The 123,850-nt window shown below is 42.2% G+C and overlaps 6 protein-coding genes and 1 long non-coding RNA gene across 12 annotated transcripts; 1 reads left to right on the top strand and 6 right to left on the bottom strand.

Annotated features, from left to right (window-relative positions):
• Positions 1-7,618: 7,618 nt before the first annotated feature.
• Positions 7,619-23,143, bottom strand: LOC117045560 (OX-2 membrane glycoprotein-like). 2 transcript variants are annotated; one of them, XM_033146729.1, is made up of 6 exons: positions 23,022-23,143; positions 16,987-17,068; positions 15,649-15,975; positions 14,250-14,513; positions 13,406-13,507; positions 7,619-9,008 (listed from the first exon to the last, which is right to left on the bottom strand). In XM_033146729.1, the coding sequence occupies exons 1-5, from the start codon at positions 23,127-23,129 to the stop codon at positions 13,413-13,415; spliced, it is 876 nt and encodes a 291-aa protein (XP_033002620.1). In that variant the 5' UTR covers positions 23,130-23,143; the 3' UTR covers positions 7,619-9,008; positions 13,406-13,412. The 2 variants fall into 2 exon arrangements, with proteins under 2 accessions (XP_033002620.1, XP_033002619.1); XM_033146728.1 differs by having other exon boundaries at positions 7,619-9,049; positions 23,022-23,142.
• An 8,474-nt stretch (positions 23,144-31,617) lies between these two features.
• On the bottom strand, positions 31,618-34,270 carry LOC117045093 (OX-2 membrane glycoprotein-like; the record flags this gene model as incomplete). Its single annotated transcript, XM_033145876.1, has 3 exons — positions 31,618-31,790; positions 33,242-33,559; positions 33,913-34,270. Coding segments are annotated over 3 exons (849 nt in total), but the record flags the coding sequence as incomplete, so codon positions are not given.
• A 3,936-nt stretch (positions 34,271-38,206) lies between these two features.
• LOC117045016 lies at positions 38,207-40,682 on the top strand. Its single transcript, XR_004426387.1, has 3 exons — positions 38,207-38,345; positions 39,105-39,139; positions 40,488-40,682. It is a non-coding gene; the product is annotated as an uncharacterized LOC117045016 (long non-coding RNA).
• A 9,081-nt stretch (positions 40,683-49,763) lies between these two features.
• On the bottom strand, positions 49,764-64,721 carry C4H3orf52 (chromosome 4 C3orf52 homolog). 4 transcript variants are annotated; one of them, XM_033146726.1, is made up of 8 exons: positions 64,461-64,721; positions 61,215-61,370; positions 59,736-59,998; positions 57,295-57,418; positions 55,447-55,604; positions 53,458-53,528; positions 52,138-52,337; positions 49,764-50,571 (listed from the first exon to the last, which is right to left on the bottom strand). In XM_033146726.1, the coding sequence occupies exons 3-8, from the start codon at positions 59,820-59,822 to the stop codon at positions 50,552-50,554; spliced, it is 660 nt and encodes a 219-aa protein (XP_033002617.1). In that variant the 5' UTR covers positions 59,823-59,998; positions 61,215-61,370; positions 64,461-64,721; the 3' UTR covers positions 49,764-50,551. The 4 variants fall into 4 exon arrangements, with proteins under 4 accessions (XP_033002617.1, XP_033002615.1, XP_033002618.1 ...); XM_033146724.1 differs by lacking the exon at positions 61,215-61,370; XM_033146727.1 differs by lacking the exon at positions 61,215-61,370 and having other exon boundaries at positions 55,447-55,601.
• Positions 64,722-68,513: 3,792 nt separating this feature from the next.
• On the bottom strand, positions 68,514-84,110 carry LOC117045557 (suppressor of tumorigenicity 14 protein homolog). 2 transcript variants are annotated; one of them, XM_033146722.1, is made up of 12 exons: positions 83,403-84,110; positions 82,407-82,549; positions 81,347-81,444; positions 79,837-79,949; positions 78,177-78,310; positions 76,647-76,751; positions 75,986-76,099; positions 74,093-74,212; positions 72,083-72,266; positions 70,747-71,021; positions 70,118-70,254; positions 68,514-68,763 (listed from the first exon to the last, which is right to left on the bottom strand). In XM_033146722.1, the coding sequence occupies exons 1-12, from the start codon at positions 83,741-83,743 to the stop codon at positions 68,605-68,607; spliced, it is 1,923 nt and encodes a 640-aa protein (XP_033002613.1). In that variant the 5' UTR covers positions 83,744-84,110; the 3' UTR covers positions 68,514-68,604. The 2 variants fall into 2 exon arrangements, with proteins under 2 accessions (XP_033002613.1, XP_033002614.1); XM_033146723.1 differs by lacking the exon at positions 68,514-68,763 and having other exon boundaries at positions 70,125-70,254; positions 70,838-71,021.
• A 1,580-nt stretch (positions 84,111-85,690) lies between these two features.
• Positions 85,691-89,691, bottom strand: LOC117045092. Its single transcript, XM_033145874.1, has 6 exons — positions 89,530-89,691; positions 88,468-88,592; positions 87,326-87,393; positions 86,074-86,270; positions 85,946-85,984; positions 85,691-85,854 (listed from the first exon to the last, which is right to left on the bottom strand). The coding sequence occupies exons 1-6, from the start codon at positions 89,588-89,590 to the stop codon at positions 85,691-85,693; spliced, it is 654 nt and encodes a 217-aa protein (XP_033001765.1). The 5' UTR covers positions 89,591-89,691.
• Positions 89,692-95,406: 5,715 nt separating this feature from the next.
• TMPRSS7 (transmembrane serine protease 7) lies at positions 95,407-120,970 on the bottom strand. Its single transcript, XM_033145873.1, has 18 exons — positions 120,920-120,970; positions 118,813-119,014; positions 117,571-117,701; positions 114,999-115,066; positions 114,519-114,712; positions 112,694-112,732; positions 110,328-110,556; positions 109,146-109,276; positions 106,626-106,738; positions 104,644-104,750; positions 102,923-103,059; positions 101,641-101,748; positions 101,436-101,546; positions 100,409-100,525; positions 98,431-98,608; positions 97,362-97,630; positions 96,200-96,336; positions 95,407-95,577 (listed from the first exon to the last, which is right to left on the bottom strand). The coding sequence occupies exons 1-18, from the start codon at positions 120,968-120,970 to the stop codon at positions 95,407-95,409; spliced, it is 2,493 nt and encodes an 830-aa protein (XP_033001764.1).
• Positions 120,971-123,850: the final 2,880 nt, after the last annotated feature.

Here is a 123,850-nt window from a genome sequence, read left to right as displayed (position 1 = left end):
GCTGTGCATAGATAAGAGCAGGTTCATGACGGTGACAAAAGGATGTGAAAGTGCATGCAGCTCAGATCAGATATAATTTTGGGTGGAAAAAATGTAAAATGATAAGGTAATGTATGATTGTGATGGTGGCTTCCTCCTGGGGGAAGAATATATGTGTATATATTTACGCCCTTCATATTCAGTGACGTCTGAAAGGTCAGCCATGCCCCACCAGTTAGTCACTGGCTGCCGGCATTGGAACTTGGAGTTGCCTCAAAGGCATGGGTGCTAAGAGCTGCATGTGAACCAGACTTCAGGGCAATGGATGGGTTGACAGGTAAACATCAGATAGAATGACAAAATATCAGTGAGTAGTCCCCTTAAAATAAAAAGATGATTCTCATTCTTTAACAATCCAAAATTGAAGGTCTGGGGTAGATTAAGGATAATGACTGATTGAAGTTTGTATTTGATTCAAAACAAACAATTATCTGAAACACTTAAGAAACTATCATATCTCTGCTTAAGAAGACAACAGTTGGTTAGATTTGGTGATTCTGGTCCAACTTTTTAAATGACTGTTCCTGGCTGCCGGTAGGTCATAAATTGTTGCTTCCAAATGTTAAGTGTGTAGGATTGAGCTAAATATTTATTTATTTACCCATTTACTGATTAATTGCATTTCTGTATCTTTTCCCAAGGAGATCAGGAGGTAAGCTCAGTTGAGGGATAATGACTGACACCAGCTTCCCCCCACCCCACAATGCACCCTGGAATTACATTATGTTGTGACATAGTACTTTCCAATAGAGCATGTGGGGGGGGGGGAGTAGCCAACACCAGGAGTGGCTGCCAATTAGGGATGTAAGGAGGCATCGTTTTCCATTCTGCTGTGCATTTGCCACAGGCAGCACTCCTTTTGTACCACTGCAGTTTGTATTCTGCAAAAAAAAAACACAACAACAACAAAAACACAACCCTCTACCCTACATTATTCGTCTTGCTATCCGTGGTGGTGAAATCGCATAATTTATGTAACGTACATACAGGTGGCAAACATTTTGTTCATGCGTTCCGTTCCTGGGCAGCATGTGCATAAGCCTTACTTTTGTCCCTACTGAAATTCATTTTATTAGCTTTGGCCCAGTTCTCCAATCTATTCAGGTCACCTTGAATCCCGATTCTGTCTTCTGCAGCATGAGCTACCCCGCCCAGTTTGGTGTCATCTAAAAATTTCAAGTTGTTCACCGTGCCGAATCGTTTGCTTCTGGGAGGTGTTGTTAATACTGGTGACCACTAGATGGCTGTAGATTAGGCAGTAGCACTAGAAGAAATCTATGACAAGCTTCTTTTTAAAAAAACAAAACAAAAAAGGACACTGTTCAATTCGCCACCCACCCTGTTCCTCTATGTGTGTTGCTGTTTTTAGCATGCCAGTTGTTGCTCCATATCAGCTGATCGCCTACCCTGCTCTCAGCTTTTGAGATGCCACCAATTGCCCATAATTACTAGTTCTGCTGAAGCACATATGAAGAGTACCAGAAGGCAGAATCCTGCACACATTGCCACTTTATTTTTATTGCATTGATTTTATTGTATTACACTTAATAACTTCCAAGGACCTCAGTGTGACCTACGTGGTCCTCCCCTCCTCTTAGCCACATACCGTATTAGCCTGAATATAAGCCTCACTTCCCCCCAAATTCCTACAAAGTGCAGCTTATATTCGCAACCTTATGGTATGCAGCCAGGAGCGCAGGGCAAACAGCGCCAGGAGTTTGGCAAAGCGGCGCCCGTCCCTTGTGTAGTCCCCCGTCCTCTCCCCCAAGGCTGTGAAGGGAGAGAGCAAGGAAGGGGAAAGGCTGCCAACAACGCAGCGTGACCCTCCCCCCCTGCAGAATGCAGCCAGGAGCAGCGAGGAAGGGAGCGGCTTATATTCAGGTATTTTTTTCTTTTTATCTCCACCCCCCTCCAATTTTAAAGGTGCAGCTTATATTTGGGCCAATATGGTAATAACCTTGCAAGGTATGTTAGATGGAGGTTCAGATGCCCCCCTCCATACTCTGAAGCAATGCCTGAGGCAGGACCACATGGGATTTCCCTGCCTTCAGTACCAATCTGCGCAGGGGCCATGCCATCACACTCATGTGCAGCCTTACAGAATCATAAAATTGGAAGGGACCCAAGGGGTCATTTAGTGCAACCCTGTGCAATGCAGGAATCCTGCCCACAGCCATCCCTGGGTGGTCTCGAACCACCAACCACCTGGTTAACAGCCAGACGCACTGACCCATTACACTACAGCATGTGAAGGGACTCTGTGTCTGTACTTATGGCTCTAAATGAAAAGGTATTCCCTGCTGGGGAACTGAAGCACTAGTCACTGTCTTCACTGCTATTCCTCCATTTTAATCCCACCCCAGATCAATGCAGTGGTCCTTGGTTAGACAGAAGAAGTGAGAGGTGGCAGTAGATGTGGTTGTTGGCTTGATAATGTGGCATTTTGTGGAAGTTTGCATGAAGTGCATTCAGCCAATGTTCCTCAGCTCCTCTAGCCAATGTTACAGAGGGCGCATCCAATGGCGGGTGAGGCCAGAGGCAAAAGGGCTGGTCAACAAATATGAATTTTACCCTCGTGCAGTGGACAAGTTTCTGCTCCCTCACAAACCCTTCTTTGTCCTCCATCCAGAAAAGGAGGGAGCATTACCCGAATTCACAGACATATTCCAGCCAGCCGAAAACATTGAAGGAGGGTGGAAAGGAGGGTGAGGGATGTGGCTCAGGATGGTGTGTGCCTTGAGAAGAATCTAGAAAGCCATTTAGAGGTTCTCCGTCTGTGGTCTACATCCAGCCCTGCCTGGTAATCAAATGTGGTTGCTAACAGAGAAACCAAAGAAGGTGGTTGGATTTTGTTACTGCCCTTCCAGTCAGGGAATCCATAATAGCAGAGATGAGAGCACCCAGTGTCATGGGAGTGGAAAAGTTTTGCCTCAGCTGCAAATGTCCTCAAATAAAGGTACATACTCAGGAGCACTATTGGGTAAGGGGCCAAACCCACCCAAGAAGGATGGGCATGATGCTGCTAGAGCATAGCTGGAGAACCTGTGGCCCTCCAGATGTTGGTGGACTCCAAGTCCCACCAACCCCAACCAGGATGGGCCACTGGTCAGGAAAGATGGGAGCTGTAGTCATCTGGAGGGCCAAAGGTTCCCCAGTCCCATGCTAGAGCTGGACAAAATGTTTCCCTCTTCTAAACTAGCTATTATATGTTCACAATTAGATTTGAGGCAATAAGGGTCTGTTTGTTTGTTCAACGGACTTGCTGAATCTACATTTCCCACATTCAGTGCCAACATAATTCAAAAAGCTCTCAATATTTCCATGACAGATAACCAGAAAAAGTTCGACCAAGCAGATAAAAAAAACCCTACAAAGCTAAAATCCCCAGAGATTTTAACTTTATAAGGACCTGCACTTTTAATGCCCAGCCCTACACAATTACTCATCAGCGTTTCCTTTGACACTTATCAAATATTTTCCACATTTCATAGCAATAATGAACCTAGAAATCCAAGAATGTTTTATTCAGAAAAGCCCATGAGAGCTTGCTTTAATATTGAACTTGAATGTGTTGTTAATAAATTTAACAATGCCTAATAGATCCTCCCAGTTTTATTCTTCATACTTCCACACAGGCAAAGCACAATTTTAGCAGTGACTGTGTAAGTGACTGTAGAGGCCAGTTCTGGATCCACACATCCTTCCACAGTGGGGACATAGGTTTCTGGGCAGGAGTAGATCACGGTGAGGGTTTGCCTTCTTATTAGTACGTTTCTCCCTTTTGCCCTGAGTTCGAGAGTCTTCAAAGCCCATGACAGCTTTGGTATTTCTGTGAGTTAGGCCTCAATTCTCATCTGGGAGTAATCCCCATTGAACTTAATGGACATGCCTTCTGAATAGAGGTGTACAGGATTGTATTGTGGAGTATGCAAAACAACTGTTTAAAAAGTCAGCCATGAAAGACAGCTGGAACTTTAAACTGCTGTGCACAAACTGGAGGGCATCCTTCTGAAATCTGATATATTGATTCATTCCATTGCTGGAAGGGAGGATTTTTCCCATGACTTCCTAGCCTTCTAAAAATGGAAATGGCAATGCTTGCGAAGACAAATCCAAAAGATTGGAAACACCCGTTTTAGGGTTTTGAAAATAAATCTTCTATTACCGGTTTACAGTTTGATCTCCTAATTCCAAATAATAAGCCAATTGTTATTTTCTCAAATCCATGCCCTATGCAGACTTATTTAGTTGAAGTAAGTCTTATTAACTTTAGTGCTAATTGCTTTTGAATAAACATGTGAAGGAGTGAGCTACATAGCAACTTCTGAAAAGGAGCCAAAACGAGAGCAAATCTCCCATGAACTTTCACAGCTGGAGTCACTGTGAAAAGCTTTGGGGAAAACTCTGCATTCTCAGTTGGAAGAAAGCAATCTGGAGGGTGTAAACTTGAAGTACATGTGGGAACAAAAGGATTATGAAGAGTGTTGGTGTTTCATTGTTAAACTTTGTGCAACCAGTGGATGACCTCACAAAAGAGGCACAACAGTTATGTCAAAAGGGTAGCATTTAAGAACCATTTTTAATAGGTGTAAACAGTGCTTTTTCAGGGGGGGTGCAGGAGGACACATACCCCTAAACATTTTGTGAATCTAACTAAAAATTCATTAAAAAAATTACACAAAGCAAGTGGCAGGGAGACAAGGAAAAATAAAGAAGTGGTGGGAGTACAGAAATTGGCTGGATGTTGAGTAAGTTTATACTAGGTGTTCCCAGTATCTGGTTACACAGCTAGTATTCTGGGATAGTGGTCACTGCCTATTTTTGAAAACACAAAGACTGGATGTTAACCAGATCTATCTTGCTACTATTTTGTGACATTTTGGTTGGTCCTCCTAGTAAAGGTATTGTACAACTGCGAGTGTTGATATTATCCAGTGAGTCACCACATCAGAACATTGGTAATGTTATAGTGAATATGGACAGTTCTTGCAGAATGTGAACGGTGCCAACAGCCTTATAAGCCAACCCCTCCCAGAATCCTCTGCTCCTAGGCCTAGAGCAGGTGGGTGAGTGGCAGGTGGGTGAGTGTTTGAAAAGTTTAGCACAGGACCTCTGAAACTGCAAGCGTGCAAATCTAGATGCAAAATACTTATCCGTCTGCGATGAATCATTTGGACTCCTTGTCAAAGTCACCCATCTAATTTGCAAACAATTATCTTCAGATCTAGGCGAGGAAATGGAAAGTTGATTTCAGCAAAGTTCTCATCTTTCTGCCATATTGATTCATTTAGCAGCATGGCTGAAGTAAGTGGTTGGAAAAAGACTACCAGCTGACTGCTTTAGTAGTTTTGCTGAGTTTTGTCATTCTTAATCTGACTAGCTCAGGGGTCTGCAACCTTTAAGACCAAAAGAGCCACTTGGACCCGTTTCCGAAGGGGGGAAAAAAACTGGGAGCCGCAAAACCATTGCGACATTTAAAACAAATATAACACTGCATTTTATTTTTAAAAATCCGATTTAAATTTTAAAAAATCCGATTTAAAATTTAAAAAATCCTTTTAAAAAAAATCATTCATTTTTATCCACCCTGGGGACCACTACCAGGTCACAGCCTGATCCAAGGTGGGTTGCAACAGCATACAAATATTTGATTTGTTTTTTTTTTAAATGAGTCCTCAACTGCACACTTGTGTTAAATGTTTGTCCCATGTCTTATTGAAGACTGCTGGCTTTTACAATAATCTTAGTGTCTTTTACCCTTAATATTCCAGACCAGAGGCTATGTTCACCTCTTCCAACCTCCTCTCTTGCTAAATAAAGCACAGAATTGCACCAGAGAAGCCTGTGATGTTTGTGCTGACTTGCATACAGGTGGCTGTAGTAGTTCGTAGTGTTCAAACCTTTTTAGGGGAGTTCCCTGCCCCCTTAATGACAATGGCGATAGATTTTGCACATGAACACAGATCCAAGTTAGGACTCCTCTCTTCCACGCCAACAGGTGCTTTGTCAAGGCTCCCCTAACACACACTCAGGACAGAGGAAAAACTGCAAAACGTCCCGGCCTTGCTCTGGGGCGGAGAGAGACACGCGCCCGCGAGAGCGCGGTCTGAGGCTGCGAGCGGAACCAGGAGCGAAGGAGGCAGCGGCAGGGAAACAGGCGCCGCTTCCTCGACCATTTTTAAAAAGTGGGCTTCCCCCCTCACCCGCCACCTGCCGCCCCTGGCCCAGCCTGCAGCTGCCTACCTCCTCATCGCCTCGACGCAGCAGCCAGCAGCCTTCCGAGAGGAACCGCGGCCAGCCCTCCCCCGCGGTCCCACGACCCAGCCGAGGAGTCCTGGCCTCCAGTGCCCGTGCGGGGACGCGTCTGAAGGCCCCCTTCCTGCCCCCATCCCGTCCCGCCTCCCAGCTGCCTCTGGATGCCACGGGGTCCCACATACCCGCCGACCCCGGAGCTCCCCTGTCCGCCCCAAGGCCGCCTCCCACGCTAGGAAGACTCCCGGAGCTGGGCAGGGTTGGTCCCGCCAGGCAGGCTCGGGGGGCGGCCTCTCCCATGGGCGTCTGCTTCGGAGGCGGAGGCGGAGTCTTCAAAGTTCCCCCTTCCGCTCGCCCAGCTCCATCTCTTCCCGAAGGAGCGTGCGCGCCAGAGCCCTCGGCTGAGCTGCGCCACCTCTACTGCGTCCCCACCGCCTCCGAGCCCCGCTGCCCCGCTGTTCAAGGCCAGGTGATCCTGGGTACGCCCCTGAGCAGCACCCTCAGCCTCCGGAGGGCGGGCCGCCGGCCAGCTGGAGGGCGGTCGCTATCAGCTGGAGAAGTGGACGGGCGTATCCGCCCCGGAGTCCCGGAGCCGCGGCAGCCGTGTAAAAGAGCCGCATGTGGCTCCGGAGCCGCAGGTTGCTGACCCCCGGACTAGCTGAACATCCTAACACTGCAATTTGGCACGTACAGTCTCAAAAAAGTTTTGAAAACAAATGTGGCAGGGAGGTTGCAGTGGTTTAGCACAGATTTCTAGATTTATCCATATAATATCCCACCTCTCTACAAAACTTTGAGGTGGCTTACATAATTAGAAATTATGTAATCAGGAAAAATGTACTTATTTGCTTGTGTCCATTCTCCATCAATGCATTAGAAAAGAAATTGCATTAAAAATAATCAAATTATTAAAAATTACCAAAGTGGAGAGAATTTTTCAGTGAAATTCTTATGGGTGAAGGGCACTTCCCTTACTTTAGAGGTGTCCAAGTTTTTTCGTGAATGTCTTTGGTTTGATTCTACAAATCCTCTCTGGTCAGCCACATTCTTCAGCCTTTCCAAGTGCCCCTATAATAACCTCAGGTGGGCTTTCTTGTAACCACAGGAAACTGCAGGAAGCCAGAGAAGCTGTCTACAAGTTCTGATAGAGCTTCATTGCTATTTTTTAAATGTCATTTTTTACTTTTAAAGAAATCAGTGCAGAAATATTTTTTTAAAGGTAAAAAGAAGGACTATTAGACTATAATCACACCAAATCTATATCTACTTGTAGCACTATTTTAATCTGAGGTCCCATTTTGACCAAAAAAGCTAAAGACTTCGACAATAAGGAGCATATTATCACTTTTCTTTGAAATAACTTTATTTGGTTTCTACATAAAATGCAGCCGGTCTTTTCATACATTCAGTGCAATGATTTATTTTAAAAGAGGTAGCCACAGAAGAGGTAACAATGAATGTACAAGAAATTGCCATAAAGTACAGTTAGGATAACTAACACCAGGAACTAATTAATGCCCACCTAAAAATAAAGATTTACTTAGGTTGCTTTTATATGAGCCATTTAATTTGAAATTGACACCCCTTTATTCTCTCAGGTTTTACAAAATCCATGTGACATTATTACCTGCTGCGTTCCATTTTTTCCTGTGTTTCTATTTTTATTTATTTTACCTGATTGGTAGGTTATTATTAATTTCTTACAATGAAATTTCAGCACTAGCCTGTTCAGTGTGGTTTGGTAAGCGCTGATAAGGGCTTTTGGGCTACTGTCCCTTTAAACAGTAACTTCCTCTTCTCCTTAATTTTTTTTAAAGCCTAATGAATTGTTTCCTGTTCATTCCCCATAGTTGCAGAATTATTGAATAACTCTTATTCATCAAACCTGTGCCCTTCCTCTTCAGTAGATTGCTGGAAAACATTGTCTCTTTGCGTTTTCCTTTTAAGCTTCCCTTTAAAATCAGCTAACAATAGTGTGTTTAAAGAAGGAAAGCCAAAGTTATATTAACAGAAGCAGATCTGTGTTTATTTTGCATTGTGCTTATTTCTTCTTGGGGCAAATGAATACTTCATGGTGGAAACTGGCCCGAAACCCTGCACATGTGTTTCTTGGTTTTAACAATTCTAAGCCTTTTACTAGACTATAATCTTGCTGTTTACCACCTTCTTTTCTCATTCCATTTTCATTTAAGAATTTATACATTTTCTTTGAGTTGGATCCAGTGACAAGCAAGCAGGACACTGCTCAGACAATGGTGCTTTCCCACCTCTGGGGAAAACATGGGATGTAGCAACAGAGGCTGCATCAAGAGGGGAGAACTGACAGAGTCTAAGGGGGTTGTACCCACAGAGGTGCCTTCTGTTTGTACAAGAGAACCTCTGGATCCCAGTTGATATTATATTTGCCATTGAAAATGCATGTGGCCTGTTACTTCTGTTGACAGCAGATCTGGCCATGGTTCACAAATCTGTATTGGTGGAAGGGCTACCTAAAAGGTAGGCCTGCCAAGGTACATGTTATTTTCCTGTTGGAGAGCAGCCATTTGTTCGTTGTAGGCAGAGTTGTAAGCTTCAACCATAGGGATCCTTTCAGTGGAAAGAGAGGAAAGGCTGACAATGATGAATCACAAATTTGGTCCAGATTCTCCTTTAAATTGATGCTGCATTCAAGACATGCCAGTTATACAGACACAGTCGCTAGAATGTTTTTCAGTTCCCTGGAACAAAATTCAGAATGTTGGTTTAATCCCTTAGATTCCTAAAAGAGAACAGATAGATAGATAGAGTAGCTTTAATTATTTTATTTTATCAACATTATATATATTTGTTGCCAAAGACAAGGTAACTTAACAACTTAATATACAGTGAAGTAAAATCTAAAATTAAGAGCCAAATTAGAAAAAGATGTACAACACAGAATTCTTAAAATGCTCATCCAACAAGTCCCGCCCCACTAAAAGATGAGCATCAGTGTACCCACCTAAAACCTGGGTAAATAAAAGGATGTTTGCCTTTAAAAAAATGACAATGTCAGGCGTGTTTCAACTGTCAGGGAGCCATTTCACAGTCGTCGTCGTTCCCCCCCCCCATTATGTATGATGAGTATAGTCTGTTCTCACTTTTCTTCCTGAATCTTCATATATATAGTGTATGAGGAAAGAATGAGCTGACGGCTACAAGTGTTTCAAAAATTTCACACCAACTAGGAATGGCAATGGGCTCTACATAGTCATGGCCGAAACAGTACTAAACTTGCATTTTCTATAACAAGCCCTATTTAAATAGGACCCAGGTTGCTGAAGAAAGGGGAGGGGGGAATACAGGAATAGACTGCACACGAGTGTTTGAGGAATGCTTATTTCTTGAGAGAAACGTTGCTTTTTTTCTCAGAACTACTTTTCCTGCTCCACAACCACAAACCCACATTGCAGGAGGAAATGTGTGGTGTGCAGCCCTCACTTGTGTGACAATCAAAAATGTTTCAGAATCAAAAGCCACTCTATAGCTGCAAGAGAAAATATGGAACTATGAAGGTGAAGGGAAAGGTCAGGGTTCTTGTGCAATATATCCTGTTCGGGGCTTGGCTGCTACTGTTTGGAAGGGATCCAGTCTATATAGGAAACGGGACTTCTGAGAGCTGAAAGGGCAGGTTTGGGTGTTGCTGTTGCTCCGCACTTGTCTGAATGTTAAGATGTTTCAAGAAATCCTTTGACAAGTCAATTTCCTCACAAGAAGAAAGTACTAGATACACAAGAGAAGATTTCTTTGTGAAGATATAACTAGCTACCCCTGCTCTGAGTTTGAGACATTGAACTTATTATTGATTATCATTACTATTGTTTATTAATGCATGAATCACCTTCTGACACACATCATCTTATACGCCTTCAGAAGGAAGCAATGCTGAGTTCAATTGAGCTTATGTCCAGATAATTATGCAGAAGTTTCAGCCAGGATGATCCCTAATAAATTGGAAATTATGCTTTTGTGTAAATGCTTGCATGTGTGCTTGCGTGTTTACACACATGCACAATGGAGCAACACAACTGCCTTCATTTTTGGACACTCCAGGGGCTGTGGCTCCCATGACAAGCTCCTGAAACATTTGCCACAGCCTAAAGCCCCAGCAAGAGAAGAATATGTTCTCATGTCAAGAACAACATGCCCTTAATTTGTAGTTTCGTTCCTATTTACTCAGTGCTGTATAAACCTTGATAGGCTACCCTATGAAAACATCTCTGAATATTAGATAAGAATTTATAAGTGTCCATTTCTTTTGTTTAAGACAGGAAACAAAATCCCTCCTTATGGCACTTGGCTTCAAGTTATGGTAGACACTCCCTATGACTGTCCTTATCTGTCCTAATCTAACATTTCCAGGAATTTCAAGCAGGATATGGTTCCAGACAAGAGACTGGGCAGTGGAGCTATGGCACAACATTATTGGCTCATAAGAAAGCTGAGGGGAATTTTTGAAAGTAGAAAGCTTGTCGAGTTATAGGATTTGGGATAGGTCAGCTGAAATTTTTTACTCCTGTCCTACATTTTTAAAGTAGATGTTTGTATGTTGATGAACATTTAATTTTCCAGTTAGAACTTCCTTTTTTAAAAATAAATTTATTTCCAATACATATACATTTTTCATGGAATTTTCATTTAAAACTGGGGGGGGGGGATTCAAAATCCTAATAGAATAATATGTGTTTTTACAAAAGTCTAATTTTAAATCACCACAGTTTTATAACACAACAGGTGTTGTAGTGTGAGAGGAACATTAAAAAAAAACAAGACAGGAGTTCTAGTATTATAATCAGAACCACTAATGCAATATTCCCCATGCCTGAAAGCACCCGAGGCTGGCACCTGCCTTTATTTGTAAGGGAAGCGATTCCACATCTGAAAAGTCTCTTTCAGCTGGTGGCCCAGTTTCTGCTTGTATGTGTATGTCTATTTGTGTGCAGGAAAAAGAAAGTTCCAGAGAGAGGAAGTGAAAGTTCTAGAAGCCTCTATCTGCAGCTTCATATGGGGTTGTGGCTGACATCAACCCAAAACTCTCTCTAAGCTTAACTGCCTTATTGCTAAAATGTTATGGCAGCTCACTTTGTTTAAATGTTGTGAATGACTTAAGCAGGAATAAAGCTGTTTTAAATGAAGCTGCCTAGAGAAAGTTAAACACTGAATGTAATTTCTTTGTTCACAACCCTTGCCAATTCATGGAGCATATTTTAAACATGAAGGAATTTAGGCTGTAGACCAATGAAAACTCCATCTCCCAGGACTGGAAAGTTATATTATCATCAATGTTTCCTATGATGCATAGTTCAAGTCTATAAACATCTCTGGGCCAAGCTAGATGGGGCATGGGAAGCCCCTGAACCAGATTGGGAACACAGTGCTCTGAATGGCATTTAAGCCTTTCCTTCCACAACATTTTCCCAATCAAAATACTTTCCCCATCCCCACGAAATGTTTTTTGCTCTGTGGGGGAAAGCACACGCATACTGATATGGCAGTTTTTGTAATGCTTCAGAACTTTTGCAAAGCCTCTTTATGAGATAACAGTTGAGGTGTTCACATAATATGTTCAGCGTGTGTTCCATCTTGGTCCCCGTGTACACGACAGATGAGCTGCTCAACCCTACTGCTATTCATGTGCAACTTTCAACGAGTGTACAGTCTGTGTACACAGTGACTGGGACGTACAACAAGTGTATACTTCCATGCAAACATTTGCACGTGTGTAGAGACAGTGTGCACAAGTGTCCAGAGTAGTGTGTGAGCAACTCTAGTATAGGGCAAAAGACATGGGTGTACAATATGGAAATGATGTCCCACGATATTAGTTTAAGACCAAATGAGAGACAACACCTTCCATACCATTACAAATGATGTGAAAGCTCTTAAATATATGTTGTATTTGCAGGACCCCTTATCCTGAGTAGAAATAGGATGTAGCAGGAGGGATGGCTGTGACCCTTCCCTTCCCACTGTGGTCCCAGTTAGCTAAGCATGTCTTGTTTAGCAAAGGAAAGAGGGTTAGCTCCTGACACTGAAAAGTTACAATGACTGTTCCCCATATTAAATGGGGAGCAGCTTTTGCATGGTCGCGCGCAGCCCCGTTGGATCCCAGAGCGGCTCCTGCCAGTTTGGGCTGGAGTCGCCTTCCCCAGGCTGGATACCTGTGGTCTCCGCCTACCTCAGCCAATCGCCCAATCCCGCCTGGGGATTGGCCAGGTAAGGGGAGGGACCGTCCTGCCCACACAACAGAAGGTGAACCTTACAAACATGTCTCATTTCTTCCTTATCCTAGCACCTATTTGCAACTAGGGATGTTAATTTTGGGTTCTGCCAGTTTCTCATTTTTCCAATCTTAAATTCAGTTCCCCATGTTCCTGCAGCAATTTGCATGTCATTTAAAAAAGCAAGCAAGCAAGCAAACAAACAAACAAACAACAACCTTATTTTCAAGTCAAAATAACAGAAAAACTATTTTGAACAAGAATCAGCCATATCTCATAGCCCATATAAACACACATGATTGTTTACACAGTACTCAGAAATCACCTGTTTCAACTGAGTGTAAGTAGTGATTAATAAGAAATTTGATTTAGCTCACATTTAAAGGTAAACATCATTAATTCACACTTTATGAAACTATATGAAGACTGAAACACAGCCAACCTTTGAAATTCGCAATTTCTGAATTGCGGTGAAGTTCTCCAGCCAACAAATTTGTGCAAAAAAGCATTCACTGTAGTAAAGTTTGCATAGCAATTGAGTGAAAATAACTTACAAAAATGCATTGCATCAGGGATATAAATATGATATAAATGTGTGTATAGAAGGAGAAATTTGCACTAAAATGCTGATATATTTTCATGTGGATTTTAAATAAAATATCATAAGCAGATGTAGAAATGCAGAGAACCAAACTTAAGATTGGAAAACTGAGAAATCAGGATAAACCAAAACCGACAGATTTCTCCATTCCTGAGCACAAGCCCCATCATTCAACTGCTATCCAGCATTTTTATGTGCATCAGCTACCATTCCAGTAGTCTACATAGAAACAACATATATTTACCGGTATCTTCTTTCTATTCAAATAGCTTACTTCTTCATTATTTTTGGTGTCGTTTCCAGCAGCACACCGTAATAATAACCACAGTCAGAGAAATTAGGACGAGTACAGTTACCACCACAGCATATGGATAGCCTATATGGAGGAAAGAAAATAATTGCTAGCAGTATGGACAGGAGTCTATGTAATATAAATATAAATGCAATATAATACAATATTATAATATGATATAATAATGTAATATAACATAGAATAAAATCACAATTCTACATTGAAAGTGAGATCCTTAATTTGCTGTAGTGGGTGAGATGACTAGAGGTTGAAATCACTTCTAAGAATATGCTCAAAATGCATTCACTGAAAACCAGTGAGTGCAATTCAGTTTATGAAAGAGGTAAGTGTAAAGAATTTCAGAGGGAGACTAAAAGCACATGCCCAAATCCATCTTGAAGGAGGGGAAAAAATAAGGAAGAATGCATGCATGTAACAATAGAATAAAATGATAATTATTACTTGATAAGGGGAAGTGTGAAATATACAGTATTAAAGGAACAAGGGATGGACAGGTGGGTAGCCCCACTCAACTGCCAAAATTAGCCACCTGGAACCTGTTCCACATCCCTGCACTAAAGTTTTTTTTTTCCTTTTACATCAGGCATGGCAAACCTGTGACCCTCCACAGGTGGTTGTACCCATTGCCCCCAGGTATCATAGACAATGATCAGGGATGATGGAAGGCTGTAGGTCAGTAACATATGGAGGGTTGCAGGTTTGCCATCCCTTATATATTGGAAGAAAAGAAAATACAAGATTTTTAAGGTGAAAGTTTTGCTAGCTTTTAGGAAGATGACAGGCACCGAGTGCTTTGCTCACTTACCTTTTCGTGGTACCTTGAGATCCATCTCTTTCCCTCTGTGTGTAACCTTGCAGATCATCTCTTGTCCAGAATGGCTATCTGAGGCATTTACAAGGATATTGCTTATGACCGATACTGTGCCATTGGGGTTTGTGATCTCGTGTTCCTCCTTCAGGCCTCTTGGCGCCACCCATGTGATATTGGGACGTGGGAATCCTGTTGCTGAGCAGGTGGCATTCAAGCGCCCGTCAGAGATGCTGTAGTGTAAAAATGTGTTGAGGCGGCCTGTGACATAAATGACGGCACAAAATGCTTCACCATAAGGACCGCAGGTGGGCAATAAAAGGAAGATGAAAAGATGCTACTGTATCGGCGAGGGACTCAGCAGGGCAAATGGCAAACTGTTGAATTAGAGGCAGGCTATATGGTAGGAAACCTATGTTAACTTTGAGCAATCATCCTTCAACAATGTACCCTGTGCTGTTGTGTGTTATTGAACACACCACACGTGTGGAAAAGCCCAGTGTCCCACACTGCAATATTCTGGCTGAAAACCTAAACATATGTTGTAACATATCACACAGCGGGCTGATTTCTAATCAGTTTTACAAAGGGGTTTTCGTTAGTGTGAGTTTCTCTGTGGCATAACAGGTCAGAATCTTGGACTTGTTGATTTCTCAGGAATATGTTGCCATAGCAACAAATTGCTTAGCCCCATTGCTAACAAATGATTTGGGAATGTCCTGAATCGGAAGAATTATGAGAGAAGGGGACAGATCCACCTTCACAGTTAACAAATGTTGTGATCTAGGTCTCTGTATATACAGAGAAACAAAAGGTGAAGCCTGTAGTTTTGAGGCAGATGGAGATCAGACACCAAGCTGAGCTTTGGGTTCCCGGAGCATCTTAGTATGCTGTTCCACTCCCATATCAGGATAGAAGAATATAAGAAGAACCTAATGGATCAATGACCCATCTAGTTCAGCATTCTGCTCTCACAGTAGCCAACCAGAAGCCCACAGGAAGTCCACAGGCAGGACTGGGGCAACTGGAAGTATACTGCCTCCGATCTGCTATGGATATTGTAATCTTAGACTATCAGATGTTGCTCGCATCATCTGCAGCTAGAATGCTCATGGATCATAGGAGTTGTAGTCCAACATCAACTGAAGGGCCACAGGTTCACCACCTGTGGTTTAAGTTGTAGTTCCAATTATAATCAATCAGTAGTTATATTGTTGAATGAAACACAAGTATTAGGAAATGCTTGTAATATCCTTCCTAAGGAAACCAAACTTGGGCAAGTCCTGCGCCCATGGAACTGGGGTGAGGTAATGGTGTGTGTTGTATTGCTTCATTCTCAAAGGAGCTTATTTGAAGAAATGCCCAGCTCTGGCTATTTTAATATGAAATGACTCACCGTAAACAGAAAGACAGGTTTGACTGCTAGTGGATCCATGAGGAAATATGTTAAATATGCATCGGTAACAACCATTTTCTTGGGTGCTAACATTCCAGAAGCTGATGGCAGTTTCATTGAGTTCAAAAATTGTTAAATTGACTCGACCTTTGTATGGGTCATTAATATTTGGAATTTTTTCGTTGGTGTATGCTGCCAAATTTACAAAGTTTTTATTAACCTCTTGCTGCCATGTAACTTGATTAGGTTGTCGAGATTCTGTTAGGGTACATCTCAAAGTAGCATTGCCGCCCAGCTCCACATCTCTGTCACGTGTCAATATGGCACCTGTGGCAAGACAAAAGAATTAATAATCACCTCTTGTATCTTATGCTTACAAATCCTTTGGTCTAGATCCAAGGAATATATTTATTTATGCAAAAATTCCTGTTCTGCCCTTCTAGCAACCATGCACAGATTAGAACTGGGCTGTTAATTCCACAATATTTTTCTTTCATTTTTTAAAATACCTTTCATTTGGTCGGTGGAGGGAAAATTAAGCCTTTCTGAAATTCATGGTAGGGACAATTTGAGGAAGGGGGTTGCTGCATACCTTACTTAACCTCACAAGGCAGGTGTGTGTGTGTGTGTGTGTGTGTGTGTGTGTGTGTGTCTGCAGTGACCAGAAGATGAATGGCCACTGGGAGGAGCACAGAGAGAAGAAACACTATGGTTCATTTGTAGCAGCACAACCAGATGCTTTCATCTGCCTGACCTGCAACAAAACATGTCTCTCCTGCATTGGTCTCTACAGCCACAGCAAGCGCTGCAACCTTCCAACAGTTTGACTTCATCCCTCAAAGCGTGCTCCTCCATTGTCTCCCGAGACAGACAGATGCCAAAAAATACATTTCTTTGACTCAAAATAGAAGCCCATCCTGCTCACAGCAACACAAGATTCTCCACAGCCCTCTGCTGGCCTGCTGGCCTGCTGGCTCATAGTCACAGGGCTGGCTCTACCATTAGGTAGAATGAGGTGACTGCTGCAAGTGCCATATGGTGGGAGGTGGTGGCAGCCCTTAGCTCTTCCTCCTGAGATCCCTGTCCATACTGTTGGGAGATGAGAGCTGTGGGGCTCCAGCCTTATAACTACGGTACTAACCTCCCTCCAGGGCAGTGCAGTGCCCCATTGCTAATACTGAATTAGGATTCAGCAGTCAGTCCAGCTGGCTACTTGATATCGTGTGTGTGTGTGTGTGTGTGTACCATGTTGTCCATTACCTCAGGCGGCAAAATGCCTTGAGCCACCCTTGCCTAGCCATTACACTTTCCCCAGTGCACTAATCATGTTAGACTTACCCTTTATCCCACAGAGCACAATACATATGATGCACAGAGTCAGGCCCTGGAAAGCCCATGGGGAACAGTGACCTTCATTTAACTAGGAACAGAAAAAAAAGATAAGAGTTATGAATACACATTAGCCTTTTTCACTACTACAATGCTCTACTATTTGGATTTTGGGTATAGCCCAGGTGCATAATGAAGATAAAGGCTGTTGTTCCACTGCAACCATATCAGGGGATTTTCAAAATGTTGCCATAGCAGACAAAACTCCCCAAGACAAGCAGTGAAGCTTTTCCATGTCTAGCTAAGTACTAACAAATGGCAGGTCATTGGCCAGAAGGCTACTTCACATCGTACATACTTTACCCAATGAAACATTTCTGTAAACAGTGGGGAAGTTGAAATCCACCTATGGACTGTCACCAATGAGACTTGAACTCATTGGTATTTGGCAGCATGTACAACCTGGGAAGCTATGACTGGCTTTTGTTTCCCAGTGCATGTATATTTCTGTGCTGTGATGTACAAACATTCAAAATGATTACATGTGATCCACATTAGTTTCATGGGATTTCCTAGCAGAAGTGTTTTCTGTTTATGAAATGAAGACTGTAAAATCTGAGAATGCCCCATCAACAGATAAAGAGGAAACAGGGTTGTTGTTGTTGTTGTTGTTGAAGAAGAAGAAGGAGGAGAAGAGTTTGGATTTGATATCCCGCTTTTCACTACCCGAAGGAGTCTCAAAGTGGCTAACATTCTCCTTTCCCTTTCTCCTCCACAACAAACACTCTGTGAGGTGAGTGGGGCTGGGAGACTTCAAAGAAGTGTGACTAGCCCAAGGTCACCCAGCAGCTGCATGTGGAGGAGCGGGGACGCGAACCCGGTTCCCCAGATTACGAGTCTGCCGCTCTTAACCACTACACCACACTGGCTCTCTGTTGTTTTTGGTTAAACTTCTTCTCCTTGCATATAGTAGAAATTTGGTAGAGTCAGATTATCATGCAATGCAGGAGCAGGCAATGTGGTGCTATCCAAATGTTGCTGGACTTCCAATTCCCATCAACCCCAGTAAGCAGAGCCAGTGGTCAGGGATGAAGGGAGCTGTAGTCCTACAACATCTGTAGGGCACAACGTTGGTTATCCCTAATGTAGTGGGCCTTGATTCTTAAATTTCAGGAGGGCCAGTGGCAGTCCAGCCTGCTAACCTTGTGTGGAGGCTTTCTAAACCACTGTTTTTAGAACACACCACAGAGAGCCATGATTTAGCTAAGTGATTGGGACTGTGCTGCATACATACCATGCATTTAATATGAATCGAAAGCATATTAATTTCCACAAAGAGTCCTGGGAACTGTAGCATGTTCAGGGTGCTGGGAGATATAGCTCTCTGGTGTAAACTACAGTTCCCATGGTTCTTTGGGGGATGTCATGTGCTTTGAAGTCATGTGCCTCAAGGACAGCCTCTCCCCATATGAATCAACTTGGACTCTGCAATAATCATCTGAGGACCTCCTTCATGACTGGTCTGGAGGATGGCAACACGAGAACAAGCCTTTCTGCAGGGCTCCCTGTTTGTGGAATGCTCTCCCTAGGGAATCTTGTCTGGCACCTTCATTACATATCTTTAGGCACTAGGAGAAAACGTTTCTCCAGAACCAGGCCTTTGGCTGATTAACATCCTAAGGTATCTGAAGAAGTGTGCATGCACACGAAAGCTCATACCAATAACAAACTTAGTTGGTCTCTAAGGTGCTACTGGAAGGATTTTTTTATTTTTTATAACATTCTAAGGGTTATTGGTTTGTTTTTGTTCTCATTGTTATTATGTATTTTGAATTTTGTGTTCTCATTTTGTATTTTTTATGTTGTGAACTGCCCTGTTATCTTTGGATGAAGGGTGGCATACAAATTTAAACAACAACAACAACAACAACAACAACGTGCTTTAAATGTATGATGTTTATTCAGCCTAAGTCAGAAGATGGAGTTGGTAGATTTTTGAACTGAGTCCGCAGATTGAGATTGTATATTTTGGGATTGAGTCAGCAGTTGGAGATTGTCAATTTTATCAGGGAGTCCCTTACCTCCCACCACTGCCAATAATCCACTGCAACTAGTCACATTGCTTAGATGCCTATCATAAACCCCTGGTGAATGGGTTCTGGTTGTTGTTTCTCAGAAGCCCTTAGAAAGTATTTTTCCACATTGTTACTTCTCATGTTCAACTACAGGCTCTAACATTGGAAGAAGTTGTTCTGGTGATGAAACTCAGCAAGCCCCTGGGCTCAAATTAAGCCCTGTATTCTAAATCACAAAACACTGCACAAAATGTGTAGCACTTTCATACCTTCTGAGCTCTTCATGTGCATGTTCTATTTGTAATCCTTACAACAGCTATTTAAGGTAAACCAGTATTAAAACTCCCCCACAATACGACAGATCACCAAGTGAGCACATGGCAGTGGTGAAACTTGGTGTACAGTACCTCAATCTGCAATTCAGTCTCTTAATCATTATGTTATGCCAGCTACCGACAAGGATTAAATATGATTAAGGAACAGACTTATTATCAAAGGGAAATGAGATAATTGTTAAGAAAAGGATGTGTTGTGGGTGGAAACTGAAAGGAAGGTAGGCGTTTCGGCTACAGCATCAAAGAAGGAAGCATCTGGGAGAAGAATAACAAGGAACAATGGGGCAAGCAAAGTACTTCTCAAAAGAAAAACAAAAGGAGCAGTGGGTAGTTAATGCCTTGAAGGTCAATGGAAACTAAATCTAGTCAGTATCTCAATGGCAAGACGTTCCCTCAAGAGACCTGGCACAATAAGGGGAGGGGGATTAACAGGATGTCAGAAGTGAGAAAGAAAAGCAAGCAATGTGATTTGTGTTATTGCAAAATGTATTTCTAGAATCTCAAAACCCTAACACATTTAGTTCTTCATATGACATACACACACGCGCGTACACACACACACACACAGTGCTTGACACATTGATGCGCATGTGTGAATGAGCACTAATAGATTAATCCCCACATATAGAACTTTTGAATTGGCTCAGTGTCCAAACATGTTCAATCCATTTCTCCAAGCAGTGCAAAACTCCTGACTGCAACACGCAGCATAGGTTCCCTCCGGAAGAAAGTTATTAGATATTTATATTTGTGCTTCTTTACAAATATTAAGGTTGAACAAAGGACACCGGAAGCTGACTGCTAATGCAACGGGCTTCCAGTGTTGTCAACAATAACAGGCAGTAGCTCTCCACACTTTCAGGCTGGGATCTCTTGTCAGGTCAGCCCATCTTGGAGATACCAGAGATTGAACCTGGGACTGCGCTGCTGCCTTTCCCCTTCAGCATAGATGGAGGCACGAATTAAGCACCACAACTGTCCCTTCAACAGATTTCTTTGGAGAGGGGGTTGTAAACTGCATCATGCTAAGCAGTTTCTCTCTGTTCATTGGCTTGTCCCACTAAAATGCGTTTACAATCACCACTGATCCCCGAGGGATTTATTCCCCTGTGATTGCAATGACTTGTTAACTTCAGTGGAACTTAAAGCACATCTGCAGCATGATTCTAATGATGTTTATTGGTAGGACCAGTCGAAAAATATATATTAAAGTATAACACATCAAAAATGTTGTAAACATGAACCCTCTACACAGCCTTCTAGGAATGAAGCCCACCTTCTCATACTGAACAAGCTGCAAGTAAATAACCTACACTGCTTTAAATAAAATTAACTTACATACAGTATTTAAAATGGCTCGGCAAGGGAAAAAAATGAAAACCAAATAATACCATTATTTCGTTTTGCCCATATTTTCCAATTTTTTTAAAACACTGTAAGAAAGTGAACCATACACATCACGGTCAAATGTACAATGCAAATAATTTAGGAGAGTATTGTTTCATGCCAACCCAATCTCTAAGTAGGTATGCTGCAGCAAAGAAACAAAACAAAACAAAAAGCAAAACAAAATACCCTTGTGACACCTTAAAGACTGCCAATTTTATTATGGCAAGAGCTTTTGTGGATCAGAGTCCACAAATGGATGTAAATACATCCTATGAAGTGGTTCCTGGTGTTTGGAAGTGTACTGGAGAAAATGAATTAATAAAATGAATTAATAAAAATTAAATTAAAAAAGGAAGTGTACTGGAGATAAATGGATTTATCTTTTAGGTGCTATAAGACACTTCAGTGTTTATATTTTAAATATACAGCCATTTCCCCACTTAAAGATAGTTTCATTTGACTTCTGAATTTCAGCTTTTGAATCTAGATTTGGAGAGAGTGTCCATTTCTTTGAGTCTCCTAAGCTTTTAAAACTTTCCTCTGTAGGTACATCCCTGCATGCAGATTACTTACCAGATAACACACTTCAATCACCTTTTTTGGTCATACTTGGGCCGGTTAAATAGTAGATAAAAAACCAACAATTTATTTCCACAGCTTGCAGTTCATGTATTTTTTAAAATAAAATGTATGTGCCGCTTAATTTTCAAAGAAACCCAATGTGACTAACAAATTGAAAAGTCACAACAATATTAAAATATAGAACCATTCTCACTCCAACCCCAATCATAAAGTCAATAATTTACATAAAAAGAAATTGAAATCACAATAATAGATCAGAATTAAAACCATGCAGTGCCTATTAATGAATGGGATAAGAATTTCAGACCATAGCAGTGATTCTGAGTGCAGATCCAGGAGATTTATTTCTGCAACCTCCTGCCAGTAACTAGGTTAGTGACGTTATGGAAATAGCACCCAGAACAATACAGTAATGATATAACCCATGGAAATGATGGGAAGTTGGGATTGATGGATTTTAGTACCATAAACAGTCATGCTTGAAATCTAAACCACACAGCGCCTGTTCAACATAGGAAACCACTACATGAGTCACACAGGCTTACCAATATTACCACATCTCCCCCAATGGTATAACCTGTCTAAAAATTGTGCTCTTAATTAGTTTCTACCCTACATTAACAGTATTCACACATACACACAGATAGCACCAAAAGGATTCAAAAACAAAAAGGTTGCAACTCTGTTTATCTGTGACCTAGTCCCATAGAACACAGTAAGATTTGCTTCTGCATAAGACAGAATAGAATCAGGCTACATGGAACTCAAATCTTTCTTCTGCATTTCTCATGTTCATGCTTCAAATATTTCTATTACATTCACTAGAAGACAAGGGTGATGACCTTTCTTTCTTTCTTTCTTTCTTTCTTTCTTTCTTTCTTTCTTTCTTTCTTTCTTTCTTTCTTGCCATAGTGTGAAAATAATCCTACAGTATACATAAACATGATCTTACTTATTGCCAAATGCCAATGTGTTTGCATTTTTAAGTTTGTTATGAATAAAAAATCATTTTAAGTTAGAGCTTAATAATTATTTCACTATTAATATACTTCTTAATTGTATTTCAGTTCAGCAATTACTTTGATAAAATACATATTTTGTTATGTGCAAATGGCTTTAGATATCCATTAGGTCCATAAATTACCATATAGCATATATTCAACACAAAATAACAGTGGCAATTTGTTGTTGAGAAAGGACTGCTGGACATATAAAGGGCCCCATTACCTTCAGTAGTTTAGGGCCTCATCAAACCTAAATTTGGCCCTGCTCCTGAGCAATGGCATCACCAGGGCAGGGCTGGGCCCCACTCCAGGCAGCTGAACAGGAGGGCTTCCAAATGTAGCAATCTTGGATTACTACATTTTGAAGTGAGCACACCACACATGACTATCTAAAGTGAGAGGCGCCCCTCGTAACCCTATAAAATCCAGAGGCTAAAACCAATCACACCACTACTTTTGAGCTAATTGGATGCAGGAGGCAAATTGAATTCAGGCAGTACAGCTTTGGACCGATTTACGCAAACACCAATTTCAGCCTCATTTGAGAACATGCATGCACTTCATTGCAGCAGATCCAGGTTTCTCTTTACTTTCTCCCTATGTTCGGAGACAAATCCCCAAGCTTGTCCCTTGGAGTTCCATCACAGCAAGCATCTTACCTTGAGACGCATGCTCTGGTATGAAGAAGAGTGCACACGAGGGTAGTTGCTGCCTCCAGTGAAGGCTGGGAAAGCCACAGTGTGGAAAAGGAAAGCAGGAAAATGCATTGGGAATGTCTAATCTCCCGTCTCCTCCCTCCCTAATGGTTGGGGTGGGGGTGGGCAGTGAACTCTGAGAGACAGAAGTCTAAAGCATGCTCTAAACAGACACTACAGAGCAGTAACTGAGAGCACAAATTGGGCATTGTCTTATTAGTTGTCTTATTGAAAAATGATGCTTCTGCTTAAGATTGTAGATGTGTGAATATGGTGGAGAGCATATAGTTAAAGAAAGGAAAGGATATTTGTAGAAAATGTTTGTGGGATTATCAGGGGCCCTGACTAATGATGCCCTTTACTAGGGAAATGCTTTAAATAAAAATCCAAGGTCTTTACTACTGTTACTGTTCTATTTTATGACTGTGCTTTAAACAAATCCCAAAGTCCTGAGATCACAGAATATTCTAAAGTAAGAAATGACCTACGGGTGGTAGTCAAGTAAGTTTCACTCAGGAGTAGCCCTATTGAAATTACTGTAATGGCTCTAACTTAGGCACGTTCATTCATTTCAGTGGATCTGCTATGAGTAAAATATGTTTGAATACTACCCTATATATTCTACAAAGCCAGAGTATTAAATATTGTTTCTTAATATTGTAAATGCAGGGCAGTTGGTACATGGAGGCATAGCTGGCACACATAGAAGGAGTAAGAGAACCTACAAGCAATGAGGAGATGTCCCTACTATACAAAGAAGAAATGTATATTCAGTGCTGTGCCCATGTTGTCCTATGCCTACACCACCGCAGGCATTTGGCCCTTAGAAGTTTGCCCAGAAGTGGAGGTGGCCTTTATGCTGCAAATTTTTCCCATCCCTGGTGTAGATACTATTGAGCTAGATGGAACAATTGTCCAACTTGGGATAAGGAAGCTTCCCGTGCTCATCAGTTCCCTGCATCTTGATTGGATGATGCTTGGAGCTCTAGCTCTAGTATTATGAAGGAGAAAAACTTCATAGCAACTTTCATTGGGGAAGAGCATTAACTCAGTGGTACATACATACATACATACATACACACATACACACATACATACAGTGGTACTGCCGGTTATGAACTTAATTCATTCTGTAGGTCTGTTCTTAACCCGAAACCATTCTTAACATGAGGTGCGCTTTCGCTAATGGGGCCTCCTGCTGCCGACGCCGCACCGCCAGCACGCAACTTCCGCTCGCATCCCGGGGCAAAGTTTGCTACCAGGAGCATCTACGTCCGGGTTAGCAGAGCTGGTTACCTGAAGCATTAGTAAGGAGGATGGTATGTAACCCGAGGTTCCACTGTACATGCATACCATTTAAACTATGCTCAAGGTGGCCTACATCATGAAAAAAATACAAGTTAAATTAATAATAATAATAATAATAATAATAATAATAATAATAATAATAATAATAATAATTTATACCCTGCCCATCTGGCTGGGTTTCCCCAGCCACTCTGGGCAGCTCCCAACCAAAACCAAATATTAAAAACACAATACAGCATTATACATTTCCCTAAACAGGGTTGCCTTCAGATACCTTTTAAAGGTAAGATAGTTGCTTATTGCCTTGACACCTGCTGGGAGGGCGTTCCACATTAACTACAACATAGCAAAAGTAGTCATAAACAATAAACAAAACATTTAAAAATACACAATTAAAGTGAACAATTTCCACATAAACCACAACAAGATCTAAAATAAAACACCAACAACAACCCTCTGCCAAACACCCCAGCCCAAGAGTCAGTTCAGCAGCCTCAGCTACTGATAGAGCTTCTGTGTTGTGTGTGGAACGTCCCAGCTTTCAAATCCTGTCATCTCCAGGTAGATAAGCCAATGGTCTGACCCAGTGTAAGAAGAAGAAGAAGAGTTTGGATTTGATATCCTGCTTTATCACTACCCGAAGGAGTCTCAAAGTGGCTAACAATCTCCTTTCCCTTCCTCCCCCACAACAAACACTCTGTGAGGTGAGTGAGGCTGAGAGACTTCAGAGAAGTGTGACTAGCCCAAGGTCACCCAGCAGCTGCATGTGGAGGAGCGGGGAAGCAAACCTGGTTCACCAGATTACAAGTCTACTGCTCTTAACCACTACACGACACAGGAAGCTTTCTGTGTTTCTGCATTCTTGTCTTAACAGATGCCCTTTAGGACCTGACTGGAGTTGGTTACTGGTTTCCAATTTGTTCTTCTTGCCTTTTATACAATGCTGAACAAGCATCCCCAATAAGGAACTACATTTTAGATTCTGTTTTGAATATTCATGGGGGGGAAAGGAACTGGGAATTTGTCACTAGGATTACCATAAGTCATGGTAATTCCTGACATGTCCTGGTTTTGTGGTGTAAAAATGGTGTTGGGGGAAATCACAATTTTGCGGGTGTCAGGAATTTTACTTTTCAAAATATGGCAACCCAACTTCTAACCAACCTCAGCTTCCTCCTCTCATGTGTGCAGCCATCTAGTGAGCAAGGCGGTCTGCAATAATGGTCTGGATTGCATTCCTGCATTAATAGCTCTTTGAGTCATAATAGCTCTTTGAGTCATCCAGCTGCCACTTCCTAAGGAACACAAATTTGATTGCTGCTCTTAGAGCTCCTAGATGACTGGTTTATCGAGCATTCTTCCTGATTTCCTTGCACGAAGTTTACATACAGGATATATATAGTTGCCATATCTTGAAGAACAAAAAAGAGGACAGTCCGAGACGCTGCCAGGCCAAGTGGGAGAAAGAGGCATGCAGGCCTCTTTCGCTGGCTCAGGCTGGCAGCGGCCATGGCATGCAGAGCAGCCCACACCCAAGCTGCCCACACCTGAGCCAACCTCCCCATAAATACTCCCCAACCCCCCAGACATTTCCTGTGGCAAGGACAAAATTTGGTGTCCTCCACTTAAATATTTATTATGTACACAATCATTCCCTTTTTAATTATTATAATTTTGTGTGCCCTCGGCTTGGTGTCCCTTGCGGTGGAATCACCTACAGTGCCCTAAATCCGGTGCTGGTCCCATCTTCATTTCTGAATTGTTCACAAGATATTTCTCTCATCCATTCATTCCACACTTTTCACAGTTTGGAAATAGGTTTTGCAAGAGAAATTGACCCCGGGCTCGGCTCAAGCCAAACTCAGTCATTCTGTGGTTCGTCTCAGGTGCAAAAATGTATTGGGCTGGCCTTGGTCTCTTCCCTTGTTTCTTTCTTTGTTATTGTTATGTTAATGTCAAAAATTAAGAAAAACAAATATATATATATATATATATATATATATATATATATATATATATATATATAGAGAGAGAGAGAGAGAGAGAGAGAGAGAGAGAGAGAGATAAAAATAATTATTCCAGCTATTTTTGGGGCTCTTGTGCATAGCAAATCTCAAGAGATGCCAAATGAGGAACAGGACGCTATCATGTTTAACAAACAAACAAAGACATTTCTGAGACCTCACTTCCCCAATAAATCTGTTCAGCTTTGAAAGGCTTGTGTTGAGAAGTTGACAAATTAAGAAGATTATGTAATGACTGTAGCTCATGAGCCTCTTAATTTTAGGGTCATGGATTTGAGCCACGCTTTGGGCAAAATAGTCTTGCATTGAAGGTGGTTGGACTAGACTAGATGATTCTTGTGGTCCCTTCCAAATCTATAATTGGGAAGGGTCTTGATTACTTTTTATATGTTAATTACTACTTCTTTGGGTTTTTTAAAATTTATATTACTGTAAAATGTAAGTTGCCTTGAATCCCCCCCCATAATTATTATAATAATATGGCCTCTTCTTTAACAGTTCCAGATTACTGTTATTGTTATCAGAAGCCATAAGTAAATCATCAAAAGGATGATGTCTTCTCTTTCACAGCTCCAGAGGAATATATGCCATCTTCTTTCTTTCTTTCTTTCTTTCTAAATTACTGGACGAATTTGCCCTACCCCATTTTGAAAAGAAACAAAAATTAGGCACATCTGTTTCCTTAAGCAATGAAACGAATCTATAATTTTTGTTCCAGTGTTATGGAAAAAGCCAGGGCACAGTTAGCATTCAAACCAGTCAGCTTTTTAAGCGTTCCTGCTGAATTTGTACAAGAGCCATCTTCTTTATTGTCAAGGATTCATGAAACTGATATAAAGCGAGAAGCAGGTTTTGAAAAGTATACTCTTGTATAGAGCATTGTTTTCTGCCTGCCTGTTTAACAATGAAAAAGTCAAGAGGTAACAGACTATTTTAAGAGGTATTCAATTCATAGATCTTAAAGGGGCACCCAGTTCTGAGATCAGATAAGGCTGTGGACGAAATTGGCAGAAACAGCAGTAAACAAAACATAATTGCACTGAATTAGTTCTCATTAAACAGATAGTGCCACTCTAGTGCATTTGGAAGAGTAAAGGCATTGTCTGAAGGCCTTAATAGGTGATATAATATACTGGTCTTCTAGCACCAACTTTGTTCAATTTCTTTTAAAGCATTTTAGGCTCTTACATAGATTATTGAAACTGGTTGTGTCCTGAAGAAACGGACAATATCCTTAACCCAAATATGTTTTAGTATGCAGGCTGTTTCTTTGGCCCTCTTTAGACCCTGTCTTCCAAGCCATTGTAACCATGTGAAGGTCGAGAGTGGGTCTACACTTATTTCCCCTTCCATCCCATTGTGGTATAATGGCTCCACCCCATCCTGCTGTTCACACATAGGCAGCCATGTACCGTGAGCTCCCGGCACCTGGGGCGGACATGCGTGCTGGGGGGCACGTGTGCGTGGGAATGGGTCACAGAGGGCGGAGGGTGAAGGATCCCACCAAAGCACCCCAGCTCTCTCTGCCAACACCACCAGAGTGACCCCGCACCAGAGCCGCACTGTGTTGCCTGCCTGCCCACACAGGGGGAGCCCGGCCACTCAACACGGTACTTGGCAAGCATGAACGAGGCACCCCAACACCAGTGCCCCCAGCATGGCCTGACACGGTGCTCCTCTCTGTTGGTTTCGCTGATGCTGGGAGAGGTATTTAACAAAGGAAATCCCCTGTGTTGCAAAAATAGACAATATTAAGCAATATTGTTATTTAAGCAATAACAGGCAGCACGAGGCTAATAATGTTCAAGCAAAATATATATAACCTGTATTATTTCACAATTCTTAAACAGGGAATATATGATGAAGATACAAATAATAAAATAAATCAATATTGTATGAACAAAATTAGAGAAGGTAATCAATCAATATCACAGAGGCAAACAAGCCTTTCAACAGTCCCAATCCGGTAATCATGCGATAATAGAAGCTCCAAGCGTAGCAATTCTTGAACAGAGAATATGTAGTAGAATCACAGAAAATAGAAGTCTATCACTGTTGCATGAACAAAATTAGACAATATAGTCCATCGGTAACCTCTCTGTTGGTTCCGCTGACCCTGGGAGAGGAACACCAGACCTCACCACACCAGGGGTGCCTGCTGAGGGTGCCTGCATTGCACCCCCTCAAAAATATGCACTCTGGACCACTGCTCCACTGTCCCCCTAAATTATGCCCCTGCACATTGGCAGATGTGTCTGTAGAAAGGACCCTGCATTGTATATGCTTCAGCAAGCACACAAAGTATAGCACCTTAAAGGCAGATTTATTGCTGCATGAATTCTCGCTGACAAAACCCGACCACCACCACCTTCTTCAGAGGCATAAGGCATGCTCAGTTCACACACATTTATAAGTATTGGGGGGGGGTTGTAAATAGTGGGGGAGGGAGGAAGACCAAAAATGCAAGAGATGAAGCCTTTGATGTTTCTCTGAGAAGCTCAGAAGTGACTTCAGCTTGTGTTGCCGTTGATCACAGAAGCACCACCAGATGGCATCCGACACTCTTCCCATCCGACTTAGCTGAAAAACGACAACTAAACACAAGCCCAAGAAAATACAACCCTCTTCTTGGTATTATTTGTGTAGAATGGAATATGATGTGGCTGTATAATAAAATATTATATAGCCAATGACTTCAGTTAAATAGGAGCCACAGTTTTATGCATTAGGTCTGACCAAAAAAAGAACATTGCAAGAATTGGGAGTTTGAGGTCCCCTCACAAGACTATCCCGTTTCAGTGTATCTGAAGAAGACTTCTGTTTCAGTGTATCTGAAGAAGTGTGCATGCACACGAAAGCTCATACCAGGAACAAACTCAGTTGGTCTCTAAGGTGCTACTAGAAAGAATTTTCGATTTTGTTAAGACTATCCCGTGAAAAGGTATGATGAATGATGACACCACTTTCCCCCAATGATATTTTTCTTTTTCTTTTATGAATGAGCTGTCGCCCCCACCTGGAAATAATTGCAATAGTGTAATTTTCTTACGTTTCTGTGGTAGGGGAAGCTTAGGCTAATAATGATTTTGTCTCCTTTCCCTTTTATGATTAACTGTCACTCCTTTGGCTTTCTGGGACATTGCTAACACCATTAAAACTACGGATTCTAAAAGTTTTTTTTAGAACGTCGCTTTGAGACTTTTCCGCATATAAACCACCGACAAATTAATTAAATAAAATAGCAACAAGTATAACAATCTTATTCAGAGGCCATCCTCTGAGACACCATTATGAGAACTGATTCCTCATGTTTTGTTATGTGATTCCTCATAATTATAACAGCCAGTTGAAATTCCTGCATCACAGGGGGTTGGAGTAGATGACCCTCAGCATCTCTTCCAACTCTACAATTCTACTGCTGCTACCACCAAGAGCATCTTCTTCCCAGTAGTCACCTGCCTCACGTCACTTGCCAGAAGCGTCTGAAGAAGCACCTCTGAAGAGGATCTCAAGACTCAGATAGGTATATATGGGAGAAGGTCACTGGTCTCAAATGATTTAGAGCTTTTAAGGTCAACTCCAGCTCAGAACCACCCTTTGTTGCTGCAGTGCACACGAAGGTGTCTTTTTTTTAAGCATCCTAACATCTTTCCAAAAGGCAAAGGAGAAGTGTTCTACCAGGTTTAGATACCAGAAAATAGGGAGCAGCCCTGGTCACTAGCAAAGGTGGGAGTGAATGAGAGTCATCTATTTCTTTTCTTATTATGATTCACCAATATAACATATACAACGAAGCTTTCTCAATATTGAGCTGTTTTATTGTGACTGTCTCACATATATACTAATGATGTAGAAAGGTTCAAAGAGTTTCCTTTTCCCTTTAACAGTCTTGAAGTATTTTGCTATGTGTTTTCCATACATATCACTTCCCTTAACCCAGCAACAGAATCAGAACTGTATCTTCAAGCCAGTTATGTCTGTCTCACTTTTATCAGATGGACTGAGTCACTTTTTAATTTGAATTTCTACTGCATTTGTTAAGTGTCACAACAGCAAACTGGCCCTCAGAGTTCACAGTTTCAGAATGCATAAAATATGTAGCAAATAAATATGTTCTGTTTTATTATTCTAGTCTATAGAAACAGATTTTCCAATAAATAATCATAATGTTGGGCAATGTAGCTTAATTCCTGAAGATCCTACTGAAGATTTTATATAAACTTAATATAGAATCCAGCAGGCAATTCTCTGTTCGCACAGAAACATTCTGAGTTCACTTTCTAAAAAGTCTGGTGTTGTTTGTCCAAAATATATTTCATCTGTTCAGAAGGCTTTCTTTGGGAAATGGTTCCACTACAACTTGTTCCTGAGTATAGGAATATCTTGCACCCGTCATGCATCCAGGACATACAGGAAGAACCTATCAACAGAGACATATTTTACTTTAAAGACGGTGAACTAGACGGGCCGTTAGAATGCTGACTTTTGCACATAAATCTGTTCTCTCCAGAAGCTGCAGCTGAGAAATATCTTCTCACATTGACCATATATTGGCTTCAAACCATTGACAAGTATGATGACTTCTAAGTATGCAAAGGAGTTTAGTTTTTGCAGCATCCCTACTGTTACGCAGAGGACCTCAGAGAGCAAGGTGCTGGTGGCTTGCTTCAGTGTTCCCCTTTATTGGAGTTGTGTGTACTACATGGTCTACCTTTCAGCCCCTAGCTAGCCTGCTGTTCCATCACCAGTTCTGCAGTCAGATTCAACTGCTAGTCCAGTTGACTTATGTACACGGAGTGGAGAAAGGGCACCACCTAGTCTTGCAGGTTAGGCTGGAAAGTTTATGAACCATTCCTGCTGTAAAGCTTGTCTCCATTTTTCTCTTCCTTCTCTGTGACTTCTACAGAATGTTGCAGCATTACCAACATTCTGAGGTATCTGGGCCATAAAAGAGGTTGGATGGTAAATTTTGCTACTTAAGTAGGTGTTACTGTGGTCAGATAGACAGTATAAGCTAGTTTGGAGGGTTTTTTTTTTTAACAAAACCAAACAAAACAAAAAACAAAATGCAGCAATATTTCAGTATTCAACTTTTGAATATTATTTTTGAAATTCAGTTTCTGGCGGTCTAGAAGCCTGAAATCTTAAGTCTTTATGGATATATATTTTAAAAACTTTTTTGTACAACTTTGTCAAATTCTTTCTTTCTTTCTTTCTCAATCAATCAATCAATCAATCAATATATTTACCATGCATAGAAGGCCTTGCTTCTCATTGGCTGGGTGTAGCCTCCTCCAGTGGTACAAAATCAGAAAGAGCAATAGTCCAAGGAAAAACATGGCCACCAAAATGCAAATTGCGATAGTGGCAGAAGTTCCTGGCAGCAGATCTTCATTTTGAACTGCATAAATAAATAAATAAGAATTGCTACTGAAACAATATCAGGAAAAAGTAGTGGAAAATGGCTTGATGTCTATGCATAATAAGCAGATGTATACCGATAGGGAGGAATTTAAATTCACTTAGTAGTTTCAAAACAATACATGAACCAAAACACAGTCATCCTTCAAAAATTACACTTATCTGAATTTTGCAATGTAGTTCTCCAGCCATGTAGCATGTGCAAAGGTACATATTTGGGGAAATGTGTGCATAAAAATGCGTATATAAGTGAAAATAGCATACTAAAACACATTATTTTAGGGAAACTTGCCTTGTAAAATGTGTATATCATGCAAATGGCATATAGATATGTGTACATTATGAGACATTAGCACTAAAATGCTGTTGAAATTCCACGAGGACTTAAAAACTGATGTGGAAAAATGAATCTCAGACTGGGGAAATGAGAAACTAAGAGAAACTGAAATTGATAGATCTGTCCCTCCATTTCTTTAATTGATCCCCAAGATCTACACTGTGTTTTTACGAAAGTTGTGCATTTTGGCAGCACTATATCATCTGTGCCGTAGGCAGGTGTGGATGCTGGTGCATACAAGTTGTTGTTGTTGTTGTTGTTGTTGTTGTTGTTGTTGTTGTTACCACTGGCATATGCACAGTATCCAAGGCAGTGCCATGTTGTAAGTACCATCTTGTTTTCTAACATGTCATTTCTTTATAAACATGTTTTTTATCATGGAAAGATTCATCGCATTATATAAACAATACAGCCAGAAGCATAGTCAACAGCCAAGGAGATCATTTTATTTTTACTCCCCATCATCTGTCCTGGATTTTAACACATGCAAGGTAATGATTTGTGAAGCTGCCTTTCTTTTAACTGACCAGGAAACAATGTGTTAATTTTAGCTATTCTAAAAGTGTGGTATGGTCTTCAAAATCTCTTTCATCCACCCCCCTCCAAAAAAAATAAATCCATGTTTTGTTCAGATTGTGGGATTGGTGGTGCATTTAGAAGATGCATATTCTACAGCAGCCTTTCTCAACCTTGGGTCCCCACATGTTTTTGGCCTACAGCTCCCATCATCCCTGACCACTGGTCCTGCTACCTAGGGATCATGGGAGTTGTATGCCAAAAACATCTGTGGACCCAAGGTTGAGAAAGGCTGTTCTACAGGGTGCTAAAAAATATTGGGAGTGCCAAGTAAAAGAAATGTTATAGAACTACTGATTTGGCCAAAAGCAGGAGCCTCCACTCATGGGGAAACCTGTCCCCAACAATGTGGATCACAGCAAGCCACAAAATTGCAAGCACCCTGAAGAATGGTGGCTAAAAGACTAGAGGTGATGGACACACCCTGCAATCAAGTTTTCTTCTTTTTTAATGTTCTATGCAATCAGCTTTAAAAAAAAAAGTAAGTGAAACCCAGAATCATCTAAATTCAAACTCACCATGTATAATCCCAGGTATAATCCCAGGTAAAATCACCTCTTGTTCAGTGTTTAAAGATGGATGATGAACAACACAGGTTATTGTGTTGTCCCAGACATCTTTGAGGAAGACATAAGAAAAATTGCTGACAACAGTCACTGTCTGGTTTAGGTGCTGGGTGACATACTGCTTTGGTTCCATCAGAAGAGGTTTGGTGACCTTCCAGGTGATCTCTGGAGCTGGTTTCCCTGTTGCTGAGCAGCTTATCTCCAGCACTTCTTCCTCAGCATTGCCTGGATCCAATACACGCCTCACCATCACTTTGGGTTGTGTTAGAGCTTTAAAACAAAAGAAGCTAGTTAAAATGTCTTTGTAACTACTAATTAAAAACTAAGAAGTCTGAGAAAGCAGGTACATCTTTCACTTGGTGCTGAAATGGCAAGAGGTATTGACGTACCCATAAGTGGAGGTTTTGCCACAAACAAGGCACCACCAAGGGAAGGCTGTATCCATCATTGCCATTAGATGTAAAAGAGAGAGAGCCCCCTCTGCTGATCTGAGAGCATGGGAAGGGTTGATGTAGGAAGCGTTGCCCTTTCAAGTACAAATGTTCTTGCTGAAAAGAAATAACATGGCATTGTTGGCCTTCCAGTAAGATCGGAGGCTTCCTCTAAGATCATACGACTCTTACCATAGACCTTGAGACATGTCCTGCCTGTGATGGGTCCTATGGGAAATACATTGAAGATGCACTTGTAACAGCCTTCATCCTTGAGTGTAACAGCATGGAAGGTGATGGCAGAAACCATCAGTCCGCTTTGGGACATGTGGACATTTCTTTTGAATTTGCTCAGTATCGTAGTGCCACCAGCCTCACTGTAAGTAGCCATGTTGGTCTCTTGTTCCCCCTGCTCCTGCTGCCAGGTGATCTGAACAACGTCGTGCTTTTTGGCCAGCCGACATTGCAAAGTGACATTTTCTCCTACTGTGATGTTCCGAAGCCGCTCATGAATCACCTGTGTTGCACCTGCAAAAGAAGCCAAGACTGCTTAAATCCTTGGGAGCTCAACAAACTCTTAGAACATAAGAAAAATTCTGCTGGATCAGACCAAAGGCCCATCTGTTCTCACAGCATCCTGTTCTCACAATGGCCAACTAGACACCTACAGTATTTTCATAAATAGGGATGGTCAAATTTGGCAATCTCAGATTCTCATTTCTCCTATCTTAAACTCAGTTCTCCAAATTTCCACATCTGTTTCTTTATAGTCCTCAAGAATAGCGTCTACATTTTCGTCCACATAATGTACCTGTTTCTATGCAGATTTTGCCTAATATACAGTTTTTTGCAAAATAATTTCCCCGAATGCATTTTTATATCTTCTTTTCACTAATATATGCATATGTACACACACTTTGCCCTAGTATATGCATTTCTGTACACTCTACTTGGCTGCAAAACTGCACTGCAAAATTAAACTGACTTCCGTTGCTGTTCATGTCTGGTTTTGGTAAGGGCAAATATAGTAGGTCCAGTTTTTAATGTGAACTGGAACTTAAATGTGAACTCTTCCATCACTAAAAAATAATAAACAAAGCCCCTAACATCAGCTTTAGCAACACACTGCAAACCTCCCACCTTCTTGATAGTTAGAAAAGGACATGTGGAAACTCAAGTCTGCGTTGAAGTGACATTTGCGATTGAAGATGAGAGATGGCACATCCATCTCATTAAATATCCATATGGGTTTTTAGTTGTAATTTGTAATGCTTCTTCTATTTCTTCTGTTGTGTTTTATTGGATTACAAGTGGAACTCAGCGGAATTCAAATTACCGGTATAATAAAAGTACAATATATAAGTAATAACAGAACGAATAAAAATACAATAAAAACGATGTGGCGTTGCAATGGCTACAGAAGGCAGAAAGATAATTAAATGGTCTGCCAAGACTCACAGCCATTTTCAAGTGCTCTGTTGCAGGGGGAAGGTTTAGGAACAGCTAGAGAATCTGTGGCATTTTCATAGGGACTTTGCAAATCAATAGACTATGTGCATTTTTCTGTAAATAAAAGCAACATACAGTAAGGGTAAAACCAGGTCTGAGCTACCTTCCGCCCCGCTGCACTGCACTCCTCTCAACAAAGAAAGACAGCAGTGGCTGCTGCAGGCACTTCAGCTGATGTTTCTGGGCTGAGCACCACCACCCATTCCCACAACCACTCGCTGCATAAGCTAATGTGCAGCAGTGGAGATGGGCTCGCTGCACTTTAAAAACAGCTGCTGTTGCAGCAACCGCTATTTTACTTTAAAATATCCCCAGGAGCAATGGACAGCTGCCGTATAGCAGCAAAACCACACATTTTCGCTTGAAGTCCTGACCAAAAAATGTAAAAGGGGATGGTAGCATTAGACCTAGTGGGACCAACATTTGCCCTACCATCCCAGGCACTGACATCCCAGGGCCTGAATTAAACTAGCTCGCCATGGTGCAGTACTCACCAGATATCACCATCATGCAGAATATGAAGGTGAGCCGAAACGCAGAGTACATCTTGCCTCTGTAGTCCACTGTCCACTGATCAGTTCTGCACTGTGTAGTCATAAATATAGCTACTTCTGCTTTGGATACTCCCAGGGGGAACTCGCTTTCATTACGGCTACGTTTGATGGTAATTGAACATTCCCCTCCCCCCAGCCCATTTTAAATATAAACAAATTAAATTAAAGTAATCAGTAGGACTGACTTTTACGGAAAAGTTGAGCTGCTCTATGTCTTATCTTTTTCCATTTCAAAAGAGTCTATGACATTTCCATATCTCAGGACTTTGGATGGTGAGAAGAGAAACATTTCCATATTAAAGCTAAAGGAAGCTTTGCATTCCTGAATGTTATTGTCCCTGTTTTGAATGTGGTATTCGTGAATGGATGTAAGGCTTTGGCAGGGCAAAGGTGAAGGATGAGCCCTTTACTCCTGCCTCATCCTCTCCTCTTTTTAAAAATGTTTAACAAATATATGCTCAATTGAATTTGTTTTAAAATGTAAAATTCTTTCCAGATGGGCATGTAGGACCCCCCCCCAAAAAAGAGGACATGTCCTGGAATTCCTGGACATATGGCAACCCTATCAATGGTGTTGCATCCATGACACAGCATTCTAAAGAAGAATAATTTTACTAATCATAATTCTGCTGCATAATTCATCATACTTCAAAACCACATGTTGTCAGTTTATGATATGTCAGTTTATGATATGATATAAAAGGAAAACACCCAGAAACCACTAGATAGTGAAAAGTATCAGTTTACCGTACACACAGTTCTTTATCACCAAGAAACCAACTTCTTCTTATTTTTTTTCTAGGTTTCCCTTAAAACAGTTTTTGTAAGATGATTGTTTAAACCTTCTTCCAGGATTTATTTCTATTTTTATGCTTGGCGACACTGGGTGAAAAACGAGGAGGTGGACATCACACTGCTTTGCAAATGAAAGAGGAACAACATTGTGTGGTACATTTTATGAGCAAACTTATCTTATGCTATTTTCTCACGTGGGCAAAATGTTTAGCCGGAGATAAGGTGATGCACATGGAAAGTCAGATGATGTATCATGATGAACCCCCCCCCCCCAAAAGAATCCCAGCCATATCACCTCTCTCGTTACTAGACAGCCACAATTAGCCTGTTCTGTCGTATCACTTTGAAGGCGTGACATCATTTATCTCTTTGGCAGCTACACGCCTGCCTGTGATGTAAAAGGGGAATTTCTTTGCTGTGTCATTTTACTCTATTGATTTTGGTTATGGAAACCACGTGAATAAACGTTTATACCTTCTGACGGGATTTCACTCTTCTAACGTTATTGGCAGAGCAATTACTATAACACCCTCAAAAAAGGAAGGAAGAAAGGAGAAGTTGAAGAGATGGGAAATAAAGTAACAAAAGAAAGGTATGTTTAGTGTTACTTCAAGTGGGAGGGGAGTCAGGTTATCCCAGCTCCAGATTTAACCTCGGACTTTCCCAGTTCAAGCAGATAATGAACCAAATTTCTTCAACGGTTTAATAAAAGCTGTACAGTACTTATAAAATGTATTTATAAATGTACTTGGCATCCTATGTCTGCATGCTTTTAATCTATAATATATAGCTATAGATATGTAGATATAGTTTTAATTCTGTTAATGTTTAATTGTTTTTTTAATTGTTCTTTTTCTATGTTTTAACTGTTCTTATTTTATCTGTAAGCCACCTTGAGTCTCTGCCAGGGAAAAAGGCTGGGTTTAATAACGCTTGACGATCTCAAACTTAGATGTACAGAAGAGGGATCTTAAACCTGAAGGATTCTCTTAATGCTGGACTTCCTTGGGATGAGGCTGAGGTGGTGGGGATAAGCCCTCCATCCACTAGATGATGGCATCCAATTTGGCTTTCATGAACTCTGTGCATTTTTCTATTAATTCATTATTATAAGGTAGCTTCCTATGTTAAGTTGTGGGCTCTCTTCACTATACTGAAACTTTCCCTTTTCCCTATTAGCAGGATTGTTTCATATTCAGATGGGGTGTGGGCATTATTTCATATAAAAACGTACTCCAGCACAAAGAAAGAAAGACAATTCCAATGTCTTGTGTTTGCTATTGTGACGCGAATCACTTCACACACCCATTCATGTAAGAGTTTCTCTGTGTAGGATCCGTTTATCTCTCTTTGATGTGCCTCTGCCTTAGTAAGACACCCAGAAGAAACAAGGAGTTGGAGAAACGGGTGCTAAGGGACATAGGAAGCTTCCTTATACTGAACAAGAACATCTAGCTCGGGGTTAGCTACACTGACTAGCAGTGGCCTTCCAAAAGTTTTAGGCAGAGTACTCTCCCAGCCCTTATTGGAGATGTTTGGGATTGAACCTGAGACCTTCTGCATGCAAAACAGATGCTCTACCACTCAGCTATTGCCCTGATCTGGTAGAGGTCTTCCCATCTTAGGTAGGGAACAGATATTCAGCAGGGGAAAGCATTTACAGTACATTCTGGCTGAACTCCATTCTCAAACAGCTCCTCTGGTTTTTATGTTGCAGCAGAAAGCCTTTGCCCTGCCTGAGGAGAAAGAAATGCTTTCACATCAGAAGTAAGCAAGTAGTTACTTCTTTAAGCCTGTTCCAGAGACTGGCTGGGGGGGGGGGGGGCTTCTGGAGCATTGCTACTTTGGGGCGGCATTCAATCGCACACTGGCAAAGGCAGGTTGTGCAATTAAATTTGGTTTGGAGGTCTTGCACAACAAACCCATTTCCCCCAAAGATTGACCTTTTCCCACATGATGGGAAATTGCACAAAGTGTGGATCAAAACTCGCTTGACACAACGCAAGGAAACCAGAATGAATTCTTGATAAACAGGCTTTGTAGAAGAGACCTCCGTCTCCAGAAAATGACAACACTGCAGCAGAGCTTCAGGCTTTTCAGATCTACCAGAACCCCAAGATCTACAAACTAGAGCCTACCACAACTGATTGAATTAAATGACAGCGTGCCTCTAAGCAAAGGGCTTTGGGGTGTTCCCCCCCCCCAGTATTAGAACTGAGGTGAGCTTTCACAAAAAAGCCCACTCCTAGTTACCATAAGCTTTTCCTATTTCTGTTGCCTGATTTAGGTGGGGAAAGGTCACTTTGTTGTTGCTATTGAAAGTCAGGAAGCCTTACCCACTGGATCCTGATCTACCTTCTGCACACTCCTGCACTAGGGATTTGATCAAGTGAATAGTTTGAATATGCTTGATATTCCATGCAGCTGAGCAGAGCAGGATCTATGATATTCGTAGTTTCTCATGCCTACCTCAATGTCGCCGTCATTATTTTTATACTCAAATATTATTTCTGCTTCTCCTTCCAGTACAAGCTGAGGACGTTTCATCAGTTCATGATGAGGTACTGAAAGATTTTTCCTGTCCTCTTCAAGATTGTGTTTATTATTTATGTTTATATATTCTGTTTTCCCTCTGAGGAGCTCAAAGTCACAATAGTTATTTCCCTTCCCATTTTACGTTCCTAGTAAGCAAACCCTTCTTTGCAGGAAACCTGGGTATTGTAGCTTTATAAAGGTAACAGGGGGTCTCCTAGCAACTCTCATTACCCTTAATGAACTACAGGATGCCCTGGGGGAAGACATGACTGTTTAAAGTGGAGCAATAATGCTTTAAACGTATAGCACAGGTCAGGCTGTATTGTATTTATTAATTGCTAAAAGCTGTCTCTTTTGGTGTATACCCTAGAAGGCAAGATATAAATGCATGAGTTAAATAATTAAAAATTGTATTTTTTAAAAGACAGCAAATTCTTTAGGCTTAGAAAATGTCGCTTCAATATCTTTTGAGTCATATATGAAAACTGACAGATATTTGTAATACCTAAGGTCAAGCTGATTAATGAGAAAGAGGCCCTGCTCGAGCATAATTGTGTTACACTAACAAGGGATTATTTATTTACTTGCATTCTGAACACTCTTGTCCCTGAACCCCTCGTCTTGGTTCCTTTTCTGGTGTCATGCTCTGAGGCCAAGGAGTGTAAAGAGAAGTTTGGGTTTTGCATACGGATGAGTCATAAATTCTGTGTGACCTTGATGGCCTCATACGAACTGGGAAATTTTACAATGTTTGGCAGAGGTAACCACTGAGAGAATTTTTCATTGTTATATCATGTTCTAGGAATGGCTGAGTTATTCTGGGAGACTCGTATCTCAGTACGCTCAGGTGAATACCAAGCAGAAGCCAACAAAATATATTTGTGACTGAGCCCTGCTGAAATCCATGATACTGAAGTGTGGAGTTAAATACTTACAGGGACCCCAGATGTTACAGAACTCCAACTCCAATCACCCCTTGCTACTGGTCATGTCTACAGTTGCTGGGAGTTCAATAATATCTCAAAAAGAAAGGAGTGGCTAAATGAAGTTGGGAGGTAATAATTGATGGCAGGTATCCCCCATCAAACAATTTCACAACTGGGGTTGGGGCAGTAGATTCTTCAAGGGAGGGCCGAGTGAAATTATTTTGCACTAAAACAAAAGAAAACATGACTAAGCGTGGAAACATGGAAAACTGAAGTTGAGATAGGTAAAATGATAAACTGGAAAAAGCAAAATTTACAGATTATCCAATTCCTAGGTGCACTACCAGTGAATGGTAACAGTATTATGCAGAAGAATTTCATTTACAGACTCCGCACACAACTGAAATATGCATTTTTTAAATGTTAAAGTTGATTTATTTCTTCCCAGGAGAACATTGATGACAAAGTCTCTGCAGAGCCCTCTGAAATATGCTATGCTACCCTTGACCATATTATTAGAGGAAATGACATTAAAGTACACAGAACAAGCACTACCACCATCTATGAAGATGTCATCATTATTCCGAAAAGAGTGAGCTCTTCCAGCTTCCAGTACAACAGTGACTATGATGATGTCGTGAAAAATTAGGAGTTCTCTTTTGGATAAGAAAACATTACATTTCGTAGCATAATGATGAAAATTCCATTGCCATAAATATTTCCCACTACATTAGCTGTATTGCCTCAAGTTATTTTGGGTGGTGGTGACACATGCATTGCATAAGCACTTGCACTCAGAGATCTGCACTGGTTGCCAATTGGCTACTGGGCCAAGTTCAAGGTGTTGCTATTAGTATATAAATCCCTTAACAACTTCGGATCAGTTTACCTATGAGATTTCCTCACCCCATATATGCCCACTCAACTGCTTTGATCAGTGGAACTGACACAGCTGCAGGTGTCAAATGATACTTGTTTTGCATTTGCAAGAACATATTTTTGTGTGACAGCACCTACAGTTTGGAACTCCCTGTCTATTGATATCAAGAAGGACCCTTTCACTATACTCCTTTTTGCACCTGCTAAGAGCATTTTTTTGTTCAGCCCACCCAGATGTTTAGAAAGCCTGGTGTGGGTTTTAATCTAATTTTGGCCTATTGTTATTTTAACTTTTCCAGTGCCTTAAATGATTGCTGTTACTTTTATTGTGATAAATTTATTGTTTATTGCGTTAGTGATAATTTTATTTTAGCGATTTATTTATCACTAATTATTATTGTAGTTAGTGATAATTAAGGTTTTTAAAAATAATAATACAGTGGAACCTCGGGTTAAGAACTTAATTCGTTCTGGAGGTCCGTTCTTAACCTGAAACTGTACTTAACCTGAGGTACCACTTTAGCTAAGGTGGCCTCTCGCTGCCGCCACACCGCCGCCACATGATTTCTGTTCTCATCCTGAAGTAAAGTTCTTAACCCGAGGTACTATTTCTTGGTTAGTGGAGTCTGTAACCTGAAGCGTCTGTAACCCGAGGTACCACTGTAATAAAGTGGTGTATAAATTTTACAAAATAGATAACAATAAACATCCCTCTCATCCAAGCACTGCTGTTGTAGTCATTAGGCCCTTAAGACCTTCATAGTGCAGTACAGTGGTACCTCGGTTTAAGAACAGTCCTGTTTACAAACGATTCGGTTTACAAACTCCACAAAACTGGAAGTAGTGTTCCGGTTAGCGAACTTTACTTCGGTCTACAAATGGAAGCCGAACGGTGGAAGGGCACCGGAGGTGGGAGGCCTCATTAGGGAAAGCGCGCCTCAGTTTAAGAACAGTTTGGGTTTAAGAACAGAGTTCCGGAACGGATTAAGTTCATAAACTGAGGTACAACTGTATAATGACATCCACACACATCCAGAGGCATCAGAGAAAGGTTCATAGGGAATAGGGAGAGAATCTAAATCAATGCTTTCAATAGAGATATTTATTGGGTTAGGACTTTTCCTGCTCTTTTGACTGTAAATTGTTTTACCTGGTTTTCATGTTGCATTTTTATATTGTTACCTGGCAGTTATGGTGAATGTAGGTCATTAACAATTACAGCAGCAGCAGCAGCAGCAGCAATAAAGCTCAAGGTGATGAGTAGAAAGGAAGAAAGCTTTGGTCAGTGTGGCTGGTGTCCACTGCCACGGTCATTCAGTCAAAGGCTGGATCTGATCACATCCCAGATCCCAAATGTAATTGGGCTGATTTAGGTCAGTCTGGGATTTGGTTGGCTTGGGTGGAGGCAGCAGAGTTTTAATGCACGGGAGAGAAGGAGCCAAATTTTTATTTTATTTGACATATTTATCTGCTGCTTAATTACCTAAGTCTCTAAGCAGTGTACACAAAAAATATTAAAATTTATACAATGGATGAAAGCAATCAAAAGTAATCATGAAAACAGAAAACTCCCTGAAAATTGCCTGCTGAAAAAGAAAGGTATTGGGCAGGCTCCTGAAGTTGAACAGTGAGGGTCCCTGTTTAATCTTAACTGGGAGGAAGTTCCACAGAATCATGGAAAACTATCTAAGAGTTTGCTTGCCCATGTGGGTCTGTCTCTTGGGCTTCTCCTAATTGGGGCACTTCCTCATCTGAAATAAACTTTGAAGAAATAAAAAAGGTGTTTTCTCTCTTTAAATGTCACATGTAATGACTGATGATTGTGATGGGCCTTTAGCTGTCACTGTAAACCACCCTGGAAATTATTCACGATTGAACGATGAGCTACAGATCTATTGAATAAAGAAACTAACACCTACTGATTCCTCTCCTGTGGTCCCTTCATAAGAATTCCTTGTTGGTTTTCTTTAATACTGTGATTTGTTAATTATGAACAAATCCCTGTTAAGGTGGCTCTAGCCATTCTTAGAAGGGTAGTTTCAGAAAGGGATACTGGGGGAACTCCTGTTGCCTATGATCCATCTTGTCCCTCGTGATATTTAACATGTACATGAAATTGCTGGGTGAGGTCATTGGAGGTTTGGAGTTCAGTGGGTTGGCTCCAACACAGCCATCCCACTTGTACAATGGAGGTTCCTTCTGCTCTCTATCCCTACAGTTCCTTGTACATGCTCATAATCTGCCCCAGAGGGAGCAGATTGGGGGGGGGGTGTAGGAAAGGAGAGGAAGTGTAAGCCATGTTCCATGAGTAGAACACCAAACACACTATGCTGGATATAATCCAGTACCATCTCCTTCTCTTTCCATCTAAATCCAAGGGAGCTGTTCAAGTTCTGAATCAAGCTCAAACTATGTATGATATTAAATATGGCTTTGCACTGAAAACGTAGGGTTTTTTTTAGTGCAAACAGCATAATTATTGCCATACAGCAGGTAGAGAAGAATAATCTAACTCCTTGGTCACCTGTTGCAGTTCTGAGGAAAAACCCTCCACTGAAGCAAGCATTTGTATTGGTAGGAAATTCCCCATTGGAGCTAATGGGGCTTTTCCTATCAAAGCATTACTGACACCAGAAGAGGGGTTTTCCTCAGGACTGCAGCAAGTGGGGAAAGAGTTAAATCCGTCCCCACATGAACGCTCTGATACCATTAATTATCAACACCACACCCGCTACTGATATAATTTACATTTTGTAAAAGCCAACACAGTAAATACAAACACACATTCAGTGTCACGTGCAGTCCTCAGTGTCTGATCTTATGGATGTGAATGCACAAACTGAAGCTTTATCTAGGAGAGTTAGAGGTGCTTCTGGTCAGTAATAAGGCAGATTAGAGAAGAGGGGCTCAGGCTATCTTGAATAGGGTTGCACTTCCTTGGAAGACTCAGGTTTGTAGTTTGGGTGCACTCCTGGATTCATCCTTGAAACTGGCTACCCAGGTATCAGAAGTGGCCTGGAGTCAGTGGTGAAGCTGCATGCTCCAGCACTGGTGGCGGAGAGCAGGCAGGGGCATGGCTGGCGAATGTCCCGGGGTGTGGTATGCCACCCAGTGGGTCAGGGCGCATGTCATGGGAGTGCGACACGTCACCCATGGTGGCATGGCGTGTGACCCAGGGGCATGGCATGCTGCCCCCAGGGGCATGGCATGTGTCACAGAGTGTGGTGCGCTGCTCACAGGGGCATGGCATGCGCCACGGGGCGTGGCACGCCGCCCGTGGGGGTGTGGTGCCCAGCGTGGTAGGGGTGTGTGCGGTGCGAGTCTGGGAGGCGGCCGCGATGGTACCCCCCTCCCTGATGGTGCCGAGGCAGTGCACTCCCTCCCGCCCCCGCCCCCCATTCCTAAACCAGTGCCTGGAGTGATTCTATACAGGTATCTGTCACTGCTTCTGTTCCTCAAAATGTCAGATCTGGATTCAGTGAGACCTGCCTTAGTTAAATATCTGGGCTTGCCATTCAAGAGTGTACAGGAACTCCAACTGTATGAGAATATTGCACTCAGACTATCGACCAAGGCCAGTGATAGGAAGCATATACCTCTCATGTCATGTTGTAGCAGCTTCAGGGACCACCAACCTGTTTACAGGCACAATTCAAAGTGCCGATTATGATCTGTCAAAATTAAGATATCTGAATAACTATTCCCTGATATGAGTTTCCCTGCATCTTAATATTTTGAAGATATTAAACATTTCAACTTCTCAAGCATGTTTGGTGGGAATTTGAGCGGACCTTCTCACCGTCTGCTCCCAGGGTTTGCAACTTCTTGCCATTAGATGCAACAGAGGAGAATTCAGATTTCACAAAACAAAACTATCCTTGTAGGGCCAATATAGTTTGCTTTGTCCATTCACTAAACACACAGATTCTCACTCCAGGGTTTTTAAACAAACATATTATACTGATGGCACATTTCATCCTCCATAAGAAGAAAATGAAGCTGTTATGTACTGAGTTGAATAGGATCCAAACTGCAGCAGGCTGATTGGTCCTAGAACAATAGGATTGAGATTGCAGCAGTCTGATTGGTCCGCAGGAGCCACCCAATCCAGCTCCAGGTGGAAGTGAATCTGCACTCTGATTGGCATACAGGAGTATCCCGGAATTAGCCAATCACGTGGGGCCCATTGTGTAAATAGTGTATATAAAGCAAACGTTTTGGGGGAACTACAGTCCTCACTACTATGAGCTGAATAAAGAGCATGAAATTCACACTCGACTCCGAGTATCTTTCACTGGCGACGAGGATGGGATCCCGCTGAGCTGACTGCAACACACAGCACCGCAGCAACGCCACCTGCCGCACAGCTGCCTCGCACCGTGTATCCAGGCTTCAGCTCCGGGTCCCAAGGAACTCAAGATGGCAACAGAGAGCAGCTTCTCGCCGTTCAACCCAGCATCAGGAGACTGGGAAGGATATGCCACCCGTTTCACCTTTCTTCTAGAAGCTAAAGGGGTCACCAACGATGCCAAGAAGAGGGCGATATTCTTCAGCGTCTGCGGAGAGGAGACATTCGAAATCGCCCGGGCTCTCCTTGCGCCTGATGATGTCGCTACCGTTCCTTACAAAACAATAGTGGAACGGCTGAAGGGGCACTTCTCGCCACAGCCCTCGGTGGTGGCTCGTCGAAATGCCTTCTATGCAAAGCGGCAAGCCCCTGGGGAAACCATAACGGGGTTTGTGACCTCCCTCCGCCAAGCCGCTCGGTTCTGCAACTTCTCAGAGTTGGAGAACATGCTGCGTGACCGCCTCGTCGGTGGCCTGAGGGACGAGAAGCTGCAACGACGCCTCTATGCCAAGAAGGACCTAACGTTCCAGGTCGTTCTGGAGGAGGCCCTGGCAACAGAAGCCGCCGAGAGGTCGATGCAAGAGGCACGGCCGAGTGTGCCGTCCCAACCAAGGGTCCACCAGGAGGACCTCATCGACGATTCAGGATCAGACAGGGAGGAGGTGCACAGAGTACAGCAGCGCACTCAAGCCGTGCACACACCACAGCTGCCTCGACCAGAAGGAGGGAACTGCGCAAGCTGCGGGGAGAATCACGAGAGGAGGACCTGCCGTTTCCGCAATGCCGAATGCAGGCAGTGCAGAAAATCAGGCCACATCGCCCGGGTGTGTCGGGCTCAGCCCACCCGACGCCAGGCATCAGATGACCGCCCCAAGAGCCCCAGGTCCCGGGGCCCAACGCACCAAGGCAACTCGACGGAGACCACGGACTACCAGGTATACCAGTTGCCCCACCCCAACATAGAGAAAATTTATGTAGAGGTACAGATAGAGGGGGCCCCGTGCCGCATGGAGCTGGACACAGGTTCAACCCTATCCATAATCTCGGCACGGACTTTAAGGAAACTGTGCCCTAGTGGGGGTCCCAAACTCAGGCCGGCCCCATTCACCCTCCGGGACTTCCAGAAACGTAAGGTCCCCACAATGGGGGTGGGGACCTTCAGGGTGCAATATCGAGGGCGGACGCGGCAACTGGACTTGCTCGTGGTCAAGGGCTCCTATGTTAGCTTACTGGGATTGGCATGGTTTGGACCACTGGGGCTAGCCGTCACCGGGGTGAACCGCACTAGCTTACAAATGGATGTGGACGCCATATGCAAGGAGTTTCCGGCGGTTTTCGATGGGAAATTGGGACAGTATACGGGCCCCCCTGTTGCCCTACAGCTGGACCCCACAGTACGACCTGTCAGGCTCAAGGCCCGCCGGGTCCCGTTCGCCCTGAAACCCCGTATAGACGAGGAATTGGACCGGCTCGTGGAGCAAGGAGTGCTGGAGCCTGTACCTAATGCCACCTGGGAAACCCCGATCGTCACACCCGTCAAGCCTAATGGTTCAGTCCGCATCTGCGCAGACTACAAATGTACCATAAACAAGGCCCTCATGGCCCACGCATACCCAGTGCCAGTGGTCAGCCATGTCCTCGCCACCCTGGCTGGGTCAAAATTTTTTGGCAAGCTGGACTTGGCCCAAGCCTATCAACAGCTGCCAGTAGATGAAGCCACAGCAGAGGCACAGACGATTGTGACGCACAGGGGAGCGTTCAAGGTAAAGCGGCTGCAATTCGGTGTCAGCGTGGCACCAGGCATATTCCAGAATCTAATGGACTCGCTGCTTAAAGGGATTCCTGGCGTCACCCCCTTCTTCGATGATGTGTTGATTGCCGGGCCCACGACAGAGGAGTTTGACGACCGCCTTCGCACCGTTCTGCACCGTTTCCAGACGGCGGGTCTCAAGGTGAAGCGGGAAAAGTGTCTACTAGGAGTGCCTCAGGTGGACTTTCTGGGATTTATGGTGGATGCAGAAGGGGTCCACCCGACTGGGGACAAGGTACGGGCCATTTGTGATGCCCCAGCGCCCAAGGGCAAGACTGAACTTCAGGCCTTCTTGGGGCTATTGAACTTTTACCATGCCTTCCTTCCCCATAAGGCAGCAGTAGCAGAGCCCCTACACAGACTCCTGGACAAGCGGTCCCCTTGGGTGTGGGGCCAGCGCCAGGAGGCCGCATTCCAGGCAGTCAAGGACTTGCTCGTCTCAAACTCGGTCTTGGCACACTTCGACGAGAGGCTGCTGGTGGTACTAGCATGCGACGCCTCACCCTACGGCATTGGCGCTGTCCTTGGACACCAACTCCCAGATGGAAGAGAGGTGCCAGTGGCATACTTTTCCCAGACACTCACCGCAGCCGAGCGGAACTACTCGCAAATCGACAAGGAAGGTCTGGCAATCGTGAAGGGCGTAAAAAAATTCCATGATTTCTTGTACGGGCGGCCCTTTACCGTGGTGACTGATCACAAGCCGTTGCTTGGTTTGTTTGCCCCCGAAAAGCAGACCCCCCAAGTGCTGTCTCCTCGTGTCCTCAGGTGGTCAATTTTCCTTGCCGGCTACCAGTATGTACTGATTCACCGCCCTGGGAAAGCGATGGGCCACGCAGATGCTCTCAGCAGGCTACCACTACCAGAAACAGGCCCCGACCCAGCACCCGCACAAGAGGTTATGAGCCTGGAGCTGCTTCCCGACCGCCCTATTCAGGCACAAGAAGTTGCACACCATTCCAAGAAAGATAGGGTCATCTCCCGGGTCCTGGACTGGGTGTGGAGGGGATGGCCCAGCAGCAGCCCCGGGCCAGAATTCGCTGGCTACACAACCCGTAAACATGAACTGTCGGCCCACAAGGGGTGCCTGTTATGGGGAAGCAGGGTCGTCGTTCCTGAGCCCCTTCGCAAAAGGGTCCTTGCAGCCCTTCACGAGACACACCCAGGGGTAGTGAGAATGAAGGCCCTCGCCAGGAGTTATGTATGGTGGCCAGGGATTGACGGAGAGATAGAGACCTGGGTCAAACACTGCCAGGCCTGCCAAGAATCCCGCCCAGATCCCCCAAGGTCCCCAGTGCAGTCCTGGGAGTCCGCCCGAGCACCATGGTCACGGCTGCACATGGACTTCGCGGGCCCCTTCCAGGGGAAAACATTCTTCATAGTGGTGGACTCCTACACCAAATGGCTGGAAGTCGCACTGGTACCATCCACTTCTACGTCCGCAGCCATCAAGGTACTACGCAGGCTGTTTGCAACCCATGGACTCCCGGACACTCTCGTCTCAGACAACGGAACCGCATTTACGTCAGAAGAATTCCTGACCTTCACAACGCAGAATGCCATCCGCCACATCCGCTCAGCACCATTCCACCCTGCCACCAATGGCCAAGCAGAGCGCATGGTGCGGACCACCAAGGACACCCTACGCCGCATGACGCAAGGGGACTGGGAGTACCGCCTTGCCACATTCCTTCTAGCACAGCACAGCACCCCCAGCTCAACGACTGGCCGGAGCCCCGCTGAACTACTAATGGGCCGGCGCCTTGCAATCAGACTGGACCGCCTCCACCCCGACAGAGCTCAGGATGAGGTAGTGGTGGGTGAAGGCAGGAACCCCCGGACCTTTGTGGCCCAGGATCCAGTGTACGCAAAGAATTTTGGAGCAGGCCCAGCATGGGTACCCGCCACAGTCACCAGGGTGACGGGCCCTGTGTCATACGAGGTGCTAACAGAGGGGGGGCAATGCTGGCGCCGCCACTGCGACCAGCTACGGCGACGATTCCCAGGAGAAAACCAGGAGGAGGACAGGTCAGAGGAGTCCCAAGGGAACAGTGGGGCATTGAGACCCGTAGAGCAGGAGGGGCCGGCAGGGGAGGCAGAATCAGTAAATACTGAGAGGACCCGAGAGGCCGAAAGGGCACCGGAACCAGAGCCACGACAGAGCGAGCTGGTTGCGCCAGACCAAACAGCCCCATCACAACCAGCAGCCTCGGAACACGAGCCAGAACCAGAACCCCTGACCAGGGAACAGCCTAGGCCGCAACGCACACGTAGGCGACCAGCGTACCTTGAGGACTATGGATGCAACCTCCCAGGCAGGACTGGAACTTAGAGGGGAGGGGTGTTATGTACTGAGTTGAATAGGATCCAAACTGCAGCAGGCTGATTGGTCCTAGAACAATAGGATTGAGATTGCAGCAGTCTGATTGGTCCGCAGGAGCCACCCAATCCAGCTCCAGGTGGAAGTGAATCTGCACTCTGATTCGCATACAGGAGTATCCCGGAATTAGCCAATCACGTGGGGCCCATTGTGTAAATAGTGTATATAAAGCAAACGTTTTGGGGGAACTACAGTCCTCACTACTATGAGCTGAATAAAGAGCATGAAATTCACACTCGACTCCGAGTATCTTTCAGAAGCAATGAACATAAAAAAAGAATTGGTTAATTGAAAAAATAGAACATTGTTGCAAGGCATTTCAGCACAATCATTTTATTATACAACAACTGCACTTTTGTTTCTATTTGTGTCCCTCTAGATGTCTCTTTCATTGCACATTCATGATGATTTATGCTTCTGATGCTATTGGATCACACATGATCCTGCTTACTGTTTATACCTGCACATGTTTTGTGGTGGTCATACTACTTCATTGCCAACCAAAGTTTATCCTGTAAGTTTTCATACCATACAAATGTTTGGGGTTTCTTGTCCAGATTTTGTTGCATTATAGACCCCTCCAGGCAGCAGTAATGTGGATGCAAGAATACACACCTTAATACACACAGTCCAGCAGTCTGCTGGGAAACTTGAAAAGATTGCAGTCTGCTGAGAAACTTGGAAAGACTTTAACTGAGAAACCAAAATGGCTTTCAGAATGATCCTTTAGTAACTTTGGGTTCATGATACTAAGGAACAACTCAAGCTTAAATGGAGCCTTGTGTGTTTATTTTCTGGAACTCTCCTTTCATCAAGCTGCAAATAACCAGATTTGGTTGTGGTCAGATAGCAGTCCAACAAACTCATATGTTCTTCTAAACAGGCATCTGTAACATTGTCAGGGGCCATCATCTTATCCACTTGACTGATGCAGTCATATTCTCCTGAAGTTCTTGATTTCAGTAAGAGGACTGAGGACAAGCTGGAAATGATCCATAGTTCTTTGAACAAGATCCCATTGTTTTCATATATGAGGCTTCCTCTGATGACATTTTGGAGCGCCACCAGTCTGCTTACTATTCACGCTTCTGCATACTATTTGCCAGTCTGTATTTCTTTAGAAACAAGAATATTATTACTTTTGAGAAGAAGAAAGAAAGCCATTGCTAAAACTAATAACTGACTGGCACATTTCCCTTAAATTTATCTTCTCTAATTTACACTCATCCACAAATATACAAACATATAACCAATTGTTATATACGTGCCAGAGAGAGAGAGAGAGAGAGAAAACACATAAGCCAGGCATAGGCAAACTTGGCCCTCTGGATGTTTTGGGACTACAACTCCCATAACCCCTAGCTAACAGGACCAGTAGTCAGGGGTGATGGGAGTTGTAGTCCCAAAACATCTGGAGGGCCGAGTTTGCCTATGCCTGACATAAGCCAACACATACACAGACAGTCTAGTTCTGGATCATAAAGTTATTAGCAATGCAATATTAATCAGACATAAAGGCCACATCCACACTGTACATTTAAAGCACTATTATACCACATGCCTTACCTCAAAGAATCTTGGGGACTGTACTTTGTTAAGGGTCTCCTAACAACTCTCAGCACCCTTAACCAGTTACAGTTCCCATGATTCTTTGGGAGAAGCCATGACTGTTGAAGTGGTAAAAGAGTGCTTTAAGTTTGAATATAGTATGGATATGATCAAAGTCATTAGTGCAATATTTGAGCTTGTTAAAGAAGTGGTTATTAACCCCACTATGTAGAACCAATGACAATACACTCAATGACCTTGGAAGTCGAATGGAATCCAATCTGGAAGTCCGTTCGACTTCCAAAACATTTGGAAACCAAAGTGCAGCTTCTGATTGGCTGCAGGAAGCAGTGGAAGCCCCATCGGATGTTCGGCTTCCCAAAATAGTTCACACACTGGAACAGTCACTTCCAGGTTTGTGGCATTCAGGAGCCAAAACGTTCAAGTACTAAGCTGTTCGAAAACCAAGGTACGACTGTACTGTTGTTTTATACTCTGGGAATTATACAACAGTAAGGGAATCAGAATATTCACAGAATCTGCATATAAGGTTGCATACTGCAAAGTTGTTCCATTGGCACAAGAATGCATGCCTGCACAACAGGTCTTCCTTTCCCTGCATCCTCCAAATTTTCTCCAGAAGCTTGGAAGAAACCCCAGAACAGATTAGGGGTGGAGGAGGCACATGAGGAAAGGGAGTCCCATTGTGCAGGTGTAAGTTATTGTGCTAATCAGATAACTTCCCTGGATATAATCTATGGCAGGCATGTCCAACAGGTAGATCGTGATCTACTGGTAGATCACTGGACATCTGTGGTAGATCACTGGTAGATCATTGGCTCCCCCCAAAGAAGCTCAGCAGCTTTGGCTCTCAACTTTGACCCAAATCACCCAAACACGGATGGCTTTCCTTCCTAAAAAAAGCTCAACAACCTCAACTTGAACCCTGCAAAAGGGGGTAGATCACTGCCAGTTTTTAACTCTGTGAGTAGATCGCAGACTCTTGGAAGTTGGCCACCCCTGATCTATGGGAATGAAATATTACAGAGAGGTTCATTCACTAAATGCCCTTTCTATGAAATTTACACTTTTAAAAATAATGAGTACAGTTCTTCACTACATGAGTTACTTACGCGTTACTGAAAGAGAAGTTGGATCAAGTGTCATGTTTGTGCAATCAGGTACATTCAGCCCATCCATTTCTTCCTTGTCATAAATATTTTGCCTTAAAATATTCATCACAAACCCTTCACTCATTCTAGACTTCATAAACTCTTCATTCTCAGGAGGCACTTGGAACCATAAAAGGTAGGATGCTGAGTTGTTTTCTTTACTGTAAGAAGGAAAGAAGCTTTGTGGGGATGAGAAGCCATTGGGTTATACAGCTATTCCTTCCCCCTACTTTCAATACTCTTCATGAGGTAATGTGATAAATTTGGGAGCAAAAAACAAAGAAAGACTGGGGTGTTCTCCTCTGCATCAAAGGAATGTAAACTGGCAGTATAATGACAATGATAATGATTAATATACCCTGTGCATCTAGCTGCGTTTCCCCAGCCACTCTGGGCGACTCCCAACAGAATATTAAAAACACAATAAAACATCAAACATTAAAAGCTTCACTGAAGAGGGTTGCTTTCAGGTGTCTTCTAAAAGTTAGTTAGTTGTTTATTTCCTTGATATCTGATGGGAGGGCATTCCACAGGGTGGGCTCCACTACCGAGAAGGCTCTCTGCCTGGTTCCCTGCAACCTCACTTCTCGCAGTGAGGGAACCACCAGAAGGCCCTCGGAGCTGGACCTCAGTGTCTGGGCTGAGTGATGGGGGTAGAGAAGCTCCTTCAGGTATACTGGACCAAGGCCATTTCATGTTGGAGTGGTTTAAAAAATAAATCTCTCTGTGAGTGTGTACCAACAACTTTTCAGAACCCCAAAGCTATATTGTAGGGCTCCTGCATCCTTAATCATTGTGAAGAGGAATGCATGTAGCTTGCTGGGTGGACTGTTATTGCACCAGCCACCCTTAATACTTTAATAGCAACAGGTTAGGGCTGCCATACAGCTGGATTTTCTCAGACATGTCCAGGAATCTCTTAGAAAAATGGTGTCGTGGCGGATTTTTGCTGAATTGGCAAAATGTCTGGGTAAACCCAGACATATGGCAAGATGGCTAACAAAAAATGGGGGGTGTTCCCCCCAAAAGCTCAACAACTTCAACAAAAAAAGAGCCTCTGTCCGGATTTTCACTTTGGGGGAGAATGGTAACCCTACAACAGGTGGTGAGTGCTGAACGAAGTAGAGCCAAAACAGGGCCACCAAGAAACAATTTTTTTAAAAAAGTGGACTGAACATTTTAAGAAATCGAATAAAATTTCTCAACACACTCCCCCCCCATTCAGTTTCAGGTGTTCTAAATCACATAATTGATTCCTTGGAGTTGATTCCCCTTTCCTACCTGAAGGAAACAACTTCAGCCATGACAAAATAACGCCCAAGTGCAGGTGAATGACTGTATACATCTGTAAGCTTGAGAGAGAAGACATTAATTACTGACACATATTATTCACTTATCTATTTATTTATTGCATTTATGTCTCTCTAAGGAGCTCCGTGTGGTGTACATGGTTCTCATCCTCTTAGTTTATTCCCAACATCAACCTTGTAAAGCAGGTTAGGTTGGGAGGCAGTGACTGGCCCAAGTTCAACCACTGGGCTTCATGTGTTTTCATTTTGTACTTTTATGTTGTGAACTGTCCTGTGATCTTTGGATGAAGGGTGGTATGCAAATTTAACAAGCAAAGGCTATGAACCCAGGTCTCTCCCAGGTCCTAGAGCAACACACTAACGACTGCACCACACTGGTTCCTGATACTGCACATTGCATTGATATTGTTTAGCTATTCTCCATGACACTCCATGATATTATGGGGTATAACACTTCAGAAATGTCAGCTACAGAGTTACAAATTACTTTAGATAAATAGTAAGTCTCCTTCTGACATTTTGCTTGCCTAAATTACATCCTGCCTTCTTTCCTTGAAGGCAAAAGTATACCTTCCTATCACTTTTGTTTCCCAACTAGTTCCCAAGTAGCCACTCTTCCTGCTTTTCTAAGGGGGGGGGATATCTTAACATTCTGACTAGGTTACCCAAGGGATTACCGATATGCACAATGAAAATACCACCATCAGTTGGACCAGGCTCCGTGTAGCTTAGAAGGCCCTGGTGTAATTATCACTGCATCATATTATTCCCAGGGACATTCCTGGAAGGGGGGGTGCAGCTGACCTGTTTGGGGAATGAGAGGAGTCATCTTCTTCCCCCAAGAATGCTCCTGGGAACGACTAACACCAGAGGCCCTGACTTGCACCCAAGATTGAGGGGGCCCAGTGCATGGCGCGCTTGTGAGTTCATGTGCGCAACAAGCATTGTTGGGAGGAGGCTGAGTGTGGATCCCAGCATGATATAGCTTCAATGGCTGGTGGCTCCTCCTCTCTCGCACTCAGGAGCCAGCCACTGAAGCTGTGCCATGCTCAGCTCAGCACTTGGCCTCCTCCATCCCCTCAACACTGAGGGGCTCCTAGCAGATATTGGGGGGCAAAGACACTGGTGCCCCTGGACAACACATTGTGACATAGGAATGATCTCATTGGAATATTCTATTCAAAATGGAGAGGGATACCTTGTTTGGCTGATTGTTGCCACCCCAAGCAACAGTAAGGATGGATGGCTCACCATAGAGCCATTCTGAACAGATTCCATTTCTCCCAGAACTGGATCCATGTTCCCTTGTTGATGGGTGGACAATTCCACCCACTTTTACAAAGAGGGAGGGAGGTGCTAGGGATTGGTCCAAGGGCTGCCTCCTTATTTCTTTAACCTTTTAAATATTTTAGTTTGTTTAGAGCAGCTTTGTGGCTGCAGTGTGTGTGTGTGTGTGTGTGTGTGTGTGTGTAAACAAACTTCCAAGAAATGACTGTACATGATAATGTGCAGTCCCTACCTGGAAATTGTACAGGGTGGAGGAGATGACTGTCCCATCTTTCCCTCCTTACACTGACTGGCAGTAGCTCATCAGGCTTTCAGATAGAGGACAATTCTCTTCCCTATCTGGAGATGCCTGGGATTGAACCTGGGATTCTCCACATGCATGACAGATGCTCTGTTACTGACCTATGGCCCATCTGCTAAGGATGAGGCTCTTGTGGCTTATAAGAATGGGACAGAAAATATGCTCATGTGTGAGATCATGTGTCCTTTGAGTCAGAAAGGACCATGAAGATCATCTGGTCCAATGTACTGCTTAATGCAGGATGAATAAAGTGGCAGAATGAATAAATACAGGAGGAGACGTAAAGGAAGTTCTGTTGCACCACCAGAAACTGTTCAATTTGTGCAATGATGCCACTGGATACCACTATGGGACTTTAGCTGGAAAACTTACCCTCTTGCTAAGATTTTCAAAAATCAACTTAAATGCTGATTCTGAGAGCTCCAGGTCAGGATTAGTACAGTGAATTTTTAATATCCCTGTGAAATTATGAAAACTGCCATTTGCTATTGATTCAGGGTCCCAGTAGTCATCTTCATCTATGTAAACCCCTAGAATAATAAAAAAAGTATTTGTAGTAACTCTCAAAAGCTAGCCAATATATTTTTCATCATATAGTGAGTAATAATAATAATAATAATAATAATAATAATAATAATAATAATAAAAATAAAAATTAGCCCCTTCCTCTCGATGAGATGAAACCCATGTCTATATTTCAATTTCATTAAACCAAGATCAGTAGTTTGGGCTGTTGGAGGACATCTAGAAAACCTCCTGCTCAGTGCAGGAACCTTGCAAATACAGCCCATTCCACCCCATGTACCTGTGAACAGCAGTGGGTGGGCAGAGAGTAGAATGATGGCTTGATGCCCAGCCATATACCTGCATTCAAGCACAGATGAGTCTATGTGCATACAAACTGCACGTGGAAAATTCAATTCACATGATCAAGCTTCTTGAAAAAGAGGCATGGAAAAAATGTGAAGCAAATAAATAAAACCAGTGACCTTGTCTTTGAGAAGTTTTCTAAGTATATGTACAGTCTGTACACATTTAGGCTCTTTCACACTCTCCCCCTCATACATTTTTAATTGAATGTTCAATACACATGCAGATGACATGATTACATTTACTCCCAGGGCTAAATTTAAAGCAGAAGTAATGCTAGCATACCCAGACACTGGTGGTGCCTCTCTTTCACAGCATATAGACACAACTGTCTCTTGGGACCTAACTAGACACAGTGCATGGGATGCATAGTATCATGTGCTCTGTACAAATAAAGCGGCTGTGGTGAAAGTTCAGATTGGAATCACAGTGCTCAGGAGGGGAATTTAACACTTAGCTGTTTTATGCAAACACACATGCTTTATGTGTAATAAACATGTTTCACTTTCAGTGTTGATCTATAACCCCCCCCCCAAAAAAAAATTAAAAGTGTGTTGAAAACTGAATAAGTCTGAAAGCCATTTTTAAACCAACTATAACATGTTAAATTTTGAATGCTCTGTCAGTTTTGCATCATAGTCAAAACAACTCCCATCATCCCTGACCTCTGGTCCTGTTAGCTAGGGATGATGGGAGTTGTAGTCCCAAAACATCTGGAGGGCCGAGTTTGCCTATGCCTGTCAAGACAGCTTTGTGAGGAGGAATCCTAGTTTTTCTTTCATAGATGGAGAAAGGTGAGAGACATTGCCCAAGATCACATAAGAAGTTCAAGGCAGAGGTGAGTGTTGATTCCAAGTCTTCAGATAAATGTCTAACTGCAGGGATAATGCTGGTTTTAAATTCTGTGCCATTTCTAATCCACAGGAGTACCCCTCCTCAAACAGAACTATCATAGAAACACTGTCTGTATACACACTCTACATTTAAAGCACACACACCCAATAATCCTGAGAACTGTAGTTTGCTAAGGGTTCTGGAAATTGTAGCTCTGTGGTGATAAATTATAGTTCCTAGGATTCTTGGGTATGTGTTTCCTTAAAATGTATGGTGTGTACGCTGCCATAGAAGTCCCAATCTAGATGACTACATTAAGTCCCATTGCAATCCTATACCCACTTACCTGGAAGTAAGGCCTGTTGAACTCAGTAGGACTTACTTCATTCAGTATAGACATCATATAAGGACTGCCCTGTTAGTCACAAGTAACTTGAGATGGATTGAAACCATGGTGGGGAGCAGCTCTCCCCACATATTTTTGATGTCATTTCATATTGGAAGAAGGGTACATACCTGAATAGAAAACTAAACTTAGAATAGTCATAAGAATCAACACCAGAAAAGCGGAAGTTAAAATCATCCACAGCTTGCATTTCCAAAAAACAATTTCAAAACATGACTTGAAGTAGGCTGTCGTCTGTCACAAAAAAGAGTAAAAGGGGGGAAATATGTTAATAAGTTATGTGAAAGATTGAAAGCAATCTCTAATTGAATTATTCCAACACACATGTCTTAGATTTGAACTTGTAGATCAAGGTAACCAATGCCGCTAAATGTTGTTGAACTATGGCTTCCATGACCCCCGGCCATTGCTCAAGCTGGATGGGACTGACAAGAGTTGGAGTCCAACAACATCTCAAGGGCATCATTCTTCCTACCCAAAGTCTATAACAATATTGGAAACCTCAAAAGGAGATGTTGGAGCTCGGAACTCAACAAGTAGAAGCTGTCATACTAAGTTCCTAGCTTGAAGAGCTAACTGTTACACCTTTAGTAAACATCTGTGTTTGCTAAGCAGGATGTTTGCTATCACATGCATACTTGCTTAAACCAGCACCTTCTTTGTTGAGAATAAAGAGCAATAGGATTACAACAGTTTCAGGTGTGAATAGCTGTAGCCTTTGAAATCCATGGTCTTGCACCATAAATATGATAGTGAGCACATCACATTAAAAAAAAAAATAGAGTTGCAACATGTGCATGACTACCTAGGAATAAATCACATGCAGATTTAAACATTTTATTTTAACAACTGAGACCTGCAATAAAATGTTGCAGTGTTGAGTGCCTGACTGCACTGTTCACCCATTGTACTGTTGACCGTATTGTTTGCTACCCCACAATACTCCATTCCATCCCTCCTCTCACCAGATTCCCACCTTCCCAACATGTTAGGTCCCCTACCACCACCAAGATTTGTTTGTACTTCAGCAAGCCTTGGGGATCACCTCAACCTGCTGATAGCAACATCTTGTTTGTGTGTTATGAATTGTTTGCTCTGTAAGAAGCAACACTTTGAGAACTGAGATTGTTGTTAGCATACTGAATTTTAATATCTGAACTTGTAAAAGTATATATCTTTTATTTATGTGCAGATTCCCCACCCTCCCACTCTAAGAACTGTTAATGACTGGGGGGGGGAGTGATAACCCTTTTAAAGCAGCAACCTTAGAGACATTTACCTGTCCCATTGAACTTGATGGCTCTTGCTTCTAAGCAGATATACATAGGGCTTAATTGTAAAATAATCAAAATCCACATTGGTTTTACTAGTCGAAAGCCATGTATACATAACATACATAAATGTAAGACTTTTGATAATGGAAGGGTTTAAAAAAATACCATGGCAACATGATTGTTCTAAGAACACAGTCATTTGTGATTGAATCATTTAAGGTTCTAGTCCAGGAAAGTAGATCTAGAGTACTCAAAACTGCACACTCAAAAAGCTAAAATCTACTGATTAACTGTTTTAAGGAAATGGGAATTAAGGTTGCCTACAACTCAGCATTAAAAAGAGAGAGAAATCTCGAGAACCCAAATTCACGTATTTGCCCATCCTACGCATATTGTAGATGGCAGATATGGGGGCTAAGAGAGAGTGGCTTGCCTAAGGCTCCCAAATCAGTTTATGGAGAGAGAAAGATTCATTTTGACTGGAGCATGCCTTTTGAAATGTCACTTTTCAAATTACTAGATCTATTAGCAAACCAAAACAGCTGGTATTCTGCTAGCCAAGCAAATACTTGAGCTCCAGGATCAAGTACAAATTAGATACCTATTGGTATAGATCTTAATGTGAACCTACCTAATTTGCATGCCCTAAAACCATACACAAAGCAAAATGCACTGTCCCTCAGAATACACCATTCTCTGAATTTTGCGACATGGTTCTCCAATGAAAAAAATGAATATACACAAAGGCATACACTAGGGAAAAGTGTGCATAAAACAACATGCAAAAATGCATTATATTTGGGGTAACTGTTTGCCAAAATGTGTACATTAGATAAAACTGAATGCATGAATGTGTATATTAAGAGAACACACACACACACACACACACACACGGAAATGCTGGTGAATTTTCATGACAACTTTTTTAAAAGTTGCAAACTGATGTGGAAATGTGGCAAGATTAAGATTAGAAAAATGAGGAAGTGAGAGAAACTGAAGCTGGCTGATTCGTGCATTGCTACACTCCTGAAACTGATATGTTGGTATACTTAGTGAGAAACAGGTGTTGTATCTGTTAAATAGGGGGTGTTTCACACTGAATTTCCCAATTTCTCTGTGTGATACACACACATACACACACACACGTGTGTGTGTGTGTGTGTGCGTGCTAAAGTCAAAGCTTGTCCCAAGAGAATTCTTTATTAATCCGGAACAATACAGGTCAATTGTAATAACACATTTTTACCAAACAGAAAATGAATAATTCAGTGGCCTACCTCATTATGGGCTTCAGGATTAAGAGGCTCATGCTCCCGTTCTTCATTGCTTAATGTTGGTAAATCAATGGTCTCATGGCCATTCATTGCTTCTAATTCCCAGTGAAGAACTTTTCAACACAGGACACGTGAGCAGGAAAAACTAACTTCCTCTGCATTTTTAGCCCTGGGTATGTTTCTGATAACACGCCAAAGCCGAAAAGTTTCTATTGTTCCCATGTCCCATATCCTGTGCCCCTGAAACAGGACAATAGACTGGAATGCTTCAAAACAAAAACAAAAAAACAGATTTCAAGTGAGCTCTTGGAAAAATCAATACGTAAAAGTTGAGAAGTCCCAGTTTTATTGGCGTTCGGGAAATGCAAAGTCTCGTTCGAGGGTTGTGCAAAGAAAGGCTGGATTTTCCAGTTTGGTAAGCCTGCCTTCTGCAGACACAAGCAGGTAATATAACCTGAGGCAGCCCAGCCCTTGCTGGAGTGACAAATAAAAGCTCATGCTTGTACAAGAATGAAATTAGATCCTAGACAGGGATGGCCTTATTAGATATCAAAGAACGCTAGCACAAAAAACTGTGATTGTAGGTGAGAGCTGGAAAAATTCAAATTATATACAAAGCTTCTTTTGTATGACAGTGGCTAATTGCTAGACTAATAACTACATAAATCTAGATAAGAGTCTTGCCTAAAGGACCCCAGGAGAACCCTGGCATTTTCATAGAACATTTGATCATTAATTCCTTGAAAGAATTTTGCAAATATAGACTTGGACCTACTAAGCCAACTGGGAAAGAATGAAATATAATATTAAGGCTTAACTCCTAATGCACACTTATTTGAGAGTAAGTCACATCAAACACAATGGCACTTACAGTACCTCTGAATAAACAAATGCAGAATTGTAACATTAGAGTACTGTTGCAAGGGTTAATAGCACAACATCCTGCATGTCTACTTAGAAGTACTGTAAGCCCCATTGACTTCAGTGGGATTTATTCCTGGGTAAGTGAGTTTATTATTGCAACTTTAGAGTCTGTTTATTACTCTTGAGATATCACACTTGGTTTCCATGTCTGTAAAAGCATGTCATCTGAGACTATAGTTATACGTCTTCAACTTCACAGTGACTAGTTCAAGCTAAAGCATGTCTACCCAGCAGTAAATGCCATTGAGCTCAATATTAAATGTATGTTTGAACTTAAAGTGCCCTGACCTGCCAGTGAGGCTATCAGGGGAGAAGCCTCTGTTTCAAGCAGTCCTCTAGCCAAAGTTCTGTCCAGCCCAATCCAGTTTTAAAGATACGAAGAAACAGAGAATGACTTGAAATTATCCAGCAGTCAGTTCTGGACACCACTGAAGCCATGTGGGTCACCTGTTCTTTGTCTTCCATACTATAGTGAGACACGTTTCTGTTTAAATTATAGGAATTATTTCTTAATTTGCATCATTCCAGACATATCAGTTAGCACACACTAATACAAACCTTTTCTCCTCTCTTCTAATAATGCATTTATTCCTCCTTTTTCTTTTCTTTTCGATAAATCTTACATGGTCAATTTACCAGCCAGGGAACAAGGGTGTATGAAGAATTCTAAATACAAATGGGTGCTGTTGCACACATGACTCCACCCCACGGTTCCTACAACCAAAATACAGACATGTAGCCCTGTTTCTGATACATGATTTCAGAGCAGCAGACCGGGAGTAAGCATGGACAACTAGCCTGTGTCTTCTTAGAAGGTGGCACAATGGGTCAGTGTGTCTGCCTGTTAACCGGAAGTTTGGTGGTTCGAGCCCACCCAGGGACAGCTGAGGGAAGGATTCCTGCATTGCAGGAGGTTGGACTAGATGTCCCTGAGGGTCCCTTCCAACTCCACAATTCTATGATTCCCTCACCCTCGTTATTGCAATGGTTTGAAAGTCCTGCCCCATGCACGGTTGCATCATGGTAAAGGTGGTTTGCAATAGGAAGTCATCCTTCTGGCCAAGAGAAATGCATTTTTTGTGGTCAGTCTACCTTTCTATTTTTCTTTTTGTGAAGAGTTGGGGTGCACTGTTGCACTGATTATATAACAATTATGTTATGTATAATCACAAATATGTATGTGATTACACTATACCCTTCCTGTTAACATGATCGTTTCAGGTGGTCTTTTCCAGGGGTCCTGTGAAAATGAATACGATCACTGCTCACTCAGATCACTGGTGAATTTGCAACCATCTTTCTGAGAAACATTAGACATCCCATGGCAGGTGTAGTATTGACCTAAGTGCATTTGTGTTTGTTCTCACCATGCACATGGTGGACCATCCCAAAATGAACAGTGATGTTAACCAGTCCTTTCATGTAATGGATATGAGTCACTTTTTGCTCAACTCATCTTATATTGCAATCCAAATGAGCACATTTTATTTACACAACTCATAGTAAATAGTTTCCTGTTCCCACAGAAGCCCCAGTTTGAAAATGACAATGCTACTCTTTAAAACTTCCATAAGCTGAATAGGAAACATGGAGTTTAAATTCTGTCAGAGCCATTTAAAAGAAACCCAATAAGAAATGTCATATAAAAAGGTTTCTGTTTTGTTTTTGCTTTTTACCAAAATTAGTTTTAGTTTCAATTCTTCCAAAGGCCTTAAGGTTTTACAGTTTTAAAAGCCCTGTGGAGATCTCTGGGGACACACTTGTAGTTTCAAAACAACAACCACCAAGTACCTGTGGAGCAAATGCAGACTTTGGAATTTGAAAGAGCTGGATAACATTTTATTCATTACATAATTTATTTCTTTTAGATTCCTGACTGATGCTATTCTCTGAGGTTCAGACTCAGAAGGAATGAAACATGGTCTGTATGGAAAACAAATAGAACTATGGCATAGTTGCTGTTTATGTGGATGTTCACGCTGTTTCCTCCAGAAACCGTTACCAACTCTGGACATTTTCAGAATGGATTGAACTAACACACACACACACACACACACACACAAAAAAAAGGCATTGTATTGGGAAAATATGCTTTGTAGAAATGTGTATATTAGCTAAAAATGCATACAGTTTAAGCTGTAGTCCTATACACACTTATCCAAGAGGATGTTCCGTTGAACTCAATGGGATTTACTTCTGAGTAAACGTGAGTAGGATTACATTGTTGGTCCTTTTTTGCATAATACACTTAAGTCACTTTTCTGCATCCTGGGCTTTCATCTAAACAAGAAAAGTCTTGCATCTCTTCCCAGAAGATTCTCAGGCTTTGTCAGACAAATGCTTTTTTAATATCCTTGTGTTTTGTCAATTTTACTTTTTGCTTAACTTGACCTATTTTGGGAAAAGATTTATAATGAAATGAAGAAGGTGTTGAAAAACACATTTAAAAAGAAACCAGAAGCCTTTTTACTGGGTATCCTAGGCCAAGAGATTCCAAAATGTGATAGAACTTTATTTATGTATGCCACAACAGCAGCTAGAATTTTGATAGCTAAGAATTGGAAGACAGAAGAAATACCAATGATTGAAGAATGGCAGATGAAAATGATAGACTATATGGAGCTTGCTGAGATGACCAGGAAACTTCGTGACTGGAGGGACAACGCAGTGGAAGAAGAGTAGAAGAAATTTAAATTGTATCTTAAAAATCATTGTATGATTGAAAATTAGATATAATTTGGAAGGAAAGATAGACTGCAGATTTAAAATTTGGTTAAGTGTGTGGGAATTGTGAGAAATGAGTTAAGATATTAGATAAGATTAATGTTTTTTATAGTAAAGTAAGATATTTAAAGATGGTAAGAAATTACTAAAGATGATTGACAAGGAACGCAAGAAGTGGAGATGGGAGGAAGTCAAGATACAATGTAAAGGATAGAAGTTAGTGATAATAATATGTTTTTCTTTTTCTTCATTTTTAATGTAGGTTTGTTTTCTTTTTTATGGTTGTATTGTTTTGTATTTGTTTGTTTTATTGTTGTTTTTTATTATTGTTTTTCTTTTGAAAAAATTAATAATTTTTTTTTAAAAAAAAAACTTGACCTATTTTGTTTAATTCAATATAGTACAGCTTTGATACCCTAGGTAGTATTACATCTGCACAACTCATTACTATAAACTCACATGTCCATCCACGCGGGTGGCGCTGTGGGTTAAACCACAGAGCCTAGGGCTTGTCAAACAGAAGGTCGGTGGTTCAAATCCCCGCGACGGGGTGAGCTCCCATTGCTTGGTCTCTGCTCCTGCCAACCTAGCAGTTCAAAAGCACGTCAAAGTGCAAGTAGATAAATAGGTACCACTCCGGGGGCAAGATAAATGGCATTTCCATGTGCTGCTCTGGTTTGCCCGAAGTGGCATAGCCACGCTGGCCACATGACCTGGAAGCTGTACGTCAGCTCCCTCGGCCAGTATAGCGAGATGAGCACCACAACCCGAGAGTTGTCCGCGAATGGACCTAATGGTCAGGGGTCCCTTTACCTTTACCTTACACTCACACAGTGTTGTAGCCAAAGTCAGTGATACTCAGAGTGGGCCCAGTGAAAGAAACGGGAATTTCAATTAACCTACTCTGAATATAACTTAGTTGGATACAACCCACCCACACAATATTGTGTGTTGTGTACTTGGGTAATTAACCTGAGTCATGGAAGGTGCTTTCCATGTGAAAATACCACTGTATCAGAATCTAGATTTGTCATCACATTTATTTGAGTATACATGTAAAGGAAGAATCTAAATGCATACCTTAAGTTTATGCAGTCCAGCAGCCTGAAATTCTGAATTCACTTTGAAGCTGCAATCTTTTAATGTGTGCCTGGAACCCATTATCTTTCCAATGGAATTTTCTCTTGTTTTCTTTTAGTGTTTAGTCCCTTTCACTCTCCATTGGCTCTTTCTTAACCAGACAGGGGAGAATGTGGGAATATTCTCTGTTATCGCTCAGGAGGTAAAACTGCAGATGAATCATTAACTGTGCTAGTGTGTTGCTTCACTTTTCCACATAACCCGGACGTCCAGAGTTCATTCACGGTTATTTAGCTTCAGTATAACTTAGTATATCGCTCATCTGTTATTTGTTTATCTGTTTATTGCTATGTTACGGCACTACACTTTTCGTACTTACCACTTTCTGAGCAAGAGGAAGTCGCAGTGGCAGGTGTTTACAAGGTTAATGTTGACAAGTCATGTTGTGCTCCCATAATGCTTGATGTTGGTCATTTCATTTCATTTTAACAAGTTGAATGTAGAGGAGCAAGCAGATACTTAGGCAGCTTGTATAACAAGGTCAGGTAACCTCTGACCCTCCGAAAGCTAGAACTGATGTGAGTCCAACAGTATATGGCCATACCAAGCACAGATTAGCCATACTTATTATATAAGTACTTATTGTATAAGCCCTTTGAATTCCCTAAAGTTACTTCCATCTAAAAAAAAAATCAGACTGTTTCACTTTCATTAGCCCCATCACCAACTGAAAAACTGTTTTTTCCAACACCAACCTTGGAAGATAGGTAGGGCATGCATTCATTTGGAAACATTGACTGTCGAACTGTTTAGAGGAGCCAGTGTGGTGTTGTGGTTAAGAGTGGTAGACTCGTAATCTGGTGAACTGGGTTCACGTCTCCGCTCCTCCACATGTAGCTGCTGGGTGACCTTGGGCTAGTCACACTTCTTTGAAGTCTCTCAGCCTCACTCACCTCACAGAGTGTTTGTTGTGGGGGAGGAAGGGAAAGGAGAATGTTAGCCGCTTTGAAACTCCTTCGGGTAGTGATAAAGCGGGATATCGAATCCAAACTCTTCTTCTTCTTCTTTTGAAATCACCGCTGTCCACGGGGGTTCCGGTGGCTGCCATGGTGAAGAGCACCTACCCCCCTCTTCGGCTGGTGTGTCAACTGTGTCATTTCCCAATCAGGAATAATGTAGTCACTGTGGCACATGTGTTGGTGTCCTTATATTTAGCCTGTTGCAATGTGTTCTATGTGGGGCAGACTGTGGCTGGTGCAGAATAATACCGCCTAGATGGTGCTCTTTATTGAGTGCATGTTACACACCATTGCTGAAGGATTGGCTGCCTATTAAAAGCAAACCACTTTAAAAATCATGTTACTTCCATTTAAAGCAACTTTGCAATAGGGCTACCCAAAAGACCAGCAAAGACATTTAGATCAACAAATGAAACCTGATTATATTTGCCAAGACCTAATGATTTTTGGCTTATGGTAACATGGTAGTGGGCGTTTTCACTGGTGACACCAGTGTTGTGGATTTCTCTTCCTGCTGAAATATTACCATTCCACTGACTCTCAAAGTCACACCTGCTTAAGCAAATATTCCCCTGATCTTCTAAATGGAACCTCTTCTTTTGATTGCTCTTTTAACTAGTGCAACTGTTACACTGTTTTAAGGGGCTTGTTTGCTGCACATTTTAATTAATGGATGTTTTCATGTTTTGATGAAGTTGTTTTATTATGTATTTTAATCTTGACTAGCTGTATCTATACTCATTATTTTGCTGTTGGCTTTTATTTGTTTGTAAATGCCATGGGAATATCTTCTTGAAATGAAAGGTGGCATATAATTTCTTCTGAATCATCACAATCAACTGAACATTGCATCTTAGTTTCTCTTGATGCAAATTTGTCCATGGTATCCTTTATGTTTATTTGGAAGGATACCATAATCATAGTCATAATCTTAGATATGTTTGGTCACTGATCTGATATTCTTCTTTCACTATTCCATTCATACCAATATGCTCCTTTTTGTTTAAGGAATGTCTGCCCATGTCAACATCCCACAAGTTCCTCTATATCTGAAATCCAAAAGAAGAGGCACTCTTCTCTTTCTGTAGTCTTCCAACAGTGGCAAACCTTGGGGGGTCTCAAATTTCAGCGGCTCCCTGTGCAGTCAACATTCACCCCACCCCACCTCTCACCTTCTACTCTCGAACATAGTTACGGTGCCCCCTAGGCTCCGTGTCTTAAATCCACCTCTGTTTGCAAAGTTACTGAGGTGTAAGAGTGGGCAGTTGCCTCTTGGCATATTCAGTATCATTCAAAGCACACACAACCTGAAGGACTACCCACCATAAAAGGAAAAGACGGGACTACTAGCCATGATGGCTATTCTCTGCCTCCACCATCAGAGACAGCATACTTCTAATTATGAGTTGCTGGAAACCACCAGGCAGGAGAGAGTGCTCTTGTACTCAGATCCTGCTTCAAGGTTTCCCACAGTCCTCCAGTTGGCCACTGTGAGATCCAGATGCTGGACTAGATTGGCCTTTGTCCTGCTCCAGCAAGGCTCTTATGTTCTTAAGTGTGTGTGCATTGCTTTGCATTCTGTGGTGAAAGAAAGGCAGGTTATAAATAAACATTTACAGCCAAAGTCCTCTGGTGAAGTCCTTTTGCTTTTATTTTCTCTTGCTTTGCTTCTCAATCTCCCTTGCTTTTGTGTATAAGGCTCCCAGATAGTTTCCTCTCCAGGAACTGACCACATGCAGACCTGCTTATCTTCAGCAAGGTTGCTGCCTCCTATGCCTTCAAATCATGGAACATATCACTGGCATTCTAAGATCTACTGGTGATTTAGATTACATTTGCCAGGCCAGAAGCTGTGCTTTACAAACAAAATTAAAAAGAGGGAGCTTAAATACAAGGTGTAATGTGAATAGTCTCAGTGAAATGAAAGTGGCTCTAAATGCTAGCAGGAAGGACATAGTTTGATTGTACATAAGGAACTTGACAAAACAAGGATGTTGAACAGACTTTTCACTCAAACTGATGGAACAATCTCTTTGGCTTAGCTTGTTACACAGTTAGCTAAAGGTCCTATACAATTCATTATCTAACCTAACACTCATATTACCAGGAGTTGATGATGGGTGGAATGGTTAAAAAGTCCACTGAGGAGAGCAACATAAAACAGGAACTCTGAAAGAATGAAGAATCTTGTGGCACCTTGAAGACCAAACATTTTACTATGGCATAAGCATTTGTAGGCTAACAGCCCACTTCTTCACTGTACCAAAATGTTAGCCTAGGTTACAGGCGTATATCCATAGTGACATCAGAAGAAAATGAAACGTAGGAAGAACAGACAGTAATAACTTATTGAAATAACTCATCACTGCATTTCTGAATTTCATTTAGCTTTGACCTCACTGTTTATAATCCCCTTCTTCTTCCAACAATTAGTATCTATAGACTTGTAACTCAGGATAACACTTCGTATATCTGATGAAGTGGGATATTGTCTGTGAAACTTTATACTTGTTAGCCTTTAAAATGCTGCAAGAGTTTTTGACGTTTTTGCTGCAGCCAACCAACCAACCAACCAACCAACCAACACAACCACCTTCTGGAAACTGACAGAGAAGGGAAATTGAAGCTTTATCAGTCTCTAACTCCCATCCCAAAAATTAAAGCATCCTTTACTTTCAGTATATTTGATATCTTCTGAGATCTTCCATCTCAGAAATGGACAAATTTGGTTGTCAGGGAAGAAGAAAGCCTGCATGCCTCTTAACAGCAAATCATCAAAAGCAAGATCAAAGTTAATGCAAAGCAGAAGCTGCATCCAAGTACTTGCAGGCAGATACTGATCAAATGTGCTACTCCATTTACCCATACCTGTTGATGGAACACCAAGAAAATAAACAAAAACAGTGAAATAAACCTTGTGGTTGTGTTCATACTGCTCTTTGCAGTGGGAAACATTCACTGATTTTTCTCTGCTTAAATTTTATATATATATTCCATATATTATATATTCCATTATATATATTCCCAGTATATCTGTAATGTTTCTCCTTTATCATAGTATAAATCCTGCTTGGTTCATCAACAAGAATGTGCGCATACTTTTGGCTTTCTCTAGAACTCATCTGTCATTTTGTGTATTGACGAATCCAGTCATAAAGTGTTGTGATTTTGGTGTAAACGCCAGGGCGATTCCGTCGAGCACATCCTTCACCCCAGCTGACAATGCCTGTAAGGTACCATCTGTTCCCTCTTCCTAAACAGGCTAACGGACCTCCAGAGTCACCCTAAAAGGAAGGACAGAAGCCTCATTTTTTGCTTCATTGCATAACTAATGCATATTTGCAGTTAGGATTGTGTTATGATACACACTTTCACATTTGTGCTGTTTTATCAATTCTTATACAGTCATTGCCAAAACCCATAAGTCACCAAGTGCAATTGTGGTCTGATGATCTATTGTCTATCAGGTTCACATGGGATTAGATGGTACTTGTTCCCTGATGGGTGCGACTGGTTAAATGAATGCTTGGACTCCTGTGATTAGTGTTATTGTCAACACTGTTTGGCACAATGTGTGTGATTCCCATCTAACATACTAGTACTGCAGTCTAGACAACATGCTTTTACAGGTACACGACTTGAGCCAGGATTCGGAAGAGAGTCACCATGAGGAAGCCTGATTCCACATAGCCTCAGAGATCCAGGAGATTAGGTTACTATGTAGGCCTATGTTGCATGTGCCTCAGATATTATTTTATTTTCCTCCAACATCAAGGGCAGAAAGGAATGAAGTCAAGGTTGATATGGCTCAAGAAGGCATATGTGAGTACAAATTGGTACTCATTTAGTATTCAAATGCAAGTATTCTTGAAATTAAAAGTTAAGAAAATAATTTTTAAAGAATCTTTAATTGACACCTCAGATAATTTTCTAGTCATGCTTGGAGTAGGCCCATTGAAATCAATGGGACTTAAGTTAGTCATGACTAACTTAACTCCCATTGATACCATTGTGGTTAGGTTTATTTAAAAAACTTATATCCTACCTAATTTTCAAAATAAACTCAGTGGGTCTACTCTGACTAAGTCTGGATCCACCATCGTCCAGGAGTAAGGTTCTTGCTCCATATTTAAAGGGAATTGCCGATGACTCGAACGAAGCCAAACTGAGATACCTACTGAATGATGAAGACCCTCCAAGATCACTTGCGGTTGCCAGATTTCTGATCACTGTCTTATCCCAAAAGAAGAAAAACAGACTTCTGGGTGGATTAGACATTCCTTTTAAATCATGACTCAGGATGTAATTATGTGTTATCTTAATTGATGTTTTTATAATTTTATAAATAGGGGGTGATGTTTTATGTTGTAAATTTACTGCTTAGTCTGTTACTTTAAAGTCCTTTCAAAGTTCTAAGTAGAAAGGCTAAGTATATATATGTTGTTTGAAAAATCGTGCGTGATGGGCCAATGGCTGTAATAATAAATATCTATCTATCTATCTATCTAGTCTGGATCCAACCCAGAGATGTCTAATGTCTTTTGTTATGGGAATAAGAAAACATTCCTGGAAAAAAATAATTTTGAAAGGACTGATGTACAAATCAGTGTCACTTTTCACAATCATTTTCCACTTTACCTGACATGCATCAATGCCACCATTAAGGTTGCCAGCACACAGCATCCGAGAAGTGATCAGATCGTCATAAAGCTTGTTGCAAACACTCTGATCAATTAATTTCACCTTCGCTTCTTGCAGTGTTTTTGCAAGTTCACCTACAACAACAGTAACATTGTATGGGTTGAGTATGATGGTTCTGACTGTAAAGTGAGAGGTGAAAAATAATCAAGATCTGCCTTACATCTTTTAACTTTTCCATGCCTGCATGTTTCCAGAATAAAAAACGATTGGCACAGCACATGGTGAATTAAACTGAATAAAGGTTAATCTAATTGAACATTTCCAAATCTAAGCATATTACCTTCCTAGTGGCTTCTTAAATTTACTATCCTCCAAGAATAAACTGAAATTAAAGAGTTCCATCATTTGTCACTGAGGATATGTATTTAGAATTGGCACAAGTGATAACCAATTGAACTAGGTCATATACTTTAAGTTCTATTAACATTATTTATTTATTACATTCATTATACTCCACTTTTTAGCCAAGAATGGATCCCAAAGTGGGTCACATTTACAATCCACAAAAGGTACAATATATTAGGATGCTTGGCATTTGCAATAAACATATCCAGAAATGAACATACTATTTTCTTTTACGGCTCCCCAGCCAGTTACATAGCAGACAGTTCCATAAATTAATAGTCTACGACTGCTTGGTAAACATATGGGCTGTACCAGCTCATTGAAGAATACTGGTGACTCCATTTCCAACAGGGCAATGTCATAGTCTGAGATATATTGGTCATAATGTGGGTGAACAATAATCCTTTTGATCGATCTCATCGCTACGTGATTATCATTGTTTCTGTTAATGACCTTTATACCCATATATGCTGTCCAGCCAGATGCTATAGAGTATCTGAAAAACAACAAAGCATACAGTTTTCCATGTGCTCTTCTGATACGGGTCTCGTTCATTTGAATGGGAATTGCATAATTTATTATTTTATTATTTGCATTTATAGCTCAACCTTCACCAAATTGTTCAAAAGGCAGGTTACTAAAAAAAACAAACCTGCACATAATTAAAACAAATACAAGTTCTAATAAAATCATAAAATAAAACAACAAAACTAAGAAAATAACCAAAGCGGGCAACAGCACAGTTCAGCAATCCAGCAGGAAGGAAGACTCCATTCAGCCCAAGGCCTAGATCTTGATCAATCATTTAAAAAAAAAAAAACCCTCAAGCTATCACAAAATACACCTTTGGGGAGGAGTCATTCACAACCTAGGTCACCACAGAGAAGCCCCTCTTATGTATCTTCATCTCTCACTCCAGGGAAGGCAGCGATACTGTCAACATGGCCTCTCCTGTTGATTTTAACACCCAGGCAGCTTGATGCTAGAAAAGGCACTCATTCAAATATTTGAGACCCAAGTAGTGTATATGTCAGTGTTACCACCCTTAATACTGCATTGGCACTTTCAAGACTGATGAAATGGGTGTTGCATTGCCTCCAACATCCAGGTTTTCCAAATTGTAATCCTTGGGGTTTTTTGTTTTTGTTTTTGATTTGTCCTGAGCCCTTGCAAGAGCCAGCTGACAAACGCCAGAGCACCTTGCCAAAAGGGGAGACATTCCAGGATCCAATAAGAAGCCAGGGTGGTTTCTGTAATTCCTGCTTAAATCAGGATGGTTAAGTGGTATGGTGTCAAGCCATGAACAACCACTGGCAACTGTACTGCTGCATTCTGCACATCACAGTTTTCAAATCCTTTTCAAGGGTAGCCCCCTTAGAGAACATTGAAAAAATTAAATCCGGAAATAACGATTCTAATCAGAACAACACAGAGAGGATCTGAAACAGACTGGGATGCCTCCAAGTGCTACAGACAAAGAAGGCAAATCTTGTGGTTACTGTACACCCCTAGTGATTATTTATCAGTAATGAATGCTTCACATTATATAATGCGTACCTTATAGAATCGGAGTCCTGAAAGCAATGGGCAGCAGATACAAGCCAACTATTTGAAATAACAGATGCACCACATATATGGCCATATGTTTTTAGCTGCAAGCTGGCTTGCCAAGGCCACTTTCCATACCTTGCATCTTCACCACCAACAATTCTGGGTCTTTTTACCTGACTCCTTCCACATGCTAAAAAACAACAACAAAATACATATGGAGGTTATGTAAGTAAAAACAAAACACTCTACCAGTCATGCAGTGCAATCTTGAATAGACTTTCTAGGGTGCAAGTCCCATTTAGTTTAATTAGATTTTCTTTGGGGTAAATTTGCTTAGATTTGCACTGTAGAAATGCAATTGCACTTACATGAACAAAAGGCCTACTAAAGATACTGGGACATCTATCTTTCGTGTAAAGGGTTTATAACAGGGTTAGATTCCTCAAGCCTTCCAGATGTTGACTTCTTACTCCTGTCAGTTCCAGCCAGCATGGTCAATGCTCAAGGATGATGGGCAGAGGTGCATTTAGGGCAGTATGACTGATTTTGCCGCACTACGCCCGCAGCCTAGGGGGTGCCACAGGGCAGCACAAGTAGGATGTAGTGAATTTGAGCAGAATGGAAGATGAGAGGCAGGGGGTGCTAAATATTCGCCTCACACAGGGCACCGCTGAAATTTGAAAAACCAAAGTCTGCCCCTGTAATGGGAGTGGTTGTTCAGCAACATCTAGAAAGCCAGAATTTATCCACTCCTTGTTGAGGAACTAGCTCCATAAATTTTTATTTTTTATTTATACCCTGCCCATCTGGCTGGGTTTCCCCAGCCACTCTGGGTGGCTCCCAACAAAGGACTAAAACCAGAACAAAACTTCAAACATTAAAAACTTCCCTAAACAGGGCTGCCTTCAGATGTCTTCTAAAAGTCTGATAGTTGTTTATTTCCTTAACATCTGATGGGAGGGTGTTCCACAGGGTGGACGCCACTACTGAGAAGGCCCTCTGCCTGGTTCCCTGTAACCTCACTTCTCGCAGGGAGGGAACTGCCAGAAGGCCCTCAGAGCTGACCTCAGTGTCCGGGCTGAACGATGGGGGTGGAGACACTCCTTCAGGTATACTGGACCAAGGCCGTTTAGGGCTTTAAAGGTCAGCACCAACACTTTGAATTGTGCTCAGAAACATAATGGGGGCCAATGTAGGTCTTTAAGGATAAACCCTAATTAAGAGTCATGTGTGTCTTGCAGTGGACACAAAGCTTTCACACTTTGCTGATTCTTACTTCAGCAGAGAAAACACACATGTCAACACATCCCTTTGAACACATAGAGCTACTCCTTCCAAATAAATGATGAGAAATGTTATGACAACTCCTAGAGCTCCTTTTCCCCATCAATGTGGGGGATTTCTCCTGTGGCTTCAATGTATCATTGGAGCAAGGCACTGTTTTTTTAAAAATATATATTTCAGATAAAGTTTTCCTGTTCAATTGATTTGAAATAAAGTTATTTGTCCATGGTAGCTGGGGCTGATGGGAAATGTAGTCTAAGAACATTTGAAAGGCACTATGTTGGCTATCTCTGATGTACGGCCTCTATGAATGACCAGAACCTCAGTATAATATAGAGTCAAGAAGGAGAAGTGGGGAAATACACAAGTTGTGGTAGAGCTTGTGGCCTGTAGAAGAGATTGATAGCAACTGGAGTGAGACATGGTAATGGCACCCTTTATTCTTCTCAATCCCCCTAAACTACAGCCCTTAGGGATTACTATATGAGAGCCTCTTTTCCTTACTGTATTGGACAGATTTTGAGCTCCGATGTAGACCTGGGCCATCAGGACAGAGCATGGAGCAAAGAGATAATATAGCAGCTGTGTCAATGATGAAAAAGTACTATATTCCTAGATATTGGGTACCTAGGAGCTCCATGTGCACTTTAGTGTGTACACAGTCCTGATCTAGTTGCTGAAATACACAGACGCATTTCAGCTCACTTCGTTGTTCACTCGTTATTGACTTACCACAGTTCATTTCATCAGATCCATCTGCACAGTCTCTTATTCCATCACACTCTGGGTTTTGCTTTATTGGACACTTTCCATTTAGACATTTATATGCATGCTGTGAGCAACTTCTATAGGCTGAAGGAATAGAGTGACAGATGAGAAAACATAGCAGTAATGCATTTCATGGTGCTGCCTCATAGGTCATGCAGCATAATTAAAGCAATGATTTTTCTAAAAATACATAGAATCACAGAGCTGTAGAATTGGAAGGGACAATGACAGTCATCTAGTCCAACTCCCTGCAATGCTGGAATCTTTTGCCCAATGTGGGACTGAAACGCATGGTCCTGAGATTAAGAGTCTGAGGCTTTACTGACTGAGCTAAATGTATCATTTCATAGGTGTCTTGGCAATACGTTAGATAACCTAGACCAGGGCTATCCAACATGGTGCTCTTCAGATGTTGTTGGAACTTCAACTTCCATTATCTATTAGCATTGGCCATACTGGCTGGGGCTGTCAGAAGTTGTAGTCTAAGAACATCTGTTTTCTATCCTTGACTTGCACATGCCAAAAGTTCCATTTTGCCACTGGAAAAGATGTTTAATGTAGAGATATTCAGATTCGATTCTGAAACCTTGTGCCCAATAAACAACACACACTTCTTCTTCTTCTGTGTGTGTGCGGTCTGTTGTGTGGCTAAATGCACAGGGGAGCTAGTCTTCTTTTAAAAAATGGTTTTGGCAAGAATTTTCTGCTTGGCAATTGTTTGCCCTTATGTAAGCTTCTTGATTAAGGAAAACAACTGTTCATAATGTTGAAACTCTCCCCCATTTGCAGAACACATTCTTCAGTATTCTTGAGATACTACCCTCAAGCAGTCACTATTTCATTGCTTTCACTGCCAAGTCTAAAAAATGTTGTGTGCTTATCCTGGACGAAATATCTTATTGTGGAGATTTAAAAAACAGACTGTTAAAAAACATCCGTACAACATTTTTGGGTACTCATGCATTTAATAATTTTTAAAGTATGAATAGTAGTCTTCAGAAAAAGCACAGAAATGGTTTTTTCCCCTGTGTGGTGGGAACAAATATAATGTATGTTTTAGACATATCACATTAAGCAAGCATAAGTGTTATGTACTGAGTTGAATAGGATCCAAAATGCAGCAGTCTGATTGGTCCTAGAAGAATAGGATTGAGATTGCAGCAGCCTGACCGGTCCCAGAACAATAGGATTGAGATTGCAGCAGTCTGATTGGTCCCAGAACAATAGGATTGAGATTGCAGCAGTCTGATTGGTCCGCAGGAGCCACCCAATCCAGCTCCAGGTGGAAGTGAATCTGCACTCCGATTGGCATACAGGAGTATCCCGGAATTAGCCAATCACGTGGGGCCCATTGTGTAAAAAGTTTATATAAAGCAAACGTTTTGGGGAAACTGCATTCCCCACTACTATGAGCTGAATAAAGAGCATGAAATTCACACTTGACTCCGAGTATATTTCAATAAGATAAATCAGAAAGAGCTGTCAGGAAGGGGCAGTGCACTATACCCGGCATCCCATCAGTGGCATTCTTAGTGCTTACTTGGAGAGGGAGGGATGCAGCAGCAGAGATGTCAACACTGTGCCAATGCATCAGTGAGAGCACTGGATTAGCTCTGCTAGTGTGCCTGAGCTTCCAACCTCACCCCTGCCTTGCTCCTCCCCTTCTTCCTCCCGCAAACACTAGTGAAACCACTGATGGTACACCAGATGGGTGGCAGCATCCCTCCCCACCTGCAATAAATCAGAGCCTAGCGCATATCAACATAACACATGAGAAAATGATGCAAGAACGCCCTACGTTGCTGGCATTTTCGTAATTCCCGTCTCAAGTCTAACATTTGTTTGTGTTGTTCTTACCGCAATTGTCTTCCTCCTCATCACTCTCACTTTCACAGCTGCCATCTCCTTTGCAAGGCCTGGAATGGTGTTTACACTTCCCATTACCACAATTAGACTTCACGGGATTACAACCTAGGGAAGAATTTTATCATCAAGACTGTGGCATTTCATTCAATAGCAGATGTCCCCAGAGAGCACATATCCACTGCCATTGCTTCCTTTAAAATGAAATCTGGGAATTGTTGACAATCTTAGAATTCAGTTAGAGAGACCTAGTCCCACCTGAGACAAGTCCAAACCCTGGACTGAAAACTAGGAAGTACTATTAAACCAATATGAAATGAGAATATGTCCCAATAAAACATGGTCTTCTCATGGAAAATTTACTTTCTTTAGCATCACCACTGCTTATTTTGCTATTCAAAGTTCTTTATATGAAACGAATCTCAATTCTTGACTGAGCTGTTAAAACACTTCACAAAATGAAAGGTATTTTAATAAACAAATGGGTTACTGAAGGGTCTGATGACCTGTAATGATATTCAAGCTCTATGTGCATAATAGCTCTGATTTTATTTATTTATGTCATAAAATTTATAAACTGTTTGATTGTTTAAAACCAACCAATCAACCCTGCAAGCTGTTTTACAATATTCTAATTAGCTCATGATGAACTCACCACAGTTTACCTCATCACTTCCATCGGCACAGTCTTTCCACCCATCACATCTACTGTTTAAAGAGACACATGTTTTGTCGGAACATTTAAATTGCCTAGGACAAGCTGAAAGAATTAAAAAATGTCAGACTGCCATAGATAATAATGATGACAGAGAGTCACAGAGTATTGAGTTATGACTTCTGAGTAAGATAAGATTTCTCCCAAACCCGCTTTGGTGGCAGGGAAAAACGTATTAGAATAGCTATAACCTTGTACCAGAGAACCAAAGTCAAATGGCAATGGACATACCCCTTAGACTATCCCCATCTCTTCCCATCATGCTCCTACAGACTCATCAGAGGCTAGAAGTTCTGGCTAATTTTGCAGCCAATAGCAGCACTCTACCAGAAGCTTTTAAGTACTAACAAGGCAACTGCAATTTTACAGTATCTCAGAATGTGAGACAAGGAGTTGTGTGGTGCCCATTGTTGGACTATAGTTCCCATAAGCCCAGCTAACATCACCAATGGTCAGGGATGGTGACAGATTTCATGAATCCCATTTCCACTGCTGCAACTAGATACAGGATATACACATTGATAGACCCAGGAAGTAATCCCATATCTCCAAGTGACACCATCCATCTCTTAACCCAAGCAGAAGACAGCAAGGATCTTAGCTACAGAGTGTCACACCTTTGTCTCTGCACCTAAAATATGTACCAGCTAAACGTTTGGTGGCATGACCACTGACATTGAGTCACAGAAAGGTTATGAATGCTGGTGACCTCCCTAGTTCAGGCACTTTTGTTGGTGAATGCAGAGCACTCCACTGAACTTATTGGTATGGCTGGCCAAGCATTTATCATTCATCCTTCCCTGAAGAATATGAGTCAGCACAAGGAACAGTCATTGGAGACAGAGTTTCAATGCAATTTCTTACATGGGATGGATGAGTGTTGCCCTAATGACTACACTATATTTTCTAACAGGTTAGTAACCCAATACAGACTTTCAGTCTGCCACTAGGAGAGAGGGAGCTTGGTTGGGAATGGAATAGTGTCTTGTTGATAACAGCCCTTTTTAAGTCACTCATCACACTGCCGATGTCTTTCTACAGGCAGCCAAACAGTCCTCCATCACAAACGGAGATACCAACCCATTGAGATTCAATGTGGTATAGTGTGGTATAGTGGTATAGTGGTTAGGGTGTTGGACCTATAGGACCTGGGCGACCAGAGTTCAAATTCACAGCCATGAAGCTCACTGGATTACCTTTGGCTTTGACTATTTGTTTATTCACAAGCCCTCAACCCACATGTATACCCATCATTAGGGGTAAGCATTTTTCTAGCAAACTGAAAAATCAAACGTTTGTTGAACTTTTAATTGTAGCCTCAAATCTGCTGACTCCTCCAGCTTCATAATAGGGATAGACATAGGTGTGAAGGAGGCACATTTGGGACAAGCTAGAAGAAATGTGCTCATGCTCTATCAGTAAATTACCATGATAATGCTATTAATACTAAGTGCATCTGTGTCCACTTACGGTCTGTGTGGCTGAAAGCTCTGAATTCAATATAAAAACCCCTGTGTGTGACCAGTTCATCTGAATGGAAATGGATGGCCACTGAATAGCCATATTCCTTGACCCTGCTGCCTTCCCCAATAGGTTTACAATATCTGATAAGAATAAAACACAACAAAATTACGGATATATAATACATCACTATAATACAACTAACCAAAGAGTGTATTTACAGTGCGTGCTTACTCAGACGTAAGCCTCATGGAATTCGATGGGACTCAGGGCCATCTTAAGTAAATCCGGTGCCAGATCCCTCTGGTGCCCCTCGTGCTCCGCCGGGCAGGGCCAGACGGAGGGCGCGGAGGGGCAGGTGGGGATGCTGCCAGCTGTGTTCCACCTTTGCCTCCACCTCTGTCTGCTCAGCTGAAGTGGTGGCGTGGAACTGCCATCCAGGGAGCCCTGGCTGCAGCACCGACGGGAGGCTCACCGACGGCCTCCCCGCGGCCGCAGCCCGAGAACAGGTGGGCAAGAGCAGCGCTGCCGGTGGGGCTGGAGGGCGCAGGTGCCCTCCTCAGGCCATGGCGCCTTGCACCAGTAGCCTCAATGGGTAAGACGTCCCTGATGGGACTCCTATGTCAGTAAGTATAGGATTGCAACCAAGCGGAGCAACCATAAGATGGTGGTGGAGAGATTCTGTGGTGGACAGTGTAGAAGTAGGGTCAATGGAAGGGAAAATAAGTACCCCATCACCAGGGCTGGCATAGTTCTTTGCTTGGTTTGGCAAGGCAGTGGGAAGGTGATGGAGAAACCAGGAGGTCTTTGGACCCAAGGCCTCCCTTTTTCTTCCCACTGCCTTCAGCTCCCTGACAGTGGAAGAGTAATAGCAGTGGAGCTTTCTGTGGAAAGGGATGTCCTATGGCCTCTCAGCCTCCATCGCAGGCAGCACAGGACTGGTCCTCGTTTATTGCATTCATCATAACTTGTCGTTATGACAACTTCTCATGACTCAGATTGTGTTACAGATGTCACTGTCAGAATTCCAGTCCAGATTAAGGACTCATCTGTGCTATATACATTTAAAGCAGTATCATGCTACTTTTAACAGTCATGGCTTTCCCCAAAGTATTTTAGGAAATGTACTTTGTTAAGGGTGCTGAGAGTTTAGGGGACCCCGTTCCCCCCACAGAGCTCCATTATTCAGAAGGAAGAGGGGGTGGCTGTTAAACCGCTCAGAGTCAGTTGAAATTTGGTCCCATTGTGGTAGGGTTGCCATGTGTCCTACTTTTCCAAGACACATCCTCTTTTTCAGGGGTATACTTTCTGTCCGGGTAGATTTTTAAAATTTGCCAAAATGTCTCCGGCTATACTTGCTGGATGCGACATAGACATAATGAGCAGTCTTCTCTTCTCCTGCCCCCCTCAGCAATATACCACAGCTTCTATAGCCTACATATAGTAGGGGTATTTAAAATGAGAGTCGTCATAATGTCCTCTCTTTTGCTCTTCAAAATATGGCAACCCTACATTGTGGCAAAATGTGGTCAGTTTTTCAAATTTTATTATTCTAATTTTACTTACAACCCTTTCCTTTTTTAAATTATCTATAACCATAAACGGCTCTTCACCTATGGATATCAATAGAGTTGTTTCAAGAAAAGTAGCAGAAATGGTTGTAGCTCACCTAATTCCATCAATTTCCAACCAATCTTTATCACATCTATTGGATCCAAGGGACGGTTCCTGAACTTGTATTACAAGAATTTTTAGCAGCAATCTATATCCTGGTAGTGGTGCCTAAGATACAAAAAAAAAAAAAAATTAAAAAAGGAAAAAGCATGGGGAAGAACATTTATTGTACTTTTTATACTTAAAAACAACCTGTGTATTGGTCCTAAACACATGAACAGTGTGATCCTGTCCAGTCTACTGAGATGTAAGTCCTACCAAGTTCAGTGTTACACCCAGGGAAGTGGGCATAGAAGGTATGGGAAGCTTGTGTGACCATCCATATATTATCGGACTACAGTTCCCATCATTCCTAAGCACTGCTCAAGTTGGCTGGGACTGATGGAAATTGGAGTCTACCAACATGCAGGGGACCACAGATTCTCCACCTTAGATTATAGAGTGGGATCCAGTACACACATACCTGGCCCAACCCCCCCCCCCACTGAACATAGACTGGACAATAAGGGAAACAGACCCCCTTCTTTGAATGAGCATTAGATTGCAAGGTGTTTATGAGTCTCAGTTTTCCCACTGTGGAAAGTACCGTATTGGCCCGAATATAAGCCGCACCCGAATATAAGCTGCATCTTTCAAATTGGAGGGGGGGAGAGAAAAAAATACCTGAGTATAAGCTGCTCCATTCCTCACTGCTCCTGGCTGCATGGGGGGGGGGGAGCCGCACTGCATTGCCTGCAGCCTTTCGCCTTCCTCGCTCTCTCCCTTCCCAGCCTTGGGGGAGTGGACGGGGGACTACACGCGGGGTGGGCGCCACTTTGTTGCACTCCTGGCTGCATACCGTAAGATCACTAATATAAGCCGCACTTTAACTTTTCATGGAATTTGGGGGGGGGGGGGAAGTGAGGCTTATATTCAGGCCAATATGGTACTTTTAAGCTCTCTGCCTTGCTTACCCGGTTCTAAGAAGATCTTAGGGCTCTGGAGGCCTTTGCAAAATGTAGTGATATCTCAGGTGGCCCAGAGAGATCCCACAAGGGCCTCCAGAGCCTGTGCGAGACCTTCATTGAGCCTGGTAAGAAAGTCTTGAGAGCTTTTAAGCTCTCTATCTTGTGTGTGTTTAATTTGTCCAGTTGCAGCTGGCCGACTGCGAAACGTGTAAAGCTGTGATCACACACATTACGTGTGTGCAAAACGTGAGTTGACTGCAATAGAGAGTGCAGTAGGATCATGAATGCTACCTTGGTCTCTTCGGGGAAGATTAGGACACAATGTTATAACAATCCAAAATCCATGTTAGGCTGATATAATGCCTATTTCTCCCCACCACACAAACAATAATCATGTGTATGTAAGATCTGTCATTTCATTTAACATTCTTATTTCCTTTCTGTTTTCCTGGTCTCCTTGTTTTAGAAGAACTTATTTCTTTTTTTGGGGGGGGGGGGAGATCAAGTTTTTAAAAGATCTTCATTAAAAAGTTCCCTGAAACTTCTAAGAGTACATACTCTAATAATCCAGTGGCAGTCTATATTTGGTGGATAGTAACTTGGGTAGTACGGAGAAATTACAGTCCCATTCCAAGAGATGTATCGACCGCCACATACTAAGGAGAGAATAAAACATAACATTATTATTCTGAAGAACTGCTCATCTCTTGTTGTTATGGAAAGCATGGGGGAAAGCTCTGGTTGAAGTGAATGGGAGGGGTTTTTTTCATATGGAAGTAGCTGGTACGAGGTGGTGGAGCAAAAAAGAATTATTATAGGCAGGTAGCATTAAATCCCCCCCACACACACACATTATTGTCAAAATATAGATCAGGTGTACTGCGGGGGCAATCTGATTTTAAAAACCTGCATTTAAGTGCACAGTTGCGGAGCTAATAGATCGTCTGGCTTTGCCGTCAGGAAAGAAAGAACTGCATAGAAATAAATCTCTCCACTCTGTTAGGCCAAAGGGGTTCTTCCTTTCTCATCGGGCAAGGGAAAACACATACAAAGTACAGTGATTCGCTTCTCTCCCCCCCCCCCCAATGCATCATACAACAAATGGAATTTGGAATCCCCTTCATTGACTTTCAGAAGCTGGTTGTTTTGCTGCTCAGAGAATACACTTTCACAGTGATGATATATGGAGGTAGCTCAGTTCGCTGCCACCCGCTCTGAGGAAAATTTGCAACAGATTTGTATACCTTTGTAATTAGAGGGGTGACAGAATTAGTATTCCCACCAAAGCATCTTTCATCGTTTGGCTCACGCTTCTCAATGCCATTGTGAACTTGACAGACCCACTGTCCCAAGTCACTTGAATCACACGAGTCATTCAATACAGCCAGAAAGAGGATAGTTTCACTCCAGCACTTGTGCAACCCACCTCAGTCTTAGAAACCCCTAATATTATTGTAGAGTTGCATCAAAATAACCCTTTGAAATATTTATGTGGATTTAAAATGGGGAATAAGACATGGATTCAAATCCACATAAATATTTCAAATATATCACAACTACATGTGAGCCATCAAAAAAGTAATTCGCAAGCAATGACTGGCATCTGGCAACTACATACCAATTTTAGGAACGGCTTGAAAATATGCGTTCAATATATTGCTCTCTTTTCTTCGGTCCAATGAGAATGTGACCAGCATGACATTACTCGATGAAGTTAAACGTATAACTGGGGAAGTCCAGGCCCCGGACGACCCACACCATCTGTAATACATTCAGGCAGATTACAAAGCTGATTTGGAGAGCAGAAAGCCTCTCCCACTACTACGTGTACCACCCAAGGGGCCTTGGGACACAAGGTGCTCTATCCCATGTAATGAGAGAGAGAGAGAGAGAGAGAGAGAGAGAGAGAGAGAGAGAGAGAGCTGCTTTGTTGTCTATGGAGCACTTTTTATTTTTATTTTTATATAATTTTTATTAAATTTTCTAATTTACATTTCAAAACATTCATTTAAACAACCTTAAACCAATGACTTCCCTTCTTCTCTTTGCATGGCTCATTTCGCATACCGTACATCCCTGCATATTTTACATAAACTAAACCATTCCGTAATCCATTGCTACATCCATCAAAACTTATTTGCACTGTTGGGTTTATCTTAATGCCACCAGCATTTTTAAATGCACACAGTTTTCACCAACGTATTCAATAAACATTTTCCATTCTTCTTTAAACATACATTCTTCTTGTTCTCTTATTCTATTGGTAAAAACTGCAAGCTGCGTGTATTCCATCAGTTTAAATTGGCATTCTTCTTTGGTTGGGACCTCACTCATTTTCCATTTTGGGGCTAGCAAAGCATGGGCCGCAGTAGTAGCATACATAAATAGTCTTTTTTTTGACACCTGGGAATTTCCCTCTGAGTTATGCCCAACAAAAAGGACTCTGCTTTTTTGTTTGTTTGTTTTGAAAGGTGCTTTTAAACATTATTTCCAATTCATTATATATCATTTCCCAATACTCTTTTACCCTTTTACAAGTCCACCACATATGATAAAACGTACCCTCAACATCATTATATCTCCAGCATAGAGCAAACTTTGTAAATGCTCTTACCTTGTAATGATCTTATTTTGCAGAGGGAGAAGGAAGTCATACGCGGATAGCCTGTGAGATGCACAGCTCCCAGGAGTCACGCCATGTAAGGGAACGACCACTAGTCTCACAACGTGGTCCGATGGAACTCGCAGCCTCCACTGATAAAAAGATCTCTTAGGATTCATCAGTGTTAAGGTCCTATTATTACCAGGCTTTGCATAGAGGTCAAAGGCCACTGGTAGACAAAACCAAAATAGATCAGTGGCTGAAAAGCAGAAAAGCAGAGAAATGAATCCAGACCCTGTCGGCCCAGATCCCAGGGACGAGATGTCTACGCCACAAAAGGCAGGCTTGTCCATCACATCAGACAAGGACTGAATACCTTATGAGACAGCTCTGTGCTATGCTCTCACCCCATGAAGTTGTCCTCCTTTGGGACAAGGCGGAGGCACAAAGGAGATGAAAAAGGATCTACACTGGGCACCTGATTAATGGCTAGAAGACTTGAATTTCTGTGTACTAAGCCAGCACCTTTCACCAGATAATTGAATGCAAAGCAGCTCTAAGTGCATCAACTAATAGAAAAAGCAGGTGAAACACATCAGCTTAAGTAGAGCACACAGTTAGAGACAATTCCTCTTTCTTACAGCACTATCTTAAGCACAATTGTTCAGAAATCTTACTGAGGTCTATGGGGTTTACTCCCAACTACAGCTGTAGCCTTAAGGTGAATACTGTAAACATCATTTGTATAATATTCTCTAACTCTTCTGGCATTAAAAAGATCACCATACCCATTGTGTGATGAGGAACCATGACTGACTTGTCTACAGCTGTTGAGGCCAACAGTTTAATTGTTAGTCCACTAAGCCAAGCCAGCTCAAAATTTCTCAGATCCATAAACCATGTCAGCATATTGGTCGTCTTCTTTTTACTTTATCCAGGGGTTAAGACCATATTGTGGCCCAGCCGGCAGGACTAAATAATTACGGTTCTTCTCACATATCATCCCATTAATTACAGTCATATTGTAGGGACAGAACAGCTCAGAACTGATCTGCTGTTATCATGCCATAATCTCTGAGCAGCATGCTTCAAGGCACAACAGCAATTCCCAAGAGAGAGGGAGATTTTTGTTCTTATCTTTGGTGAAGGGCTGGAGCAGAGATCAAGGCTTCTGGCCCCTTCCAGAGCTCCTACTCAGATGACATCTGTGGGGGTAGCAATACATGGATGGAGGGAACAGTACTGGTCTTGCTGCCCTCATTCTCCCCATCTGCTTGTTCACCTAAAACTGTGAACAAAGCCTATGTGTGCTCTGTTTACTACTTCAAGATACAGGAGCTGGCCAGCAGCTGCACTCCTGATAATCTACTGCCTTCCACCACCACTGTCTTCCACATGTTGAGCTCTCTAGCAAGTTCTTAAACAGCCTTTGGAAAATAAGCAAATAACGCCACGTACCTCACATTTTGAGAGTGCAACATTGATTTAAATTGGCCAATTATGCAACTGACAAGTGGGGTCTGTAAGCATAATGCTGCAGTGTGGAGTTCTTCAGCCAGCCATGTCCTCTTCCTTCAATCAGCTCAGTACTCATTGGGCTCTTTGGAGTTTTGTTCTCCTTATGTCCCTCCTCTGCCTGTTGTGTTATTATTATCCCTTCCTCTTATGCATGGATGGTGCTATTTTGGCAACATAGGGATCCATACACAGACTTTAGTTTGCCAGTGTTGTAACACTATCTACTGAGAAACCTTGAATGGGTTACACTCCTAGATTTAGAAGATTAGGAGAGGGCCCTTCGGAAATGCTTAAATAGTCTGGCTTCATATTTATAAGCTGAAAATAGGGATGCAGAAGAAATTTGATTTTGTTTGCATTTTAACAAGGAACTACATAATTTGCATTTCTCAAACCGCAGGGTGAACCAAAACACAGCTATTCTTCAACATTCTCACTTTTCAAAATTTTGCAATCCAGTTCTCCATCTGAAATGTGTGTGTGTGTGTGTGTGTGTGTGTGTGTGTGTGTGTGTGTCGTCTGTTAGGGGAGCATCTGTGCAAAACATCTTTATTAGTGAATATAACATACAAAAAAGGATTTTGTAAGGGGAAATATGTATATTAGTCAACACTGTATGCAAAAAAATGTGTTTATAAGGATAAATTCATGTCATGCTAAAGGGCTGGTGAATTTTCATGAAGATTTCGTGAAGATTTTTTTAAGTGGCAGATTGCTGCTGCAGAAATGTGGAGAGCTGAAATGAATAGGTCCATCCATCCTTATAAATGGTTGCAATTGACTCAGAGTGCAATACTTTTTTTCTGCAGAAGAGGCCTTGGAATGAAAATGAGTTGCATGGGAGTACAAAGGTGGTCTTGAGCAACCCTGTTCATTTCCATGACTCTTGAGCTGGAGATGTTCCTCTTACTCACTGAATCCTTTAGGTTCAACTTAAGAGCAAGCACTGATGAAACAAAAGAAAGTTCTGCTAGAGCAACATTTGAAAGATTGCTAATGGTGTGCCATTGGACAATGGGGACAAACATAGCTCTTACCTGCTTTCAATGTCACATCATAGTCCATAGAATCTGAAACTAAAAATGATGAATAATCCTCAAAATTAGTGACATATGCATTCCTATAAATTATTGGAACTTCTAAAGAATATAAAAAATAATGTTACCAAAGAGCTCCATGGTAATAACATCAAAATCCTCTTCCCAAGAATATGCTTCAGCCGTGCTGTTATCAGTTGGAGGTAATCGTTTACTGAGTATTTGCTTTTGCTTTGTCGAAGACAGATTTTGAATAGAAAGAACCATATCTTGTGGGGCCCAAAATGTACTCCAGTAATAAGCTCGAAGGCCACTCTTTCCTTCACTGGAGGAAGATGACAAAATAAGATTGAAGAAGAGCATCGGCTTGGAGAGGGATGTCTTGTTCCTCTCTGCCTGTGCACAAGGGTATAAGGGCAGATTTGCAGCACATAGGGAGAAGTTTGTGAGTTAAATGGGGTCACACATTCAAACTACAAGCACCAATCAATCAGTGCTCACAGAGACCTCTCCCCCCCCCCCCCCGGGGAGATTCCTGATCACGTGAAGATGGTTGTTTACTATTCAGATCCTGCACTTAACCATAAACTAAGGGTGAAATGCAACCACTAACAATGTGGATATGTACATCTGCAAAAAGCTGGCGAACTGGGAAGTCCTTAGTTCACATTTAACCTCAGTTGCACAATATTTATGTGGCATTATACATGGCTGCAGACCCGTTCCTGTCTATTCTGCATCTAGTGTGCTCCCACCATTGGTTTGGGAAGCAGTAGAAACACCATTTTAGCCACAATCCTTAGGTACCCCGCCATTTCTTATGAAATACTATGCTCTGATATCCATCTCCACCCTCAAACAAACAAACAAATAAAAACAGCTTTGATCCAAACAGAGAAAAAAGAGCAATCTATCTTCATTTTGAGCTGGTAATGTGTAACCAGCCCAAGTCACTGTCTCTCAGCCTCATTCCTCTCATGAGGCATAATGCTCATATTGAGGTGGGAAATGTCTTTTGAATGTGTTCAAAGGGTATATTTCGTATGCAGCAATGGCAGAAATGAGCTGTAATAAACTAAATTTCATTGCTTTTGTATATGTTCTTTGACTCGGGCAGCAAATTGTCTTAGACGAGCCCTAACCACCCACCAACCTTCACATTCAGCTTAGACTGTTTCAAAAAGGCTCGTGATTCATCTGAGATGGAATGGGAAGTTTATTTAGAATTCCAGCCAAAGTCTAATCTGAACTGGAATAAGACTAAATTCCTAATAAGATCCTCTACTTAACTTTTTTATCTTCTGATTCATGAGAACAGGAATAGAGAAGACATCAAATGCCTACAGTCAGAAAAAGGGGTTTTGAAATTCACGTACTTACCTAAAAGCGGTAATAACAGATGTCAAGTAATAATTCCCTAAGGCAGAAGATCCATACAATTCTGGAAACTGAGAGTTAAACGATTTGAAAACCAAATATAAAGAACAAGAAAAATTCTGTAAAATATATCAATTTTTAAAGTGTTCCAAGTAACAAAAATGTTTTCTTGCCATTGTTTTATGTCTAGCACAAATAAGTAGGTAGCCAGCACTGACCGATTCATTTTTACAAGGTAGCATGATACTGATTCTTCATGAAATAGCAGTTATTGAATGACAAAAATCAGTATTGATTTAGACTATTTAAGATCTCTGTCATTTCTGGCATCAAATCAGGTCATGGGCCACTCATGCAACCCATGCACAAAGCAGCTTTGAGGTACCCGGTGAATTCAGTTGGGAAATGCAAGCTAACAGAGAGATGCTTTGTATTTTCAAGCCTTCTGTTAGCACAGAGCTAGAAAAGTGTATTGCTCTCGCAAATAGAGTAAACTTGGGAGCGAAGTGCAAGAAAGCAAGTATTGTTGTGCTGGGAGAGGGAATTTGAAAAGGGGATTGCTTTAAATATAAACTAATTGTCCGAAAATCCCCACAAAGAAATGCACTAAGGCGGCAATCGTATACAAACTTACTAGGGGCTAAGTTGTATTGAACTCAGTGGGGCCTATTTCTGAGTAGGCAAAGGATATATATATATGAAATATCTACTGTGTGAAGCAGAAGAAGACACAACTCTGCTTACAGGAAATGGAACCAGAGAGTGTTTTTTTTCTTCTTCTAATTCTAGAAGGCTTAAGATATTTCAGTTCCTGAAGCATAATGTCAAAGTGGCACCCTTTTTCAATAGCAAAAATATGAATTGACCACGTTTGGGGTGGGTGTGAAAAGTGCTGCCCGTACCAGGTTGTCTCAGCATGCTTAGTGGTAGGATTGATGTTGGTAATGGTCTTCCAAAGAAGGCCTTCAGTTTTGATCAAGCCACCACAACCCTCCATTTAAGGCAACTAAAAAAAGATAGCCACATGTCCCTTAAATGTGCCTCAGCAGGTCTAGTTTCATCAGCAGCATATCCTGAATACAAAACCTATCAAATGAAATTTGAAACAAAATGTAGTCCCTTATGTTTTCCATAGGCAAACTCACACAATTCTGGACAGCTTCAGCTTGCAATATAAATGTATGTGATTTGGGGTGCATTAGGTCACTTGTGTAGGTCAGGTTAGGAATTTCTAGGCTTCCACCAATGTAGATGAAAGAGAATGCAGGAGCTGAAAGGAAGGGAGGGGAGATATTAGCAAAACAAAAACAGGTTAATTCGTGCTGGAGGGGGAAAGGTTGCTTAAAAAGGCATCAGACTAACTTCCGTGTTAATAGGAAGACACTTCCTTTTAATACACAAAGTCTAATCAAAGTCCACTACAAGTTTTTATTCAAAAAATATCATCAGATGATCTTCAGTATTCAAATGGAAATCCACTTTCACTGGATTCCAATGAAGACACAACTATCGGATGAATCTGACTTTTGTCAGTGCCTGCTCATAATATTATCAAGTGATCAAGATGGTGTATGTAGGACTTTCTTACACACACTAGGCAAATATTTAACTTTGAAATGTTATTGATTTTTATCTGTATGTTTTCTAAACATTTTTTAAAGATTCAGGCTAAATTCATACCCAAGGGGCAACACTTCTAAATTATTTGGCTTTGCAGATAGTGTAGAATTAGCATTTTTTGCAAACCAATAGTTCCTGAGTACAGAGTGTCCCCACAATACAACAACTTTTTGCGTTAGTGGAAAGCAGAGATCTGTTAAAGGAAAGCCACCCAGAGTGGCTGGCGCAATCCAGTCAGATGGACAGGGTACAAATAATAATAATAATAATAATAATAATAATAATAATAATAATAATAATAATAATAATAATAAGTTATTTCAGCTCATAGGTTCCTTTTTGTTGGATTGGAACGACTATCTAATGAGTTTAGAACAAAAACACCAATGATACCGGGGCACAAGATTCTCATAGTGTGCCAAACCAATTTGGTTATGAATATTTGTCATAAACACAATACATCATTGGCATCCTGGAACTAAATAAAAACCCATTAAAAATAGTTTTAACATTAACCTGCTTGAAAAGCAATGAAGGCAACCTTTACATGCTTATAGAAATTAAAAGCTTGAAGTAGTGACACTTACATAACATATAGTACAGCACCAGCAGAATCACAGTGACAGTCAAGGAAATCACAGGCAACATTTGTAAAAGACATCTTTTCCCGAAATGAAAATGCACTTTTTGGCCAAAAGAATGCTTTCGACTCGCAAAATCTTCTTGTGAAGCCTGGCTGTGGTGAAAAGGCAGACTCTGTTCAAGAAGGAAGAAGGAAGAAATCAGCAAGCAAATCGAGGAAAACGATTCTGCCTTTGCTCAGCTGACAAGCGAATTAATTGTTGCATTATTCATGAGCAATTTACAAGCGTGTTAGGAAACCGAATTGCAATTTCTTACCAGTCCAGAGAGAAAGTGTGAGTCACAAGGAGTAGGTATGCTGTATATAACAGAGAGGCGCTTGGATGGGAAAAACCTCATGGTGATGCTTCCCCGGTTTGATCTGCCGTTCTACATATCAAAATCCTGGAAGCAACTTAGGCTTTTGTATTAGGAACCTCAGGGGAAAACAATGCCTTTCCCTCTTATTGTTGTCCTTGGTTCTCCTTTGCTATATAACTAAACAGCCTCCCGGCTGATCACCTGTGGTTCAGGTAGTAGGTGGGAAGGAAAATAAGCCACCCTGGCTGTAACTCTTTCTTTTCCAAACTGGGCAGATCAGGTTTTCACAAAATGAATCTCGTTTGAGATAGCATCTCCTTTGAAAATGGACAAGTGAGGCAAACCCCAATGCTATTCATGCAAAAACTCAGTTTTTGATAGCAGCGCTTTACTGCATGTGCACCAGCATTTCTTAAAACAAAGGGAGGGGAAAGAATATCGGCTGTAATGAGCAACTCTGACAATGACTGAAATAGCCTGAGTGAAATCAAAGGAACTTACTGACCCTTTTAAAATGCTTACATCCTTGCGACAAAACCAAGTGAACCAAGAACAGTAATTAAGAACACAGAGGGATTTTGTTACAGCATAGTTACGGTTGAGGCACGTATTTAAAAGTCTGAAAACCTTGCACACACTTTACCCTTTCAAGTAGAACTTCTTGACTTCTTTCTTTACAGGACATGGCACTTGGGGGAGGGGTGTTTAAATGATATAGGGTGGTTTTTTTGTTTTTGTTTTTTAAATCTGCTTCTGAAATGATGATATTCTTACCCTCAACCCACCGAAAGAAAAGAAAAAAGAAAATCTATCAACAATTTAGTTAAATTAAAAGCCTTTGATGAACATACTAAAACCTGTTATGTATTGAAGTTCTCACCCTAGGCCACCAGGGGTGTGTGTTCATGCTGCTGCAGTTTTCACCCAGGTCCGCACATGCAAATGAGGGATTGAAAGTGACGTTCAGGGATTGGGTAACTACAGAAAGTTGTTACTGTTGCTTGTAGCTGAGTTCTATATAAGCAGGCTGCTGAGCCCTTCAGATCAGTTCTATATAAACAGAGCTGCTTGAAGAATCACTGTGTCGTCTGCTATGTCCACCCACTATTTAATAAAACCCAAGGTCATCTAATATATAGCATAGTTGCCCTATGCCTCTTTGACATGCTAGCATGCTTTGATGGTATGATGAAATCAGAATCACAACATTTTACTGGCACTTGTAGGTATTCTTCACTATGCTGCACTGTGGACTTTCAAGCAGGAGAGGTAGTAAAATGGTTCCTCTCTTGACAGTTTAATAGCAGGACATTCCCCCTGAAGGTAGTGAAGGGTAGAAATACACACCATAAATTTGAAGCATGTTTAAAGCATATTGCTTCTCCTGGGATTTGTAGTTTACCCCTGATACAGCTGCAGTTCCCAGCAACCATCGCAAACTACAGCTCCCAAGATTATTTGGGGGAAGTCATATACTGTAAATATATGATGTGTGTGTAGCCCAGGTCAACTCATTTTACTTTACAGCAGAGTAATAGGTGTACTTTGTCTTGTATCCTGTTGTAGCAGGAATGTGGTTCATAAATGTGTAAAACAACCACATATTAGGATCCATGTGGTCATACTTCTACTCCTATTTTAGAGACTCAGGATGGCTCAGATTCTATAAACACCAATCACTGTAACTAGTCCAAAAAACGGCATAAATGAAATGCCAGCAAGTGGGACCTTCAACACAATGTTGGTGCATTCTCCAGCCAGTAATTCCCTTCAAGCAGAGTAGGCCTACTCTACTCCCCATCTCCCTATTTTCTTTTCCAACTAACAATTTACATTATGTGGCTATTGAGTATGCTCCGTTGTTGCTGGGCCATTTGTTTGATTTTTTGCTGGCTGATGTTTTATGTTCCCCCCCCCCTTTTTATGTATTTCTGCAAAACGTGGTATTCCCCCAAGCATGCTTCTATTTTCTTCTTTCCTAGCAGCTCTTTGTTGTCTGCAAATCCTGGCAGCCCTCTGAGCTGAGGTCACTTTCTGCAGAAGTGATACTGCATTTATCCCGAACCGCAGCTCATCCACACTTCTGCTTGTCCCATTCCTAGAAAGCACGTGTCCAAACTGTTTCCCGCTTGCCCCTTGCTTTCTAGGCACGGATCTGACCTGTTTTGCCTTTGCCTCACCGCTTTCCCCCAGAAAATCCGCTCTTCGGTGCTAAATCATACTGAACATCAATCCAGAGAAAACCTGATTGATGTTTGCTCCAATTCAGCCATAAACAGCAGGTTTTCCATGGGGAATGTGGTAGGGCAAGCAGAAGTGTGGTTACTAAAAAGCTTTAGGGGAAAAGAAGTCCTGGAGAACACTTCTGGCCTCCAATCATATCATGAGATGAGCGAGTTCTAAATTGCCACTGACGTCTATCCCTTGCAGAGCGTTCATTACAGTGTTTTAGACTTGCAATTATATATGAACTATTACAGTGGTGCCTCGCTAGACGAATGCCTCGCTAGACGAAAAACTCGCTAGACGAAGGCATTCGTCTAGCGGAAGGCTGCCCCACAAGACGAATTTGTCAATGGGGCTGCCTCGCAAGACAAAAAATTTTTTTTCGTCTAGCGAAAACCGCGATTTGCATTGGTGCTTCGCTAGACGAAAAAATCGCTAGATGGAAATACTCACAGAACGAATTATTTTCGTCTAGCGAGGCACCACTGTATTTGGTTTCTCAGCACTATATCATAATCTTTATTCCGGTCCAACAACCCATAACATGGATTCAGAATAAAATACAGATTCATACAGACAACACCCCAGAGAAGGAAGACCGAAGCTTTATTTGTTTAGTCATGGGTATCATCTTTGATTAGTATGACTACTGACAGAAACTTTGCCACGGCCACTGTGATATCATTGGACTTGTCGTCCAGAATATATTTGATATAGTAGGCTCCAGAGTGACCAGGCCGATTTGCCAATAGTGTTTTAGAAAAAGCCACTCCGATTGGTACGCCACCTTCTCTCCTGTACCATTTCAGCTATGATACCGCCCTTGAATCTCTGAGGCAGAGGCTCTGGGACATATCACATAGTGATCTCCAATCTTAATCTCATGTTATCTGTGGTCCATTAGCAGTAGGAATTCACTATGGGTTCGAGTTTCAGACACCTGCATATCTTAGAAATTTGTCTGTACCAACATATTGGCATCTTTTCACCAAAGCCAGATTAAATGTATTCCCATCAGAAGTGTTAAACGGCAGACTGAGAGGTATCCCTTATCAAAATAGGATCTGTGTGTGCTCTCAGGACGTTGACTGCATGAGGCATATTTCATTGCATTGCGGACAATATGACCAAGCTAGGGAACTATTGCTTTCTTAGCACTATGTCGGTGGCACCTGAATCTGGCAGACCTTTCCACTGAAGAGTATTGCACTTGAGGTGAGATCAGATGATGTGTTTCAACTTGTGAGTAATCTTTCACATCTGCAAGTCATCCCTTGAAGTTGCATTCATGTGGGTGTATAACTGGGGGGGGGGGAAGGAAAGCAAGAATTGTAAATGCTAACTTTGTGTAGTAAACTAGTTTCTACACATAACCACCTCTATCATCTGTCCAGGCAAACAAGAAGCATGATCAGAGTTCAAGGACAAATTCCAGACCAGTAAAAACACATGGGGAGGTTGTGAAGCAGGTCAGGTGATGTGTGTTGCTGGGGAGAAGTGTGGCCTGGAGCAAGTCATGAGAGCCAGACAAAGAATCTTGGAGAGTTGAATTGTTTCCATGGGCTTGAAGTTCCCCACCCTAGTAAAAACTGGAGGTAGGCAGTCAGTTTTGCTGCTAGAAGAAGAAGAAGAAGAGTTTGGATTTGATATCCCGCTTTATCACTACCCGAAGGAGTCTCAAAGCGGCTAACATTCTCCTTTCCCTTCCTCCCCCACAACAAACACTCTGTGAGGTGAGTGGGGCTGAGAGACTTCAAAGAAGTGTGACTAGCCCAAGGTCACCCAGCAGCTGCATGTGGAGGAGTGGAGACACGAACCCGGTTCCCCAGATTACGAGTCTACCGCTCTTAACCACTACACCACACAGGTGTACCATGGTGTTTCATAACAAAGCACTCCTCCCATCAGTCATTTCTCCTCTGGCCACTGCTGCAGATATAAGACCTGACTGATGGGAGGAGTTGCACCATGGTACACCTGTAGCAGCAAAACTGGACACCTTCATCTGCTCCAGCTGCAATGAAACATGTCTCTCCTGTATGTTTCTTCAGCCACAGCAGGCACTGTAACTCTCCAGCAGTTTGACTTCATCCCTGAAGGCACTCTTTCATTGTCTCCTGAGGCAGATGGATGCCAACAAGAAGTATAAACTACAAGAAACACAACTGATTTGTCCTAAGGCATTCTGAAATGAGTTATGTCCTTTCCCATGTTGCATCCCTGAATAAGGTTCCACTTTCAAGTTTTGTCTGGGGGAAACGACCCAACTACATGCATTGTGAAAGCCCAGTGATTAATCTCCCAGCTGAAATGTAGCCAGATGGCAGTGTGAAGAGGAGGTGGTTTAGGGGAAAGCGATACTTATCTTTTCCCCCATAGAATATTTTTTCCTCCCAATCAGCATTGCCTTCCTCAAGCAATATTTCCTTCAAGAGGGGAAGAGATTCAAAGATGGTGTCTCCCTCCCCATATTTTACAACCCCTGTGGTTGCATGCTGGAAATATAATAGTCACAGGCATCCTGTGTCATGCTGCCAGGGACTGGGCAGAGGAGGAGAAGTGGTGGAGAGCGCCTCCCCATCCCGACCCTTCCAGAGAGGAGGGAGAGGAAGACAGTATAGATTTACAACAGCTCAGAGGCAAATGAGGGGGAAACTTGGGAAATAATAGGAGAGGAGGAGGCAGAACCAGAGCAGCAGCTGGCTGACATTGTGTCATTAGAAAGTATCCCAGACCCTCCATCTCCCAGAACCCGGCGATCCTTAAAAGTAGGAGAGCAAAGAGTTCAAAGACAGAGGGCACATAGCAGCACCTGTAGAAGTGACAAATGAGGAAGTGGAAGAGACGGGGGTGGAGATTCACTCGGGACAATGCCATTATCCAAGGGGCTGGGTTCTATAGCCTTTCTCTGTAAATATTGAAATAAAAAGGACGCTAAGAAATTTTCCCCTGTCTTTATACTTTCTTGGGTAACCGGCCGAGAGCTGCTGACAGCATCCTGACACATGCCTAGGGTTGTAGTTTTTTAAAAATATCCCCCCCTACATCTTATGCAAATAATCATTTAAAATATACCAAAAAATAAGTTTTTGTGGCATCACTTGAGAGTGAGAAAGGAACCTAGACTTTTCAAGACCTCTGTACAATTCTGCTTATTGAGCATGTAGTTGTGCTATTCATTCTGAAGCCATGGGTGTAGCAGACATAATGACAAACTGAAAACACCGCTAATCATGTAGTAAATGTGGTTTTAATGAGGACATTTCAGAGCTGTTTCAAGTGTAATTGCCACTAAATTAAAAAACTGAAGGCACATATTTGTGTATCCATGTAGCAAAATTTGACACCCTTGTGTATACTCCAGGGAAATTGGGTCTTCCACAGCCATAGCCCCAGCTAACGATTCCCATCAAGAACCACTTTCCATCACTTTTGCTTCGACATGATAGGGGTCCTCCAGAATCTCCCTAAAAAAAAAAGACATTGTTTTCAAAAGTCAACACAATTTGCTGTTCCAGATCATTTCTGTTGATAGCATCAATTATCTACCAATGTGGATAAAAGCTGTCCCCAGGTGTCAGGGACTGGCAGGGCTCTGAAGAATATCTGGCAGAGGCATGGGGAATGACCCAGGAGGGGAGACCAGTTATTTATGGGGTTTGGCGCCACCCCCAAGGTGGGAGCCAGGGTGGGGGTGGGAGGAAGAAGAGTCAAGGCAGTCTGAGATAGAGGAAGGTGCACCATATGTGGCAGAAGAGGAAAAGGCTGTTCAACCAATAGATGGGTCAGTAGACACACTATCTTCTCCCTCCCACCCCCATCTCCCAGAACCAGGAGACGTATGAATTGGGAAGAGCAGTGGCACCTTCCATGCAGGAGAAGTCTCAGGTTGCAGGAGCGCAACCAGTCAGGGGAGGGTATATAAGATCCAGTTGAGACCAATGTCATTAGGTTTCTTAGCACAGACCTGAACTGGAATGCAGTCAAAAGACAGTGGTAATATTTTTGGGGGGTGGAGGTGAGGAATAGTAAGCAGCGGTGGTGAGCAAGTGTAAGTGGGGCAAGTATGTGAGAGAGCAAGGTACTTACTTTGCAGCTATCCCTTTTCCCAGACAGCATCCCAGCACACAGCATGCGGGCTGTAATAAGCCCATACGTTGAATGACACAGTGTTTGATCAACAATCTCTACCTCTGCTTTTTGCAAAACTGCTGAGGTTTCATCATCTGGAAAAGTTTAATAATTTAGGAGAGATTATAATATTCTAGTACCTGATCTCTCATTCCAGATCCAGATAGCAATCCTTATAGCAACTACAGTATACTAAACCTGGCTCTTATCAAATCTAAGAAAACCAATAACGTCTTTATTTATATATCTTATGTATAGAAAGTAAGTTCTACTGAAATGGGGTTCTCTTCCACAGAAAGGTGATGTTGGTTTTTGTCCTAGTTCTTATTGTTGTTACTGTTATTATTTATGAGTTTAGCGGGATCAAAACAGCGCTTGTTGTTTCAATGATCTTTACAATAATCCTGTGAGGTAAGTGAATATTACCGTCCTCATATTGCAGGTAGCCAACTGAGGCTGACAAAAAGGGCTTCTTTTTACGTTGATGCCCTCATAATCCATCATCACCAGTAGAACCATTACAGAAAGCATGTCAGTGACAGGGAACGTGTGGCTCTCCAGGTATTGTTGGACTACAACTCCCATCATCCCTGACCCTTTCCCGTGCTGGCTGGGACAGATGGGAGTTGGAGTCCAAGGGTTATAGGATCCCTGGCATGGATGGCACAATGCTGATGCTTCCTTCAGAAAGTTCTACCTTGCTTGCCAAAGTTCAGATGATGCTTAAAATGAGCAAAACAAGTCACTTTTTATTTATTTTTTTGCATTTATATCCCATTTTTCTCTCCAAGATGCTTGAGGTGGCATATATGGTTCTCGCCCCTCCTCATTTAATCCCCACAACAACCCTGTGGCTGTGGCTGTAGGCACTGGATGGCCCCGTGTGTTTCATGACTGAGTGTGGATTTGAACCCTGGTCTCCCAAGTCCGAGTCTAGCACTCAAACCATGACACCACACGGACTCTCTTTGCTTCTGCTTTGTCACCTAATCCATTATCTGTTTTGAGAAAATATGATTATGCATTGATGTTACAGATACAAACTCTGTGCTAAACATAACAAAAAAAAACCTCTCATTGCAATTCCTGGCATGTTGGCAAAAAGGAGCAGGAAGCTCACCTGTTTCTTGCTTTTGCCCCCATCCTGTTACCCAGCACTTCTCCCCAGTGTGAACTCTGTGTGTGATGGGAGGCAGGCAAATTGGCTGAATTAACCACCTCATTGTGTCCAGCCACGGTGTGCTTAATTGCAGCAGGGCAATGTCATAGTCATAATTCCTGCTGTTGTAGTACTCATGCACAATAATCCTTCTCACAGTAGAGACAAATTTGGCTTTTCCTTGAGTGCGCATTCCCAAATGAGCTGTCCATATTCTAGGATCAGATAACCTTAAGGAAAGCAGATCATCATGCAAGCATCAGTAACCAGACTTCCAGAACAAGGTATGGAAACTCTGGAGTACACACACACACACACACACACACACACCAATTGTGAACCGTTAGAGCATCATGTCTCCTTCCCTAAGCCAGACAGAAACTCTGGGCTTTGGTAAGGAGGTGCCAGGGGAAAATTTAGAGGACTAGACTAGTTCCCCTGGTCTACTGACCGCTCACCGCTGCCCAGAATGTCCCAGGGATGAACTGGCAGTGGTGCCACACTGTTGTGTGAGTAAACGGACTCGGGCGAGGGCACAGCACCAGAAGATGTGGATCTTTTGGTACCATGCCCTTGTGCCTCTGTTTTCTTCAGGGGGATGTTGAAGGGTATGCAACGGAGGAATCTAAACAAGGGTTGTGGGACTAAGATGGGAGTGGGGAATTTTGTTCAGCCAAGGACCACACCTGCCTGAGCAAACTTCCAAGAGACACGTGCCAGTGGTAGTTGGGCCTGGAGCACAAAGTGGGCCCTGAGCAGGGATCTGCCCTGGACAGATGGAAGTGGGTGAATATTGGAAAAGCCAAGCAGTAGGCAGTCTTGTGCACTGACCCTTTGCATATGCCAAGGGAGGCCAGGATATTTTTCAAGCTGCATATTGGAAATCTCATAATTGCGCTGCATGGTTGACTGCTACAAATTAACAGGAGAAGAAGGAGCGCATTGTGCTCCATGTCCATCCCATACATGCCACTACTTTGGAGTTATGAGAAAGGAGAAGCTATGGATGAAGGGATTTCTAATTACTCACCTGTTCCCTTGAAAACAATGGGCAGCGGAGAGAAGCCACTCCTTTGATATCACAGAGGCTCCACAGTAAGCAACTCCAGCAAAATGGAGGCTGACTTGCCACGGCCATTCACCTTCGTGGGCATCCAGCCCCCCCACAATCCGGTGGGGCATGTTGCGGTATTTAGTGCTGCCACAGCCTTTGGAAGAAGGTTAACAGTTCAACATTTCCCTTGTGGTAGCAGCCATGGCGGAATACTGATTTTCCAATAATACAGTTAATTGGATGATCTGTTAACTAATCTTTTTGAACTTGAGCACTCTAAATATAACTAGTTCGTGTGCAAACTGAGGTCTGCCTATTTGGAGTGCCAGGAAATACATGACAGTGGTCTTGATTCAAAGGATCCCTTCAGGTGCAAATTAAGGGTTTATTTATGCACAGGAGGGTTTCTGACTTATGTTTTTGTTTTACACAAGGCCCTTGCATGGGGGCACACAACTTTTAAAAAACTCTCCCCAAGTTTCAAACACTGTGTACAATTGCCATTAGGAAAAAAAAGTTGGAAGTCCCCACTGTCTGTATAGGGGCCGACACAATATCCTCTGGATTTGTTATGCAAACCTGTGTCTGGTGCAATGAGAGCCTAGTTAGGGATGGGAATCCATGTAGCACATCATTCATTGGCCTTTATCACATTGGGGGGGGGGGAAATGACTGAGATAAGCAAAGTCCTGTTTCCTGCAGTAGAAGCTGCATGTCTTAGATGGGCAGAGACCCAGTGACACTTTGATTACCTTACAGAGACCACTGGTAAGTAATGCAAATGGTAGATGTCATTATCTCTGATTCTATACTGATTTAAGATCTTCATTTATTATTAGGGATTGAGGATTTGCAGATTAATTCATGCAGCTGTTAGTTAGGCCTAGGAATTTTCTGTGGTGGATCAAGCACCATAATCTATTTACATTCAGCTGCAAGAAGAGCTCCCATAGCTTCAGTTTGCTTCCCAGGTTCAGTCCCTGGCATCTCTAAATGAAAGCATCTGAAAGCAAAGGATGTGAAAGACCTCTGCCTCAGACCTTCGAAAACCACTGGCAGTCAGAGTTGACTATCATGAGCTAAATGAGCAGTTTGACATGGCCTAAGGTATCTTTCAGTATCTATGGACTAAAATATGCTAATGATTACCTATTGTGTTGTACAGAGCAGTGTGCATGGGCTGGGAGAAGCATGTGCAGCTTTGAAAAATGAAGCCATTAATTCACGTGAACCGGAAAGCTGCTTTTGTTTCTGTTTTTAAATGGAGATGTGACTTCCCCATTCAGATGTGAACATCCCAGCTGAGTGTTTCTTATGAGTCATGTTCCCATGCCTGCACACATCAGCTTTGACTATAATTTCTGCCCACATTGTTATTGAAGCCACCTGTGATCCTTTTCAAATATTCTCAGAATATTACCCAACAACTGATAGCTAGTTAATCTGAATCAATGAAACAATGGCTTCGAGATTCTCTGCCTTATCTCTGCTCCCAGGTTGGGGCTAGTTTGCAAGGAGAGACTCCCTTGATTAGGCTCTGGCTGGTGAAGGGACTGAACGCTGCCCAGTCCAACAGGATGGCACAACACTCGCGCCACCCCGGGCACCGCCAACCCACACTACACCCCTGTGCAAGGGACTTCCATGCATGCAATGGAACTTTGTCTCCCTCTCCTGTCCCATCCACCCCCACCCTCAAAATCTGAAACAGATTGGAGGTGGAGTGCAGCAGAGGACCATTGAATGCAATGCAGTGTATTTGACGCACCATAATTCTGTAGCACAGCTTTCTACAACCTACAGTTATTTTGGACCATAACTCCCATCATCACTGACCATTAGCCATGCTGCAGACTGATGGGATCTGTAGTCCTACAGCATCTGGAGGATGCTACATTAGGAAGGGCTGTCCTAGTAAGCATTTTTTAAGGATTGCAGCCTTGATCAGACTTACTGCAATTGTTTTCGTCACTTCGATCAAGGCAGTCTACAATCCCGTCACATCTTGCATTCTGCTTCCTGAAGCAAATATTATTGCTGCATTTAAATGTATTGTTGGTACACGGAATGCCTGAAAAAGAACCAGCGACAAAATACATGCTTCAGCAGTTTCTGTTTTATTCATTTTTTTCATCCAAGAAATGAAAACGATTCAGCACTGGCTCAGACATTGAACCTTTGGAACTGTAGTTTGTTAAGTGTGTTGAGAGTTGTTATGAGACCCCAATGCCCCTCACTGAGGTACAATTCTCGAAATGGTTTAATGGTCAATCCCTATTCTGCCTGAGCACACCTGCCTGAGCAAACTTCCAAGAGACAAGTGCCAGGGATAGTTGGGCCTGGAGCACAAAGTGGGAATTCTGAGAATTGTAGCTCTGTGAGGGGAATTGTCACAAATGCCAACCAGATGCCTATCAGAATCTCACTAGTAGGACATTATTGATGCTCAATAGCCTTCTCCCCACTTGTGTTCCCCAGAAACTGGTATGCCGAGGCCTATTGCTTTCAGCTGTGGAGGTAGAACATAGCCCTCATGGCTACTAGACTTTGATAGCCTTATCATCCATAAATTTGTCCAATCCTTTTTTAAAGCTATCCACTGCATGTTGTGGTAGTGAATTCTAGATTTTAATTGTGCTCTGTGAAGAAGGACTTATTTTCATCTGCCCTGAATCTTCCGACATTCAGTTTCACAAAAGGCTCACATCCAGACGAGGTGCTACCAGCTCACTTTTGACACCACTACTTGGTGTTTTTTTTAAGCCAGAGGCAAAGGGTTGTATCCAATGGTTGCATGAATGAAAAGCAGCCTGTTCAACAGATCTTTCTCCTCTCTTGATTAGAAAAAAAAATCAGAGCTAAAAATAATGGTCATGAATTGGTATCAAGCCCAAAGTATTGTGGATCACTACAATAACTAGAATGAGCAATTTGTGAGGTGAAACTGTTGCACTTAACAACTTTAATGGGGTGGGACTCACTTTCGGTGCAGTGTCGTTCGTCTTGGCCATCTTCACAGTCATTTATTCCATCACAGAAAAGGGAGTGGTGCTGTGTTAGGAAGCTGGTGTTACAGTTTTGTTTGGGAACACCTAAAACGAGAAGAAAGGCAGCAAGTCACTAAGAAAGGTAACTTTAAAGAGTGGTCATAATATTTTCAGGGCTCATCTGCCATGGATACTTAACCACAAAAGAGCTCATCGCTTTCATCAAAGCAGTCATTGATCCCATCACAGCGCCGAGTTTGTTGAACACATAAACCTGTGTGGCATTCAAAAGATCCAAGTGGACAAGCTGAAGGCAAGAGGGGAAACAATTATGACCTCTAGTTTTCAAAGTACTGGTAATTTTGGCTCTTACATTTATACTGTGCTGAAGCCTGCTCTCAACTATCTCAAAAGTTTTCTTTTCCTGCCACATTCTCAGGGCACTTGAGAATTTCTGTGGAATGTTTGTAGGTGTGGTGGCTTTGAGCCGACCTTAGCATTGTGAGGTGTCGAAGTGTGGTATGTGTGCATGTCTCTTTCCAGTAAACATTTGCCCAGTAACTCTGCTGCATTCCTGGCTGCCTGAACTTCATGATCTTTAAATCTCTTAGAAGGAATTACTTCATGATGCCTTCCCCTGGGCTTTAACCAAAGCACGGGGAACTGGGAAGGCTGCAGAGTGCAGACCTATGGTGAGATGATCTGTAGAGTGATTGGGCACCTCCAAAGTAAGGTAAGAGCAACACAAATTCTGCACTGCAGTCATGAATATTTCATTAAACATTTCACCATCTGATATTTTTCAAATGCAGTGCCTTTTCTTATAATGAATTTAAAACTACCAATTTATCAGGAAAAGAAGATACTGGTCAAAGCTGAGGTGTATACCGGTAGTCTAAGAAAGATAGCATACAAGGAGACATCTCAATCTCATGCCATGCTCTACTAGGAAGGGTTAACTCAATAGCTGAGTTGCCAAATCATTTATAGGTATAATTTATTTCAGCTTTCCCTAGTCTGGTGATCTGCATATATTTTGGACTACAACTTCCATCAACCCCAGCCAGGTCAACTCTGTAGGTTAGGGATGATTGCAGTTGTGGTCCAAAACATCTGGAAGGCACCAGGTTTGGGAAGTCTGATCTATCTGTTACAATTTCATATTTCAGCATATTTAGCAAGTCATGTTGCTTAGCGTGCATTAGGAAGTCATGCTTTTTAAAAATAATAATAGGAGCGGCTGCCATCTTATACACATGTTCTTAAATCCATGTCACATCAAGCTTATATAGCTGAAATGTGGATAACTATTGGATAGAAAGTAGAAAACAGGGGGGGCACTTCATTTTATAGCTGCCTGGTCTTCATGCAAAAATTCAGCATTATCCTGCATGCCAAAGATGGCTTCCAGTATTTTTTTAGTAAAGATGCATTCAGGTGGTGTTCCAAAAGCTATAAAGGAAAGTTAAAATCAGTCTTACGTTGGCTGATATTGTAGCTTCCATATTCTACAAGCAGTGGCTGCTCTGAAATTTTGGAACTACATTGAAACTCAACGTTAACTGCAAAGCTTGCAACTCGGAATATTGTTTGATGATCAATGTAATAACCGCAATACCTGTGGGATGAATGTATGTTAACTTGTGGGGCATGGAACATCTTTCATTACTAAAAGACAAGAACAGTCGTAGTTGTAGTATATTTGAATTCCTCAATGTTTTTAACAACTGCATGCTAAAATCATCATCTGTACAAAAGAGTAAGAGTAGGGTTCAACTCTTGCTAGCACAACTGGGCTTTTCCCATCCTCTTCTCCTTCTATGTGCACCCCAATGAGTTCACCCAAATCCACTCTGGAGGGTCAAGAGAACTGACAGAACAGCACACAGAGGAAGGAGAGGAGAGGCTGTTCTGTCAATGTAGCAAAAATGCTTGTGCTGATTGAATAATACATCGAATTTCACCCAAAGGAAATTTGTACAGGTGGAAATAATTGTTCTGCCCATTGCCTTTCCACTGATGTATCTGATAGCCCCTTTCATTGGACATTGTGGCAATGACACAACTAAAATTGGCATCTGGAGCGTATCGTTTGGGCCATTGTTTGTGAAACATAACCCTGCCATCCTAATCAATCTATTTGTTCAGATGACGCCATTTTTTTACATGGCAAAACAAAGTGGTTCATAGGTTGCTGGCTTCTCTGTAAAGCTTTCTTATGTGATCTCAGTATTTTAATATGAGGTTGTATGTTTGTTGTATGCTTAGGGCAGGGAATTTGTTCAGTAACAGAGGATGTACTTCACATACAAAAGGTTGCAGGTTAAATTTCTAATTGTCTCCACGGTTAAGCCGGGCAGTAGATAATGCAAAGCATCTCTCTCCATACACCTGGCCTGGAAAGTTGCTATCACTCAGAGTACACAGTCCTGGGCCAATGGACAAATGGCATCATTAGGTATTTTTCCTATGTTCACAAGTTTCTGAGGTCAAATAATTTAGGGTGCTGCTATACATTTCTACGCAGACACACACCCCACCATGTTCTGTATTTGTTGCTATAAATATCTGGGCTTAATGTCAACTTGAATGGAGAATGATATCCTTCCAGCTTTTGCCTCTGCCCAACTCATCAGTGGCATGTGGCCCTCAGGGCATTACGCAGAAAGGAATGTGGCCCTTGGGCCAGTAGCAGGCAGTGTGTCATCATTTATGTTACCTTATGGCAGTAGAGTAGCTACAACTTACTGGAAGCCAAGGGAGAGTAGGAGGGGCAAGGTGCTGGGGAGGTCCGAGCTGAGCAAACACATCAGCTGAGTCAATACAGAGCTCCTGCTGGTGTATTCGCTCAGCACCAACCTCTCCACCATTTAATTCTCCCACTCTCCCTCCCAGTAAGCAGCAGTGACTTCACTGCTGGTAGGTCAGGTAAGCACTGTTGTTTCACTACACCATCAGCTACTGCCTTGAACTGGAAAGCCTTCCCCATTCTACAATTGACACAAGCTAGACAGGATACCTCGTATCCAAACGATGCTGAAGAACGAACACGAAGCAAATGAGAACAGTTTGTATCTTGCCGTGTACATTAAAATAAAGGCCATCAGGGTGATGTAATTATCACATGACCACCTGCTATGACAACTTCGTCAATCTGCTGCCTACCTCCTTGAGAATATATAGCCTATATTCATATACTTACATGTGTTCATTAATTTTCCACCATCCATGCTCACAGCCTTTAATGCTTTTTTCACTGATAGTATAATTATGAAATTTCAGCGCTATGCCAAGATTTCTCAGGGGAGTCTGTTTTCAGGAAATAAGGGATACATTTATATATATATTTAACAAGTGTGGACAATTCAGCTTGATATTACTCCTCCTCCTCCTCCTCCTCCTCCTCCTCCTCCTCCTCCTACTATAAGATACATGCAAGGGTTTCACTTGTCCCAGAGCTTATCAAGATTCATGCAGAAACCAGTAACAATATAAAGATGGAAACACATCTTATGAGAGCTGCATTCTGCAGTAGGTTAAATGTGTGTTAACATTTGCTACCTCGACAAAAATCACCCGGCTATTACTGCAGTATGCTTTGGGTGGAGGCTCTGACAAACTAGGCACAGAACGTCTACTAAGGAATTTTCTCCCTCAATATGTATGGTTGGCTCCCAACTTGGATGGCTTTAAAATAAAATTTAAAAAGTTCATGGGGAATAATGTTCTACCTCCATTAGGGACACCATCTCCTGGGGGCTGAGCCCTTTTGGGCCCCAAAATATTTTTTGGGAGGGCACCGAGCCCTCCAAAAGGCCTCCCAATTAGGCTGAACACAGAGCCAAGCATGGTGAAGCCTCAATGCTCTGGCTCCTTCTCCTCCTCCTCCTGCCACAGACGGGAAGGAGATTGGAAGCAGCTCCAGGCTGGTGGTGACAGCAGGAGCAGGAGAAGCCATGGCCATTGAAGCTGTGCTGCTAATACGCTGCTGCTGTGCTCGGCTTCACCCCGGCTCCTCTGACGTCATGACATCACACGTATAATGTCAGGATGTCATGCATGGTGGCGTCACGCACTGTGCCACCATTCTCACTCAGAAGCTGCCATGTGTGGCCTCCATTGTTGGCTTGTAGGTTTCCTGTATACACTTGGTGGCCACTGTCAGAACAGGATGTTGGACTGGATGGGTCATTATCCTGATCCAGCAGGAGCCTGCTTATGATCTTATATAATGATGATGATGATGATGCTATTTATAGCCCGTCCATCTGGCTGGGTTTCCCTAGACACTCTGTGCAGCTTCCAACAAAAGATTAAAAAATAGAAAATTCTTTCCAGTAGCACCTTAGAGACCAACTGAGTTTGTTCTTGGTATGAGCTTTCGTGTGCATGCACACTTCTTCAGATACACTGAAACAGAAGTCACTGAAACACTGAAACTGGAAAGAATTTTCTATTTTGTTTCGACTATGGCAGACCAACACGGCTACCCACCTGTAAAAAGATTAAAAATACATTAAATAAACATCAGTCATTAATAACTTCCCAAAACAGCCTTCAGATGCCTTCTAAACGTCACATAGTTGTTTATTTCTTTGACATCTGATGGGAGGGCCTTCCACAGGGCGGGAGCCACTACTGAGAAGGCCCTCTGCCTGGTTCCCTGTAACTTTGTTCTCCCCACTGAGTAGCAACATCAAGGTCTGATACAGCTGTAGTGGGAGATGAAAGGTTCCCTTCAGCTGTGAATAAGGGCTTCCAGTTCTGAGCACTGAAACCCAAGTTTAAGCACTAACATGCTGCTGGTTCAGAACTGGCCACAGGGTCCTCATCACAGCATTAGCCCTTTTTGTTTTCCCTGTGCCAGGCTACAGGGAGCAGCAGCGCTTGCTGCAGCTCAGATGCCAGCTCCTCAGAGCTTTGGGAAAGAGGTCAGACTGGCAGTGGCTAAGAGGAAGTGCAGCTTTCCATCCCCTCACAAGGGAACCTTTCATCTCCCACTACAGCTACTTGACCCACAAAGAGAGAGAGATCCAAGCTTTGTGCTGAGATCAAAGGGCTCAGAATCTTGCAACTTCATCTCACCAAAGAGAGACTGACAGACATAGAGCCCTGTTTCCAACAGACACGAAACACACCAAAGGGCAGTTGCGAAACTCCTGCACAATGGGGTTTCAAAATTACCTGGAAAGTCCACGTACAAATGCATTTTGGAGGGTAGTAACTTGGGTAATAAGGACTCATGATTCTCCCTTCAAACCGAGGACTTCCCAATGCCAGTATAGCTTTCCCGCATTCTGAGAAAAGGAAGATGCATTTTCATATTATTGCACAATCTGGAAACCAAGAATCAGCCAATAGAAGAAGAAGAGTCATTCCTTCCTGTATGGCTTTCTTCTTTTTAAGTAATACTTTGTTTGTTTTAGGATTTCTGTACTGCCTTTTTATATACAGTATGTTTCAGGGCGGTGAACAATGAAAACAAGGCAAAACATAGTAAACAGCAGACACAAAACAAGGTGCATAAAAATTAACCAGGGAAAGCAATATCAGCTTTTTCATCATATGGAGGACTCCTTGAGGACATGATGGAGACGTAGGTCTTTTTTGCTACCAGTGTCACTTCGTGGTGCATGTGGTTGTGCTTTCTAACCCCTATGTGGTTGGCTTCACACCAGAAATTGCATCACTTCTGCTCTGGCCATCATCCGCCTGCTTCATTGCTTGTAGTTCTTGGGGAAACCAAGGAACACAGCAAGCTTTGCAGTGTCAGACAGGGCACTCTGTGGATATTGTGTTAATTGTCTTCCCCATCCCAATATTCCACAGTGAAGTTAGGTCCTCAAAAGAATAATCAGATATGGCTACTGGAAAATCCCCCAGATCAGATTCTGTAAGTCTCTGAGACCATCTGAATTGGTCGCCCACCCCTATGGGGGTATACTGATGTTGCAAGCCCAAACTTTACCAGTGATCTAACTGTGACAAAAAGATCAGTTCCATCCCTCCAACATTATCTCCAGCACTTGCCCTGAAGTGAAGACTAAGTCTAGTGCATGCCCTGCCTTGTGTGTTGTTCTGTCCCCTGATTGTCATGGAGGCTATGAAGTCCCAAGCTGAACTAAAGATAGCAGCCTTGGCATGAATATAGAAGTCATGCAGAACTATAATCATGGAGACCACCTCCAACAGCTTGGTTAAGGTGGTCATTGGGCAACTGGGTGGGTGGTTAACCAAGAGCATCCCCAGTCTGTCCCACTGACCCAACAACTATCCCTATTGTCCCTATTGAAAAAGATGTGACAGATAAAGAGAAAAGGGTGAAATGGACCACAAGGACCCATAATGGGGAAGCATGTCAACAAGAAAAATATATACGTGGTTCCAGTGACATAATGACCTTTGTTATTTTGAAATGCCCCTAATAGTTTTGGAAGAGCCATCACTCAGAGCCCCTGCTTCACATGCAGAAGATCCCAGATTCAGTTTGTGGTAGGTCTAGGAAGGTCCCCTGTATGAAATCCTGGAGAGCCACTGTCAGTCAGTGAAGACAATACTGAAGTAAATGAATCAGAGGTTTGACTTCATTCAAGGCAGCCTCCTATATTCCTTTGTTACAGTGAAACAACCATCTCATGTCATATGTGTATTTGACAACTACTCCATCTACTGGCATAATGGAGTAAAAGGGATACTGGTTATTTCTATAATAAAAATGCAACTGATGTTTCACGTTGTGGTATCTGCAAATGGTTGGGGCAGCAAGGCATTTTCCATGCTGCAGAGATGCACTGCATGATCTGAGACCCCAGAATCCCTTGCAGGGTCACAGAAGATGCTGAGGTGCAGTTCTTAGATTACATGCTGTTGCACTGGCACCTGAATAAACTGTCCTTCCATGCAATTACTTGGATTAACTTGTACAGCTGGGCCAGCCCTGGAGACTGAAGACATTGGGAAGCAAGTAAACAAACAACTGGTTGTAGAAAGAGCTGAAGTTAGGCTCTTTCTACATGGAAAAGATGAAAGAGAGAAATGCTATAAAGGTGACAGAAAACATAAATTCAGGCAGGCCTCACTTATCTGATGTAGGATGTGTGCTATTTTTGATGGCAGGGAGAAAAACTTAACTAAACTGACACAGGGACAAATAGAAGAAGAAGCCTTCACCCCGGTATGGGTCCCCTTCATCACATACACAGCCCAACAAGACAATGACAAAAATCCACCAACAGCATACAAATCAATATGGCTAACCTGACCCAAAACACCCACCCACCCCACTCACACATGAAAACAAAGATCACCACAGCCAACCACAAATGAACAACCACACCCTAGGGCTAGGCCAACCCCAACCTCTCTCACCACCAAGTGAATAGCAAAGAACTTGTACAAGCGACGCTGACACAAAACCCCACATATAATAAGTAAAATAGAAACTCAATGTTCCCCCTCCACCTCTCTCCCCCTTTTCTTCCTAATGTCTCAACAAACAAAACTGATCTGTAAAAAATGTAACTTAGAAAGAGAGAGAGAGAGAGAGAGAGATTACACATACTTTTGTAAACCAAGAAAATCTTTAATAAAAATACATTAAAAACAAAAACAAAACTGCACATACAATGAACCACCAATAAACAACAACAACTAATGATGAGTCTACAGGTGGAGTTTCCACATTTAACAAATGAGAACACTTACTTTCTTGTGGGATGATCTCAAAGTACCCATGAAATTCCTTCACTTTCTTCACTTGCGTGGACTTCAGAGTAACCAGCATCAAATTATTTGTAGAAACGAAAGACAGGAATGAATTGGTTGGTTCACAAATTCTGAAACAAATTGATTTTCCTTCATGTGTAGAAAGTATGGGAATTATAATGCATCATTAGCCTCGTTACTAGATTTGGCCCTTTACCTAGCCAATAGTTTAAGGAAGCCACAGTAACTGTGATAGTAAACTCATGTTAGACTTTGATACCGTTGCCACAGCAGATCCTATAGGGGTGTTCAAAGCCCAATCTGCTTCAATCAGTTAATGCAATTCAATAACGTGGACCAGGGGCGTCTTAACCATAGAGGCTAATGGTGTGAGGCACCACTGCACCAAGTTCTGGAGGGTGCCTCCGCCATGCCGCGCCATGCCCGGAACCTCCTCCCTGCCAGAGGAGCCGCCCTCCAGCCCCGCCGGCAGCGCCACCCTCACCCGCCTCTTCTCAGGCTGCGGGCGCCATCGCGGGGAAGCCGGTGGCGAGCCTCCCTTCGGTGTGGCAGCCCGGGCTCCCTGGACAGCAGCGCCACACAGCCACTTCGGCCGAGCAGGCGGAGGCAGAGACAGAGGCGGACCCCAGCTGGCAGCATCATGCCCGTCGGGCCACCCCCTCCAGGTGCCTGCCACGCCTGGCCCTGCCCAGCGGAGCGTGAGTCCAGCGTCGCCAGCCTCAGTCCTGCCCATGCCCTCCAGCCGCTGCCCACCGGGAGGGAAATGTGGGGGCGCCGGCGCCGGAGGGTTATTTGCACCACGGCGCCAGATAAGCTTAAGATGGCCCTGACGTGGACAAGATGTTTGCCAATCACATGACTTTTGGACCCCTGCCCCAATCTATCCTGCCCTTCCTTCCAAATGACTCCCAGGTGGACTGATAACACTGAGGTAGGATTATTGCAACACAATCTTTTGTGGGTCTTCCCATAAGTTTGGTCTGCAAGCTGCTTTTAGGAGCAACATACTGCTAGCAAGCAATACCTTGTTAAGGAATCTACAGTGGCTGCCAGTGGACAAGTTTAATATACACATGTTTGTTTTGTTTTTGTTTTTTTAAAAAATAAACTTTTTTTCTGCTTGCAGAAACCAAAGAAATTGTACTGAAAAGGCATACCTACCGATACAGTATCTTACTTTTGATTGGCATCAGGGAGTCATAAATGGTCAACGAATCAGTGATGCAATTGTCTGCTTCAATCTGAATGGATGCTACGGAGAGGCGGATTAAGTAGCCGACCAATGCAATCAGTTTGAAATAGCAGATCATCCTTCCAGATGTTGTTGAAATGTCCAATGGAAAGTGCTGGTGCAGCCGGTCTGCGTGCAGATCATATATGCAACTTGAACCTACAGTAAATGGCAATTAGTATCATGGAGATTACAATGCTTGGTAAACGACAACGCTTAAGCTTTACGGAGAGGCAAGATAATATTTTTCACATGTCACTGATAAAATATCAATTGATCCTACTGACATTTACAACCAGATTTGCCTATTTAATTTTGGATTCAAGCCCCCCCCCCAAAAAAAATGTATTTATGTACAGTGGTACCTTGGTTCTTGAACTCAATCCATTCTGGAAGTCCGTTCGACTTCCTAAACGTTCAAAAACCAAGGCGCGGCTTCTGATTGGCTGATTGGCCCCGGAAACAATGCCGACAGCCGAAACAGACATTCGCTTCCAAAAAATGTTTGCAAAACCGGAACACTTACTTCCGGGTTTGCGGCATTCGGGAGCCGATTTGTTCATTAACTAGGCCATTTGGGAACCAAGGTACCACTGTATTAAAAAAACAAAGAAACATTAACTGGATTTAAATGTCGCTCAATCTAAGCAGTTTGCAAAAAAAAAAAAAAATACATCATATAGATTAAAAATGCCAATAAAAGCAGATATTAAAACCAAGTTTCATGTGATTTCAGAGAGATATCGCAGGACATTGGTGGCAGAGGTTGCAGGGTAGGTGGGGTGTCCACAAGGACGCCCCCATGGGAATTCAGCCACCTGAGGCAATAGCTGCAACCACTTTTTTTTTTAATGGACTTTTGAAAAGTGACAGGGGAAAAGGCACTGAAAAGTGTGAGATAATAATTGCTTGATGTGACATCATAAAACCTCCCCACCAGGAACCGCCCAAGACATTTTGCTGCCTGAGGCCAAGGATAAGATAATCCTTATCTCCCCATTCCAAAAAGCAAACCAGGTTGACAGCTGCCTCTTACTTCAACAGCCAGGAGATGCATTGGAGGGGAAGACACCAAAGGAGCTGTGTGTGTGTGTGTGTGTGTGTGTGTGTGTGAGAGAGAGAGAGAGAGAGAGAGAGAGAGAGAGAGAGAGAGAGTGTATTAGATAGGGCCAGACCAATAAATTTTGTCACCTGAGGATCCTGCCACCCAAAGCAGTTGCTTCACTTTGCTTCACATGTGGGCCGGCCTTGCTCCCCACAAACCAGAACGAGCACTCAGTAAAGAATTGCCGTTCCCACAAAGTTGTGCAAACAATCAGAATGAATATTCAGTAAACAGGTCATCTGGAAACAACGAGATGGGAGGAGAGGGAAGGACAGAAAGAGAGCTGTGTGGTGTGAATTTATGTGTGGGAGAGTGGGTGAGTAGAGGAATAAAAGCCATTTTCAGATTGAAAGAAGCAGACCTAGAAGAAGAAGCTGCTAGCGGGAATGGCCAAATCTATCAATTTCAGTTTCTCATTTTTCCAGTCTTAAGTTTAATTCTCCATATTTCTGCATCAAATTACTTTTTTTAAAAAAACCTCTCAATAAAATGTGGCAGCATTTTAGTGCAGATGTCTCCCTTTTTGCAAACAACTGTCCTGATATAATGCATATTATATATATTTTCATGAATATATGCATTTTTATCTATACTTCCTGTTAATAAACACGTTTCTGTACACATTATTTGCTTGAAGAACCACATCAAAGATGTGCAATGTGGATTTTGAATAATAACTGTGCTTAGGTTTGCATAATGGTTTGAAGGTAAATTTTCCCCTTGTCTCTAGCTGTGAAATAAGGACCATCTTGGCGTCTTGGGAGATCTGATGTGAGGGCTGCACTTCTGCTGTCTGGTATCAGTGTACACACTAATTGTCCCTGCTGATTCTCTACTTATACAGTTGCAAACAAAATATTTTTAAAATATCACAAACCCCTCCTCTAAAGAAAGCCCAAACCCTGGTAGTGTCTCCTTCTGAAACTCATTATCTCCCAGAGAAATAGGGAGCATTTCCCAATACTGACTTCCCTCCCAGGTTGTTGTAAGAATTACATCTTTGAACATTCAAAAGCATGATCTAAATGCTAAATTACCCAACAGATCCCATGTTTAGCCCTGTACAAAGCTTACATTGTAGAAGATGATGCAGATACAGGCAGGATTCAATTTTCGCCACATAATATACGTTTCCCATTTTGAAATATGTTAAATGGGAAAATGTGTTTTTTAAAAAACTCAGTCATGTACCTGTTCCTGTTGTTGAAGAGTAATCTGATCGAAGCCCAACTGCATGGGAGGAGAAAATACAAATGACTCTGCACATATTTAGACCAGCAGGGAACATATGAATGTAATACAGTATGATCACAACCTATGTGCATTTAACATGTGCGATTTCAACATGAAGTGGCTGAAGTCTGGCCAGTAGTAATCACACAAATGACATGCACGGAACGCAGAGAGCTTAAATGCTCTTTCTGTGCAGGGTTTTCTCAGTGCAGAAAGAACCACAGAAGCATAGTTGGAAGGGATCAGAAGGATCATCTAGTCCGAACTCCTGCAATGCAGGAATCTTTCACCCAGTGTGCCGCTTGAACCCACAACCCTGAGGTTTAGAGTCCCATGCTCTACTGACTGAACTATTTCTCAGAGCATTTAAGCTCTCAGACTTACTGGGCTCTAGGATGCACTTGTGATATCTTGCTGGAGCTTGAACAGTCCCACGAGATGTCGTGAGAGCATCCCAGAGCCTGGTAAAAGCTCTCTGCCTTGCTTGGGGAATAGGCAAGGCCCACATGGTGTACAACTCTGGAAAGATAAGGATGCTCACACTGGGTAGCGCCAAAGGGCTGGTTGAAGTATACACATTTTTGGCATATAAGTGCCACCTCCGGAATGTAACCACCACACAATATGAGATTGCACTGCATTGCAGTGTTAATTTGGAACTTGAGAATAAGCACCTATTGATATGACAATAATTTGTGTGAATTTGTGAAGCCACCATGAAAGGACGTTTTCCAGGATTTTATTCAGAAGAAAAGACTTAACATGAATTGCAATGAACTTGCAGGGAGAGGGATATGGGATCCTGCCAGCTGGTTTCACTCTGGAACTCCAGATAGGGTTGGCTGAAAATATTTCTTATTGCTTAAAGCACCCAGCCACCCCACACCGCAAGGTAAGATAATAGTCCCAAGGCCAACCACCTGAGCTTGAAAATCCCAGGAGCGCCTCTGACTTCTCCCTGGTGGTGGTAAAAATAATACATTAATTCTTCACTCTGTTGAGTTAAGGATTCCAGCCTGTGGGGTTCAGGGTAAGATTTTTTCAATGAATCCGTGGACACTTTTCAACTTCAGTTGAAGGGGGTGGATTTTGTCAGGGGACTGATTTGTAGAAATGGGGACATCTGGTAACCTTAGTTCAGGGTGCTTCTTCACAAGCTCCTTCCCCTTAGCAGAGCCACTTGCAAAGCAGCACCCTGCAGGTGGGGACCCCCATGCTCTTGGTTTAAGTGGGTGGAGATGCAGTATCTCCTTCCCCAGTGCTTCTCCTCGCCGTATGTTTAATGAGAGTATTTTAATTTATTTGGGGCTGAATCCAGGGCAGGGCAGGTTTCCCTGGTTTGGCTTGATCCCGGAGGCCCAAATTAGACCAGGCAGGGGCACTGTGCACAACCCTATCAATAACTAGCTGACTGAAGTAGACACCTCACTCTACCATATATATCAAAACAGACACGTGACCACATTCTTATATGAATAGATTGAATTCTATAGGAAAGTCATTAGGAGGGAGGACATTCCAATGACACATGGCCTCAATTCATGATAAACACAAATGGACATAAATCCAATTATCACCATCACCCGGTTGAGCGAAAATTGGATTAGCACCATTAGGCCCATTTCAGATCTCCACATAGCAATTCTATTTTTCCCGTTCCATGAGGTGATTACCAGTATTTCAGAGGCAAAAGTTATGGATTCGAGTTTCTTTCAAGCTATTAATTGTGTCAAAAGGTTCACTTTCTTCAGAGGAAAAATAGCAAGTGCCAAGGAATACCAACCGCTAAGCACAATGGAGTCCATATCGACAGCAAGTCCTTGAAGACTCCCTACTGAGGTTCGATTGATGATGCTTGTCTGAATTGAGTCCTTTAAAATAGCAGCTACACAGTCTTCACAAAACACTTGGCCTTTAGCCTGTGGCACCACAAACACAATCCAGAAATGGACAAGAAGACCCCCATTGTTGTTGTTACTGAAATCAAATGAAAAAGGAAATTACATCACGGCGTTTCTGAGACTCAGGTGCTTGAAAATCTATAGCTTCTCTCATCACAGTTGTTGTTGTTTTAATGTACCAACATTTTTAAAATGTCAGATACTTTATGGGACATGGGGGTGCTTTCTGTGTTTGGATTTGTCACATGTGATGAGGCTTTAGGTTTGCAACAAGAGACAATACACGGATAGTAAATGCTGCAACACGACATTATTTCTCGCTAAGACCCCCAGCCACAAATGAAATGGAAAATATGTCCCACCTGACATCTGAGACAATGGATTGCTTATAGAATTTGGAGAAAGTAGATTTGGTATATACCAAGTTCATCTGAAAGAGAAGATGCACAGAATGGTTGGGCAATCCCACACAGACTAAATTAAAATTAATCTTGCTGAGGGCACTTCCAGATCACTGGCTTATTGAGTATTCATCCAGATTTCTTTGCAGGGCAATTAGACAATGTTGGCTGTTTAATGAGCATTTATTCTAATTTCTTTGCGGGGAGGTTAGACAATGTTGTGTCAAGGAGGCGTTACCCCACAGTTTCTGGTACATCCCCCCATTCCTTTTCTTATCACAAAAGAGTTGATCTTTTGGGGAAGGAAATAGGTTACGCAAGACTTTCAAATCAACTTTAGTTGTTTAACCTGAATTTGTCTGTATGTGATTGAATCCTGCCCCAAAATAGTGACAGTCTGGAAGCACCCTGAGAATTGCCCTGAGAATTGCAGTACAGCAGATTCAGCAGCCCTGTTTATTTATAACAAGGATATCATTCTCAGCTTTGAAGGAGGGACTACTGGAGATTTATGGTACCTTTACAATAAGTTATTTAAGTTGTTGACTGTATTATTCACATTAATGCCAATATAGACTTCTAAGCAAGTTTACACAAAAAAATCCCACCCAGTTATACAAACATTAAAATATAAGCATCCATATTTAAACTATGCAATAAATCAATCTCATTAAAAATTAAAATATGCACATCTATAAAATATGCAGTAAAACAATTCTATCAAGACAGCACCATGATTACAATAAATCAGAAGACTCAGATTGAGAGACAGGTGCATCTTCAATGTAAAGCATACGGAATTCCCTGGGAATCATGTTTTTCTTCCAGCTCTTGGCTGGTTTTCCAGTGCACAGTGAATAGTCAATAATCAATAAATAACAGAGATAGTGAGTTAAGAGAAAGGGGAAATACAATGAAGACCAGCAAACAGTGCTGAAAGTTTGAAGAAGTGTGCATGCACACGAAAGCTCATACCAAGAACAAACTCAGTTGGTCTCTAAGGTGCTACTGGAAAGAATTTCCTATTTTGTTTCGAAAGTTTGGTCAGTTAGTTTTGAGCCATCCAGTCCACCAACACCCATTTATTTTGGGGATATGGCTGTACAAGTTGCATGGGACCTACTGGATAGTGACTGTGCAGCATAACTCATGCACACAGACACATCTTGTATATTCGTGAAATACTGAGATTCATGCCTTTGCTCCTTTGCACCATTTCAAGCACTCATTATTGGAGAGAATGTACCAAATTCCAACAACTATTGAGCCCCCACCCATCAGCAGTGCCCTTCCACTTCCCTCTTTCTATTGCATTTAGTTCTTTGAAATCCGTGTACTCCTTCAAGAAGCCACATTAAGGCTGCAGCTCAGTGGCTGGGCATCTGATTTGCACGCAGAAGGTCTGAAGTTCAATCCTTGGCATCTCCAGGGAGGGTTAGCAGAGACTCTTGCCTGAAATCCTGGACAGCTGCCACTAATCTGTGTAGACAATACTGAGCTGGAAGGACCAATGGTCTGACTCAGTATAAGGAGGGTACATTATCTGCATGTGTGTGTTGGTCAGACCACACCTGGAGTACTGTGTCCAGTTCAGAGTACCACAACTTAAGAAGGCTATTGACAATCCTTGACATGCACAGAGGAGGGTGACCAAGACAATCAAGGGTTTGGAAACCAAGCCTTATGAGGAATGGTTGAGGGAGCTGGGTACGTTTAGCCTGGCTAAGAGACTGAGAGGAGATAGGATAGCCATCTTCAAATATCTAAAGGACTGTCACATGGAGGATGGAAGAAGCTTGTTATCTCCTGCTCTGGAGATGAGGACCCAAACCAATGGATTCATGTTATAAGAAAGGAGATTCTGACTCAACATGAGGAAGATCTTTCTGGTGGTAAGAGCTGTTTGACAATGGAATGGACTCACTTGAAACTTTTTAGAGTCTCTCCTTTCTTGGAGGTTTTTAAGCAGAGGTTGGAGGGCCATCTGCCCTGGATTCTTTAGTTGAGATTCCTGCATAGCAAGGGGTTGGATTGGTGACCCTCAGGGTCAGCTATACACTTCTATTATTCTCTCTCTCTCTCTCTCTCTCTCTCTCTCTCTGTTTTCCCTGGGAAGACTACATGACATTGTGGCATTGTAGTGATGGCCATCAACTTGGCTATAAAAGAGGATTAGACAAATTCATGGAGGATAAGGCAAACAGTGTCTACAAGCCATGATAACTATGTTCTACCTCCACTGCCAGAGACAGTATTACTCTGAATATCAGTTGCTAGGAAACGCCAGGAGGGAGAGTTCTGTTGCAGGCCACTGTGAGAACAGGATGCTGGACTAACTGGGCCTTCATCCTGATCCAGCAGGAATCTTTCTATGGTACTGCAAATACGACACGGAGAGAAAATTCCAGAATGTGTTATCTCCCTTTATTGACACACTACAAAAGGCAAGGATTGCTGGGTCCACACAACCAGCTGATTATTGCATATGCTTTGGTGATAATGTGGAACACAAGGGTTGGAGTTTTTTCCTTACCACTTGCTGCACATTCTGTGCAACAGAGAGAAACTCCCTGGATTCCTTCTGCCGATACTCTGGGAGAAACTCAATGTTGGCAACACGAAATAATCCAACAAAATACAGTGCATCTTTGTTTTCTGCCTGAACTGTAAAACAAAAGGGTGAGTGTTATTTTTATTTTTTTCCTTTTTTCATTATGGCAATAAAAAGAGCACAGCAAAGCATCTAAACAATACATTTTTCAAAGTTTAAAATAGTAACGTATCCTCATAGCTAATCATAATAATGTCGAGGTTGCCAGGAATAGTATCTTGCAGCCATCAAACACTTGGATGAACAGGAATGTTTTTCAAACTTTCCTTAATGTTAATAATGAAGGAGGCAGATGCACCTCACCAGGGAAGGCATCTCACAAATGGAGAACTGCTACCAAGAAGGTTCTGATATGGGTCAACACCAACCAGGTAGCACACAATGATAGTCTGTGCAGACTTGCACACAAGTCCTGCAATCGGAATAGTGGATCAGTTGTTGCCTTATCTTTTGGACTAAGTACTATTCATGTGTGTGTCCATCCTTACATATAATGAACACTTATTTTAAAAATGAGTAAACTGCTTTGGGGGAAGTATCTTGTCAAGGGCACAGACACTAGCCAATAGACCCGCCCCCCACGATAACCAGGTTTTCCTTAATAAGTTGGAATTTCACTACATAATAATATATTAACATTTTGCCCTTTAAAAAGTTTTTCACTATAGAGCCAGAAAAATAATGCAATAGCTCAGTCTCAATCATGAAGCAAAACAAGGAAGAAATGCATTTACAGAAAATCACATAAAGCACACACAAAAACTTGGGTTTGGGTTGGTTATGGTGGAGGACAATTCATTAAGAAGAAGAACAGCTAATGGAGACCTTCCTCCAACTTTGGAGCTGTGGGTGCACACCCTATAGAAACAAATTCTCATCCAGACTACTCTCCTATATCTAGTTAATTGTTGGGCTTTGAGGAACAGGTTTTCCAAGATGTTGCTAGGATTCTCTTTTAACTGACATTCCAGCATACACATCTTCTGAAGGAGAAAAACAGCCTCCATTGTAAATAGGAAATCTTTTTCTAAAGCCAATAAAAAGCAACATAAGAGAAAACGATTTTCTAGAGCATTGTTTATACCTCTATGGGTGTTCTTTAAATGTAAATATGGGGAAAAGGCCTTATAAAGCATTGCCCAGGCAACAGATACAGAAACTCACCAATGAAGAGCCACAATAACGTCCAAGTGATAACACCTACAATGAAGAGGACCACTGTAAACAGGATGATTTTATTTTGAAAATTCCAGAGAGACTTGTTTCTTTTGGCTTTCCTTTTTGATTTTGCTGACCTATTGAGTTTCCTTGCAATTCTTTCCCACTTCTCTTCTGAATCTGCCATTTGTACGGATACATTTGATACCTTAATCAAAGAGGGGGAAAGAATCACATAGATAAATGTCCAGGATCTCTCAATTCAGCATTTCCCAAAGGCAGACATATTCATTCCACACTTGAATGGTATGCCTTGCCTGCCATTTCAGCCGTCGGTGTGGTCATGAGTGACTTTTCAGTGCTCTATTGCTTCATCAAAATGCCACAGCAGTTGTGATATCCCACACAATCCCGGAATGCTTACGCAAATGTAAATCTCAATGAGTCTTACTTTTCAGTTAGGACCACCATACACTCCTAAAACTGTTTCTCGTGGTCTGTTTATTATTTTAGTAGTGTGTCCTTGGTGCACTATATAAAAAAACATACCAGCAGCAAAGAATTTCAACACAATCAGCAGAGGTGATAATCTGGAATCTGGTGAAGTGATAGGCTTGAAGCACCCTACATATGCAGCACTAAGGTTGCTACTTACAATTTGTAAATACTACTTCCAATTATATGGTGCTGGAGGAGACTCTTGAGAGTCCCATGGACTGCAAAAAGATCAAACATATCCATCCTTAAAGAAATCAGCCCTGAGTGCTCACTGGAAGGGCAGATCCTGAAGTTGAGGCTCCAGTACTTTGGCCACCTCATGAGAAGAGAAGACTCCCTGGAAAAGACCCTGATGTTGGGAAAGATGGAGGGCACAAGGAGAAGGGGACGACAGAGGATGAGATGGTTGGACAGTGTTCTCGAAGCGACTGGCATGAGTTTGGCCAAACTGCGGGAGGCAGTGGAGGATAGGCGTGCCTGGCGTGCTCTGATCCATGGGGTCACGAAGAGTCGGATACGACTGAACGACTGAACAACAACACTTATTATTATTATTATTATTATTATTATTATTATTATTATTATTATTATTATTATTATTTTATAAATCCGTGCAAATAATGCCACATCTGCTTCCCCCTCCCTTTACTTTGCTGGCTACAGCACAAAGCGTTTCTTTCCAGCCCAAGTGGGTTAGGTGGAGTCAGTACATAGCAGCCACCAGACATCAACTATCATTACTGCTCAATTTTCCCCACTATCAAAGAAGCACCTTTTTGCTATTGAAACACTCAGTTCAAAAAGGACCATCTCCCATATCCAAAGTGTCCTGTGCTTCTTTGTGAAGAAGGGCAGGATATAAAGCAAATAATGTTAATGGGGTTTCACGTTTTTCCTGGTCAACCCTTTCTCCCTTTAAATATTTCACAGGGACTATAAACTCTTTTGAAGTTCTTGTTTTTCCTTGCATCATTTGGTCAGACATAAGCAGCAGAACAGTGCATTTTCAGCACAGTTACTTCATCCAGAGCAGCAAATTTCATAGTTGACTGTTACAATTTAAGTATCTCAAATTATTCCTTTAATCGGTTAAAGAACAATGTGTCTCCCCGCCCCCTCGCTTGTGCCAGCTCTGATTATGCATTGTAGAATTCATTCCCATTAATAAAGCAATTTAAGTATCACAGAACACTGAATTATTTAAGTCCTTCTCTTCCTTTTAACCACCTGTCAGCAGTCCAGGATAACAGTTACTATGCCAACTAGCTGAATGCGAACTATATTTAGATATGCTGTATAATTAATTGATTTGTTTTTCAAAAATTGCACCCAGGAATGAAATAAGTTTTAACAGAACTTCACTCCACCTCCAGATGCAGATCTGCCATCAGCTCTCAAGGGCTGATCTTGTGCCCTATCAATTGCATGCAAATAAATGCACATCATATTTCACACAAGAAAACAGAGTTAAAATCAGCTACAGCACTGACAGCGCCAGTTAATTCCCAGATATCGCTTTCATAGTTCATGGGTTCAGCAAGTATATGATAAACGGAACACACTGGTATTCAAACCAGGCACGATATTGCAGTGCATTTAAAGTTTACTTACTTACACTTAATTCATCTTCAGGATTAGCAGGTCTGTCACTGCCTTGTTCGTCCATTGTGGGAGGCTGATTCTTTTAAAGCAAGCAAACAAATAAACAGAACTCGCACACCGAGAGCTGCAGGTATCTACTGCCAAGGACTGTTAGAAACTATGTTTGAAGAAGGACTGGTAACACCCGTCAAAGCAGACTTTCCTGGGGTGGCATCAATTTACATCGAAGAATTTCCATTGGTAATTTCATCTGCCCTTTTCTGCTGCTGCTGCTGTGAACATTTCAAAAGAAACAAAACATTATCAAGCAGCACTGGACTCCAAATTTGGCTGCTGAAATTATCTTCCTAATACTATATTACATAAAAAATATTGTATTTGTATATTATGTACACTTTCACATGGTTAGCAGCAAGCCTTAGACACCTTTCAATGGCAGCACCTCTCAGGGTGCCTGCTGGTTTAGGCAAGGATAAGTAATTAAAAGTAATTAAAACAGAATAGCGGGGAAAGAAGAGGAAATGGAGTGTAAGGAAGTCTCACAAAAGTTCCGTTTCTGACGACTACTTCAATGTTGTTGTTTTTGAAATATCAAATGTTAAATTCTTTTTTTTTTAAAACCTCCTTTTTTCCCGTGCCCTCACTTCGTAGGTGCCCTAAGCTAGTGCTTAGTCTGCCTACTGGGAAACCCACCACTGCATCAAAGATGCCATCTTGAATAAAGTATTGTGGGGGCCCAGGAAAGCCCTGCCCCACATAATTGATCACATGATGCAGTGCACACACATCATTTGAATAGGAATGCCCATCAACTTTGCAGGGGCCCAGCCCCCTCAAATATTTTATTGTGGGTGCCAAAGCCTTTGTACTGGTTCCTATGCACTGCACATGGCGATGCTGGCATTGCAGCTGGGCATCGCTAGAACAGCAGAGTTCTGCATGTCGGTTGCATAAGATCTTTTTGCACTAACCTAATTCTGAACCTAGATGGATGTGGCCTTTTGATATCCTTTGCCTCCTCTTAGTGATTTATCCCTTGCTTCTTTCAGTTAAACAGAACATTCAGGTTTGCACATTAATCTAAGAGTTTAACTATGCTGCAGACTTTAAGTAGTTTAGCACTCCTGCTTGAATATAACAGTAAACCGTGGTAGAACATTGCAAGATAATCAGGTGTGAGCCTGTGCCACCATCCAAATCTATTTCTCCAACCCCTTGAGGCAGATGGGGGGGTGAGGCGCAGGGGGTCACATGAGGATAGAAGAGGGAGCTTTTTATATTAACTTGTATGTAACTTGTATAAATAAAATAAATGATAACAGATGAACTGGTTGTGTGGTTAGGATATACAACCCATGTCAGAGGCATTCATGAAGCTGAGACTCAGTTCTAGCACATCTCCTGCATATAACATTAGGGCATGTTGATTGAATTTTTCGACTTTCAAATTTAAAAAATGAGCAGTGCTAAAAAGTTGTAACATGACTTGGGAATTCAAAAGTTATTCTGGTTAAATTAATATAATTTAGCTTTGCTTAGTAAGTAAAGCATGTGTAAAAATTGCATAGAAATCATTAAAAATGACTGCCTAGCACTTGAAGTTACATTATATATCATTTATTATTACTGTTATTTAGCACTACCTGACATTTTCAGAAGGTGAAATTAAAGTTCTTGGGTTTTCTGAAAGCAGTTTATGTGCTGCTTCATCAAACCTTGGCCAAGCTGAGCGTTGTCCGACCACAATACTTATAGCATATTTGAATTTTTAAGACTCCTCACTGAAGTAAATGGCAAAAACTATGTTTCACCCCCTAAAATGGCATGCCCTAATATAACATGTCGCACAGAGTGAACCTCTGCTCAGAAACAGCACAAATTCAGTGGAGTTGTGCAGCTAGTAAAGCAAAGCCAAGAAAACCCTTGTCATTACCCCTAGCCCTTTACAAAAACAGAGAAGGAACTATTCCTGAATGTTCAACTACCAGTATCTTTGAAAACCCTCCTGTGAGATGCTGGGAAAGGCAACAGAGAGCTCAGTGGTAGAGTACATGTTCTGCAGGCAGAATGACCTCTGCCAGGCAGCCTTGCAGCTGGTCAGAGTAGCTAATATGTGGCTGACCAATGTGCTGGCCTGGTATTAAGTCAGTCTCCTGTGTTAATTGGAACTCACAACCACTAGAGGACACTGTGGCTCTTGCCTGTCACACCAGCTGCAAAGATACGGTAATTCAACCCAGCCTTCTCTTTGTACTGCCTTCATATCCAACAAGACCATCCTGCATTGTAGCAGGACCACCACAATATTAAAGAAACCCAATGTCATGGAAAAATGGTCCCTTCCCACCACCACATTTCAGTTCTTTTCTTGAGGGACATTCCTCTCAGTCAAACACATTGGGAGCTCAGATCTTTGACTCTTATGGCTGGCAGCAGATTCTTTTGTTGATTAATATCCAGCTTGTAATTGAAATTCATCGATTTCTGCTGATTTTCAACATTTGACTTATGAAAATTAAAGACTGGTGGGGGGTTTTTTTCTTTAAAAAAGAAGTTTCATAGTGTTTCCAGACTTGATATATAACTGTCATCAACAGAGCTTCGAGAATAAAACGTCTAGCTTATAACGCAGTTGTAACAAGTGTAATCCAGCAAATTGAAATGAACTTACAGGTATGTAGATGAAGCTTGCATATTTCTTCTCTAGGATAGGCCATGGATATTGAAAGGGTAACAGAGCACATATTATAGCTAATCATCCATTCAGCTCCCTGTGACATTTTAAGGACACAGAAGAGGCATCAATTCCTATTGGCTAACATTTTTGCTTCATTACCCTTTCATCCAAGTGACCAAAAGAAAGTCTCATCAGCTTCTTTTTTCATTGATGTGATATATCAACTGTCTCTTGAACAGTTTATCTTGGAGTAACAGATGCTGAGAA

The sequence above is a fragment of the Lacerta agilis genome, chromosome 4 (genome assembly GCF_009819535.1).
Source record: "Lacerta agilis isolate rLacAgi1 chromosome 4, rLacAgi1.pri, whole genome shotgun sequence".
In the NCBI taxonomy this organism is placed as follows: Eukaryota; Metazoa; Chordata; class Lepidosauria; order Squamata; family Lacertidae; genus Lacerta; species Lacerta agilis.
Note: the sequence above shows the minus strand (reverse complement) of the source record. Positions and strands in the feature narration are given on the sequence as shown.

What these genes read in the sequence shown, in the direction of transcription:
- LOC117045560 (XM_033146729.1), bottom strand. Translation starts at nt 23,129, where the DNA reads ATGCATTTTCCTGCTTTCCTTTTCCACACTGTGGCTTTCCCAGCCTTC. An exon ending in ACCAGAGCATGCGTCTCAAG is followed by an intron (nt 17,069 to 23,021) that starts GTAAGATGCTTG and finishes TTCTGTTCCTAG; the next exon opens with TTAAATGAAGGTCACTGTTC. An exon ending in TCTCAAGGTACCACGAAAAG is followed by an intron (nt 13,508 to 14,249) that starts GTAAGTGAGCAA and finishes TCCTCCATATAG; the next exon opens with GCTATCCATATGCTGTGGTG.
- C4H3orf52 (XM_033146726.1), bottom strand. Translation starts at nt 59,822, where the DNA reads ATGAATGGCCATGAGACCATTGATTTACCAACATTAAGCAATGAAGAA. An exon ending in ATCCTGAAGCCCATAATGAG is followed by an intron (nt 57,419 to 59,735) that starts GTAGGCCACTGA and finishes TTTTTGTGACAG; the next exon opens with ACGACAGCCTACTTCAAGTC. An exon ending in AAGTTTAGTTTTCTATTCAG is followed by an intron (nt 55,605 to 57,294) that starts GTATGTACCCTT and finishes TTATTATTCTAG; the next exon opens with GGGTTTACATAGATGAAGAT.
- LOC117045557 (XM_033146722.1), bottom strand. Translation starts at nt 83,743, where the DNA reads ATGGACAAGCCTGCCTTTTGTGGCGTAGACATCTCGTCCCTGGGATCT. An exon ending in CAAAATAAGATCATTACAAG is followed by an intron (nt 82,550 to 83,402) that starts GTAAGAGCATTT and finishes AATGTATTACAG; the next exon opens with ATGGTGTGGGTCGTCCGGGG. An exon ending in CAGGACTCCGATTCTATAAG is followed by an intron (nt 71,022 to 72,082) that starts GTACGCATTATA and finishes GTTGTTTTTCAG; the next exon opens with ATACTCTATAGCATCTGGCT.
- LOC117045092 (XM_033145874.1), bottom strand. Translation starts at nt 89,590, where the DNA reads ATGTTGCCTGTGATTTCCTTGACTGTCACTGTGATTCTGCTGGTGCTG. An exon ending in GGTGCTGTACTATATGTTAT is followed by an intron (nt 88,593 to 89,529) that starts GTAAGTGTCACT and finishes CCTTCCTTTCAG; the next exon opens with CTCCTGCATTCTCTTTCATC. An exon ending in TATTACCATGGAGCTCTTTG is followed by an intron (nt 85,985 to 86,073) that starts GTAACATTATTT and finishes CATCATTTTTAG; the next exon opens with TTTCAGATTCTATGGACTAT.
- TMPRSS7 (XM_033145873.1), bottom strand. Translation starts at nt 120,970, where the DNA reads ATGGACGAACAAGGCAGTGACAGACCTGCTAATCCTGAAGATGAATTA. An exon ending in TGGAAAATTAATGAACACAT is followed by an intron (nt 103,060 to 104,643) that starts GTAAGTATATGA and finishes TTCATCCCACAG; the next exon opens with GTATTGCGGTTATTACATTG. An exon ending in GGGGCAAAAGCAAGAAACAG is followed by an intron (nt 96,337 to 97,361) that starts GTGAGCTTCCTG and finishes AAACTTTTCCAG; the next exon opens with ATGATGAAACCTCAGCAGTT.